This window comes from Corvus kubaryi, unplaced genomic scaffold, assembly GCF_017639235.1.
Source record: "Corvus kubaryi isolate FWS band 111438036 unplaced genomic scaffold, C.kubaryi_AGA036_p1.0 37398, whole genome shotgun sequence".
Classification (NCBI taxonomy): domain Eukaryota; kingdom Metazoa; phylum Chordata; class Aves; order Passeriformes; family Corvidae; genus Corvus; species Corvus kubaryi.
The window spans coordinates 23301953-23446131 of NW_024581137.1; the positions used below are offsets into that span (position 1 = coordinate 23301953).

A 144179-nucleotide genomic window follows, 5' to 3' on the forward strand; every position below is an offset into this window, starting at 1 on the left:
GGGGCTGACTACAATGGATGCTCGCCTAAGCCTGTAAGGACTTGTTGTTCTCTTGTATACAAAGTCCTATTTCTAATCTTTCTGCTGTGCTCCTTTTTGCTACCCTGTGTTTCTACAGCCACCCACAGAACAGAGGTGATGAGTCAGAAAGGGAAGTTTAATAGTGTCCAGAAACAGAAATAACTAGAAAACCTCAGGAGTTTTACTTAGGCAGTTTACTGCCTTTTTCTTACTGAGAACAAACAAGTTGTAATGACTAAGGAACATCACACAGGTTACTTTTGAAAATTATCAGACTGATCTGTCCCACAGCTGCTTTCATAATACTGAGAGCAACAGGAATCAGGGAGTGTTGAGAATGGTGGAGGGTTTGATTGAAGTGTTTACAGGAGATCAAAAGACTGAAGGTCTTTACAGGATACATGCAGATTTATTAATCTTTAAACCAAGTTGTTAAATACTCCATTTAGAAAGCTTAATTGGTCAGAGTGAGTAGGTGTGACCAGAAAAAAAAAAAGTGGTAAAGTCCTACACCCATTATAGTCGAAAGAAGCTAGCTGATGATATCACCAGTTTCAGAATTCTGCTCATGGTATCAAAACCCCATGGGCTCACCACTGTTCAGCAGCAGCACTCCAACTCTTAGCTATATAGGGATAAAACAATTTCACAGTGAGGAACGTGCCTTTGCAAGGGCACACTGTGCCATGATTATGGCTGTATGATTACCTTTCTTGCAAATATCATGCTTTGTATTAATTTTTAACCTTCAATTAACACAAGTGCAAACCCAGGTAGGATAAAGCTCATTGGAACATTATTACACCATGCACAGGACACTCAGGAGCTTCCTTGATCTGTGCAGCAAATTAATATGACAAGAAGAAATCAGCATTACTTAAACCATCCATGCCAGAGGAAACTATATCAGGAATTCATATAAATGGAAAGGATACTCAAGCACTGCAAGAGTGAAGGATTGGGTCCTTTGAGATTAGTTTATTTCATTAGTAGACCAGTGTTAAAATTTTTGGAACTCGCTTCCAGTTTTCACGCTGGCAATTCTGAATCATCTCTCTCCGCTGCTTCAAATTCAAAACAGGAAAAAGTGAGTACAGTAACCAGCCATGGAGTCTTACAAAATTATTCTTGTGCTGTACAAAGTAGCTGAAAAAATGGCTGACTCACCATGTCTGCATGGGCCAGTTTGTGAAACTGTGCAGGGCACCATTCTAGCATTTTTTGCTGCAGTGACAGAACAACATGAGGGTATAAAAAGAAAAAAGCACCTGAGAAAAAGGGGAAATTTTGCATCACTGCACTTAAATCCCAGTCCTACTGACTTGAGTAGAAGACTACCGCTGACATCAGAAGGGCCACAGCTTCACCAGTAGAGCCTGGGCCCCAGCTCTGCTTTGAAGGCTTTTGCTGTTTTGGTGGCATCACAAGGCTCAGGAGTGCCCCTTGGTAACTGCTGCTGGGGGAATTCCTGGAGAACAGAGTTGGCTCCTACAGCTGCCTGGTGTGTTCAGAGGATGGAAGGCAGGATCCTGGCTCTGTGATTAAATACCCAATGGCTGCTAGGTACCACACCAAGAAAAGCCAATGAGGAAGGTGATGTCTTGAAGTGGCTACCTGAAAACAGAGGCTAGACAAGAATAAGAGAATAAAAGTAGGTATTTATTTGAAGGGCCTTCAACAGTGTGGGAGTGTAAAGCCTACAAGGAGCTCCACCCAAGATGGACGCTGGGTTCTTCACACTTTTATAAGTTTGGTCCATTCGCAAATCAGGGTTAATTCTCCAATTATAATTTCAGTTAATGATGCAATGACCCCAAGTTTGCCCCTCCTCTTCAAAGGCTTTTAGTTTACACATTTTGGGGCCTGGGACAATCAAGGTGTCCTTGAAGAGCAAACCTAGAGAGGGTTTGTTATGTCTAACCAGCATGAGAGAACAGTGGTTAACAGGCCAACAAAACTTCAGAGTTACAAACTAGGCAGTATAGGATTTGAAAAATACCGAAGTTAAAATCTAAGGCATCAAAGGGAAGAAGAATGCAGATGAGGTTTAGAGAGGTGCTCCTTTTTCAAACAGGCACTGTTTATCCTTTTTCTTGTGTTCAAAAAAAGAACTGTTAGTGTCTATATGGTTAACCTGGATGTGAACTTTTCCTTTTACAATAAACTAGCCTTTTATTTTAAATTGAGCAATATATTGACATATACCCATACTCACTCAATGATTATTGGAGCCAAACAAAAGCAACAAAGGGAGTCAGACAAATAGTCACTCATATTTTGGCTCCATCTTGCACAGTTAAAAACTACATAAACAGTTCAACTGCATTACAGCACATTTAAGAAAATAAAGGCCCCAAAAAGTGCAAAGTCAACCTATGATTAATTTTATTCAAGTACTTTGCTGGGTCTTGGTTGCATCTTTCTATATAACCTAAAATAAACATTGTAAAAAAATGGACTAATAATATGGATTCAAAGAATGCTTTAAGAAAATGCAACTGAAAAAAATATACTCATACATTTGGTTTTGAAATTATCATTACTGGGCTAACAATAGAGCCAGATACTTTGCTTGCAAGTGTTTATCCTGAACTCTTTTAACATGCAATATATAAACTCCCTAAAGCATTTTTAGCTACACATCATCTTTCAGAGTATCTGCTTGACTCAGCTCATTTTAAGAATTTATGGTACATACAGATTTGGACCGAGCATGAATAATGCACAAAAGTGACCTCCATTTTAAGGAATCAGCACTAAAATCAGATCCTAACAAATTTAAAGGGTCAGTTAACTAAATACATGTATATTAACTTTTTAAAAAGGTATATTACCTATCTATATTACTCAAAAAAATATTATCTTCCTTTTTAACAAGGTAGAACAGGATCAGCTATTACATATATTGTAAGAATTGAACATGCAAAATCTCTCAGCCCTTGTCTATGTGATAACCATTTTTCACTTACTATTTTTTGCCTTAAACAAAGGAAAAACCATCAAACTGTGTCAAACCCTTTCAACGTTCCCTCACCTCTGTTCAGGTTGCAATGTGCTAAACAGAAATACATAAATGCTAAGAATACCCAAGACATCAGTTCTGATTACCTAGTTGGAGGAAGAGACTCTACAGAAATGCTTCATTTGTGATATAAATTATGTCACTCTGTAAATGCCATGCAAACAGTGGTGGGGCAGGACTGCAAAAGGAGCCTCACTGGTTTTTAGGCCTCTCTGAAGCATAATGCGAATGGTGATGACATTTTTCCACAGCCTACATCTTTCAATTAGGACTAAAGTCAGAAACAAAATTCCAACAGCCTAGGTTTTGGGATTTCTGATAAACTGACCTTGCATATTTATGGTGCAGATGGATCTTGATCTAATGCAGTTATTTTGCAGTAGATAAATCCAAATCTAAATCACATTTACATGTGATAGATTTGGCCCTGGAAGACTAATTTCACAGTGGCTCAGAATACAGTTAGCAATGTGAATTTCAAGTTGCTTCCCATCAGCTTCAGGTTCCATCAGAAGACTTTCAGCTGCCAACACAGAAAAGGGCTCCCTAAAAAGCAACATTTGCAGGTGTGTACCACAGGTCAAATGCTTCATTTTGTACTACACTGAATAGAACTCACTCCTGGGAAGATCATAACATTAAGGCATAGGCAGTCTGTAACTAGACATTGAAAGGGCTTAGCATCTTCTAAAACTGCTCCTAACCCATACAGTTTGACATTTAAAAGTGCAGGCTCAAGATGTGACATTTTCTATGCAAACAAACTGTTTTCACCCCACCCCATCCCCCTTTTAATTTTACAATGACTAGAAAATAAATGAAGCCCCTAATAATTCAATGAAGTGCAAGTGTAACAATGTTCTTGTTCAGAGCTCTATAGACTATTACAGGATGTTATACATATGTAGATATTCATTACACTATCAGTGCAGAAAGAGCATCTTGAACTGGTTAAAAAAAAAATCCATGTAGAATATATGTCTTGAAGACCTCTAATTAAAACAATGCTTTTTAACAACCATCACCATCTTCCCCTTTTCCCCCACAACTGAAGAAAAAGTGCATTTTGATCTCTGTAGGATTTCACTTGTTTTTCTTCAAATTTATTAGCTTCTGTAATTATATAGTTCATTTTATTGTTAAATCAGAAACAGGAAGAGAACACTCTAGGTTGGTATAGTCATTTTACAATGAGCATATCAGCTACAATACCTTTACCTAACGTAGTCAGAAAACCAAAACAGAATCAGAACAGCAATTGATTTATTTTTTGACAAACTTGCTTATTGAGATATCACCTATTCTGTAAGGAATAAAATATTGAAAAAATAAAAAAGTTAAAATTTAGTTAAAAGATTTACTTGTTTGGGAGCAATTTCATAAAATTCTTTTTAATATGAGCACTTCACTTCACAAAATGAAAAACTATTTACATCATTTTGCTTGCGGTTTGGTCACATTATCTATACACATTTGCACAAGATCTTAGGCAAAATAGGTATGTATCTTCTTCTGACATAGGCTATCAGATTGATTGCACATTTTCCTTTTACATAATGGCTCTCCTATAGTGCACTGAAGTCAGTGATCACTGTCTAATTACATTCTCATTTTAATTTATGGCTCAACAATAAAATCAATACCACTTCAAACCCAAATATCCGAGCGGCTGAATTACATATAGTGTGAAACATGTGGATTCCACTTTTTTAGACCTGATTTTTAAAAGAATAATATGTCTCACTAGCACAATTAACAAACTGTGCAAAGAAAGAAACAACTTTTGCATCAAACTGGTTTGAAAATCAAGGCATCTTGCCAAATTCTGTCAACTGATTTCCTGCTAGTTACATCTCATTTAAAAAATGTTCATTTCCTGATGGCACTACAATGAACTTTTCAGCACGCGATTACTGAATTACAGTATCCTTTACATATATATGCTATGTTTAGGCCAATAATGTAATTTCCATGTTACACAATATCATTGCCTTCACAAGCAGAGTTGCTACATACATTCACAGTTTCAATAGATTGTAATTAGCTTCTCCAGTTGTGCTTTAAAAGTTCCAAATATTTTCCAACAGTAAGTGCAAAGCAAATGTCCTATGCAGCTACAATTGGTCACAGAGTTATAAACTCCAAAATTAGGAGAGGAGCCTTCTCTCATTCTCCGTTTTCATCACCTGCTTTTTCAGGTATGACCTCCAGACTTCGACGAGGCTTTGAGATTTCTGCATTTTCAGTGCCTGGCTTATTAAGTCCACATGAAAGAGTGGCATAATGGATTTGCTTCAGATTCTCCAGTGCTTCATTTTTAGCATATTTGAGAAGATCAGCTTGTCCCTGTAGGGAAAAAAACGCAGTTAGAATACATATTTGATAACAGCATTCTCCTTTTCTTTTACCCTTCTGCTTATTTCAGATTAAAAGTATAGTTGTCCTGCTCAAAAAAACCCCATCTAAAAAAACAAAAGAAAGACAAAAGCCAAAACCAAACCAACCAATCAAACAAACAAACAAAATCCCCCCAAAAACCAAAACAAAACTCAAATATGGATTTTTCTGATATTAGAAAGAATCAAGCTCTTTGCTGTCTCTGAAGCCGATTGGCAGCATCAGCAATGGGGTATGGGTAATTTCTGCCTAACAGTTTTCAAGAAAGTAATGTGTGCTGTATTTTTAATCCATGGGGACTATAAATGTTTCTGCATAATGAAAATTGTAACAATTGATTTTAATACTTCAGGGAACTATTTAAAGCTTTCCTGGTTTTTTGGTTCTTAGGGATATTTTTTTTCTTAGCAATGTGATTCATTCAATAGTAGGATGGTAAAGGATCAGTGCTTGTCAATGCATGGAATATGAAAATACAGGCTGACGAGCAACATATAAAAAGGACAGTGATGACAAAGACTTCACAGGGCTGTCTGCAGTTCAGCACTATTGCTATCCCTCTTTAGAATTATAGAATAATTTAGGTTGAAAAAGCCCTTTAAGATCAAGTCCAGCCATTAACCTAACAGTGCCAAGTCCACCACTAAACCACGTCCTTAAGAGCCACATCACTCTTCCTCTTCATAGCAATTAAGTTATAAGCAAAGCTGTAAGAGAAATTGTCCCAGGCTTAGGTGATTTGGCTCTTGTTCTACAGTCCTCCATCTCTTTGTATTGATTAAAGCCTTCTAACAGCATCAGCTCTCACTGGCAGACTGTGGACAGCCTTCCCTGCAGCTGGTATCTGCCTACCCTGCCCACTTGCAGGGAATGAGCAAAGCCATAGCACATGGGGAACATGTCTGTCTTACTGGTGGGCACAGAAAAGTTCAAAAACAAGAGGAGAAAGTGTGCAAGGGCCAAAGTGATTGTGCTGTGCCCACACTCCTGAGGGAGAGCTGCTCCACAGCTCACAGGAAAATACCCCTGAAGGGGAGAAATACACACACACAAAAAGTCCAGGTACTGTAGCTCCTTGAGACAGCCAGTAGCAGTGTCCAATAAGGTATGAACACTGACTGCACCTTCTCCTGTCATGTCTATCCATCCCGGGTACATTCTTTCTCCTAACAGACACATCTCTTGAAGACATGCTAGTGTATCTTTCAAAGATATGCTGCTTCTCCTCTGACAAATAAGGTTCAAGTGCATCTTTATGTCTTGATTTTTAAAATACAGGAGGAGAGATAGAATAGCAGTCAGACAGAAACGTGTGCACTTCATGGTGTGATACTTCTGATGCTTCTTTAGCAACTCAAAACATAAATACTATCCAATGAAGTAAGCACACTTATGTATTTGAGACACACAGATTGAAAACAAATATTACTTTCTTCAAAGAAATAATGTCCCCCCTCTGCTTACCCAAGACCATAATAGCCAAAGTCTTTTTTTCTGATAACTAGAGAGGAAAAAAATCTAGAATGCCATCAATCACAGCACAAGCTTCAGTAATATTTTCTTCTAAAGAAAACCAAAGAAAAAAAGATTTTTTTTTTAAATTGCATACTTCTTTCCAAACTAACAAACAACTAAAAGCTAATTTAAAACACTCCAGCACACTAAATGAGTCATATCTGGAGTGCATCTGTTTCAAGCCCAAGTTCTATTTTACATGGATTAGTAGAATATAGTTCTGGAATTTTAATCAAGTTGTTTATTATAGGCAGAGCTGCTAGCAAACAGTCTATTAATAAGGTTGCCCAAAACCTCTCAGTTAAAAAAACACCCCTGCTCTCAGTTACTTATATGCTTGCCAAACTTTAACTACTTAAGCTGATACTTTCTATGCAGGATTCTTGCCACTGGCAGGTTTGGCAGACTTCATTATTATTTCTGTTTAATATTATTCTTTAACCTTATCCATATGGTTCATTCAGTTCTGAGAACAAAGATGGGGAAATGCCATCCGAAGTTCGTTAACAATCTTCTATAGTTCCTTCCCTACTCTCACTTGGGGTAGGGACTTGTAATTCAAATGACTACAGGGTAGTAAATCCAAGTTATGAGCTTTTAATAAACAAAAATCAGATTTTGAATGTGGTTACTACAACCACTCAGGATTCCACTCCTGATCATCCTTCATCTCTTGACAGCTCCAGCAATGTGGCAAGACAATGTGTATTTCATTCCCACAGAATAATGAATGTGTGTTAGGAAAAAAGTTGTTTTTTTCCTGGATGGCTTCTCCAAGCCACCAACATTGGGTTGCCAATGCAGGCAGACAAAAAGCCAGACTAGAGGAGAGGAAGGAAGAGCCTGAGACAGAGACTCTGGAGAAGAGTTGGATGGGGAAAAGGAGGGTGCAAGAGTGATCTCTGGGACTGACCTGGCAAGAAGCGTAGGACTGCAGAAAGGGAAGCTGGACTGCACTATACAAAGCAGATACTAGATCTTACTGCACGAGGAGATTGTGAAACACAAACACAGTGCAACAACACTGAATTTGGATCTGACAGGTGAGCAGAGAAAGGGGAAGATTAAGGCAACATTTGGGGTTGGAATACAGAAAGAAAAGAGATTGATAAAATTCACCATATTGAAAGAAGCCTGAAAATTACAGACAAGTAGAAGGACTAACAACTAAAAAACACAGTGAATTGATTGGTAATGAGAATAAAAGCTGGTGAGAGAAAAACAAACAAAAACACTGAGCAGGGAGAAGCCTGCTGAATGCAATGAATTGGGTAAGGTAATGAGAAAATGAAAATTAACACTCATTGGGAAGGATCTCTAGAGGTGGCAAGGAGGAAGAAGAGACTATTAGGCACCAAGTGGGAACAGAACAGTGGATGTAGGAAAGTGGAGAACAAGGAATCAGGGGTTAGCAGGAATGGCTGGTTTTCAGCAGGGAACTGTGAGTGCCTGGACAATTCCGATCAGGGAAGATGAACTTCGAAGACAAAAGAGGATCAGGGCTGGATTATTGCAGACAAGGTGTTCAGACCAGGGTGAAATAGAAAAATGTATCAGTGCATGTTACTCTCTTCTCCAATGCTCAGAATTTATTTCTGAATGCCATTGAACTCAGAAAAATGTTTGTGAAACCTTGTTGTCATTAGCTGCTGGTACGTCCTGATCTCAAGATAAAACAAGAGCCAACCACTGCTACCAAATATGTCATGAGCTCAAGTGAGAGAGCTCTGCACAATTGATATGAAGTGCTTAGTTCTGTTGATATACCACCATGAACACATATGCTGGGGAAATAAAACAGCATGCACCTCAAAAATTCAAGTTGAAGTCACAATGAACACTGTTGAAAAGTAATAAAATGGATCTGAAAGGCAGAAAATTTAAAAAGTCATCCAGATCTGGAAAAAGACTGCCATCACACACACTCAATTAAACAAAGTCTTTCCTTCTAGTTAGGTATCAAATTTCTCTTCTCCAAGGGCTCTCAAGATTCAGTTTCAATTCTTTATATTTTATGCCTCCTGATTCTCACAGTAGGTGTCATTGACTTAAAAGGTAAGTTAATAGCAAAGTCAGTTGACTGCAAGCTGGAACATGGGAATCTCTCGGATCTATGGACTACTCAGGAGTGTTTCACCTTCTCAGCAGACCCAAATGACTGTAGCAATTTGCTCTGATAAAATGCACATTGTAAAGTCAATACAAGAAACTTACAAAGAGCTCAAACTTTAGGGCAAGCAGATTTATCTTAAGGGAGTGCCAAAAAACCCATGTTCCAAGAAACAAAGCAGAGAGCTCAATGCTGGGATCTGAAGCAGTTGCAGAAGCAAACCAGTGTGTTTCTTTCTGTGTGGAAGGGCTGTCTTCACCAGGCTCTCATCTCAGATTAAGTTGAAACGTAAATTAATTTAGTCCTTAGTGTTGTCTGGCAAGCACACCAAAAACTTGAATTTACTTCCAGCGCTACAGTTAACAGGCAGCTTGTGGTAATTCCCAACTCGGAGCAGGATGGATCTAGGCCTTGCAGAGTATTGGGAGAGTGCTCTCCTCACAGCAGCACACAGCAACTGCTGCTCCCTTTCCTTCACCATGGTTAAAATTCACTTACAGAACTGAGCCCTACGTAACTTGAATATTTCATATTTACAGGCTTCAGAAAAAGTTGTTTTCTAGGCAGGCATGAAAAAAGACCTTAAAGAAGATCAAAGAACAAAACTGATATTCATTCAGAAGCTTTTAGTAAACAGCAACAATAAAGAATACGGATTAATTTGAAAGCCCAATTCAGTACCCTTTATATCTCTCTGGCCCAATACGCCCATGTCATCTAGTCTGATTTATTTTTTCTTAAATCATTCTTCAAAACATTCTGTTTGTTCTGAAACTTTTGGCTAAGAGGTAGTGTTTTTATATCATAGCTTCTTAACAGTAACTAAAACCAAACCCAAAATGGTTCCTATCAGTTCTTGTACATGCAAAATGAGTTACCATTTCAGAGTCAGTTGGATATAGGATCAACTAGAATGTCTCAGCACAGCTACCTTCATGAGCTGTTACGTATTCACTCATGATTTTTCATTAACTGGTTCTTCACTAGGTGTGTTAACCTGAAAGTAAAACTGTACAGATGACATTTGAAATAACAGCATGAGCACCCTTCCCCCCAAAAAAATCCCAAGAAACTCTATCATTAATGACTGATCTTTAGCTCAGGATCTGGAACCCAAAGCTCCTATCAGGAAATATAAGAAGCCAGTATCCCTTTCTCAAAGTGCTCCTCAGAGTACAATAGAACATTGCTTCGAGCAACTTGGTCGAGTGGGAGGTGTCCCTGCCAATGGCAGAAGGGTTGAAACTGAATGATCTTTAAGGTTCTTTCCAACCTCAGCCATTCTATTATTCCATGACACACTACAATGTTCTGTGCCAGCTGACGTGTTCTGAGTGCAGTTTTGGAATCGGGACATAAAGGCCTTAACTTCCTAACTTCTAAATAAGGGTTTAATTAGGAGCCAGAATCCCATCAGTCCAGCAACATCAAGAGAGTAGTAGCTTCAGATATTTAAATTGAACTACAGGACTAGGCAGCAACTATCAGAGGCTTTATGAATGTTCCATGGCTGCTAGAATTCACTTGGAGATTTGGTTGGAAAAGTTCAGATTGTATTTTAAAAAGTAAGAAGCTGCAGTCCTGTAAGTGCTTTGAATGTTCCATTTATAAATACATTTTTGAAAATACTGTAGGTGCAGAACCAATGCTATTACAGAGATAACAGATGCCTTGCATGGACTGCGTGCCTTGCAAGAGAAAGTAATTTACATCGTCTAAAGTGACGTCTAAAAGTACATAGCCAACAAGGAACATATAACAAACGCTGAAGTAAGGAGTCCCATCTTCATTCCAAGTACTTCCATTGAAGTCTCCCTTTGTGTTTAGAACAGCTCTTCATTGCCAAGACTAATTTACAGATGCTGTTATGTTCCTCCTACGGGCATCTCAAATTCTGAGCCTTATAGATGGCTTTTCTCAAAGTTTTTCTATGCCAGACAAGTCCATAAATTTTTACAATAGGTTGTAGGAGTCTGCAACAGCAGTGAGTGATTTTCTTTCTTCAGCAGCGTACTTTTGGCAGAAAATGTGATTATTTATGTTTAGAGAATATGAATTCTATCAGCCCGAGTAGTAACAATAAATAAATTACTAGCAAATAACTGTCTATTTGAAGGAGATGAATATTCAATCTCTAAATCAGGCAACAGACCAAATTTACTTTAAGTGATGTTCTGAAGTTAAATATCTCTGTGTATATATATGGGGTGAGTAAGAATGGGCATTTGTGCACATACACATACACAAATTGGATGGAAGTATTTCAGCTGAATTCAAACATACTGTACTGATAATAAATTTGGCCACATGGCTTCAAATTAAGAAAAATTAAATCCTTTAAAACAGTAACTGTAATGCATGTGCATGCAAAACACATATAGATATTTAATAACTACGTCAGATGTTCTAAAAAAGTTTCCCTAGAATTAAGTTGTCAATTTTGTTATTTTATCAAACTTTCCATTGCATCAACTGTAGTGAAAATGTCCCAATTGAAAGAGAACTATCAATATGTATCTCGAGGGTAAAATGCAGCTTAATTGGTTTGGAAAATACATTAGCCACACCATGTGAGCATTGCATGAGTCCTCTGGGTGGGAGCTGAGGGTGGCACTCATGCAGGATTATTTAGTAATGCTGTTCAGAGCCACACAATAATTCCTATATCATAGCCAAGAGTCCACATATTTACTGTGTATTTCCACGTGGATTTTTGTACTATTTCAGAAGGAAGTTAATTTGAAGAAGGCAGCGAATTCATCAGATAAAAGAAATTCACAAGGTTGTTCAGATTGTTGCTCTTGTGCTCAACTTCTACTCAAAAAAATGTGGACGTTCACTTTTCATCCCTGTTCTCTCCTAGTTTTTTGAGAACTGGAAACATGGAAATGGAAAAACAGATTGAAATTATGATTGTAGATCTTTTTCTCCAGACAGGAAGAGTAGTGTCTTAGAAATTGTTTAACTTCTGCTTAATTATATGACACAAGAGTATGGTTGCAGCCCACAGTTAAAGAGTGAAAAACCTCAGTGTGTCAGTTCAAACAAATCTCAGCCTTTAACTTGCTGTACCTCTAAACATGAGCAACAGCACTTAGCAGATGCCTATCTGAATTGCAGTACCTGTAAACAACTATTAAGATGTAACAACATACCAGAACTTTCTGTAACACTCCTGTTAAGGTTTCAACACCAGGCTGATTAAAATCTCACCAATTTTTTTAACTGAAGTATTAATTATGGGACAAATTCTATCTTCCTAAAGAAAGAATCTTAATCTCTGAGTAGAAGAAAACCACCAAGTCAATGTTGAAGAGATTTTCTCAATCATTTCTTCAAAAGGAAGGCCTTTAACTTCATAATTATGTTAATCCTAAGGACATGCACACAAGCCCTTCAGTGCTTCTTGGAGCCAGACCTACCATGTGGCTTCTCCGATTCCTGGCTAACGCAGAAATCACGACTTCACATTTCAGTCACTCACCAACTGCAAACCTCCCCCCCACCAACCCTTATGTTCAGAATGTAAAGCAGAGATGAAGCAAAGGTACTGCTGTTTCAGGCAGCATTAAAATAGATTTGCCTATTCAAGCCGGTATCTGACACCTTTGACAGAAAAGAAGGAATAAGAATTTGTTTCTTTGACATTTGCCCAAACCCACTGAACTGACTCTTCTCTATCCCCTCAGAAGCACAGGACTGATACATGACACATCCCATACACTGTGTTCAGGAAACTCTGTTCTGATACAGGAAATGTGATATTCTGGTCCTTTACCTATAAACAGAACCTGCATGCATATTTTTAGAATGCATTAACTGTACATGCTGTAGCAAATTTCACCACTTTTTGATTCTCCTCGGCATTGGATTTGTGCAGTATAACACAAGAGGGATTGGTGCACCAAGTGACACCATGAAAAGCTTAACAGTTCAAGCCAACAGGGAAAGCTGGAGAAATACATATGCATTACTGCTTTTCCACCATAGTTCTGTGTAAGAAGAGGCAGTACGGAATGGTATTTTCAAGAAGAACTAAAAATAAAAACCACAAGGAAGAAAATAATTTTCTTTATAATTAAATCAGACTTTATAGTTTAATGTAGTGAAGAAGTATTTGATTGAATGGGAGAGAAGAACTCATTAGTGGATGTAAACACAAAATTTGAATAATTTGGGCTAGAAGTATAGTGTCAAGAGAATAAATTAAGGGAAGCAGTTTTGCTGTCTCTATAAATTTTGATATACTCTGCTGAGATAAAAGACCACCAATAGGAAACCTGAACTGTTCTAGTTTCCTGAGGGTCTCTGGCTGAAAGCTTTTCTTATACTTCACCATTTACTCTTTTGTCAAAATGTAAGCAAACGTGCTCAACAAAATGTAAAGAGTCTCCAGCTCATACATTCAATTTATTCCAGCTTGGATTATGAACATAATTGCTTCCACCATTAATCACCATTCATCACTGACTGCAGTAGTAACAGCTTCGCTTTTGTTTTTCAGTAACTGCATTAACCTTAACACTTACTCCCTTTCAAATCACAAAAGAGGGTTTAAACAACATCATAGCTTCCTTCCAGCCCGACCCACTTGCAGAAGTCAAGACTCATTGTTTCAGTCAGGTATTAAAGATTACCAAGGATCCCTAATGTTAGAAGATTACAAGAAGAAAATGTTAGACAAACTAAATGAAGTAAGCTTCCATAACACCACAAGAGAATAACAAGTCACGTTGAGAGTCTGCTGTGTTTCAGGTTATATAAGCTAAAATGACTATGATTATAGAAGTGAATAAATCCAGTTGAACTGTGACACAGAGTAATGACCAGTAACAATATTAGAATGACCGTTTTGAACAGAAATATACAGTAACCAAAGGAAGACACATTACCTTTAAAATTGTAATGTTCCACGTAAAACTTTCTACTGATTTTTGCAGTTTTCTTTCTTTTAGGCCTTCTCTTGCTCCTATATTGTGCAGGTTTTCATGAAACTCCATTGCTGTGGAGAATAAAAGAGGGAGGAATATAGTATCTATTTTAGTGCATTTTTGTGATCACAGAGATAGCAACTTGAAACTAACATGGCAAAAAGACAATGAAAAAGCTTCAAAAATTTTATTCTTCAAGCACAAATCCATCTGATGTAGTAAGATGGAATGTTATACAACATGCCAATATATACAAATCTCTCTAAGCCAAAATCCACTGAAGCACTTGTTAGGTCATTGCTATACAAAGATGGAGCCCAGCAAGTATTTCCTACAGAAATATAATCTGTAAGCACAACTGAATTTGTTGTACCACACGTAAAAACCTCTTTGTAATTGCTATAGGATGGAAGCAGTAATTTCATTAACTACTCTAGCCAAATAAATTTACTTTGTGCCTTGCTCTTTTATGCATTTACATCACAGTTGTCCAGCTTACAGCTTATATGGTGGCATCTGCCCAGAAAATAAACACTTTACCTTATCCCTGAGAAGTAAAGGAACACCTGTGAAGGAGGAATGCCAAGTGAACTTGCCAAGGACATTTTACCACACCATGTAAACTACTGTGTCCACAAAACCCATATCCAACAAACTCCAAATCAAAACATTTTGGTAGAATTCAGATTACCTTAATCTAAGCACTGAGCAGACCAACCAAAGTTTTGGTTTTTACCCAGCACATTGCACGGATAGCAGAACCATAATTTGCTTTCTATGCTGCTGTTACAAGCCATATAAAAATAAACTTTAAACAGTTTCCTTCACACAGGAGAAGTAAAATGTCCTTCTATGGGTACACACAATAACCTAGCATGGATTACAGCTACTCTCCTATGAAAGTCATACTTCAGTTGTGCTCTCAGGATCTCCATCTCTAATAACATACAGGGTATTTTGAAGTCAAAAGTTGGCAAGTGGTTGTGACTTACACCTATGAACATAAAACCAAGTTATAGTTAAAGTACAAATTATAATTTTAACTATGTTGGTTGAGGTCTTCTATTTGCCCAGTGAGTGTGCATGCTTCAAAATTTACATGTACTTAATTACCATGAATAAGCATACAAACCTGGGTTGGCTGTCAATCTGAGACAAGACTGACTTTTAAGGACATTATAAGTATCTCTTCTTCATAATCTCTCTATCCCACACTCATGTCTCATTAAAAGAAAGAGAGATGACTGAATGTTTTCATTGTACATTCCCTTAGCTTACTCCCACATATGCACACACACATTTTTAAAAGTATTCACAGATTCATTTGAAAGGCAAAATTGTTCTTTCTACCTTTTCTTACTATTTTAAATTTTGCTACAAGAAAAATAAATTGCAAATATTTTCCCTGAATTAACATACTGTATCATTTTTATTTCAATCACTTCTCTATAGCTCTGACTGCAGTCTCAAATAAAATGTTCCTACTATATTTCCCCAAAACAGATTTCTAAACAGGTGAGACATTAAAGTCCATTAACCCATCATTGTTTCCAAGTATCCACTTTTTGTTCACATCAACTAAAATAATAAACTCCCAATATGATTATGGAAAGATTATACACAGATCCATACTTAAAATATTACATTTGTGGAGCCATCATGACAGTACAGATTTTCTGATCTGTACAATGAATTCTGAGACATACTGGTAAACTTTTGGAGTTCTGTACCTCATTTCCATCTTTACAATTACTGCTTTTTAAGTCAGTGGACACCAGCAATCAATCATAACTTGAACTAAAGCCACTCAGAGAGATATAATAATCATGCTGAGGGTCTGCATATTAAACGTGAAATCAGTACTTTGTAGATTTCAGATTATTCTGATGTACATGAAGTCCCTGATATCACAGAGACTATGGTGACCATGTATTTTGCCAGCCAGAAAACCTCCTTTTTTGTTCACTAACAACCTTCGGTGGTGATGCTCTTCCTTGTCTACACTCATGCTACAATACATTTGTGTTCTGCCAAAGCCATTCCACCCCAGCTAAGTACACTTGGCAGTTGGCAGGATCATCTCATCACCCTTCTTCAGAAAATGAAACAGTCAAATCATCCTACCAGGGCACACACCTGTAAACCCTCAGCTAACAGGGGCATCCTGCTTAAACAGCACTAATCACCCCCCTATCCTCAACATCTCTCACACACTGGCCAACTCCTCATCATCATGCTACACTAAATCTATGCTACTGTAAGCCTAAACATACAAGCAGGGACAAGTAGATTTGAATTCTATTTCTGCTTCCATTACTAGCTCTTGCCTGATTAACTGAAATTAATTATTTCATCTCTTTGTCTCAGTGTTTCCTTCTGCTGAAAGGAATTAATTGTATTCACTACACAATATATGGAAAACTAAATTTTAGAGCATGAATGCAGCACAGCATTTAACTGTTGATTATGTCTCTCTTGGTATTCCTCTTATATGTTCCCACTTGGTTTTCTTGCACTTTGCCTTGGAACTATTTAATGCATCAACTATGACAAAGGAATAACACAAGTGTTAAATTCCAAAATTAAAATTCTTCCAAGATAACAGAAAAAAAAAAAAGAGGAAAGACATTCTCATTTACAGCTAAATTAATAAAATAAACTACATGTCCATACAAACTCATGTAAGCGTGCCTTTAGGATATGCTTGCAAAGAAAACTCAATGTTAAATGACTTTTTTATATACACAATTTTCTGTCTCCTTGCAAGTAAAAATTCAGCTCTCACTCTCATTAAGATATAGTAAACAAGTCACTTTTATGAGGCTTAATTACTTCTCGATTTATTAGTCAATTAGTAATTTTGAACAGCCTGAGAGCTCTTGAATGATAACAGGCATACTATTACCCTGACATATCACTCAATATGTTTTTGCATATACCATCTCAATCAAAGAAAGCACAAGTTAGTCATATTTTCCATTTATTGTGGCAGATATTAAGAAAGATATAATTCACAACTTTCTGAGTGACCACAATGAATATATAGGATGTGTGCTCTTCTCTTTGGATGGTATGCCCTGTGTTTTAATTTTTGCCCATTGCACAAATGTATTTATCTACAATGAAATTATTATTGATTCTTGCCTTGAGCCAGAAAGCTCAGATCTAAAAAGGTCTTTTGACTGGAGATGTCAACTTTACTAAAATCCTTATTTGCATAGAATCATTGAGGTTGGAAGGCACCGCTGGACCAATCCCATTGCTCAAAACCAGCATCAGAGAGAACACGTGGCCCTTGACGGTGTTGAGGTGGCTGTTCAATATCACCGAGGGTGGATATCCCACCTCTCCTGAGACTGAAGTGAGGCTGACTGGCTTGGTCCTACTTTCTAGGTTTCTTTAACCTGTTTGACTGTGGTAACTCTACTGCTTATGACAGTCTGATGAGGTTTCAAACATCATTAGCCCTTAGTCCCTTTCTGACTTTCTGCTTGGGGGCACTAAGGGCACTTAGTTTGCATAACCTGCATTAAGAAGTCTGGTCATCACTGCACAAGTAAGGGTGAGCTGACAGAAGCCATACAATTTCCTGAGCACTTGCAAAATAGAAACTGATTCAAGTCTTCCACGTTAGTAAGACCAGCTTTCCAGTGAAACGTTCACCCCAGCTATTGCAAGGCATGTAAATACACTGTAATATATGGAACAAAACAGCAATAGCATGATTCAACAGCAGGTTTTGACACTTAACAAAATTCTGCTGACAAATTTTCCTAATCATAACCAGGTATTTCACAGCATATTCTTCTCCTCTGCAGTACACTTGTTTATTCTAAAGCATTCTCATAAGCAATCCTTCAGTATTTCCAAATAATATTTTCCCCATCAGTGCTGAATCTCTTTCTGGTTCCCCACTGAATGCTGGTTATTTGAATTTCATGACTGTCTCAGGTCTTCCCTCTCTCAGACTCTTTCCCACAGCCCTGCAATGCATGAGATGGCTTTAACACTTCTTCATTTCCCCGGGAACACCTTACCATTCAAGATGCTATTCTGAAATTTTACGTACAATTCTCTCCTCCCATTTTCAATAACTTCAAACAGCATGAGGAAAAGAGAAGTACTATAAGACTACTGAATGCAGTACGAACCATGTATCATTGAGGAGACTAACAAAAATTTGCTTGGTTAGCCTTGCAAAAAGAAAACCAGAAGAGGAGCAATTGCTCTCTTGATACTCTAGACCAGTCAGGTAAGACCTTGGACCTCAAAGGATCACTTTGGCTAAAGGACAATATTAGGATGGATGTCCACCAGCAAAATAAGAATTTATGCAAAATTTATTACCACTGTAGATGTGGTTCTGTAATCAGCCTTGAAAATGAGAAAATTACTCAGATCAAAAACTCATATCCATTCTAAAATACAGCTTGACATGATCAATTTTCAAGAGTTGTACTGGGAAGCAGACTTAAGGACCTTACAGTCCCGTGTTTCCTCAACCAGCTGCAGGCTGACCTACAGTGTTACATGCATAGGATCTCAAACCTGTATTAATTTATGCTTAACATACTCTGATGGAACAATTATGTCAATAAACTCAACAAGGACTAAACGACAGTATAGAAAGCAAGGTGTCTCATATTGAAGTATGACATATTTCAATAACAAAAATTTTTCCTAAATAAAACATACAAGGCAATATAATTGTCTTGGCAGGATGATAACTTTGAGCCATCACTTGTCAGAAACGCTTCCAGAGTGGAACTTCAGCTTTGTTTTATGTCCTGGATTCTCAGTATTTAATTTTTCACCAAGGTGTTCAGTAGATAAAAAACCTTTCAGAACTTACAACGTTCATATGAGCTTAAAATGAGTGTTATGGTTCTGCTGATGCTTGAAATGCTGGAACAAAGATGCCCTGCATATTGATGTAGTGCCAACACTGTATCTTCACCAAAAAAATATTACTTGGTGATATATCTCAAAAGCAACATTTTTTATACTATTAAAAGACACTCATCTTCAACTGTGTTTAGCTTGAAAAAATAGTTTATTCCTTTCTTTAAAATGAAGCTGCTTCATATGCAATTCATTATCCTCAATTACTAACTAGAAATTACACCTGTTGGAAGTTGGTTAGCAATTCCTCCCATTAGTGGGCTTTCACTATAGTTCCAAAGTACCATACTTAAGATATTTATTAAAATGTGACATATAAAGCAGCATAAGTGACACTTCTATTTTTAACCTAGTTTTGAAGCATATATTGAGAAGGAAAGTGTCCTTAGGTCACTGAGGTGCATGCAATTATAATTTTATATAAAATATATGTATCTTTGTTTGAACACCCTGATGATAATTACATGTTTATTAAAATCAAGATCTGAAAAGAAACTAACACAGAAAACTGGAGTACGTGCCTGTACAATATGAGTTCAGGAACTGTTGGGAGCTCTGAGGTTTGTTTGCTTTTGTAACAGTTCCTATCACAAAGCCCTGGCATACAACCTCAGTTTATAGCAAAAACATTCACACCTTTTCTTTAACTGAGAACCAAGAAACTAATTTTTCAAGGAATCCTTAGCAAAACACCAAGCACAACACTTGCTTTACTGTATTTCTAAAGCCAAATCTCTCCTTGACATGCTCATTTGTTTTCTTTGATGAAAGCTTTCTTGCCAAGAGATGATTTACAACCTAGCTGAGACATGACTACACAGCAGGTGGGCTCCTCCTGGTATAGGTTTTCTCTCTTAAAAAAGAGCTTTATCAGTGAAATAGCACAGTGATGAAACTCTGGCAATAAATGCATATACTGAGTAGGCCTAATGTGAAATGAGTAGCAAACAAAATTTGACTGTGTCTATATTAAATACACACTGGTAATACTCCAGGTATGAAGCACTTAAATTCAAGTCAAGTCAAATACAGTTTATTTCATTTCTGGTAGAGCGCTTTGATTTAAAAGCAAACAAAATACTTTTCAAATGAGTTATAAATACAAAATAAAACTAAATAAACATCAAATATTTTTAAATGGAAGGAAAATACCTCACAGCTTTTGATTAGATTACCAGACCTTGCCGGTCTACTACTATGTAGACTCATCTCAAACACTTTTAAAGATTCTGTGAATAATTTGCATACACAGATTTGTTCTTTACAAGAAAAAAAAATGCAAGAAATCAGTTTATATATTCAAATATTTCTTCCTACACTGTGTAGGTTAAATGGCAATAAAGGAAACGGAAGAATCCTAGGAAAGGATTTAAGCCGTAAGTATTTATTTCCACATATAAATATTTAATTTGCTTTACATTACTCTTGGCCACATCTTTGAAAGCTACAGCTCTAAGTTTTCACAGCATTAAATAGGTTTCTTAATATTCTTATTTTAGATTATATTCCTTAAACAGTCAGCTATTTCAGCCTCACAAAAATTTCCTCTTAAAATTAATTTTATCAGAAAAAGCAATTAGGAAAAGAGTCTGGCTATCAAATCATATCAACAATAAATCAAATCCATCACATTAGAGAAGCAACAGAAGTCACTATACTTGTAAATTCTCATATATTTTCCTTACAGTACACTCTTCACACAAAGATTTAAAATGAACCTTAATAAACTAATGCTTAAAGTACCTCTGTATTTTCTAAAAATCACTAATAACTGCAAAAATGGATTCTTAGCAGGAACAAAGATTGGATGCTGAAGTAGTTCCAAACACTTAGTTTCCACTGAAGACACTGAAAAAATTTGACTCCATAACTAGAGAATCAGAACTTCTTGCCAGATTCAGAGAGTATTTTGCTGCAGATTCAAGATGCTCAACGTACGAATTATTTGCATTCAATATATTTAGATTATTATTATTTGACAAAAGAATATATTACCTTAATTGGTTGCTCAGTATTTTTGAATTACTTCAACCTCTTTGACACTGTGCAGTAAGTGGAAATGTTCCTCAGGCACAGACAGACATGGATGTACTGCCTCTACTTAGGTGGCTGAAAACTATTTTGGTGCCTGCTGCCCTATTATTCTTGAAAAGTCGTAAAGACAAATTCCATGCTTCAGAGAACCTTCTTATTCCAACATTCCAAACAAGAATGGCATCACAGCATGCTGAGCACCATCCTTTTTGCATCCTTCCTTTTAAATTAGTGTTTAGTCTTCCAATCCAGACTCGCACAGTGCCATATGCAATCACAGTAATTCAGTTTTCAATATAAAAAACTTTCTTTAATGCTAGGGAGCCACTTAGGACTTAAGATGGTCACTAAATTCTTTAAGAAACACCATGAGAAGAGATTCAAAGTAGTTGTAGTACCAAGCTTACACTGCTATGAAGCTAAAAAGAGGACATGTGTAACATCTATGCTACAACTTGGTTACTTCCAAAGGTTAAGTAACCAGCTGCAGCCTTCCAAACACTTTCCAGAACAATCCTATGTAACCTTAACCTTCTAGATACCAAAGTGAACAAAAAGAATAACAACTGACAGAACTCAAAAAACCCACACCAACACTTTTTCTGTTCCTCCAAAATAACGCTCCTACAGAATTCACAGAGAACCAGACCTTCACATATTAAAACAGTTGTTCTGGAAAACTGACTCACGGTATTCCACCCTCACTGTACAGAAAACTACTCCACAAAGACATTCCTCTGTGAAGACAGACTATATTTCTGAATGGGGGTGAAGTTCAGCCAGACACTTCATGTATGAGAATGAATTAAGATTGTCAATAAAGGGCATAAACACAAAGGTACAAAGCAGAGGATTTCTTTCCACAGACTGCTGTTTCCATCTTTTATTTATTAGTCCTGATACTCAAGAGAGACCAACGAGATTTTATTGAAAAGTTTCTGATTTTATTGAATGTTAGAATGCAGACTTAATAAAGATATTGATTTATGGCACACTGTAATTTCTCCCAGTGTTCAGATCTGGCTGAGCCCACATTGTTTCACTGGCAATAGTAATGAATCTCTTACAACTCCACAGGAATCTAACTTCTTTCTTTTCTAGCATTACAATAACAGGAGGGGAAAAAAAAGACTTCATGTGAAGGGGGAAACTCAAGAGAGTAATGCAAAAGCCTGTGCTGGTCAAGTATTCGCCCCAGTACTAGTGAGTGAGATCATTAAGAAGTATGTGAGATGTCTCCTAGGAATCATCTACCCATTTGCAAAATATATCAGATCCACAAAAAAACCAATACCATCCAAGATATTACAGGGGGCTATGTATGAGAAGCAATACAGGAAAAATGTGATGTATGACTGGTGTGAAGAACCACGGTGAAAAAGATTTGAGCATAAAGAAAAATGACTCATTGCCTATTCACTACTACCTAAATTGATCTAAGTGCAATTCTTCACTTCTCCTCCTCCCCAGTAGAATGTGGTTTCAAGAATATTCAAGGCACAGGAGAGGAACAGGTTTACAGAGCCAGGGAGTACATGCCATGACAGTATCATCTGAGCTGCTGTGGAGCTATACCTGGAGGAAGGACAAATAGGAAGAAAAAATACCGAAAAAAAGGAGTAGACAGGACAAAGAGCAAACAAGAAATAACAGGTAAAAATGATGAACCAAATACAGAAAGCTTAGAAACATAAATAAAGGGATTAACTTGAATACACCCTTTATTTCCTTAACTATCAGTGAAAGCCTATTGTGCTAATAAACATTGAAAATGATGTTGTGAAAAGTGTGGAGAAATGAGTTAAAACAATTTGATAGCTGACTTATTAAGAAATGGGAACATGGAGAAAACAAGGAAAACAAGGTATTTCAGAAGCATGCAGACTGGCTGAGAGGGGTCTCCAAGTGCTGTTTTAGTCATAGCAGGTGATGTTGGAATTTAGTGAAGGTGATAAATATTATAGATTGCTTTCTTTTGACTTTGCTTTCTGTTGCGAATCTCATGAAAAATATAGTAATGAATCCAATTCTAGGATGTAACTTTAGGATCAGCATGTCCTACTGATGGGAGTCAAAAAAATTAAATATTCTCAGGTACAAAGTCCAACGAGAACAGATAAAGCAACATTCCTTCACTCCCTATTTACCAAACAATAGTTTAAATGCAATGGCTTCTAATCAAAAGTCAAGACTTGCTAATGAGAGGCAGTATTTCAGAAGACATGGATTAACAAGTTCTGCTGAACTCCACAGTACCCAAACCATAAAAACCATAAATTCTCTTTCAAGTCAGGGAAAACTGCAGAAATATTGGGAACCTAGTCATTGCCTTTCACAGTTTAAATAAAAACTCAATTGCCTGCCTATATACCAAGTCAAAAGTGCTCCTCAATAGTTGAGTATATAAATTTCTTTTGCTCTGTTAGTGGATTATCTAGTCTGTCAGAATATAACTTTTTCTTACATGCTTTATTTTGGTGAACCTGAGTCAAAAACCAACTTAGAATCCAAATAACCTGAACAAATTAAAAAAAAAAAACCACACAAAAAAACAAAAACAAAAACAAAAAAACCAAAAACCAAAACCAATAAAACCCCACCTCCAAACAGCTCAGTAGACATCATTTTGCTGGAAAGCTTAAATAGTAACAGTGGGGAAGCAAGTAAGAGCTACAACTATTTGAACAAAATTGATTTTATTCCTTTAATTTTCAACTACCAGAAGTATTTGAAGGGTTTGTATGGCCACCATCCTAGTATTTTTCTGCATGCAACTCAGATTAACTTTTTTCCAATACATATGGTGTACTGTGTTTAATGGCAACCAGAATGGCTGGATATTTCCTTTCTTGAAACTGTATCCTGTTTCTGATGCTGCTGAAGGGCTGCTTTGAAGTACATGTTAGAAAATATACTCATTTTATGTCATTCATTACTTGCATTATTAAATAAAGTCAGCCACTGTACAGATGGGATAAACAAGACAGACTCTGCTCCAACAACTCCGAATCAAAGCATGAGGAAGAGAACAGATGGATAAAGGAAGAGTGAGGCGTACAAGGAAGCAATGAAAAGCTATTTTGGTTAAGGTGGTAGGAGGACGTGTCAATCTAGCTATATTTGTGGGATACTTTTAAAAACAAACTCAAAGGAAGTAGCCTGGTGGATGTTTACAGAGAGCCTGTGGGACAACATGATAGAAAGCATGACGAGGGCTAGCAATCCATTAGGCACTGGAAACTCTTGCTACCAAATGAGCAAACACAAGAAAAGTGAAAGCAGCTCGGTCCTGACGCACAGTGAGGAAAAAAGTATAAAAATCCATCCAGGGACCGACATCATCAAAATGACAGCCAGGAAAATGACGTGTGTAAGGCAAAACTATGATGGCCAAATGCAAAGAAAGGATAGCGTAGCTGAGATTCCAGAAAATAAGAATCTGAACAAGAATTCTAGCTGCACAGATAACTAGGGAAGGTTATGCCTATAAAACCATATGGAAAGCAATATGTATGTTTTTTATGAATCTGAACTCTCTTGGTTTGAGCAAACAGTGCTGAAATACACATTTATGCATCGTATTACCAGGAAATTGACACTGCCAGAACTCTTTAAGATAACTTCATTTTCTGGATTAAAACAGAAACCTCAGAGATCATTCCTTGCATGTATTACCAAGGCTACCTTTTCCCTACACTCATTAATTAACCCTTACTGAAGTTATATTTCACAAGATTATCAAATCATAGAATGGTTTGGGGTTCCAAGCAACCTTAAAGATCATCTAGATCCAAGCCCTCTGCCACGGGCAGGAATACCTTCCACTAGACCAAGTTGCCCAAAAACCCTCCAGTCATACCTACATTTGATTAAGTTCAGTAATTCTTTGTCACCAGCAAGCTGTGTTTGGTAGTTTTTGCTCCCCATAATTTAATGAATATTTGGAACATTCTTCTGAGTTTCCACTGCTGAATGCCAAAATGAATTCCTAAGTTATGATTCTCCCTTCTAACCAGGGATGAGCTCAAGCAGTATTTGAATTATAAAGCAAAAAATGTAATGGAAGATTCAAAAGAGGAGTACAGGAATGACGTGATTTGGGTACAAAGGAGGCTATAAGTGGGGTAAGGTGATCTGGACATTCAAATTCTTTTCTCTAGCGAAGATAACGGAACATTTGAGGTCTCTAAGAGATTAAGGGAATTGACCAGATTATCTTCAAATTCCCTTTAGCACCTAGATTCTATTTTCTTGCAGCATCTGTAACTGGCTTAATAGCAATAAAATAAATGGCACTGCAGTCATCTTGAAGTTATATGGATTTTTTTCTTAATTCTGAAAAGAAGAAAAGTACAGTGGGAAGCAAAGCAATATCACGTTCCCATATCTTTTCAATATTCAAGTATCTAAAATGCTTTCAGTAACTACTTAGCTAAGAACTGAATGTGTTGAGCTGAATTAATATGCTGATATGAAGAAAACAGAGAGGTTTTTAATACGGTTTAATTCTAAAGAAGCAAAATGAGGAGAGATGTTCACAGTTAAATGCTCTCAGAGCATATTAATAGCAAAGAACCTGAATTCTGAAAATAGCCATCTCAGTAATTGTATCTTTGCTTACCCAATAGGCCATCAACCTAAGAAATATTACCGCATTTATTTTCAAATTAGGTCTGAATTTTATAGGAGGCCAAAAGTCTTATTATTAAACTTAAGAGAGAAAACAGTTTAACAGAGTGAATCCACTTTGTCTATTTAAAAAAATTCTCTTATAAGCCTGGTTATGAGAACAAAAATTTACTGCTTATTGGCAGCTTGTGTACTTGTTATTTTAGCAGCTTTTTCACTCTTTGAGCCACAGAACAAAAAAGCTCAGACAAAGGCACGCTTTTGCTTTCTCCTTATCAAGAAACTGCATAGGACAACGTATAATCTTTTACTCGTAATTAAAGAAAGTAGCATCTACTGAGATCATGAGATCAATCAGTCCTCAGATAATCTTCAAACTCCATTGATATTAAAAGGTAATTCAGTTCAGCTCATTCATCTTAAAAAATGCCTTGACCCTGCAGGGCTACAGCTGCCCTAAATAGCAGGATCTATTACATAATCCATACTTAGGCTTATGTCACCACGCTGGAGGGTTCTCATTTGAAGGAGACCAAAATCTCCACTCTTTAGCATGGGCTTTAAGTCTTCAGCATTCTTAAACAAAGGATTCCTGGACCCAACTGTTCCCCACATAAAATAAGGTGGTGAGACTCAAGAAAGTCAGACATATGGAAGCTTACAGGAATCCATATAAGCTAGTACAAAGCAATTTTTTCTGAAGAGCAACTATTCTAAAAAATACAAGAATTTGGGCAACTAGCTTTTGCCTTACCTCTAACCAAGGATCTAAGCTGCTTAAGACACTGGTGATACTAAAAAAAAAAAAAATGGCACACTATCACCACATAAATGGGAAATTATTTAAGAAACAAGAACACACATCTACCAGATAACATCCTTACAACAGCACAATATATTTTGTGTTTGCTCTTGTTGTGGTTTAACCCCAGCCAGCAACTAAGTACTGCACATTTGCTTACTCCTCCTGGGTGGGATGGGGGAGAGAACCGGAAGAACAAAAGTGAGAAAACTCGTGGGTTGAGAAAAAGACAGCTTAATGGGTAAAGCAAAAGCCGTGCCCACAAGCACAGCAAAACAAGGACTTCATTCTGTGTGAGAACTGCTCAGCAGTAACAAAAACATCTCTGCATTATCAGCCCTGTTTTTAAGCACAACTCTATAACACAGTCCCATACCAGCTACTAGGAAGAAAAATAACTATCCCAGCCAAAACCATCACAGTATTTTGGATAAATCTCTACATCTATCAATAAGATATGTGAAATAATATTCTGTCACTCATGGTATTTACGATTATTTATGTTTGACAGCTTGAAGTAAATAGGACAACTTAAAATTTTCAGGCATTTTGACAGTTCTGCGGCTTAACTAAAGTTCACAGAATCTGAAGTGTGTGCTGTAAATCAAGGGGAGATCTAGAAATTCAGAGTGGGTAAGCTTTCCCTGCTGCTGATCTGAGCTGGAAGCTACTGTTAATAGGGGAGAATTTGTAAATGAAGGCTGAGGGTGTAAGAGCTTTTTTTTGGGGGGGTGGGGGAGAATGGTGGGAGGGAGAGAACAAAACTAAGACACTGGAATTTGAAGGAGAGCAGAGAAGTGAATCAAAGAATGGAAGAAAATCATGGAAGATGACAGGAGCTGCAGGATGCTGAATATCAGGTAGATAAAAATTTATTTGTATATAAAAAGCTTTTATCCCAATTGAGTCATGCAAAACATGGTTGTAAATGCTTTGGCTGACTCTTTGGCAGCATTCCTGTTTCTGATGCAAAATGCGATGCACCACTTTGAGCAAATTTGTAACATTATTTATAAAACAGTTAAAAGATCAAAAGAAAACAAGCATGATTAAACATCAAGGTCAGACATGCTATCAAAACATGAAGGAAACCTTCAAAACTCAGTTGCGTCCAAATGAGAAAACTGTTACAAAATAACACATAAAAAAGGGTCAGTTTGTGAAGAGATTAAGAAGTAGTTTTACCATCTATTTAAAATGTGTATCAGACCCAGGAAAACTTTCAGAGAACCTGTGGGACCAACACAGAACCACCCAACAGGTCTAGAGAAACATGGGAATGAAATATCTGAACTACTGTCACGTAATTATCAGAAGGCAATGTTCTTCTGACAATTCAAGCTTCACCAAGGCTCTTGAAGACATTGGGCTACCACAACAAAAGAAAAAAAGTTCTCTCATAGAGAAAGAGGAGCTACGAGTAAATGGTTAAAACATTTCAGCATGAAGGAGGATCATTCTCTTTGCCTCCTGTAATCTTATGTTTTCATTTGTGACTATACTGACAAGCTACTCTCCATAAATAAAATACTTGCAATTTCCAAATTCAAGATGTAATTCTATGAATCTTTGATTTCTATGATTTGAAATGTCTTTCCACTCTTACTGGATGTGCCTAAATTAGTCATCTCTTTTTTTTGTATGAGGTTTTTTGTTGTTGTTTGGGTTTTGGGTTATTTTTTGCTACAGTTGAATATTGATTAAAAGTTTTGGAAAATAAAAAAAAATGCAATAAGTTCTGTATAATATTTTTCAAAAGCAACTTACACTTACCTGCTTTCTGACACTGTACTATCTTCTCATATAAGCTATCTGTATTTTCAACTAGAGTCTTGATGGTGTGAATCATCTGTAGAGAAAATAAATTAAAATATACAGAAATATCAGTAGAATTAAATTTTTACTTAAAATTTTTAATCTGTAAAAGATGCTTAAAATTGAACCTAAATCAATAAACTAATATTTATTATTAACATAATGAATACACTCATTTTCCTGGTCATAACAAGGCAGAGAAGTGCCCTAATGTAGCATAAAGACATAAAAAATACAATGATTTTGGGCTGGGATCTGTGAATACTGAAGCAAAATGTCTACTCCATAGTTCACTGCCTAGCAAAGCAACTGGAAGTGATACAACCAGGTAATTCACTTTTGGTGGCTTGGGTGAGATAACACGGATGCAATTTTTCCTCTTCCTCATTCATTCCAACATTCAGGATGACGACCACTCATTACCCAGTGCTTCCTTTTTCCTAGGCATCATTCCATTGCTTTTCCAGATCTTTTCCTCTACATCTTCCCTTTTATGGCTTGACCTGCACATACATATGAGACAATGCTCTATGGAGGAAAGCAATAGGCTGGTAGTGGAGGATAAGAAAAATAAATTATTCCTTTAGCTGATCTTTCTAAACAAAAAGCCTTTCAGGGAATCCCAGCTGAATGCAGTTAGTAAGATGGAACCGTGCAGGTTTTTCAGCCTAGGGTATGTTTTAAGAAGTAACAACTTTGTTTCACACTTTACCCACTGATGTCTCTGGTATCCACTCAAGCAGACAATTTTCTCTCCACTAAAACAATGACTAGATTTTGACATGTTACTTATGTGGGTGTTCATGTGGAGCTTGCTTTTTATTAGGAGACCACAATTTTCTTTTATGAGGAAGAACATTCCATGTTACAGGGAAAAAAACCCAAACCCCTCTAACACTCTTCCTCAAAGAAAAATTACCCTAAGAGGCATGGCTTCCTCACATGTATTAGAAAGAACCTTCTCCAGCTGAATGACATTGAGGCTGTTTTTCTGAACATTGCTCTAAGGAAGGCATAAATCAATTTTAAGAAGCAGGCAAGCAAGTCTCAGATTTTTGATTGTGACAAGTGTGCAAGCAAGTGAGGAGGAAAAATACCTGCATAGACAAACTACTCTACAGGCTTCTGTAACTGCCAGCTGCACAAAAATCTGGTTTAAACAAATGACAAAGCATTTAAAAAATTCTAGTTCTATTTTTATTATTTCGATTTGAACCAATAAAGACAATGATGCAAACCCTGAAATTTTTAGTTCATGCTACACATAAACAGCATGTGAATAAGCAACTTTAGAGTATGTGGAGGTCATCATACCAGATAATTTAATTTAATCCTCACATCCTGATTAATCTCTGTTTAAAGTATCTACTTAGCCTGATTTATATTATGTCAGTTGTTGGGGTTGTTTCAAATAAAAGTAAATTATAATATATGAAGTAAAAATAACTTGATCAGGTTGCTAAGCTGCAACTTTAGCTTACCCATTTTTAACTGGATTGTTCTTTGAACATAAATATCAATGTTCACTCAAGCAAAAACTACCTATAAATAGAACTATGCTGATTACTATTTAAGTGTAACAAATTGAAGACAATTTAAGTAAGAGAATACTTTATTTCACCCACAAAGGGAGCACTGCAAACTGACTATTCCTAGTCAATCAAGAAGAAAGCCCCATTTCACAGTGTTTCATTACTATTCAGTCTCTAAAACAGAATTCAGAAATTGAAATAAGATCACTGTAAATTTGCTTGACAGGCAAGGATTTACCTGTTTCAGTATGTATGTCATGTAACACATTTGTTTCTGCAATGACCTTAAATGGAGAGAACCAAAACACAGCTGATGTCTCTCACAAGTATATTTCCAATAGCTGATGCTCTTTTGCTAACTAGCTGAAAGGAAATGGTAAAGCAGGTTTTTCTACGTTGAAAATCACCTTGAAAAATGAAATGCTGAGCACATACAACTCTTGAGCTTTTTTGGAATGCTAATACACAATAATAAGGACTAGAGAGGGATTCTCTATCAATATGAGTCCTTACACCTGAGCACCCTTTTGACTGGAGCTCATAAAAAAAAGAGAACAGCTGTGCTGCCTGTTCAAGGTATTTGTTTTGAAGGAATTTTAAGAAATATTATAACTGCCCTACTCTGTTTTCCTGACCCCATGTGTATAATAATTTCTAAATCATCTCAGTTAGGTCCTATTATAGACACAGAACTTATCTATCTGTTCTGCTTCCTTCATATGCCCTGCATGAACATCAAATAATTTAGAAGCAGTGGAGAACAAGTCTCAGCTGATTAGAAAACTCACTCTGAGACACTGCACTGATTTTCAGAAACAAGAGAATTCTGAGATGAATAAAAATGCTTACATTACTGCTTTTTTGTTTACTTTCTGTATTGACAAAGCAAGAAAGTTTTACTAGATCTGCAGATGAAAGGAAAAGAAACTAATCACTGTATTAGTGTTCTTTCATCATGGCCAGGCTAACACTGAAGAATTTATAATAACATGCCAATTTCATATTTCACAGTTCCAGTATGGAAAGCTGCTAAATACCCCCAGATCAAAAGGAATGCCCTCTTTGCGACTTCTGAAGAAAAATGGCAATGCATTTCATGTGGCAGAATTTATTCTAATATCCAGTTTTATATTATCAAGACCAGTAACAGTTACTTTCATTACCTTTGGTCTCTAAAATACATACAAAGCTGTATTTAAGATTAACAGCATTGCAGAGCAAAACTGGCTGGAGCTAGCAATAATTCAGGGGTTGACTGCCACTACCATTCAATCAGAACTATGGAACACCCCAATTTTCAAATGTCCTTCCCCGAGAAAATAATGGACCAGTATGCTGTGTGCATGAGTAAGTGTCACCTTCTAGCTGTGCTTGATTAATAAAGTAATAGTATTAGTTCATTATAATTTTATTCTTACATTGCTCTTCATCACACAGTCACCTTTTAGTATGTATTCAGCTACTTGTTGAATTACTCTTATGGAGTGTTTGAACATATGAATTCTTTCTAGTGTTCAAGCCAAAATTATAACCTCATGACAACACTCATGCAGACATTCACAGAAACTGAAAGACTTTTGGTAGACGCAGCATATGGAACAACTATGTATAAATGGTTATATTTAAACAGAAAATTAGCCTAATCCAAATGATACTGGTATGTATATATATGATTGATATAAAAGTGAAATAGAAAATGATGAGTAAGCATGAGCTTCAGTGTGAAACACTATGTCTGCAGCAGAATAAGACATGGAAATCTCAAGGCAAATTCGTGGTGGAAATTGAGGAGAAAGACCAGGTAGAATCTGCTTAAACTAGTCTATATTGAACAAGTCAATCAATAAGCAGGTATTTTCTAACCACATCCAACTTCTAGAATATTATCAGTGACAAATCTGGAAAGAGAAATGGAAACAAATGTAATGGGGAACAAAGAACCAGCTACCAGCTGATCATTAAAAATCTATTGCAAATTAGCCATGCATATTCTAAGAAAAGAACACGTTACATGAAGTTTAGTAAGGTATATTTTCTAGCAAGCCTTTTACAATACTGATTCACATTTCTAACCTATGTTGCTTTTTCTCTGGAGGCAAAGACTCAAAATATCCAAAAATGTATTTTAAATACAGAACTTATACAATGCTGGAATTGCTTCAACTCTCCTTCAATTCCCACCCCACCACCAGACCCCAATCTTAGCATGACCAGAGAACTTCTCAGGTACTCATTACATACTGGACTGTCCTACTTTTTTGCTGGTCAGTGGAAAATGGGAAATGCAGAACAGTATGCTCTATGTGCCTTGAAGTCATCACATTTTTGAAGAGGCCATGCTGACATTTTGATCTATTTGTCATAATCTTCAAATTCTGTTGGTTAAATCATGCAAGCATTTTACCTAGTTATTCTAACAAATGGACAAATGTCAAGAAAGATATTTTAAAAATTAAATTATTATTAAGGGGGCTCAGAAATAAACACTAAATGATTAGTCCAGAATTCTCAATGAGGACTGGAGATCTGTATTATTATATATTGTTCCTACCTTAAAAAGCCAATGATGATTGTTAGAAATCCCAATTACTGCTTCAAACTGATGGAACTGCATTGTTAACAGTTCATCACTTACGTGACGCTGTCCTCACAAATCAAATGAAAAACTCATATACTGAAAAAAATAAATATTCTGACTCTCAGCAAAACAGAACTCTATCATTAAGACAGTTATGGAAGATTAAATATATACATCTAGACTACCCTTCAGGATAACTTTCTTATGTTTCAAAGTTTGTTGTCTGATCTGTTGTTTTATTAAACAGTTAAGTGCTATGAACTAACACCATGTAGATCAATGCAAGTGCTCACTTGTATTTACACATGCATGTATTTGAGACCATTAATTTAATTTCAGCTGATTGTGAAGTGAAGATCTATTTCTACTAGGCTCAGACAGGTCTTCTGGCAGAAGACAAAACATTCTGTTTATGCCCCCATGTTGGGGAAAATACGTAACTGAACTCAGCTCTAAGTATTTTAAACATCACATTTAACACAGATCTTGGGAAAGAATTCTTTCCAAAACCCCAGGATTTATTCAATCCTCTGCATGTGGAACTGTTTGGTAGCACACAAGGAGACATCAGCTGCATTTTCAAATGGAAAAACCAGCTTATGATAAACTGTGTCTGGCTGATGAAACTCAGTGAGAGAAAACACCTTCACTGACAGAATTGCAACACCAAGGATGAACATTATTTTTAGCAAGAAAAGCACACCACACATTTAGATTTTGAAATCTGTGAATGTGTTGCCAATACTGTTAGACCTACATTCCAACAGCAAAACTGGAACCATACTTACAGTAGGTATAAATCAAATCTTCATTAAAATGGTGCTCACATTCTACTTTCATCCAAACCTCTGCATATGACATATATTTCTGAAACCAAAAACTACACCATTTCTTATAAATGTTTGTATCTTTAGTATTCAGAAGTCAAACTGAAGCTCTTAACAGCAGTAATAATAATGTAATTTGCATTTTTCCAGACATTTTATTAAGCCCAGGATGGTACAAGCAGCACCAATAGCAAACAGCACTTCACAAAAATAGGAAACCAAACACGTGGCACCCTAAACTGCTAATAGCATCTGCACCACTTCAAAAGATATGTTACACAGCAAGGATCAGAAGTTGCTACCATTGCCCCAAGCAGTAACAGTAAGGAAAGGAACTCTGGCAGGCACACCTTATCCCTTTGCCCTCATGAACCATTAAAGGTACCGGTAACTCAAACAAAACATGGTCAGCGGTAATTGAGTATATGTATAAATTGTATCCAAGCAGTCCAGTATTCAGTATCAATGCACCAGAAGGCATCTTTGTTGTGACACTGGAACAAGCAGAAGAACTGCTCTTAGTCCTTTCAATGATAACTGCCATGGTCAGCTTGCTCTGTAGCTGCATAAGGAGTTGTTTTAAGCTATATGTGCTGCCTTTTATTTTCCACTGGAGAAGAATGGTGTTATAGCAAATAAGAAAGGAAATTACTGTAAAATCAGATTGCAAACTCATATTAAACCTCACAACTCAAATGAATTGTTCTAACAGTATGGACACCACACTGAAAGAATTCTGAAACATCCAGCTTCTAACAGGACCACCATAAACAACAGAAGGTGACTTTTACCAAGAAAAAACCATTCACTGCTTTCCTCTGCTCTGCCAAGACTGTCACCTCATTGTAGAAGGCTACAGGTCAGCTAAGCCTGATTTCCCTTTTGTAAAGCCATGCTGAGTTTTTCCAATCTCCTTCTTGTGAGGCCGCAGCTGAAGCATTCATACCAGTTTGGGGTTTTACAGTACAATATATGGACTACTGTCCAGCAAAAAATCACAGAGATTCAAGGAACTGGAGCATCTTTTACATGAGGAGAGGCTGAGAGGGCTGAGACTGGTCAGCCTGGAGAAGAGAAGGCTCAGGGGGAATCTTGGGTAGTCAAACACTGGAAGAGGTTTCCCAGAGAGATTGTGGAGTCTCCACCCTTGGTGATGTTCAACAGCCAACTGGACACAGTCCTGGGCAATCTGCTCTGTCTGATGCTGCTTTGAGCAGCATAATTTGGGATTAGATGATCTCCAGACGTGCCTTCCAACCTAAATATCTCTACGTAAGAAAAGATTTTAGTAAAGTTGATCTTACCAGTCAAAAGAACTGAGTTTTCTGGCTCAAGACAACAATCAATAATAACTTCATTATAGATAAAAATCAAGTGCAGTTTTGCACAGAAAGTTCAAAGCTCTATAAACAAAAGCTGATCTTCCTCATACCCAAATACAGTCCACAGCACCAAGGTAAGAAAATAAAGCTGCTAATTGCTCCTTCTCTACACACAAAGGACTCTTCACATCAAACCAAATTTCCTTCAAAGCAGTGAGGTTTTTAGCAAATGTATTGTCTAAATTAGAAAATATTTCTTCAACTATACAAGAAGATAAGTTTAGCACAGAGTCACTGAGGTTAGAAGGGACTTCAGGAGGTCATGTGGTCCAAACCCCCTTGCTCATGCAGGGCCCCCTACCACAGCTGGCTGCCCAGGGCCATGTCCAGATGGCTTTTGAGTATCTCCAAGGCTGGAGATTGCACAACCTCTCTGGGCAACCTGTTCCCATGTCCAGTCACCCGCACAGCCAAAAAGTGCCACCTGATGTTCTGACAGAGCCTCCTGTTTTTCATTTCATGCCTTTTCTCCTATCACTGGGCACCCATGAAAATAGCCCATCTCTGGCCTCTCTGCACCCTCTCCTCAGGCATTTGGATACACTGATGAGATCCCCCTCAGCCTTCTTTTCTCCAGACTCAACTGTCCCAGCTCCCTCAGCCTTTCTGTGTAGGAGAGATGCTCCCTCACCTTTGTGGCCCTTTGTCTGACTTTTCAGCATGTCCATGCCTCCCTTGAGCTGGGGAACCCAGGACCAGACACAGCACTGCAGGTGTGGCCTCACCGGAGCTGCATAGAAGGAAAGGATCACCTCCTTCGAGTGTAACATATGTTATGATATAATCAAGTATTATGTTTCTTTTCAGACTTTAAACCACTGTCCTATTCAAAAAAAAATGCAGATGAAATTTCCATTATGTTTACTGAATTCACTGACATATTATGATAAAAATGTAATGCTGTACCTGACACTGGCAGTTTATCCATTTAAATGGAAAAAACATAGGAACAGACTCCTGCTTTAGCTTTTTCAGCCAACCTTTCCTCTCTCATCTCTTTTTGAAATGTTTTATATTCTAGAAAACACATACATGGAAAAGGGTTTTTTGTCTTCAGAAAGAAGAAAGCCAAGATTATGCCATAATACATTGCAGGATCAAAAGATATGAAATCCACTTACCAAAACTAATTCTTGTAGGCCTGAGAAAAAATAGGACATAATCTGTTCTTAATTCTGCAGTGTCCCAAAATGAATTAATTTTCCCCTAGTTTAAGAAAATCTACCAAAGGAACAAATGGTCCACAAGTCCTCCATTAAAAAGTCTTCTATTCGTTCTTAATTCCTCATGAGCCAAGTATATGAGAAAGACTAGGTTGAAGACAGAGCAAATATAATAATCAGCAGCTCTCTTCCAAACTATGCACCCAAAGACAATAAACGTTTTTAAATCCAACAGTCACTTCTCTTCACTTTCCTGATAATCTGGTTGTTGTAGCAAAATTATTTTCATAATTTTAAAACTAAAGCTGATAGAATGAAAAGCTATGTGATAAGTGGACAATAATTAAGGACACATATATCAAATGAAAATATCCTCTACCTGTATAGGAAGCAAAAATCTACCATCTGTGTGAAAAAATTAATAGGTAGCATTATTTCTGAAACAAGAACTGTCAGTAGCAGTTCTAATAATCACAATTTTTTTCACACAGATGGAATCAAAAAGACAAACAGAAAATTTAAAATTTATTGGGAAAGAGAACTACTATTGGAAATATGGAATACATATGAGAATCTGCTATGCATCTAACCTATTTTTATGCTCTTCCATAAACATTTCATTGGACTACATTAAAACAGGACAGAAAGCTACATGAACTCCTTGTCCTAAGTAGCCATATTATTTTATGCTCTTATGAATACTGTGAGTCAGCCATTAGACATAATGGGACAAGTGAGAGGATACAAAAAGCTTCACCGTTCATGATCTCATCAAGAAATGCAGAAATCTTGACTTCACAGAAGCATTAAATTGTCATTATCAGAGCTTTTCAATCAATGCAAAACAGCTCATACTTTACAACATTTGGCATCGGAGTCTTGAGTATCCAAAATTAGACGTTTGCTTTGTGGACTGAAAAAGCCTAGCATAAGCTAAGGTTATCATCTGCAGCTCTGTTTTTGGAAGCATAATTACAACCTTCATGCTGTTATAAAACAGGAAAATAAAAACCAATAATAAGCAGCACAACTCTTTCTGAAGAAAATGTCCAAGCTATTCACTATATTTTCCATGAATGCTTTGTTTTCAGTTTTTGTGACAGACTAACAGCTACACAATCAGTAACTATTTCAATTCATCTCAAAAACCTGGATCTACAATTGTTATAATTTATTAAACATGGCAAAAACCATTACCTGGGCTATTTGCAATATTAACTTGCAATGAATGATAGATGTTTTCCCTTAGATCTCTTCACCACTGAACTATATCCATTTATTACTTAAATAAAACAGTTCTATTCTGCAGAGAGTGACAATGAAACTAAGCAATACTGTAGAAAGCCAGAGGCAATAATGGAAACAGAGAGACACTGTGTGTTATCGCAATTTAAATACTGCATTTGTATTGCCAACTCTGAAATTTACTGTTTTAACACACATTATAACAATCTACCGCTAAGACTGAGAAAGCTGTTGAAAGTCTAAGCAGCTACATACCTCACATCTCAATGATCTTTGCAAATCTGGGGGCAGCATTAATTCACACAGCTTCCAGAGTACTTAGCTACTTTAGCTAGATCAAAGTTGCAGGAGCTATACCTACTATCTCTAATCTGCTTACTGGAAAAACACACCCTTAATGCAAAAATCAACACAAGCAACGGTCTTTAACAGTTCTTTTCCTGCTGGAGTACCAGGTTAAGTTCAACATTCACTTTAGCTACCATAAAAGATCTAAGAATTTTAAAAGTCTAAAAATTTAATGGTAACTTCATTTCAATATGAGCATTTGAAAGGAAACTTTGTCAAATGCTTTGGAAAATCTAACCAGACTGATCTGCTGTGTCTACATGTTTTTTGACATCAAACAACTCCAAGGGATTAATGAGCCCTTCATTTTATAAAAGTTGTATTGACTCTTCCCCAACATGACACATTTCTCGATGTTTCCTTTATTTTCTTCTTCAAAACAGTTTCTACCCATTTTCACAGTACAGATGTCAGCCTGTCTGGTCTGTAATTTCATCATCTTGCATGGAAATCTCTTAAAACACTGGCACCACACTAACAACTTTGATAGTCAGTTTTAAGTGAGAGAATACACACAACAATTAGCAGTTTTGATACATCAACTCTTGAGATCTTTCAGAACTTTTAAATGAGTATCTCCTCTTTCTGGTATATTATTTTCCCAGTCTTTTGCCTTTTCTTTGTAATATCTTCTGTCAGCATTTCAGTTAGAGATTAATTCTCCAATTAGTCTTTCATAAAGAAGCGTTTCATGTGAAACCTTAATCTCTACAGGTATATGGATGCAAGAAACTAATTAAGTTTTGTGGCTTTACCTCTTTAGATGGGGTTTTCTTTTATACATTGATCAACTAGTGATCTTACACAATCTTTGACAGACTTCCTGTTTCTGGTATTTTCAGAGAAGAGGTTACTGGTATTTTTAAGTCTGTGCAGATCATTCTTGAAATTCTTCACTGTCAGTTTTCTTTTATTTCTTATTTAACCATGGCAGGGTTAAATATCGATCCTGTCTTCCCCATTTGCACATGACTTCAGCTTTTTGGACGACGCTTCTTTTCATGAGGATCTCCTCCATTTTGTTCTCCTCAACTGTTTTTTGATAAGTGGTACATATTAACTTCAAATTCCCCAGGTAGTATCTGTAGAGTGTCTGTGATGTCTGTTCTTTTGACTACCTCTTTTATCTTTTTGTTTTGTTTTATACAGTCATGCTCTCAAGTATAAAAGCAAGGAATAATAGCTTTTCAATCTTCTGTGCAAAGTCCTACGTTCTCTTTTTCATAAGCCAGATAACGCTAAGAGCTAAATTGTAACATGGAACACCCAAGGAGCTCGACTTCAAAGTCATGGGCTCAAGAACAACATTCTGAACCAGCTGGGTTCAGAACACCGCTATCATGGTCTATGCCAGTCACATATTCCTTAGGAAAGGGACCATACGGAAAAAATCTGAATTTTCTTCTCTGCACAATGCAAGTGGTGGGCAGATGTTATAATGTGATTTAAAATCATGTGATATCCAAAGATTGAGTTCTACTACAGGAAATTGGTGACATTGAACTCAGCCTCCTCTGACACAATCAGGAACTGAATATTTAGGCCTATGCAAGAACTGAAGCAACATACTCAGTTTTAGGAGAGAATTACCAGCACTGGATCCAGTATTTTTTGGTTGCCCAGAAGTTTGCAACCTCAAAGAGTAATTTCAGCGAACGAAGACTTCTCAGCTGAATAACTCTGACACATTAGTAGGCTGAGTAGAAATAGAAATGTCTTGCTCCACTTGTTCCCTCAAGATACAAATCTATAACCACAGCATGATGACTGTAATCCTTCTTACTGTATTTGCACAGTAACCATAACCAAGGACCTACATGAACAACAGGTAGCTAATACAGATTTTATCAGCTAAGTGTAACTCAAAACAGATCTGCTTTCCAATGGGATAGAGTCTATCCCTAGGGTGTATATACAAAATCTATTCATTTTGTTTGATTTCATTAAATCAAATACAGACCTATACTGCATTCTGTAGACATTCTGAATTACAAAATAAGCTCAAAATTTAAAAAAAATTTAAAACTACCCACCCCCAGAAACTGAAAAGAAAAAAAAAAAAAAAAAGAACTAGCAGCATCACCTAATTAGGATTTAATAACATCTAACTCTAATTACTGTAGCAGACTTACTTCTTTTTCACACAGGTACAGTTATCTGCCTGTTCTGTGTTAGTTTTTCTCTTAGAAGCAAATGCCTGCTTGCATTCATTGCTTGCTTATCTTCAGCAGATGGGACACTTCATCCTCTACTAAGGGCAAACAGAGAGAGTCTCAACAGTGTCTGGCTTTATTTGTATGATCTCTAGCATATCTTTGCAGTGCTACTATACTCATCACTGAATAATGCTGCAGACTTAGGGGGAGATAATTTCTTTTTCTCCTGCCATAGTATAACTTTTTTAGGTTTACTTACTGTTTATCTTAAAGGTTATAAGACATTAAAAAAAACATGCAATGGTGTGGAAGAGGCACTTGCCTTAACTCCAAGCTTCAGTCTGCAGCACTGATCAGTGATGGGTGTGATGACACCAACAGAGTGCATGCTGAAGTATCACATAAAGGAGGCTGAAGTTCATGAACAAGAGGGAAAAATAAAACATTGTTAAACAGTGAAAAGATGGTAGGGTGAAAAATACTCAGGAGCATGGAGAAGCTAAAGAAAAATACACACCTTAAAATTTTGCCTTTCTCAAAAATTCCTAGCTGTATTTGGTTTTCATTGTCCTGTCCAGTTCCTATTACATGGATAGGAGAGTTTTTTAACACAAGAATAGTACTAGCCTTGGTCACCTAACAGCTCCTCCATTAACAGCACTGAATGCAGACAATTTAAGAAAGCATTATGTGCTATTTTTAAAAGGCAAAAATCCCAAGTATCTACTGATATATTTTTTATTATTATTTACCTCACTGTTTCTTTAAAAAATATATGTACCTATGCTACACTGAAGATAGTCTTTTTTTTCCATGTACCCCTGCAGTATTGCACTTATTTGTAATTATTTCAATGTGGACTGACTGCCTTGCTGCTAAGGTCTTGCATCCTTTCTCACTTTACAGAGCAACAATGAGTCCTTCAAGCATTCCCAATGTAAACAAAATCGGAATAATTAAAATCTTGAATACTACTTTCTATGTTTATTATAATTTTATAGAAAAGAGAGTATTTCTGACAAATAAGAATCCCTTCATTAGATAAAAATATCATGAACCTGAAACAATCACACTTTGAGAATGCCATTACATATGCCACATTGAGAGGACACACAAGGTAACAACAGCCTACCTGTGCGTTTATGATACCAACCAAAGTTTGTTTCATAAACATTTAACTCTATCTTTGTTATCCACACGATTTCATACAGTACTTGACACACTGGAAGTACACAGTTACATAATTCTGACCTATATGGAGGCCTAAACCAGCAGAAAGTAAGACAAGTAGGTAATCATTACTTTGACAGTGCATCTACCCTTTCTCAATTCACAATAAAGAGCTCTCATTATTAAGCAGAATTTTACACCCATGTATTAATTAATCATGACAAAAATATCCCCAAGTCAAAACTAACAAGGTAAGATTTGTGCTTTTGAGGGCTCATTATATTAATATACACCAAAATCATACAACCCCTCCCACCATCTATAAAACTGTCAGACTCCAAACATCGGCCACTATAGCAAATACCAAGATAGGAACTAAACACTGTCACATCTCTTCTCCTCTCCCTGAGGAAAGGATGACACAGATGTCTCCCACATTGTTTCACAATGTGCTTTCAGAAATAAGAGTATGGGAATATGTCTCCCATGGCTGACTTCATTTTCCAGCACACCCTACAGATTTTAATTGTCTAAAATCTTTTGTGAAACTGAACAGAGTATTGACAAAACCCAAATGTCATAAATTGAAATGCATCTCATTATTCTAACTTATAACTTTTATTTGATTAAAATAACCTTAAATTTACTTATCTTCAATATCATTTGGAGCTAGAAGCACTATCATACTCTTTGTTTGAAATTCAGTAGTTGTATTTTAGGGATGAGAAGATGGAAAAATGCTTTTTGCCACTAAAAAAAAGTTGTATTACTTTTACACGTGAAAGTAAAGTACAGATTTCTCAAGTACAGAAATATTCAAATCATGTAAAGAGTATAAGATGTGTGTGGGGAAAAAAACATATGTGAGAGACAAAGAGCAAACCAAATTTAGATTGTAAAGATTTCTGGAGTCATGAGTCACCTTTGTCTAAGTGATATTCAAACAAAACATTTATTCCAGACTTAAAACTAAGATTTTAAGTACCTAGAATAGCTTAATAACTAATAAGCAGCATCACCACATCAGAACAAACTGCAGGTAGAGGCATTTTCATCAAGGAAACAAAACTTCTTTATGAATTACAGCTGTAACCCCAACAATCAAGCTTGTTTGCATCCAAATTATAGTGATATCCTATAAGCCACCACTAAAAGGATACACACTATCTTCTTGTAGCTGTGCTATCATTCCAACCAGATTCTGTCGTATTTACGGCACCACTGAACTACACACACTCTGCCTAAACTGCCAATTATCAATGAGTGCTTTTTTCACTTTGGTATAGCATAATTCCAAAGCTACTTTTTCTTTAGAAAGCAGTTTACAAGATGCATATGAAACTGGGCTACTGGTTTATTTTTCTCCATTTTTTTTCTTTAAATGGCAAGTGACTTGATGCTGCCATGCAAGGTTTCTCATTTTAGCACACAAAATTAATGCAAAATTATCATCACATGAAAGAAAACACCAAATAAATGAATAAATAATCAATTACACTCTGACATTACTTCAGTGGAAGTAAGGAAGACATTTCAAATCACACTTATCTGGATCTTTTTTCCACATTTCAAATTAATGCAAAGCGGATGTAAATCAGTTTTATTGGTGTATTAGTTCTTCCTTCCTTCTTCCTTGCAACGTTTTATTTCCAGTCTCTAAAGACACAATTTATGTATTTACTGAAACATAATGTCTGAAGTTAACATTGCAGTTGCTTACATGTGTAAAAATGCCTAATCAAATGACATCTGTAAGAAAGATAGAAAAAAGGAAAATAAAAGAGCTCGTGTAGAATTTTACACGCCAAGGTGCTTATAAAACTATAATACCTAAAAGCAGTGCCTGGCATTTTTGTATTCTGAGTCAAAGCCTAAATAAACTAAGGTCCACAAAATGTAAAGTAGCAAGAGGTTTATAGATATACAGTAAGTTTCAAACTACTGAAAAACAAGTAAATTAATACATCCTCTTCTTCCTGTTAAATCCTCTTGATTATAACCACTTTACCTTCTGAAGTGTACAAACACCCGTTTGCATGCAGTATATTAATAACCTCTACATTTTACTCTGTATGAAAACACTACTAATTGCTGTACATTCATGGGAATAACTTTCAAGCACAAGTAATGAAACACGAACCAGGAAGTCACAGGTTAAAATGACTTTCAAAACAGGCATGGTATTGTATATTACATATATATTTTTAAAGTGTTTAAATAGACAATACAAGACAACTACAAAGAACTACTCACCATTTCATATGCTGTTACAATCTTTTTCAAGACCTCTGGAACAATCCCTTGGAGCTCCATAGATGGATACTGATCACTGAGATTCATTACTACCAAGGGTGTATTATCAGGTCCAACCAAGTGCATAGACACTGCCAAAATGCACTGCATAAGATTCGCTACAGGGGAGAGGCCACATAATTCTTTGAATGAAACTACTGCATTCTGCAAAAAGGAAAGAAAGAGTTTCCTTTACAGTTAAATATGAAATTTAAAGTCTTCTTCTTTCCGGATAAAAGACTTTACTGTTATACTTGAGCTACAATGCTGAGCTACAATGCTGAGCTACAATTACCACAGCTTTTCCCTGAAGAACTGGCAGTTTTCAAAAGCAACCAGTATTACACATACTTTTACAAAAATCTTGAAAATTCAAGTAATTCAGTATATGCCACAGAAAAAAACATCTATGTAGAACAAGTACATCTCTCTATCATGGCTAAAACTAACTATGGAAATAAACAGGTTCTAAAACATGCTGGTTAAATATTTTTATATATTTTGAAAAATTTTAAGACACTTTTTAAATGCCACCAAGAGAAACAAAATATTAGATGCTGAATGTCCCAATTAAGCAAAGTGAAGTCGAAGGAGGAATTCAGCACATTTGTAACTTTAAACATACCTGAACTACAGTCCAGATGTACTGTGGATTTGCTGGCTCCCATTTGGTGTGATTCACAAACCCAGCACTCCACTATTGATGTGTTCCTATCATAGAGTCACTTCAGTAAATTTTTTAAGGTACTTTAACTTAAATACTGATTCTGTACCTTTCCCTAAGATTTCTTACGGTTTTATTTTATATCCAGTATGGTAGAACAGAAAGCCACATAGCCAAGCTTAAACTTGAAGAAAATTTACAGCATTGGAACTACGTGACTCCAAGTAGCCACTGACATTCCATGATGGGAGTATTGTCAGCACTGTACTGAATTTAGGATTTTGGTACCGATTGGGAACTGGTGATCTATGGCAGTCTGGAGTTTGTGTTCCTGCAGGAAATAAAAACAAAAATATGGTATATTTAAGTTACAAATGTGCTCAGTGCTCCTTTCTCTCATGTCGCACCCATGCAGGGCATCTGGTACAGATTTTCATTTTACTCCAAACCACTTTCCATCTTGCTGGCACGGTGAGACTCATTTGTGAACATGTCTCCTAGAAAGGCATAAAGCCAACCTTAACACAAACAGGAATCAAATGTGAAATATTTTGCTGTCCCTTTATGAGACAAATACCAAAGCAGAGCATATTCATGCAAAATTATGTGAACACTAAATTGCACCTACCCAGTCACTTAAGAGTGTACTTTAAGTAAAAGTCCAGGAAACAGAAACTTCTTGTATCAGCTGATGTACAATGACACAATAATTACACAGCTCAAGAGACAGACATTGGGAAGTCCATTCAAACAGACTTTGCTTGAGATAAGTACCATGGTTAAGCCATTATGAACAACCATTTTACAGAGAGGTTAACGAGGACCCAGGGATTGTATATATTCATTAATGACAGGCAGGACAGGACTAATATGCGCTACTACTATAACTCTTGCATTTGGACTTCCAACTCTACATCCAGAGACTATTCCTCATACTGTTAAGTAACTTAGACATGCAACATCACATCCAGTTCAATCACCCATATTATACTTTTATCAGTGATTAATATGCAACAAGTAATGAGCTATGACATCAGCTTTTGTCATGGTAATATAGGAACAAAAGAAACAAAAAACGCTATTCCTATACAGATTTAGAGAAAATATTAAAATCACTGTTGCACTTTTTCTTTTTTCCTCTTCTTCCATCTTATATTAGAAAAACCAAACTAACCAACTTTGCCCTCTATAATCTGGCTTCTGAGGATATTATGAGGATATAATGGTCATAAAGCCATTACCATTTATAACATAACATTTCAGTAAAATGGAAATTAAACAAATCTCACATTCCCTGACATAAATTGATACTTAGTATAATTGAGTGGTTTATTTGCTTTTATTAGCTGTAAAAACTTAGTTACACAGAGTTTAAATGGTGCACATGATATAATCTGTTAGCAAAGTTAAGAAAAACTAATCTTCCCTCATGTGCCTAAAATATCTTTTCGATAGCATTTTGAGAGATAATGACAAATTTAGTTGATAGCACATCTTTCAAACTGACAGAATTAAACACATAAAATACTTTTTAATATCTCATGTTCAAAGGAACCCCACTGTAGAGCCTGTTTTCAATTATATCGTTATATGTGCATACTGCAGCATGCACATTTAAGAGTTTAATGTAGCTACACAAAATTCTGTTTTCATCACTTCCTCAACTCAGTTCTTCCTTGAAAAGTATCTTAAAATAAGGTATTCTTCATATGACAGAATTCTAGCCTTCAGTAGGTTAACTACAGGTAAAGTTCATTTTACATGCAGCCTGTAATTTGAAACATTTATGAGTCCTTATCATTCCTTTTTTTATTATCTTTTAAAAGAGCAAATTTATGTACCAAGTGGAATAGGAGAGATGCATGATGATTTACTAATTTCTTCTTTCATATAAAGCTAGTTTTAAAATTGTATTACTATTAGAATATCTTTAATATAAGATTATTCACAAAGGAAATTTATATACACTGATGTGCCTTTAAAATCCAGAATCAGGTCTCAGACATTTCCTTTAATCGCTTTTCCCTTAACACTATATAACAGCAAGAGGATTTGATAGATCAATCCACTTGAAATTACAATTCTTAATTTTGTTGATCACTACTAGTATTCCATCAGAAGTTCCTGAATAGTTAAAAGTTTTATTAAATAGAACATAACTTATTCCATTTCTAAAAGGGGTTTACATGGAATCTCCAAATAACACATTTTTTGAAGCGAGATCTCTTGGCTTTCACAAAACCAAGCACCTCAGCCTGCACTTTTTCCCTAAATTCCATGTGTTTACTAACATGATGTTTAAAGTATGACAACTTCTTCTAGAAGACACCTTCTAATACCTTAGTGCTAATGCCATGTATTTCTAACATAACTACGAAGAATCATGGAAAGCAGATCTTTCTGAAAGTACTCCCTTCTATTTGGGAATTAAGAAAAACCATAACTTTGGTGAAACTATGCTAAACATTCTTAGATGTACAAGTAAGGTCTCTGATAAGCATTAAAGTCTCCCTTTTCTATCTGTTGTATATTCCTCCCACATTTCTACTTAATTTTTAAAAACTAAAATACCGCCATACTTTCTTTTAGTGTATTTCTAATATTCCTTCAAAGACATAGGATGAGTCAACAGGGTTGAGTTCCAGCACCGAAGTCCTATTTCCAGTTCACATTCAACAAAATACACATGTGCATTCAAGGTTACATCAACAGACAGTTCACCTAAAAGGCTACTCTGACATGATCCATTCTTAAAGCTGTTCAGCATTAGACTCAAATAATTCAACATACAAGACACTTAAAAAAGCATATATTCCATATGTATCACAATACAAAGGTACACATATGAACCAATAAACTGATTATAAAACTGTACCTGCATATTTTCTCTCAAATCCGTAGCATCCCGAATAGGTTGGAGGGCATTCTTGAACACTTCATCTATTGTTTTAATCCATAATGTTCTCATAGAAGCATATTCCCTTGATTTCTTGCCCTTCCTCACAGAGAGGCCCCGCTTATGAGGTTTCCCACCACCCCTTCGATTAGTAATGGCCACATGCACAAACAAGGAAGCATGAGCTAAACTTTCACCAGTCAATGACTGCAGAGGAACGTGCCGATAACCAGTCTGGAGACACTCAAAGGGAATAGTGTACTGCCCAATAAACTCGTCCCCAATGTAATCATCATCCAGCACTACAAAACGCACCATAGCTAGCTCTGGTAAATTTATTTGAAATTCAAAGCTTTCATCAAAAATTGGATTATCCCCATTCTGATGCATAGTTTTCGTCCTTTGCTCAGCACAGTCAGCAGGGATTCCATGTATTTCAACATAGACGTAAGGATCCACAACATCACCTTTGGCACCTGATCCTTTCGGTTTAGGGAAGTTTTGCCCACTAATGATCTTAATATGAAGCAGCTGAGGTGAAACTCCAGGCACGGTGTCTTTTGTATTTGCGCTAAAGAAGGAAACTTCTTCTCTCATGATAGCAGGACGAAGGACGTAGCCACAGTTTCCGTTTTGTCGAAACCAACCAATGTTAAGGTCCATCATTAAGCCAGGCGTTTGGAAGTTCATTGCTACTATCTGACAACCACATTTCCAGAAGTCCTGAGGATTCATATTACTAGAGTCAATCCTCATAGGACTGGGGAAAACCCTTGCGAGAAAACGTTTGTTATAATTTACAAAGTCTCCTGGGTTTTCGTTGGCATATTTGCTAGCAAGCACTTCGTTAAAGGAGCACACTTCCCAGTACTTCTGGAGCTGAAATGAAACTTGAAACTCTTTGAACTGAACTGATTTACATATGCTTACCAACTCAGAGAGATCTCTGCAGAGCTGGAATCGTTTCCCTGTCATTGAGTTTTGCTGTTCTACCCCCTCTTTCGCCACTCTCTGTGACATTTCTGCTCCTTCATCTTCATCTGTAACATCTCCCTCTACTCCAGAACAATTAGCAGAAAGCTTCTTTGCTTTAATTAGTATTTTCCCTTTAAGTGATTCCGGTGATGGAAGATAAGACTCTTCAATGTTTGGAGACTGCGTATGTAATTTGTCCCCCAAAATTTTCTTCATGTGTTGTACCATTACTTTCTGCTGCTTAATAGAACAATGATTTTCTAAACACAAAATAAGAGGGTATTCTGAAGCAAAAAAGGCATACTTGTTAATAATGTCAATCACACTACGGAAGACAATTTGTGATGTCATTGTATGCCCTGTGTAAATCACGGGCTCATTATCCGGACCATCCCAGACATCCAGTTCAACACTTCGACAACCCATTTTTAGAGCACGAATGTAACCTGTGATGTCAGAAGGCCCTCGAAACTGATCCTCTATCAAGTATGTATTATGAGATGAATTTATAAAATAATGAGATAAAGGTTGTTTCATATCTTGACAAACTTTTTTATGTTCTGGATCAAATATGTGGCAGTCGGGTGAAGTAAGGTAATTTGTAAACCCATCTATAGAAAGACAACCCTTTTCCTGGCCCTCTTTGGCTGGCTCATATTTCTGAATAATTTCAAGGCTTATTTCTTCTGTGACCTGTGCCATACCCTGCTCTGCTTCCAAAAACATCATGAGGTCCTTGGTATCTAGAAATTCTTTATTGCTTGAAAACTGAACTAACAGGAAATAGATTTCAGGTCTGGTACAAAGTTCATGAAAAACTTCAATAAATTCTTCTTTTGTTACTTCAGTACCAGTTTTTTCCCTGGATCTATGTAACTCCTTGAATTTCAATTCAATTTTATTAGTTTTTAAACCAGGGTTTAAGTCTTTTATAAATTGTACAGCATCACATAGGGGTATATGTCCCAAATTATCTACATCTGATTCACTGAACATTTGTGAAAGCCACGAAGTCCGCATATTATCTTGAGTAGTTCCTAGCATATCTAGAGTATGTTTTCCATAAGAAATCAGGTATCTTAAGCCAGTAACCCAAATATTTGCAACATCTGCTGAGTTAGCAACCAGATCTAGTGACTCATAATTTTCTCCATATATAATTGAAAATGCACAATCTTCTGATATCTGGTCATATATTCCATTGCTGCGAAAAATATCTGTATTTTTTCCTGTTCTTACTTCTTTGATTGACTTGATATCAATCTTTGCTTTTTCAGAATCCTTTTTCGAAGGTTCCCAGCGTAGAGACTGCATATCAGCATCCAAAAGAAAGTATCGGTGATACACCCTGGAGTTGGATCGGACTTTTTTGAGTTCAGAGCCTTCCACCATGGCGTTGATACAGTCGCTTGCACTGCTGATCTTCTTCTCTGTGGGCATGCTGCTGAATGACACAGTCTTCTTCCTTTCTCGTTTCTGTTTCGTACCATCCTAGTAAACAAAGAGGGGGGGGGAGAAAAAAAATAGTGTATCAGTATGATTTTGCTCAACATTGAAACAGGTTTCAATTTAAAGCTGAAAGTTCATCAAGTAGTTCAATAATGTCTATGTGATGACCAGTAAGATGGAAATTCTTACTGGAATCATCACAGTGAAAATACTAATAATAGTTTTCTATTTACTCTTGCTTTTATAACTAATCTTGCAGATTTTTTTTTTAAGTATTTTTGATGAACACAAAATTAAAAAAACAAGTTTTCGATGCTAACAAAACAATAATGCTGTATTATTGCATATATGTATATACATTTTATTTTATGAGTTGTATCTTAGAGAGAGAACAGGTTCTGAAGTCAAGGCAGTAGGAAGCAAGCTTTTCTCTGAGTCCTTATACAGTCCTACAGATACTTGCCAAAGTTGTCAGTACAGAATATAATGCTTTAATACCGTGCTGACAGGGTCCTTGTGAACACCAGAGAAACATTAATACACAATTAACTACATAAAATCCATGGGACATGGTCCTAACCACATAAAATCCATAGGACATGGCCCTAATCTAAGCATACAAGACATTAACAGCACTTCTTTATGCATAGCTCCCTTCACCAGAGCACCCATCCATGTTCTTCCCACAGACTGCCCACAGCACTCACACATCCCTCCCCTACAGCAGGAAAATACCCATGACAGTCTAAAGAAGCTGGACAGAAACACAAGGAACTGGACTGGAGCAGATGTAATTCCCTGCAAGTTCTGAGTTTCAGAAAATACAGCAGTGACTCAGAAAGAAACTTCTGAGAGAGTTTAACTGTTTCCAAAGAACCTTCATGTCTTTAGAAAGGACTGGAATGGAAAACGTGGTCATGAAGGGAAGCAAAAGTGATTCACCATTGCTCTTAAAGCAATGAGATAACCCAGAGGTCTTACTTTACTAGAGAAAGCTTGGGTATATCAGGATATATAAGCATTAAAAAAAGGAAAAAAATTCATTTAGCTACCTCTATTGTACCTGTTTGTGGTAATTAAAACAAGTGCAAGTAAATCAGCAACACAGGTCTTAAGTACAATCAATTTCATAAGAACTGAATTTAAGAAACTTGTGTGCTTTCATTATCTGCATTTTCTGAGACTGAAAAACGCTGGGGTTTTTTTCTGAAAGCAACGTGTCTTGATGACCTAACTTTTAGTCTGAAATAACACTTGCATTAAAAAATATTTTTATATTAGATATTCTAATTAGAAGTGTTCTCCTTATAAACCAGCCCAGCTCAAAAAATTACTTTTCCAGCTTTGTAAAAAAAAAAAAAAAAAAGAATGTTGATATTCCCTCTGCTCCAGTGCAAATCAGCATTGCTTAAATGGCAGAAAGGAAAGTGAAAGAAAACTTCTAATGATTGCTGCGCTGAACAGATGTTCAGAGAAAAACCATCCATTACAAAATGCATTTCCAGTTCAGGGCACATGTGCTGTATGTTTAATTTCATTAAATTAAAAATGCAGAGTCCTTGTTTTGTAATTTAATTTATAAGCACCTGAAAAGTCTTTCATTGAAAACAATGATTAGTAAAGTGAGCAGACTTAATATTAGCTGTTCTGTGTTTGAGAAAATTAATCAACCATACTATTCTTGCACCTTTAATGACAGCAGAATTTGCTTTATTCAAGTTCTCAAGAGACCAGTAAAAGCGAATAACCCTGCAGAGGACTGTTTTATTTCTAACTGCAGATCAAACACCTGCAATGGATACTGCACATGGTTGACTCTCGGAATCTCACTACATGTAGTTTAGGCATAAGGATTGTTTTCAAACAACAGCAAATTTCCTTAACTTAAAAAAAAAAAAAAAATCAAATGTGATTTTTGTTTACAGAGGTTTTTGTTCTATTTTAAGCCTAGCTTGTTTGTCTACCTGTTTATATCTCCTAACATGAAAAAGTGGTGAAGGACAGTTCCACGTAAATGAGCAATGACATTCCTGCCTGGTACTTCAGGGCTTGGAATTAAGCATTTTGAAACTCCTTAATGCTCTAGATTTCTCAGTCACAGACCTGAGAGAGGAATACACTTCTCAAACTGTTGAGTGACAGACAACTGACAGATAACCTCCTGACACCAGAACCATCAATGCCTGGCAAGTATTACCTTGCCTGACCATGACCAGAAGAAAGGTCTCTATGATCAGGACTGTATCTGATCCAAGACACTGAACAGCAAAAGAAAAGAAATATCTTCCATTTCTTGATACCATCTGATGTAAACAAGCCCATCTCAAGGCAGCCCCATTGCCAGCTCTAGTTACTGAAAGCTTAAACTGGAGTTCATGCATGTGGATCAGAGGAGTAATTCAATGTATCACCTGCAAGATAATTTTGCTTGCCTGCCAGATGAATTCGCAGCCAGTTCACCAGTACCCTTCATTTTTGCAGGGTAAAGCAGTCTAGCCACTCCGATTATTTATATAAAGCCAGCACCACAGTGTGAATGACTGTGAAAACATTCTGAGCTCCAGAACACCCTTCATAAGTTTTTGCTTCTCGAGAAATCAATAATCCTGAGCTACCAGACGGCCTGTGCAAGTCCCCATCCCAGCAGAGACACGGCAGTCATGATCAATGTGCATGAACAGAGTAACTTCAAGGATATTTTACCAAAGACACTGGCGAGAAGTATTCACCTGTCTGAAAAACCTGCTTTTCTGAAAAGACACAGAAAAAAACTCTCACTCCACAAGCTGAGAATGCAATTGCATAGACCATGCACAAACTGTGTGAAATTCATTTGTGAGTCTTGGCAATATTGTCTGGCATGGAGGAGACAAATTTATTCTAAGATGTGGAGGATTTTACCCTGAAAGTGAGGTGGCATTCATGAACTGGGTTAAGTCTCTCTTGGCCTTAGGTCTGCCTTGAATCAAAAAGAATGGCATATCAGAAAACTATATCTGAACAAACACAGGAGTGACTTCTTGGCATTCATGAGACTTAACAGGGTTCTTGCTGTTCAACATGCTCAAAGTGACACTGACTCTACAGTGCAGATGCATAATTCAGTCCAGAGCAGCAGCTACAATTTTCGTGCTGAAACAACTTTCAATCATTCTAGGATCTCTTGCACAATGAAGACCGTGCCAATCCTCAGTTTATAATGTCCTACCATCAATTACAGGATTTCCCCTAAAGACTGCCTGGGCTTCATCAGGCTTAAACACTGAAACCAGAACAACCACCTCATCAATACATTTCTTAATACTATTTATGCCCTAGCCAAGGTCACCTGCAAGATGTTTTGAGGAACAGACAAGACCACAGATAAAACTGTTTTGAAACATTGCTCATAACCACTACAAGCGACTACACGGAGTTTAGTTTATCCAGGAGTTCCTAACAAGCATCTAGCAGTTTAAAAAACAGAAATAATCCCAGCTGTCACCTGTGGCACTTAAGAGACAGACACAGCTGGAGAAAATGGATTAAAAGCACAAGGAGGGAAGAGTATATCCATGATAACTTTTTTAATGCCTCTCAAGGTACCAACAAAGAAACAGCTATGTGACAAGACAGCACTATCTACAAAATAGAATCCTGGAGACAACAGAGAATCTTGAATCAGACACTGAGAGAGGTACACATAATCCCTGAAAGCCAACGCTTTTAATTTATGCAACTTTATGATAAAATTACTTAAAAGGCAGTTCAAATAACCACTGGTACTGATAGGGACAGCAGTAGAGTTCAAACAGAGATTTATTTGATAATGTAATAGATCAGGATGTCAGAGGAAATGATGAATAGTGTAAGGTTTGTAAACATCTCCTAAAGAAAAGGAAGCAGAGAGTGAACTTTATGACCTGTAAATGCCCAAATGAATCATGCCCCAGAAGCAGTACTTAAAAAATATTTAAACACCAAGTTGCCAAGATGTTTAGGTACCATTTGGTCCAGTGGAATTAAGAACACTTACAGCCCAAAGCAGGGGCTTGCCAACCCCGTCAAAGTGGTACATGTGGGGCTTCAGCAAGAGTACAGTGCAGAACACGCTATCCACCTGCCAATACAGAATGGTCCTCACACTGGCCCATGCAAACTCTGGAGATGGGTGCATGACATCCTGCCTCCCTCTCCATGACTAAAGCCGCCTGCAGATTTGAGGTGGTAGTTTCTAGACTGGAAAATCCAGGCCTCTATCTGCATTTAGCCCACTAAGGTACTCTTTTTAGAACAGAGGACTTCAAAAAGAAAAGACAATGGTAACAAGAGGAAGTGGCACAATGGCAGATTTCTAGAGCACTCGTCTGGGAAGTGAAAGTCCCTGATGTCATAAAACATAAACATTTCACTTGGTGACCCTGAATGCAAAATGTAGTCCACATAGCAAGGACCTGAACACTGAATTTTGTCCTCTCAATACACACCTCCCCAGGTGGACAGGTCTCCTGCTGCTACTTGTTTATGCTCTAACCATACAGAATTTCCATTCATTTTTATATGCCAGAGGTTCACCAAAGTGTGGAAGTCAGCTCCATGCTAGTGTTGAGAGCATGAGCACTCCAAGATGCCCAGGCAGAGGGATCAGAGCCCAACCACTCCATGAGTAGGCAAGTGCTCTGCCGGCCAAGTGATTACATAAGAAACAAGAACACAAAAGACCCCCTGAAGTGCAGCACCTCACTGCAGGCTTTTTGATTGCCAAGGGCTGAGCTTCGACAACCTCTGAGAAAACTCACACACCTTGAGGCAACGATGGTACACAGTCTGTAGAAGCTACAATCCCAAGAATGCCTACTTAGTTCATTCCAAACAGAAACAAGACAAATGTCAGCCATTCAGCCTAGCAAGGTCTGTACATAGGCATAGTAATAAGACTGCAATCAGGTACAGTGTCTCAAGAGCTTTCAATTTTTTCTTTATTTTTTTTTTGCAAATAAGTTCTGAATTAAGTGGCATGCTTGTGAACCTGAAAGATAGTGGTGTGCCAATACTCTGAGCAATTACAGGTGAGTAGGTGAGAAGAAAGGCCCGACTTAGTGTGGTAATTTAAATTTTTATCCAATTACACCATTATTTCATGTCATAAGGTGTGAAAGCTGTTTTAGATATAATTTAGTGTACATCTGTAGCCAACAGTGTCAGTAAAATTCATTACTTTTTGATGAGAATAGGCAGACTGATGATCTTCATAATGAACACACAGTGAACTACTCTTCTGACACTATACAGCTCATTGATGACTTGTTTTTTACAGTAGATGTGATACGTACGTAGCCAATTTGAGTACAAGACCTGCCTGTTTTTACCAAATGCAATTCAGCAGTAATTGCAAAATCGCCTAGCTTGAAGACATGATGTATAACAAGCCTATTTCAGGAAGTAGTAAGTTAAACAAAAATTGATGCTCTGTTTATTTAATTAAAATTCTTAAGCATTTTTCTTCAAGACAAAAAACTTGAATTTCATAGATTTTCTTCATACTTAAGAAAGCATGTCTATATATAGTTAAGTCTAGTCAAAGGAAAAAAACCACATTTATTTAAGTCAGCACTTTAAAATATTCATTTTCTAAATGCATTTTGTTAAAAACATTATAGTATCAGTAATTTGTTCTTTTCCAAGGTTCCACCTGTGGTTTTAGAGATATAAATGCTAGTGTGGATGAGCAAATGTGCTACAAGTGCAACGTCAATCATATTATCTTTATCTCTGCAAATATTTTTAGCACAAAAATATTTAGGGTTTTCTTTGAAAAAACACCTGTAACTGAAACAGCAATAATGAACAGGACCACTTGTTTTTGCAAGCACATATGAAAAAATAAATTATATTATGTATAGTTTTCCTGTGCATAGCTGCCAACTCATTCTACAACATAGAATGCAGTATTATAAAAGAGGCTAAGCAAGTTTTTGTGTGAAAGAGGCAGTAGAAAAAAAGGAAGGAAAATAAAAGGTAACTCAAATCAGCAACGGTTTCTGTATCTTTGATACACAAAATTAAGCATTGATTTCAAGAGTTTTATGCAGTTAAAGGCAGAGTGAGAGTCTTCTTTGGAAGAAGGTGAGGGAAAAGGGAGAAAAGAACTGTGCAGGAGAAAGGAGAGAGGTGGTGGTGCAGAAAAGGCACTTCACCATCAGGAGCCATGTCCCTGAAGGCAGGAGCTCGGAGCTCTACATCCTTGCCTTCGATGCACCCTCTCTCCGCCTTATTCTCCTGGAATCAACAACTCAGCAGAAGAATCTGCTGACAACCACCACTCAGCCCCTCTCTTCCAGCCAAGCATCTTCTTTTCCTAGTCAGCACCTTTTAATTTGCCATTACCAGGAGATCCTTACTAACACAGTGACCCGGATTCACTAAAAGGCACGTACTTTTTAATGCTGTAACACAGCTGTCCAAAGCTTCCAGAGCATGTGGAAACCAAAACAAGAAAAAACTCTTCAAGTAATCAGCAGTTCAGCTGACAGGATCCCAGATGCTTCAGAAATGGCACGTGTTAAATCAGACTGTGTCCAGCAGTTTCTGTAGCCACTGTTTAACTGCACACAGCTCCAAGCAGTAAAACAAAAGTAGAGTCCTCAACTGAAATAACAATCATTTGAGGAGAGACAAAACATCAGCTATTTGGAAAACACAAGTCCTCCCACTTGTTGTGAATCACTGTATTTGTGCCCAGCATTTAAATATTTCCCCAAACTGGTACTCATGACATATCTGTTGTTTGTAGAAATCTTTTAAGAAAAACATATTTTTCTAATGTGCGGAGGGTTGACCCCAGCCAGATCCAGTTAAACAATGTCATAAATAACAACGAGGAGGAAAGAAAATACGATTAGTTGAACAAGTAACAACTCTTTTTTTTTTTTTTAACCTCTTTTTTTTACTAAAGGAATTCTGTACTTAAAGGATTATGGACACAGGTGCAAGTCTTAGCTCAATATTCAAACAAAAATTACCTATATTATTTCACATGAGCAAACTGCATGTTTCATGATACAGGTAAACCAATTCCCTCTTCAAACCCTCTTCAAAACACTCATTTTCTGTCCTGTGTCTTCCTCCTCCTGCCCCAGTTGTGCCTCTGTTCTCTCCAGTTCAGCTTCTCAGGCCCTCATTAGCACCTGTCTGACACACAGTAAGTTAACTTACCTCACTACCTCAGGAAACAAAAAAATCTATTTTCTTCCAAATTAGTTTTCTGCAATTTTAGTGAGCTGAAACAATTTTCCATGTGACCAGCTAAGTATCAGAGCTGGTTCAAAATAACCACCAGAAACAAAGAACCAATTAAAAATGGGAGGAAAGAACAGTCACTCACTTTTATCAAGAAATTAATTCTATTAAAATCAATGTAGGTGAAACGCTTCTGTTGAAATCCAATCTTGCATGAACTGACAGTAGAGTTTTATGTCATTAGGTGTTGTTGTGGACTTGGTCATCTTAAAGGACTTTTCCAACACAAACAATTCTATTAGGGAAAACAAAATCCCTCATCTTGGTCTACCTGACAGAGTACAGCAACAATTTCGTAAACATATAAAACATAAAGGCAAGCTATAAGAACTGCCAACACCACAATAACAGAATAACAAATATAACAAATAACAGAATTGAGGTTCTCAGGCTCTTGGGCTCATTTTGTTCTGCCTCATTTCAAGAAAACAGGACACCAGAAAATTTATGAATCTATGATATGAGAAAGATCACTTTCACACCACCTATTAGACAGAGCAGAGAAAAACGGTAGCCTGTGCTGGCCTTGTTGCTGTTATAGCAGGCAATTTAACTGGAAAGACTGTGACTGCAATGAGCCAGGAAATAACAGGATATGGTTTTGCAAATAAAGTCTAGACTAAAGGGTTTCTTTACAAAACTTCCTACAGAAGAGCTTATTTAGTCATTTGATCAGTTTAGCAAGAGTAAAGAAACCATCTTTTAATACGTCTTTGATGATGCTGTCTTACGTATCCTTCGGTATTTCATTATTCAAGTTGTCTCACAGGATGTCACAAGGGAGCTGTCCCTGACTCTCTGCCATGTGGTGTAGGTACAGATTCACAGAATATTCTGAGTTGGAAGGGACCCACAAGGGATCATCAAGTCCAAGGCAGATGCTTCTTCCACGAAGATGCCGAAGACATCCATGGGCATGATGCTGCTTGCTGCCTTCTCACTCAGCTCTTACTTAAACCCACTCCATATTCTTTTGAAGAGAAAGTAAACAATCTGAAATTGCTTATTCTGCTGAAAATAAAGGAGTTGATGCTACTTTTACTATGTTTGAGTTTGACCTAAATCTGTGGCAACTAAGACTTCCCCATTCTGCAGTTGCATGCTGCCATGTATGTTTGCCTTCTACCAGGAATTACTATAATACACCATTCTAGGATTCTGTCATTTTATAACATAATTTTATAATTTAATTATATTATACTATGTATGACATTATAATTCTATAATACATTGTTATATATATAATATAATATTATATCTGAACATTAAAACATGCCAGCAAAGCCAAAATTCAAACACCATTGAAGCATTCTGTCATGTATGAGTTCATCTGCACATTTACAAAATTAAAATAAAGGGGCATTTGGTTTCAGGGGTTAATTTACAATACAGATGAGCAGGGGAAAGGGGAAAAACAGTCTGGTCTCAAAAGAAAATAAATAAGAAGCATTTAAGGAAACTACGCAGACTCCTGTGAGCACAGAGAGAGCCAAAGCCTGAGTTATGCTTGGCATGAACATCTCAGTTCTTAGTGTTACTGAGTCAGTTACAGTTCAGGTTTCTTGGAAGCATTTCCAACTGAGCAAAAGAGGTATCCCATTTTCACAAACTTGATAAAAGCAAAACATGCATATTTCAGACCCAAACAACCAACATTTTAACCAAATTCATATAAACTGCAATAATTATTTATGTAATACAGCAGTTACTATGTACTGAGTCTTAAACTGAGGAAACTGCACTGACAGAAAGCTGTTAAAAATTGCTTGATGGCATGAAGAGTTTTAACCCTAGATAAGCAAGCTGAGAGTTTTTTAGACTCCTAATTTCTCATGTATTAAGAAATTATATCTAAACTATGACAAACAGATCATTTTAATTACCACAGAGAAACTTATGTTTATTATAACCATTTTATTTTTTCTGTCATCAACAATCAGAAAAAGTAATAGTAGCTACAGATGCTTTTAGCTTGAATAATGACTGAAGATGACAAAGCAGATGCTGCATACAAAAGTACTAAAGGATTTGAAATTGGCTCAACAAAATGGCTCAACAGGTTTCAGCATGGCTCAGGAGAGAAGTCTCTGAGTCTTCACTGTTATCCGCAAAAACAGCAAGATGCTCTTTCTGCATACACACGCACGCCTATTTATACTCTGAGCATTTTCATTTTCAGGTCTTCCATAACGTTTTAAATACCCAAACATTACAGCTAAGATACACTTTGAGGAGCATTCTAATCAAGACTTATCGACAAGATTTAATACGCAGCAGTCTGGGGTAGAATATCAGATTTTTTTCTAGTATTCATAGCTGCATGTTAGTTCCACTGGTAGAAGGCATGGCATTTTTCCATTTCTTGTTTCAGTCATAAACAGCAATTTGACCGAATTGGCAAAATAAGTAACACAGCTGTCGGCCTTTAAAGCAAAAGTACAGCACGTGGGTGACTTTGAAATATAACAGAGTAATGTATGTTTAAGATTTCTGTAATTTCAGATGCAGGCTCTGCAGAAAGCTGCTTCACCTCTCCTTTTGCTGCTCCCCTTCAGCATCATAGAGGAAGAGAAGCCAACAGCATCACCAGCAAGACGTGAGATGGAGCACTGGCTCAAGCCTCTCAACCATTTTGCACTCTTGGGAAAGCCTTCCCAGCAGCTTTTCCAGATTTTCCCACACATGAGTGTTTGTTTTGATTTATTTGCTTGGTTTTTTACCAACTTTCCTACCTAGCAGGCCCAGACACCATCCCATCTGATTCAAAAACAAAAGTATGTGGAGTACAAAAACAAGTATGTAGAGTATGCATTTTAGGATGCCATTACAGGTACATACTCCACAAAATAACATATATTTAAATACTAAAAAAATAATATGGAAAAAGACACCTTACTCCATGCAGACAAGATTCTTATTTTCAATGCTGCATATGCAGCCAGCAAAAGAAAATAACTCTGTTTGTTATGATGGACTAATTTAGTCAGAAAGCAGAAAAGTACCTTGTCTCTCTCCTCTACTGTAAGAGGAAGTCTACATGATATTCCCTTAACTGTCAACATCTCTTGCTCACAAAAAATAAACAGCAGATTGACCACAAATGTGTTCTATGATTTATAGGAAAAGCTTTTTCACGCATCCTTACAGGTCATCCCACCCAACCTCTCAGCACAATGTTATGACTAAGTCATGCATTTTTACTTTCCCTGATGTGGCAAAATGTTCACTTCCACCTGTGCTGTCAATTTGTGTATTTTGTCCAAATTACAATCCAAATGTCATCTGCTCTCTCGGAAAGTTTCTGGTGTTTCTGTGTCTTTTCCTGTCACTGAGTGTTTTCCAGGGAACAACACAGAAGTAAAACTATCACCCATAGGTTATTTTTTCCAAGTCAGGCATGCAGGCTTCAGAGTAATAAAATGTAAAAACTTTTTTTCATTCTAAAAACTATCATTACCACTGTCCTGCAGCTTTCAATTCATCAACTGATTTTCTTCACTCTAGTGATTGATGAATGGTGTCTTCAGATTTGCTTCTGGACTAATTGTAATTGGACTAGCAAATTTTGCAAGATAACTTTAAAGAAAGAAATGGAACTTCACAGACTGATTTGTTCTCCTTGTGTGGTTTGAGATGAGTTCCTTTTTGTCAATTAGGAGAATGACTAATACCGATATTTACTCTTCAATGCCACAAAGAGTTCACGCACATAATTCAGTATTAAATTAAATACAAAAGTTGAAATTTTTAAAAATTTACGACTTGCTAAACAAATATTATCTTGCAAATTCTTGAGTTGCTACTTCAGCCTTACTGGTAAGATGGTAATGATAATTAAACAGTGATAACTAGCTGTTGATTTTTAAGGACAATTCTTATGAATTAGATAAAAAATACTTACTAGGTTAACACACAGGCAGACAAGACATGAGTACCCAAGTACCTTTGCTAACCACATAAGGCTGTTTCTGGCTTGTTTTCCATGTTGATTTTCAGGTGTACGTAATTCACAGTTGTCAAAAAATTACAGGAAATTCTCATGCTGAATGCTACATCAATGCCCTTCTCCCCCCCTTAACTCAGTTCTTTAATTATTCATAACAGTTACAGGCACTTAGGAAAGAACAGTGAACTATGAATATTTAATACAAGATGCCTGTAACAGAAAGACATGAGAAAGACTACAAAAATCAAACAGTATAAAGTATTTGTTTATCCTAAGCAAAATAAAAAGCAAAGCAAGGCAGGCGATCTTTATATAAATGTTCATAGCTTTGACAAATCAAACCTAATAAGTTATCTGTATGCTTTCCCAAATAATTACAACTAAACAAATAAAAATTGGCAGGTATACCAGTTTTCTTCAGACTTTTAGTATTTTAAGGGGATCTATTTTGATCGCTTGCTACAAGCTTGCCTTGTGAGGAATGCTGAATAAGTATCACTACAGGACATTACAGTTTCCGTATGTTAAAGGATACAAGAGTCAAGAGCAAATACACTGAAGACAATTTTTAGATTCTCATCTACAACAGCAGCATCTTGGCAAGTAGTTGCTAAGAAATTCTCAATATAGATTAGAATTGGGGCAGTAAGAAAGTACGCAAGAACTTAAAAATATTGTAAAATATGGTTCATAACACTTCTAGTTGTGGACGAAGGCTACGGATATAGTGTGCACTCGAACTTCAGTATAATATGGCAGGCAAAAATAATCCTACTTTTAATTTTCAGAACTCAGTGTATTTAATACTTGGTGCAGGCAATAATGAAAATATGGTAATACCATAATTGTGTTCTGTGGAGGAAAAAAATAATTACTAGGACAAAAGACTCCTTTTTTAAACCACTAAGTCATACAAGGGAAATATCATTAATCTTTCATCAGTATATTCATGTACCATCTCTCAATACCCTGTATGCAGCTTTCTAAATTTCTTACACATCACAAATACTCCAAAATTCACAGTGTAAAGCACAAAAAATTAACTCACGTGATATCCAAAACTAAAACCAATCACAGAAGCAAAACAATTTTCTCATCCCTTTTCTTCAAATTGAATTACTTTCTGCTCACTCTGACACCAAAGGCCTCCACTGATTCTGCTCACAGCACAGAGTGCTATCCCTGTCCTTAGAAATCACCTTCCCACCATGAAAGCCCACCTGCCTAAACCAAAAGGAAAAAAGGTGCATGCCTGGGGTGGGCAAGAAAAGGCTGAAGAAGGGAAGTTCAGGTAATACTTAGAAACTACATTAATTTTCCTTATCTCAACCTTATAGCCACCCACCTTGAAAACTCAGTGATTTAATGATTTCATGGGGAGAAGTTCTATTCTTGTTCAATGTAACAGAGAGACTGAAACTAGAACTGTTCCCTCACAGTCAACGCCCCCACTCTCCCAGCTTCCTACTTCCAACTTTCTCTTTAATAATAATTACTGGTTTAACAAAACTATCCAAACATATTATTTTAATAGCTCATATTTTATTGTTTTAAAATGATTCAAGCATTCACCTTCAACATGGAAACCTTTGTGAAAAGAATGTTTTCTTTTCCTAATACTGTTAGTCAGAACTGAAAATGTATCACAGGAGCCACTTTCGTACCTAAAGCATTCAGATAGTTTAATCAAGATGTGGTGGAGAGTATATTTAGATTCTACTTGAAAGTTTGCCTGTACAGTGGACAGTAATGTAAAGAAAATCCCTGCTCTAAATGACACCAGTGTACCAGGAAAAGTACTAGAATGGGCAGAGTTATATTTGGAAAATGTGTCTTTTGGTTACCCAGCTTACTCCTCCCAGTAGTTGAATTACGCCAGGAAAAAAAGCCTGCTGTTAGAATTTGTGTGGTCCCTAAAAATAGAGCTGGCCCTCGGATCACCTATACCAATAAATCTGGTCAAAAGCAGACTAGCCTTCAGTATTAATACTTACACTTGAACCCTGAAAATAAAGGCAAGTATTCAAATGCCATAATGAAATTTGAAGGAACAACATTTTATATATTTAAAAACTTAGAATAGTTTAACTGCTACAAAGACTAAAATAGTAAATCTTTAACTTCTTACAAAACCAAAGAGATTATTAGATTTTTTAAAAAGCCATAAAAAGCACTGTCATTAAAATTCAAGACTTTTGGGGTTTAATTTTTTCTTTAGAAATAGATTGTATGTAAAACATTTTAAAAGCACATCTTTAACCAGCTTTACCCATATTTCCACACATTTCTGTAAACTCATACTGCAACATGACTGGCCCAGTTGGACTCAATAGACCTTAAGTTCGAAGTGACAGAGGGGCCAAAGGGAAGCATAAGAACTGAGACGAAGCAGATGTGCCATTAAAGGAATGCTGCTTTAGAAGATTTTGATTTCTTTACTAAGACAGAACAGAAAGAATACAGCTAAAGGAAAATAATTTGCTGAACTAACTTGATGCAATAACTAACTGAAAAGTTAACAAAAATATTAAATTATTTGGATACTGCATTTTGTATATATATATATACATGTGAATATAGAATTCAGTATTTGTTACCCACTTTGAATCCTGAACTAAAAATAGTCACATTATAATTGAAAATTGCTATAAATCAACCAATTCTCTGAGACATTAAGTTAACAGAACACAGCGAAAGCATTCTGGTGATATTAATAGAACAGTCTATTCATATCTGCAGCAACTTGTTGCTGGCCAATTTTTCCCTATCACTGGATTTTTAACTGTCAGTATAGTTCAGTAGAAAAGAACAAACAAGTGGTATAACTATTTCACTGACATTCAGTAACTTCTTATTTGATATATGTTGAATCCCTATTTCAGCAACTTGCTTTATGCTGCAACTCTATTTCAATCCTTCAATCAAGTGTAAATTAGCTATTTAAACTGGTAGAAATAGATCACAAACTTTACAAATTTGGAAAATCAACAACAATTTGGTCCCAGCCTGTTGCACTGGATTATTTACTTTTTTTAAGAACAGTTCTAGTTGCACACATTACATAAAAAAGAATACATTTTGGCCTTAGTAATGTATTATAAATACCCTTCACTTAAACACCCATCATCTTCTGCCAATCCAATCCAGCACAATATTATTCCCAGAACGTTAAGGAACTGAACCTTCAGATATCTCTGTTAAATGATCTGCTCTCAAATACAGCAGAAATGTCCCAGTTTAAATAAAATCTTTTCCCTACCACGGTATTTGTACACTTCTCACAATGGCATTTAGTTAAAATAAAAACTATTTCTTAAAAGATTTATGAGAAGGAAGGAAATCATGGCAGAGTAAGCTTCGTGATGATAAAAGTGATTGAGGTAGACGCAGGCTGTTTCCAGGGCTACCAATGAACCATATATTATGTTTTAGATGGTTTCCTAGGAAAATAATCCAAGGGATCACATCATCTTAGAATGCATAAGAGACACACATTCTCCTAACTTTAAAACTTACTTCCTGATTTCAAATAAATCTGAAAAGAGATCTAAAGATGACAAGGTTCCACAGGCTTTCCAAAAACGGGCAGTTGGGAAGAAAAAACGAATCAATAAAATTCAGATTACAAAAAAAGCATAGATCAAGAGCTCACACCTCTTTCAATCCCCAAGTCAACCAACAAGACACAGTCCCACCGGAGCTGACATGTCATTAAACTTGTGGCAGACACAGCTGCATCCAAAGCAAATGAAAGATCCTGATACTTCCAGCAATGTCAAATCTTAGCCCAAAGAACAATTTTTTCCCTTCACTTTTTTAATTCTGGCTTCACCTAAATGAAATGGATATACAATGGTGAGATCTAAACATCTGAACTCTTTACTGCCTCTCACTGAGATTTCCTCTGCAGACATTACAGCACTGCCGAGAACTCCCGAGGGCTCGATAAGGAAAACAAAAGCTTGTTGTTTAACATTATCAATTAAACCCCACTCCAAGAAGGGCAGGTGTAGAGCACCTGCCTCTTCAAAGATTCTCTGCAACTACACAGACTAAGATTCCTTATTTCTTCTAGGCAAGACACCAGAGAGGCTTATCTCTTCAGAGCATGACCTGCTGTCTTTCCATAGAAGTTCCCAGCAATTTTGAAAAAGAACAGGAAAGGTTTCAGAACAGATCTTAACCTGTGTCAAAATCCCTACTGTGGTAAACAGTATTATTTTCAAGGTAGGAAATTCATGTACTGCCTGAAGTGCTTAAAGCCAGCACTATACTATTCACCTTCTTTTTCTACCAAGATAGCTGCAAACTGCATCTGAACAAAACCAGTCATCCCACTGCCCTTAGCAGATACTGACAGGTGGCAGATACACACAAGAAAATCACAGAACCTCCTTGTATGAACACGCTTTAGTCTGTGTTGAAACACCTGAATTAAACCGTAAGATTTCAGAAATGACTTCTCCTCAGATCACCCTAATCTCAAATGATTTATTTTCTTCAAGGAGATCAGAGCTTCATATGAGGGTAATTGGAGCAGTCTTCTGCAGACATTGCTACTGAGGGGCAATGGGCTTTGAGCTTCCCACACGCAGGTCAGTAACCTCAGGATACTTAGAATCACATTTACTGATAACTGATCGTTAGGACAATTTAATCTGTTAAAAAGATAACAGTAACTGGAGAACTCTTCACATATTAATAGATAATCCTTCATCATTTTTGCCTCAAATATACCAAGAACACTTAGTAATCAATAAATTAAGCTGATGCCTCCCTTGACCTGCTGACAATACAATACCCAACACATACCAGGATACTGTTGGCCCTCTTTGCTGCAAGGATGAATTGCTGACCACGTGCCAGATTCTCATTCATCAGGACCCTAAGGTCCTCCTCAGCAAAGTATGAACAATTTTCATTAATAGGTCTCACAGGACAAAAACAGCTAAAGGACTGTCAATAGGAAAAAGAAAAGTTAACAGATTAGTGATACATGCACTATTGATAATTTTTATCACAACTTAGAACCATTTCTGTGTAATTTGGTTGTTTTAAACACAGTCCATTTTAGGAGGTTTACTCCTAAAGATAATGTGCTTAGTGAAATAAACTGAATGAAAATTCACTATGCAGAGGGTTTATATTGGCTGCAACTTATTATAATTTCAGTATAATTTAGCAGTTGCTTGTGCCAGTGCTGGCCATGGTTTCTTTATCCACTGTTAGGAACTCCTTTGCTTATTATTTAATACCTTGTTCCACTAATCATTATCAGCCTCACCAGTGCCCAGCACAAGGGGACAATCACTGCCCTCATCCTGCTGGCCACACTACTCCTGATACAGGCCAGGATGCCAATGGCCTTTTTGGCCACCTGGGCTCACTCCTGGCTCATGTTCAGCTGCTGTCAACCAGCATCCCCAGGTCCTTTTCTGCTGGGGAGCTTTCCAGGCACTCTGCCCCAGCCTGTAGCACTGCCTGGGGTTGATGTGATCTCAGTGCAGGACCCAACACTTTGCCTTGTTGAACCTCTCATAATTGGCCTCAGCCCATTGATCCAGCCTGTCCAGGTCCCTCTGCAGAGCCTTCCTACCTCCCAGAAGATCAACACTCCTGCCCAACTTGGTGTGACCTGCAAACTTACTGAGGGTGCACTCCATCCCCTCATCCAGATCATGGATAAAGATATTAAACAGGGCTGGCCCAATACTCAGCCCTGGGCAACATCACTTGAGACCGGCCGCCAGACAGATATAATTCCATTCATCACCACCCTTCAGACCTGTCCAATGATCAGGTAACTCACACACTCATCTATATTCTCTAAATTAGAGAGAAAAGATACCATTTGAATACACAGCCTACCCGCTGGTTAATGAGGAAACACCAACAGATAAATGGCTGAAAAATCCTTAAAAGCAGTATTACACATACCACAGTTTACTGATTAGCTTGTTAATGCTGATTATAAACATTCTGAAAGCCTCAAGAGAATATCTGCTACACTCTTCAAGATTATGACTTACATTCTATGCTTTTCCCGGAGTTTCTGGCTAATTTCTAAGCAATACAGGAAACACAACTCAAAGCAAGTGTGATGGTAGACACTTTCACTAGTATAACACTACTAGGTAACTCTGGATGTCTGTAAACTAGACAAGACTAAAATAAACTAAAAAAACATGCAAAAGTTCCAAGATGTTATTAAGTGTTATTATATAGACCCAAACTTTCTGGAACAGCTATTGATATTTGGAGTTCAACTTTCAGCTCTTCCAGCAAACCTTTTTAAGTGATCCATTTTCCTGACTCCTAACAGTGATCAGTCACTCTTTTAAGGAGGTGCTGGAAGCCAGGAACCCCAAAGCAGACAGTCCAGACAGTCCAATGCCATCATCACTTCCGAGTTAATGCATGTTCAACTTCAAGCAAATCTTACAGGGCTGTAATCCTTTTTTAGTTCCTAACTTAGTAATAGTTGGTGAAGTAACATCATACCAACCATCTTATATTTCAAGATGCATGAAAACATATCCAAAAATTTTCTCCTCCATTTAGCTGTTCACTGCACTTTGTGTGAATGTATCACAGCTACAGAATTATAATTCTAGTTTTGTTCCCATATGCCAGATTGACCAAAGTTATGCAAAGAAAATAGATACATTTTATGGATGTATTCAAGTATATTATTCACTGATTTATAAGACACTGGGGGCTAAAAAGAAATGTTTACACAGGCAACCTTCCCAAAATTCTATGTTGTATGGTAATAGAACTGCAATTCTGCCTGAGATTAGAAGTAAATTACTGTATCCAAAACCACACTCCAGGTATAAACATAACTTTATGAATAGCAAGTCTGCCATACATATCATTTTGTCATGGACATAACTGAGCAACATACACATTAGCAATGCAAGAATCCTCAAGAAAAACTGGCAGACTTGTCACAGCTCTGGATACGGCAGTGTGTGGAAAACTCACAAAAATGTGTGACTGGAAGGCAACGAGTGCTGATGGTGAGACTGCACACACATCCGTTGGCTGGTTCCAGAAACAAACTGCACAGCTGAACCCAAAGGCTAAACAACAGCAAATCTTTTGGATGCTTCTCATCCTAAGACTTTAACCAATTTCAGGAAAACATTCCAAATTCAACTGCAACTCTGCCTCAGTGTGTAAGATTCACTTGTTTTAACTAACTTTAAATGTTACAAATGTAGTCTTACAAATGAGGAAAATGGACAGGCTCACTTGTTGTCATCAGATGAGGAATGACAAAGAATATGAAAAATATAGAGATAAGACTAAGATTCAGGAACATGAAAGACAAGGGGTTTGATCACATATTCTTTACCTCACAGTCATTTCCCTAATATATAGCACTAGAGATGAATAGTACTTTTGTATATGTTTTTTTTTGGTTTATTTCCATGTTGCCCCAGCAGGTCAATATTTACAGAATCAGTGACATTCTGAAGCTTGTTTGATATAGTCATAACATTCACCTAGTAATCTTTTTTATTTATTTAAAGACACTACATAGACAAATTACTTCTGCAACCACAAACTAGTGTAAAGAATATCGCTTTGATTCCTTTGAAAAATAGATCAGCGTTTCCTTCAGGAACGGACCACTCTCACTTTACTACAAAATGCAAAAGCATATCTGTTGCATACACTGCTACACCTTTTGATATTTCAACAGATTGTTGTTCAATTCTTTTATTCACCATCCAATAATTGTCAGTGGTGTATACATTTCTCATTTTCTTATTTTATTGAGATTACAGTAGAACTAGTCTAAATCCTTGTTTTACTAAGGAAATTCCATTGAGGTATGTTTTGAAACCAAGCTGTGCAGCAGCTATTCACCACATGTCAAGATTTAAGTAAGGATTCATAAGTTCCACTTTTTCTTACATGGAATAAACTAGACTTCTTTCTGCAGTTTTTATTTAAAGCTGGTCATGAAAATCCACAAAAAAAAGAAAAAGCATTTCAGAATCCAAGGTAACTATGAGAGAACAGGCATTCTATGACTTAGGCAATACTGTGGACATTCCAACTAAAAGCTGGTACTAATGCAGCTCACTCTTCCTTTGAACTGCATAAAGAAATGCAAGGTGCCAACACTGCAAAGTCATTTTATGCTCTGGGTCCACTGATGCCTTTTCCTGGTCTTAAAATCAAGAGTCATACATGGCTAGAAGGGGAAAAGGGATTTTACCTTGGTATTTATTTTAAGGATCCTTAGGTGCACTACGTCCAGGTCAAATGCACCCAAAAGCATCCCACAAAAAAATGCACACACCCCCAAAAGATCAGGTATAGCATTATAGGTTTTACTAATTAGCATATCTATCAAAGATTCCCCAATGAGAGGCTCAAGTGAGCCCCCCTCCCCAAGGAACCTTCCCCTGGATGGTTCTATCTTGGTTTACAGAATGTGTTCTGGAGAGGACCTTGGGGTCTGGGGCACAGTGATCCCTAGCTACGAAGCTTCTAAAATGTTTAGTCTCTTAGTTTGACAAACAAGTCCAAGAATGTAGGGAAAAAGCACTAGGAATACAGAAGTTGTAAAAAAGGTATAACAGGGGTATAAAAGAAAAGGCAAAAAAATCTTCATGGCATCACCACAACTAAGAGAGTGGGAGTAAAGAAAGGGAACAAATGCTTAAAATTATGAGAATTATTCCTTAAAATGAAGAGAGGTTGAACATTCCACCATTGCATAACTGTTTTCTATGGAAGCTTTATAAAAGAAGCACTTAATGCAGCATTATTTTTGTCTCCTAGTTAAAATACTGTATCCTCTTGGCTTCCTTCTTTTAGAGACCAACAGTATTAAAGTACCTTAATCCACACCTCTCCCTTTTGTGTCATATGAAGGCAGAAGTCATTCTTCTAATGACTTAAAATACTACTAATTTAATTTGTTAGTTATGTTATTAAAGTAAAAGTAAAATCATCAAATATTGGCTCATAATTTGGGAGAGTGCTCATGATGCCTTTTCAGGAAGTTTTAAACCACATAATTTCAAAGTGCATGCAATCTTTCTTATTTTGTATTTGGGGAAGTCTGCTACCAAAGACACCTTGATAACCAGTTTTAAATATAAACATAATTACTCAATATTTTTAGACATTATACTGGCATGTAGACTTTGAGACACTTTTCAAGTGTATTTACAGAGGCTCCTGGGGCACCAATTACCAGGGCAACCTCTGAGGTCACATGAACTACTGTAAATTACAGAAATTTCTAGAGACTCCAATTTATGTTCAAATTGCATGTACCCTGCATGACTGCAACCTGCTGCACCGCATCGAACCCATGCAGCTGCTACAGTCCTACAAGACAGCCCAAGTCTAAAAGGGTGCTTCAGGGAGAATTCCTGTCAACAAAAGTGACAGAGGGGAACATGGAGAGGAAAACAGTAGTTCTCAGCCTCAACACACCTGAACACTGAAGCCATGTCTTCTCACATTGCCAGATTCCACAAATGTCTCATGTCACAGTAAGCCTCATGTTTGATCACATTCCTGATTTTCCCAATTATGCTCACTCTTCTCCACTACCTCTTGCCATCATTTACGGTCCCCTCCCCATCCCAGCAATGCTTCTAACCTAGCTCATGCAAATCCTGATCCTTTCCTTTGCTTGCATGCCTTGCAGGACAGCCAAGAGACAGCGTGTGCTGCAGCTCGTTTGGAACGACACCTGTGCTGGAAGGCCCGGCAGTGCAGACCTGGCACCTGCTCAGTAAGTCACTGCTAAAAGAACCGACAGAGACTGCACTTTTCCCAAGTTATTGCCATGAAAAATAAACACTGCCTCTTTTGGCTTTTCTTTTGCCCCAGCTAAGTAAGGAGATCTGTCTAGATCTCTGGATCATTAAAGGGAAAACACATTATACAGCAAACATATTGTCTGAGCACTTCAGACAGGAAGCACATACAAAAGATCTGTCTCCTGCTGGCTTTATAAAAACCAGACAGCTTTTACAGAAAAGACTACAAACTTGGAGAAAACACACTAAAACCTGGGGTGTTTTCTCATTTATCAAAAATGTCTCCATTCACATACAGTAAGTCATGCTGCCACACAGAACTTTCTAACTTGTTTCCTTTACTACAGCCATTTTACATTTGAAACTAATTTGCACTATTCTTTGAAAGAATCACAGCTTTATATTCAGTTTAGTTTATAAACATTTTGCTACCATTTTTTAACAGCAATATACAATCTGTTGTATCTGCTCTTTATTATGACCCACTTTTGGAAGGAAACTAGACAAGCCAGCCTGTAGTACAAAAAAAAAGTTCATTTGTAGAAGATACCATCAGCCAGTAAAAAAGCCAGTGGACTTTTATTATCTATAGATTCTTTCAACAAAACACACTCAGATGATCAATAAGAGTTTTGGCATCATCCTCCAAGCTCAGGACTCAAGACAGAATAAAGAACAGCTGTGAAACCACTTTCAAAATAGCTGACCCTATTCCACTTCAGCACAGTGGTAACAGAGGAAAAACTGATCATCACACTCTCCAAACCTGATATTAAAAAAAAAAAAAAGAAAAGAAAAAACCAACAACCAAACTCCACAGCATATTAAGAATTTAAAACTGATATAAAAATTTTGAAGATTCACAGAATTTTTTCATTCATTCAAAAAAAAAAACCAGTAATACACTTTTTAAAAGTCAGAAAAAAGAGGACTAACTATTTTCTTAAACATTTGGCTTTCTTATACATGTTCAATATTAAAATAATGTCTTACATACATCTTATTTACCAGAGTCAAAAACACTTCACAGTACAGGTTCAAATTTCTGAAAGAGAAAAGGACCTGTTTTTACAGTGCAACCAAGCCATGACTCCCAAGTATTGCATATCATGCTCTCTAAAAAAATGAATGTACAAGTGTAATGAAACAGCAATGATTCTGCTTGGGAGGGGACAAACATTTTGGGGATACTGGGTGTGTACATAAAAATACATGTAAACACAAAAAGGAAGAGGATGGGGAAACAGCCATCTTCCAGTCTCATATAGTTACTACTTTGAAAAGAAGCACAAGGCCCTGTATTCCACCAAATTTTGCTACCTGTGTTACACATCCTATGTACTTTGATTGAATCAGAATGTTTCTATACCATTTGTCATATGTAGAACTGCCCCAATTTCCAAGCAACAGGCTTTCAAAACAATTTGAAATTGTTAATCAAAGAGCACACTTCAACCTGATTTTTCAGTTACAATTTACAGTTAGCAATAATTACCCAGATCCATAAATTATGGGGGAGCGCATTCAATAAATTATATGCACAAGTACTGGAAAAAACAGTCTACTAGAGTTTCTAGAAACAATGTGTTTTCCTTCCAATGAAAAATGTTATTTTGAATTACAAGGGTTCACCCACAACACCTGAGGCCCAAATGATGCATAAAATATTGCATGCACTATATAACTGGGAAAGAGAAAACAATAGCTGGTATTAATTCTAAAAGCTCAGTGAAATACAACAAAAAGGAATAAAAATGAAAACAGAATTAAAAATGTTTATTTACATTGGTCTCCAACTATTACCCAAACATATTCTCTACATTTTCCACATTTTATAACAATGAAAATATGTTATATTGTTCTCAGGAATAAGAGAAAACTTTTCCAGGCATTTACTCACTTCTAAATACACAGTCAAGTGATCATACCTACAGATTGGAAGAAGCAGCTCCTTTGTTGTTGCATAAAGTGACATTCTCAACATTCTCTAAGTCTTGAAATTCTCCCCCCAAGAGTGCTAGCCCTTCACATTTCAATGTCAATATTTGTAGATATATTCAATTACTACCATGTGAGTAGCAAATTACTCCCAAAGGAATGTCCTGTACTTTTGGAACAAATGCTTTGAAGGGTATTAGCTACATATTCTGACAGGAAAGAGGGAAGAATATTTTGATCCATGTATTTATGAACCACAGTTGTTTTCTAATCTCCTCCAGAAACATCCAGATTTAGAAAGCCATAGCATATACACAAACACATACATAGGGACTGATCTGGAACTTCTGTGATACAGGAATTTTTAAACTATGTCTGCTCAGGTAACACATGACTCTGCAGGTTTAACCTGAAAAAATTTTGTGTGTAAAAATAGGCAAAACTGAAAAATTAGGGATGATTAAAAATAAGTTTATCCAGTTCACACAAAGCAGACAATGCCAGTGAACGAAGATCATGTCTGCTCTGCAACCCATCCTTGCAACTGATTCTAAACCTGTAAAGTCAACATCCACAAATAAGCAGAAACTACAGTGGAGTAAGAAAAAGTTCCTTGTACAAGAACGACTATATGTGAAAAAAATTACTTCTTAAAAGGCAAAAAATAAAGGTCGCACTTCTAATCAAATAGACTACCACATAGTTTATATGAATCAAACAATGGTCTATTCCCTTCTTCCTGTTACATGTATTATCTGCCTTCAACTAAATTTCTTAACTAAGCGCTAGCAATTTGCAAAACGAAACCCTGCCTGAGGTCTCCTAGAAGTTCCTGAAAAGCACAGGAAACAATGTTATTAAAAAATTCCAGCCAAAAACTGAAAAAAAAATTAAATAGAAATTAGAAAATAAGCAAAAAAAACTGTAATGATATTATAATAAGAATTTTCTGTTCCAAAATTGATGACATTTATACTCAACCCTGTCTCTAATTTCCCCAACAGAAACTTTCTCAGTTGAAGCACTCTCTACTACTGGCAGAATAGCAGCCAGATCTCCCTTTATTGACCTGCTTTTAAACCAAATGTTAAAATCAAGTATTCTGGATTTGCAGTGCAGTGCAACTAAGCAGAATTTGACTCAACAGCCTTAAAATTACACTAGAACTACCTTGTTCTGGACATTTTCAGAATTTAACTGGTGATCCTATTGTTCAGTCTCCATGGATGTTCTTACGTAACTTTGTAGGAAATTTGTTCTAGTACATACGAGTTTTAGTTCATGTGTGGGGCTTTTTCCCTTGCAGACACTACAAAAATCTTCACAGCATGCATCCCAACAACAATAATCATGATGGAGAAAGTAAAAATTACTCATTATTTCCTGAACATAGTACTGTGTGTTTTGTGAAATTCTACAATTCTGTACTTTCCAGTATTGTAAACCAATTGCTCCTAGGCAACTAAAAAGACAAGAAAGGGTGAAACCAATTTTGTATTAATCCAGTGATGAAGTTAGAAAGCAAATTCTTTACCTAACAGCACAAGTGTGTTTCTTCATCTGATAATGCTACTTTAGATTGCCAGAAAGATTACCACCCATTTTGCAAAAACTAGCAAGTGTTTTTCATTTAGAAGTATTTGCCAAGTCCTCAACCACAAGATGGTCTAACTACCACTCGTAAGGCCACTGACTGTACCACAAACATTAATTAATCAACCACTGCAATAAAAAAATAAAATAAAAAAATCAACCCACACACGCACACACACACACAAAAAAAAATTGGAACTCTTGGAACATGTATTTTCATTTTACAGGCTTTACAAAACATGTTTACTAAAATTACCCTAGTAAAGCACTGGCCAAAAAGAGTTTAAGTACAGTTTATTCTCTTTCCTGTTGGAGCTGTTTTAAGAATAATTTAAAAGCTTCCCTGTCCCTCTTTCAGGCTGTGGGGTTGAAATGACAGAGTAATCTGGCATCAGGAGTTAAGAGAGGATGCAGCAGATTTAAGGAATGCAGAATATATTCAACTAGGAAGCTTCTTCAGTCAGGCTACAGTTACAAACTACAGTACCTGAAAAAATTATACAGCATGAGTAGTACCAGAGTTATATTACGATCACATATCAGTAGCAAAAAGCTCCCCTAAAAAGAAAGCAAATTCCTACAGAAGAATGTCAGGCAGGAAATTTATGACAGACTGACAACAGAAGCTACATAAGGTCTTGGCATTCTTCCAAAGAAACAGGTTTAATCCTTATTGATGCAATTAAGTTTCTTCCTTCAGACACAGGTAAGTCTGTATTTTAACCTAACTTTCCCTAAGAACACATAGATCACATAAATACTTTAAATGTTCACCTAGCTCTCTGTCTTCTCTTGGTAGTGCCCTACTTAGAGCTTTTAAATGTATTAGCCTATCTTAAAGAAATCTGAAAAAGGAAACAGATATCTTGACATTATTTTATTGCAGTGGTTTTCCTAAAAGTTGGTGTGAGAAAGAGGGAGACACCAATTAGTATTTCTCCCTAGAAAAAGTGGGCAAAATTAAGACACTCATGAAAAGCCATCACCCAAAAGGCCAATCTATAGCTACCTATAGAACTGCCTCTTCAAGAATGAGGCTTACCATGAGAACTTTGCCATCGTTTTCATAAAGGTCTTCGTTTCCTGAAGATATCTATCAAACTTTATAATTATTTTTGTAAAGCCTCATTTCTTCAACTAACCATAAAATACCTTGTGTTCCTAAACAGAAAGACACGCAGAAGTAAAGTGGTCAAGAATCTCAAGATCTGCACTAAATCAGATGTCTTAGAATTTCAAACAGAAGTATATCCTGCACTCTTCTTCAGCTTCGTTAGACAGCAAAACTGTAGCTGCTGATTTGGCAAACTCTTACAAAGTAATTTTGGCCAGTGTCTCACCTTTAGACCCAAGTGATTACATTTCCAGGTTCATCTTCTCCAAAATGGAAGAGGGGCATTTAAGAAAAAAAAGATAATCTGGTTTTTGACTGAAAAATTGTTTCATTAACTCTGTGATTTCTGAGTGCCAGGCTTCTTTTGCTGTAGACAAGGGCTCAGACACTCTACTCAAGGAGATTTTACATTGTCTACCACTACTGATAAACAGCCTACAGCTGGATTTAAGATCTTAAGGTCTTGGTATACACAGTTAATCCACTCTGAAACTTGAGTAGTTGCAGCAGATGGTAATCAGAAATCTCTCATCAGTCCCAGAATACCCTCATGGTATATCGTGCTATAAATAAAGCATATCCCTTTCCCCCCAGGCTGTAGAACTGGTTATGGAACATCAGAAGTTTCTCTGTATTATAGAACGCTCAGAAAGATAGTATGATGCAAGGGCTTACATCTCATATTTTTGGAGTGAAGTATTTTTATGACAAAGTTAATGCAGTTTGGAAAAATGTCTGATTCATTTATAGCTGAGGCAGTTGCAATTTTACACTAGAATTTCTCAATTTACAAATGCAGTTTTAAAGCATCTTTTGTCTTACTCCTGCTATTATGGACATATTGTGAGTTTTACAAAATTGCAGTCAGCTAAGAATAAAAATAATGAAAACTGATGACCTGATTTGGTCTGCAGACTAAATTAGCTCTATGCTTTTTAGAGCTAGTGCTACTTATTCAAGGAAGAAAATGGTACATCTGAGGTTTGATCACTGTTGATAGGTAATAAGATACTTTAAAACCAAGGCATCTTCAAGAACAATTCAGCATGAGTCTCTTAAAGGATCCTGACTTTAATCTCAGTCAGGGGACTAGGGAGTAGGGGGTGGGTATAAGATGACTCCAAACATAACAACAGTCATTACACTGACTACAGCTTTTACATATTTTCTATCAATTTCTATCTCTTCCCATGCACATATAAATGTATAGAAATCTTATACATGTCCAGTGCTTCGAAAAAATTGAACCTGAACTAAAACTTACATCACACCACTTTGAAATGCTCTTTCAACTTTACTTTCCAAAAATCAAAAAATAATATTTATTTCTTCCCTTTAAAAATTATTTTCCAATGAGAACATCATGTTCTGAAAATGTAGCAAAAACATTATTTTCACTTAATTCCTGAACGTGGCAAAGTCAACCATTTTTGTTACCTCTTCTGGCAACAAGATGCAAGTTCTGGGATTTCCTTGGCTTGTATGGTCAAAAATAAACTTTATTTTCATCTACTCTTATATGAGGTTATAAAAGTTTACCAATTAAGAACCACAGCAACATCAAGATTTCTTGTTGGCCGGGAACCTTACCACTTGAAATGTAAAGAAATGCAGACTCATCTTCTGGTATATGTTTATATTTGCAAAAAAGTTTCCCCAGACAACCTATTCCAACAGGATTTGTATGTTACAGCAGAATGCATTCCCCACCAGTTCTTTACAATCACGTGAAATACTTCAGAATATGTCTGAAAGACTTCAGAACCAAGTGAACCCTAATGTGACACCTTTAACTTCCACACATTTTTATAGCAATTTTTATAACATCTGCATTAGCAATTAATTTATATCATGTTTCGCAGAGATCTCTTCTCCCAACACGTATTTGTCTACACAGAATGTCAACAGGTTTAGCTATTCTGACTGCATCAGCAGCACAGTCAAGTACCCAGATAAATGTAAGTAATTGAAGTAATAATGTTTATTAAGCAATCAGTACTTCACACACTTCACATTCTCCTATTTATACTGACACAAGGGTAGCAGACACAATCAATGAGTGAAAAGAATTACATTGGTTTTTTTAATGATAGAGATCATAATGATCTGATAAAAAATTATTCTATATCAAAGGTTATACAAGTCTTTCAGATATTGGGGTTAATTCAGACAACTTTCAGTACCAAATGTGGAATTGCTTTGGCTAGGAGGGGGAAAAAGTTATTGCCTATGACCACTGACAACCAAACACACCCCAAAAAAATCCTCCTGCTTCTTAGTAAAGCAGTGAGGAATGTGCCCAAACTCCACATTTATTAAAAATATGTCACAACATGGTATAAATGGTTAGATGTATCCCAGTATATCTTAAAATGTCAATACCAGTAACAAAATAATTTTCAAGTTCTGATTTCTAATGAAGCTATTTAAATATCTGCATTGATTTGAAAGTTTAATATCACGGGCCTTAATAACAATGGGCAACATTGATTTACATTTGTTCATTATACCGGGGAACTCAAAAGTCAATATCTTACCCATTTTTCTGTCATCACAGTGTATACAACCTTGCCAAATTCACACCCTTCTTACTATTACCTTGTGGTCTGTAACACTAGAATTCTCTACCTACAGACCTCAGCAAAGGAGGACATTCTATATGAATAGCAGGAGTAGATTTCAAAACATTGCCTTATCCATTATCTCACTTGAACTTCTGTTTTGAACCACATATAGACTGAAACAAATACCAGGAAACTGCGATGTCAGTAGGGCCAATATAAATATTTTCAAGCTTTACTAAATTATAAAATCTAGATAGCATACTTATGTGAACATGTCACAAAAACAGGGTGCTAATGTCAGTGCTGCACTCTACGCCTATCATTATTTACCACTGGCAGAAGCTGCTGCTTTGTAATCAATTTCTGTTAGTTACATACTCACATTTCTAGCTGCCATGCCATAAAATCTAAGCAAATACTAGCAGCTACTGCAAGCATACCAACTACAGAATTATCCCAGGAAATTTACTCTGCTCTTGGGTGAGAGATTACAAATGTTTGCACACGTTTGGCTAATTCCTGAAGGCCAGTGGTAGGAAGAGACATAACCTCTACACTGACCTCCAAAGTTTGAACAGAAGTGGATGCAAAACTGTGTCAGTTAAACAATTACTACAGTATGTTGTGATAGTGCCTAGAGGCACAGTTAGGAAAGGCACCTGAATATAGTTATTAGACGCGGCCAGAGTTCACAGAAATAAAACAAGAGTCCACAGGTTTTGCTCTGCACTCTATAAACTGCTAAACAACAAGGCTGAATGTGTCATTAAAAGATCAGGATTTTTTTCATACACTGAGCTACCAGATCCTTCAGTATTAAATCATGTACAGGTATACTGCCTTTCACTGCTGACAGGGCACACAGAATGAACAGCACAGAGAGAATAAGACAGCATTTGCAATTAGCAAGATAAGAGTTCTTGAGGGTATCCCACTGGGATAAAACCTTGGAAACTAGGATAAAACAGGGTGGAGCCTAGGGAAGGCACAAATAAAAGGAAAATGATGCATTGAGAAGCGAGGGAAGCAACAAAGTATTGTATCACTATGTAGTACAATGAGGGCAATCAGCACTGGTGAAGAAGGCAAAAGCCACATTACTTTTGTATGGGTTTTGTTTGTTTGATTTTAAGAAATTAAGACTGAATTTTGTGCCAGTTAATGAAGATTGGGAAGTTCTGCTTGACCCGCAGGATCATGGAACTCAAGGAAAAGGCAAAGGCAGCCTGAAGAAGCCTCACAAGGAAAAGAAGGTAAGGAAGAATGGAAGTGGTGACTTGTGAGCAATGTTTCACATGGTAACTAACCTATCACCTTTGGGCCGCTTTTCACTGAAAAACATTGCAGCAGTGGAATGAAACTCAATCCCAAGAAACTACGTTCGCAGGACAGAGAACATACTCCTTCCCGAGCACATAAGTCCCTTGCAAGGTAAATGCACCAGCCTTAGAATGGTGTTGTGCAGGCACATTTAGAAATGGTTATACAGAACTATTTTCATTCTTACTCCTTGGAATAAGGATATTCATTATCATTAATAGCATTAAAAAACATTACCCTTAATAATCAGTAGTTTTAAACATCTGCATCTTAACTGAATAAGTCTGCAACTAAAGAAGATCAAAATTTCTTTTTTACTCCTTTCAAAGGGTATATTTATACTGTGACCAAGAACAGAGACAGACAAAATTACGCTGCCATGGTCTGCTACTGTCTCTACAGGAGTACAAATCTCTATACAAAATGATTCTGAAAGTGGTCATTCCACTTGTGTATTTCTGGAATCTTGTTTTTACGAATTATATCCAAGCAACCTAAGAATCACCTATTTATTTTCAAGCTTGCATGATTTTTCTATTATTTTATTGTGTTTTAACATACTGCACCTTGTCTAAATACTACAAGCAGTCCAATAAAAGTTGAAAAGAAATGGAAAAGTTATATTTTTAATTTCAGGTATCTTCAAACAATATACTCCTGCAGTTTAGTGAAATGGTTTTGCTCATGCCATTTTATTTTAAAACAAAGTACTGAAACTCTTCTGAAATTTTCGTATTGTTCCTGACTACAAGTCACAAAAGCAGCGCTGTTCAGCTCACCTCAGAACCTAGAGAAAAGTTTCCTTCCACAGGTAAGCTTAATGAAGTGGGGGGGAGCCAGCTACTCACAGTCACACCTTTGGAGGCAATGCAGAAAAGTGTGATGGTTATCTCATCGTCCACAATTAGCAAACACTACCTTTCAGGTCAGATCTTGAGAACAGCACGTGCAAAAATTCTCGTACACAACACCGGAAGTTAACTTTTTGCTTTTACTGGTATGACCCTTGTACTAATATGTTTAGCATTGAGCCATATAACAGCTGCTTACTTTTGCTTTAGTGAGTGCAAAGTGCAATATAAGTAAGGTTTGGCTTCATTTCAGCACTCCACCAAAAAAAACATCTAGTTGGCTGTTTCACATGTGACAACATCTCACATATCCCTTTCTACCTTCATCTATTAAATGTTATCGTTTTATATCTTTAAGCTTCAAAACATTTAAAAAAACAATACTATTTTATATTTCAAAGACTAAGAACTTTGTAAAGAAGAAATATCAGATTCTGCAAAGTGAATTTTTTCCCCCACCACTGTTCCCTAACTTCTAAATAGATGCTTTAAGAAGCATGATCTTCTCACATTCTCTTTAGCTTTGGCAAGTTTTGTATGTTAAATTACAACAACTAAGGAGTGCAAAAATGCCAAGGAAATAAATGATAAAAACACCAATTTCAAACTGTTGTTTTTAACAGTATAACGTCCTTGGTTCCAGCATTAACAATACTGTTCTGTTCCCAAATCTCAAAGCAAGAACAGTTTCTCACTCCAGTTTGAAGATATCAAGTCCAATAGAACCAATGTGTCTTAGTAGGACTAATGAACTTTTCCTAACAATGCACAAACAAAAACCCCAACAATTTGGCATTTTAGCAACAGTTGATCAAAATTTGTTTGATAGCACAGCACTCCTCTCTCTGCAGCTTCTGTATGGTGTGAATGAAACACAGTCTGCATCTCACACTGTCCTTCTACCACCACAGCAGCAAGAAAGAAAACTGGCCAGGGGATAAATCCGACACTGTCTTGGCACTGCTTCTCCTGCTTGTAGTATTAATACTGTGCTTCTTTTTAACTTTTTCTCCCTAATGTTTCAGACAGACCATTCACAGATATTTTTGGTTGTGACAGTCTCAGACGCCAAGCTTGGGAATGTACTTTTCCATCGGTAACAGTTCAGTCTAGGGCTGCCTTCCCAGCCGGCTGTTTCTCAAGCCTCCTGATGACCTTTTTGCTTGCCCATTCAGCAAAGATAGAGCACTGCACAGCAAACCAAAGTGCAAGTTCAGGCAAAAGGGCTTTCCCATTCCTCCATTTGTGTTGCATAAAACCACAAGAAGAGGCTGAGATGCTAAGGGCACTCACATACTGAGCTCTGTAACAATACAGAGGTAAAACTAGCACTGCCTTGTTTTGTAAAATATTCAAAGAAACATTAGTCAGAGAGTGTACAATCTGCATTCACATGTCAACCAAAGAGCACTTTAGCTGGAAATATTCTGATGGCTACAGAAAGTAGTAATAGATGTATGCCAATTCAATTAATGCTAATTTAGCACTTGGTGTATCTCTCATTTAATTCAAAACCATTCATGTATAAAATTACGCCTATTTGTGCCAATGTAGTTAAGTTACAGGAAAACACTTCAAGTCAAGCTTTGCATTTTCTGTAAGCATATAATACTTTTATAAAAACCCATATATGCTGAAGAATAACTAAGAGAATCAGAAATCATTAGTTTTGTTTACACAAAGACAATAACTTTCAGTTTTACCTATACTTTTACTTTTTACTTTTATGCAAACTAAAATACATAAAGGCATTCAGTAGCAGCCAGCTTAAGGTTCTGTTGTAAATATTTGCACACAGAAAAAGAGGAATAGGAGAATATAAAATCCAGGACCTATTTCTCTAACTCCTGCTAAGCTGTATAATAATAATAGAGGATATAAATCAGCCTGAACAACGGAACAGTAACTATGATCATTTCTCTACAGTTTCTGTGTAACAGTTTTTATGTAAAAGATAAGCTTACTTTTCCCAAATATAAGTACTTTAGATTACAAGCCATAGCACTTCCTTTTTGAATTCAAGACAGGTTTTTATAGTTCAGAAGCAATAATTGTTTTACAATGCTATTAAAATATTATATTATCAGACTTTTTGACCTACATTCCTAAAAACTGACATATGATTTCTGAAGTTATAAGGAAGTTTGATGGACTGGACAGACTACGCAATGAAAAGTAGAATTGATCAAAGTCTTCCCTTGATACTATTATTAAAATTAGTACTTTGAAAATCTATGAAGATTTTAGCTCTCTGGCACTGAATGGAGTGAAATTGCACCCCTTTCCAAATGACCAACATCTGTCTTTTTTTCCTTGTTAAGTCTGAAAACACACGATAGCCTCAAGATTTTTTTAGGAGCGCCTCTCCTCAACTGGCAAAATGACAGGAAGATGCATCTATGACTGCAGAAGAGACAGAAAATGGTATTAGCAGCAGCCAGGGAAGTTTGAAGACAGAGCAGCTATAAAGGCAGGCTTGATGGCCTGCACACGGTGCCAGCTTTGCAGTGATTCAATCTCTATGACAGATTGAGTCAAAAACTTTAATTAATGTATGTAATACTTAAAAGATTAAGTACTCTGAGGAGCTGTTGAGCATTTAACTGCAATCACTTTTCAAAGCTATAGTAGCTGCACAAAGGTTTCTGATCACAAATCTATCATACTCCTTACATTCACCAACATCAAAACATCAGAAGAGGTTTATTTAAAAAACATCAATGTACCAAATCGAAATACACAGAGAAACTCCAGACCACACAATCATGTATTTATTTGGGAGACTTGTTTTACTCTGATGATTCCACCCTGGCACATGGGAAACCCATGGTCTGGCTGACAGAGTTAATTTTCTTCATAGCAGCCTGTATGGAGCTGTGTTTTGAACTTACGTTTAAAAGGGAGTGGATAAGACCAATGTTTTGGCTGCTGATGGATAATGCTTACACAGTGTTAGGGCTCCTTTTTCACCCCCTCACTCTGGCCCCATTCCAGCAAGTAGGCTAGGGGTGGACAAGGAGTTGGGAGGGAAAAGAGCCAGAACAAATGGGCTGAGCTGGTCAAAGGGATATTACATAGTGTATTAACCTCATGCCCAGCCATAAAACTCAGGTAGCAGAAAGGAAGGGGCTGACTGTTGAGAGCCACCAAAATGCTTGTGGTGGGAGGTAGAAAGTAATTTCCTTTGCAGCAATTGTTTTTCTTCACTTATTACACTGTCTTGATCTTCAACCAGCAGGTTTTTTTGCTTTTGTTGCTCCTACTCTCTCCTGTGGCTGTGGGATGGGCAGGCAAGTGAGCAACTGTGTGTGTGCTTGGCTGCCCTCCAAGGTCAACCAACCCACTACACATGGTAAGTTTAAGATCCTTTCCAACCCTGTTTCCTGCTAAAAGGATCATCACTAGCATCTTATTGGGATTAATAACACTGTCCTCTTGTATTTAAAATACCAATATATAGAGAAAAACAACATGGAGAAAAAACAGCCAAGAAAAATGCTGCAGAGAAATAATAAAATGGGTAAGTATCTGATGAAGAAAACTTACCAGCTCAATTTCTTCAATTTCTTCTCATTACTTTGATACTAAACCTTTATACATTTCCATAAGTCAGGGAAATCATTTTAGGTTCTTAAGTTAGAAAAAGTAATTTTACCATGTCGTTCAACAGCTGTGTTGCCAAAGCATTTCCATTTTTTTTCTCAGTACCCCAGAAACTACCATTTGTTTAGCCTAACCAGTCACAGTCCAGATTGTTTTTTCTAGATCTTACTTCCAAATTATCTCTGGTTTCTAGTACTCTAGGCAGAAATGTGTCCAACAATCTTCTGAGGAACTATCCATTCTCCGTACTTCCCTTGGGAGAAAAGGAGCGTTCTCCCAAAGTTCTTGACAGACTGGAGTTCAAAGCATCCAAAGTAATAAAAGCATCAAAAGTAATAAAAAAATTCTCACTTGAAGACAAAACTGTATCTCCTAGGAATTCTCCAGGCAGAAACTGTCATTATAAGCAACCAGATTTACAAGGTCATCTTCCTTAAAATTCTGGGGTTTGTGTTTAATTCTATTGATGCCATGAAGGTTTTTTGCCTTTTCTTTTATACCCCTGTTATACCTTTTTACAACTTCTGTATTCTTAGTGCTTTTTCCCTACATTCTTGGACTTGTTTGTTCAGCTAGGAGACTAAACATTTTAGAAGCTTTGTAGGTAGGGGTTAGTGAGCCCCAGACCCCAAGGCCCTCTCCAGAACACATTCTGTAAACCAAGATAGAACCATCCAGGGGAAGGTTCCTTGGGGAGGGGGGCTCACTCGAGCCTCTCATTGGGGAATCTTTGATAGATATGCTAATTAGTAACACCTATAATGTTATACCCGACTGTTGTGGGTGTGCATTGTGGTGTGCATTGGGGTGCATTCCACCTGGACATGGTGCACCTAAGGATCCTTAAAATAAATACCAAGGTAAAATCCCTTTTTCCCTTCTAACCGTGTTTGACTCTTGATTTTAAGACCAGGAAAAGGCGTCACTATGTTTTAACTTGGATTTACAATTAAAAATAAAAAATACTGATTTGAAAAAGCATGAAAATACTACAAAATAGTTTTTCTCTCTTCTTTTGTTCTATCAATAAGAAATACATGGCAGAAATAAAGCTTGAATCCTTATCAGGAGCTGTGGAAGAACACTTCTCTTGCAGCCTCAGTTTTTACGGATGAACACTGAGAACTGTCATTTTCACCTCTGCAGAATATTCTTCAGTTCCAAATAATTCAGACGGACCTGCTAAGGACCCTTCAGATCAACTGGATTTTATCAATTCCCATCAGTATATTACTAAACACTATGGACAACAACTAAAGAATTTTCTGTTTATTTTCCTCTCTTGTACACACCACATTTCCTGCTTCTGCTGAGCATGAAGGAATAATTTCAGTACCCACCATGAGATTGCCACAGGTATCTTAAGTTCAGTACAAGAACTTTGTTAATGGATTCAAGCAGCAAGCAATTTCTGTTAACAAAAGGCCAGCTTGAGCTCCTCAAAAAGAGAAAAAGACATCAAGAATGAAGAAAATAACTTTCCTCTCTCCTACAAGCAGAAGTCATCAAATCATTCCAATCCTTTTCAGAACTAAGAAGGGCTTTTTTCTTACATGGGTGAAAGAGGTGAATGGAAGGGGATGAGAATAAGTAATATACTATCTCCCAAGAGAGACTAATTCTGGGAAGAATAATTCCAAGTAGATTTACCAAAACTGGAAAAAACAGAGTGAGCACATGCTAGAAGAAGGCTTCCTCTAAACCAAAAAAGAACAGTGTCAGTGATTTAATTCAATACTTTCCTGTGACCTTTTAAATTTTAATACCTGAGAAAAGCTGTGAAGAATTCAATAGTTCACAGTTTATTAATCCTTTGTGGAATAATCACAGTAACACTGTCTAGTCAAGAGAGAGGATAGAAAGTGACTTCAATAGAGACAGAGGATAAAACAGAACAGAGACATTTAAATAATGCAGACAAACAGGGTGGGGAAACAGGAATGCCAAACCTTGAATGAGGATGTTGATGTAACAGATGTTTCAGAAACTCCGGGTAATGAAGACTATCACTGGGAAATTATTGCCAGCACAAAAGTACATTGAGTCAAAATAAGTTGTTAGTGTGGAAGGATTCTGCTATCCATGAAAGTTACATAAGTTATCCTTACAGTTAAATCAGATAAACTAACTGTCAAAACATAACACAAGATCCCTATGCATTGAGATTTCAAGTGTGACCTATCTACTTTCACATATCGAGGAAAAAGAGACTGAGAGACACTGCACATTATTAATAAAAGACTTTGATTCTTTCCAAGTAGACAGGACAGCTGTTATGTTTAATAAGATGCCAAGGTCTTAAGAAATCTTTTAATCTATACATCATACCTGACTACTTTATAGGAGAGCAAACATGACATCAGAATACAAAGTAAAACAAAGAACAATAAGGAATGATTTTGCACCATCTCATCCTGTAGAGAGAATTAAGAGACATCACATGACATTAGCAGGTGGAAGATTCAATATAAAGAAGAGTAGGTACCTTTTCCTCACCAGCACATTCAAGATACAGAACTCTGAGCCACCAGTTGTGCTACAGATGCCAAAGTATACAGGGCTCAAAAGAAACTGGGAAAAAATAATGGAAGCAAAACTCATCCTTTAAATGTAGATACTGAATATGAGAATACCACCACTGACTCCAAGAACCCTTGAGCAATAGGTCACTGAAAACTACCAGGTCAATATTGAGGGATAATGATACAGGTTAGTTCATCATTGCACTTCTCCCTGTGAAAAGCAGGGCAGGGGGAAGCAGTGAACTTTAGTAATGAAAAGTCAAAGCACTTCACTGCCTGTCTCCTCCTTTTTGCACACTGAGGCTTCTGAGACAACAGGGGTTGCTGTCCTTGCTTCCATGCACGGCGGAGCTTGACAGGCTGTTACAACACCTGGGCACCTCCCTGAGGCCTCTCAGCCTCCGAGGAGGTGATGAGGCTGCACAGCTGGATGCTTGGCTTCACAAAGCTGCTTGGGCAGCTCTCACCCAGCCTCCCTATGCTGGCAGCCTTGGCTGCAGTCAACAGCTCCAGGACAAAGCAGCCCAGGAGGCAAAGGCAGCAGTGATGGCTGCACCAGCCCCAGCATGACCATATCCCCCAGGTGACCCCAGTGGGAAGCACCTGGGTTGTCAGAGGGGCTCCAATGTGGTATTTTGTTACCTTGTCCTTCGCTGTGCTAGAATCCAGCCAGTGTTTGTGGATCAGGGACAGTGAAGCCTGGACATTCAGCACTGAGTTATCTTTTTCAGTTATTAAGTGTTCGGCCTTTACCAAACCATGCAACTGCATTCCCTGTATTCCTCTGAGCAGAGTTTCCCCATCTTGTATCTATTTAGTGGGCACACACATCAGTTTATTCTGTCTTCTTGCTTATCGTTTGCCTAGACAACCTTCAGCCTGCATTCAAGCACTCTTCTGCAGGCCCACTGGAGATAGGATGATGGGTTAGATGTAAAAAGGCCTTTTTTTAACAGAAAACTTCACAAAAATTATGAAGATGTGTATTTAAGAATTTGTATTTAAGAATTTTCCAACTGGAACACAAGCCAGAAAGCCTTTTAGTGAGGAACTTGCACAGAGAGCCTTTGCAGGAACTCATGGACACAATCCTACTACCACCTTTGTAGATGGCCCCAAGAGGAATATGTAATCACAGAATGACTTATGATGGAAGGGACCTTAAAGATCATCTAGTTCCAACCCTCCCTTCCCCTTTTATGGGCAGGGATGCCACCCACTAGACCAGATTGCTCAAAGACCCAACCGGACTGGCCTTGAACACTTCTGGGGATGGGGCATCCACAACGTCTCTGGGCAACCTGTTCCAGTGCTTCACCACCCACAGAATAAAGAATTTCTTCCCAGCATCTAATCTACATCTCTTCTCTTTTAGTTTAAAACCATTCCCCCTTGTAGCTCGAGGGTAGTTTTGAGATATTTTCCATTTCCTTTATCTTTGGCTGCTTGAAAGTGTAAAGGAAAATGAAATGTTAAAGAACCTGAGCACAAAAGATGTGAAATCCCAGTACTCTGTAACTTTCCCCTCTTTCCTTCAAATAAGCACTCTCCCTTAAGGCTGTGACCTGCTTTGTTGCATGGTTATTTAACAACACAAACTTACTGGAACAGCAAACTGGTATCACTATGGACCGGATGCCGCCTGGTCCATTAGGAACACCACAGCAACACAATATTCTCTTCCCATGTACTTAATAACCTCCAAGCCACGAAATAAACACCAAAAGTAACTATTTTTAATTAGTCTCAAATGAAATAAGGAATAGTTTAAATATCTCTGCTTTTAAGCTTATCTTGACTATTTTAAATGCAAGTGGAATTTTGTTTTATTCCCACATCTGTCCCTTCCAATGAATCCTATGAATCTGGAACATTCCTATGAATCAGGAACAAATATAATGAAAACTACAATTCTGATTCACTGATTCCCATATTAAATTGAGTATTTTGTCTTCCTGGTAAACTCATCTTCCCCTTAATACACACACACACACACACACATATACATATGTATGTATATATATATATCTCCACCAAACTAAAAGCAGTCTATTCAATTAATCCTGCACATCGAACCAAATAGAATAAGCTTACAAGTTTGACCCAAGAAAATACCACCACGTTATGCTACTACCTTTAAAGAAAAAAGAAAATGTTTCAAAAACATGGAGTGATACACCGTGAATATACACAGTGTTACAGAGTGAATACATACCACAAAATCAAGAACATATAACAAAATAATGCCATAGTAGAGAAAAATAAAATTTCTCTGTTCTTTTTGTTGTTCTTAGCTACCAACACAGGTCAACTACCAGAACTCATGTAACACTCAGGCCAGACAGGAGACCTCCCAGTCTCACACACACACGAAAAAAAACCTGAAAAACATAAAACCCCAAAATCCCAAACAAACAAAAGGGCAACATGGACAGAATTAAAAGTGAAGGACTTACATTATGCTACCTTAAAAGTCAGCTTTCTGCATCATTTGCTTATTTCCTCTATTTGGAAAACTGCCACATTTCTTTCCGAAGCATTTGTTAGGAAAGATTTTCTTAATGACACTTCTGTCCCTTACATTGTTTTCTGAGACCTTGTTTGTCTACAATATAGAAGTGAAAAACAAATGTCTCAGACCTGATAAGCTTTGCAATAACTGAAGGAAAACAGGTTATGACAGCTAAGTGTAACAAGTATCTTCAGTGAAGAATCCCAAAATAACTTGGGCAAGGAACTTAAGAAAAGGTGCCCATAAACTCTGAAATTTTTCAAGTTACAGCCTAAAATATGGGGTTTGGTTTTTTGTGGGGGGAGGGAGGGGATGGTTCTAAAGTTTTACATGTAGGCAAAACAGGGCTACAAAATTCTAACAGGTGTCACCTTCTCCCACTCATTTATTATGAATACTGAAAGAAAACGTATAATGTGAAATAAGTATATTTTTCAGTAACAGTCTGGTTCAAAGTCTCCTAGAGTTTTAGTACATTTCTTACTGTGCTTTATAGTAACAAATTACATTAAAACAAAGATTTCCTGAAGGCAAGAAGAAATGGCTTTTCATTGCTTATTTACAACAAGTAATGAGTTTGACAAGCTACAAAAACAAGAGAGATGGAAATGAAGTTTCAAGCAGCGCAATTTCTGCCTCACAGAACTGCAGCTAATGTAAGACACAGAAAGACCACAGACATAGTGAAGAGAGTTCTCCTGTATCATCTAAACACAGCTGGATAAGAGTGTTTCTTAGCAGTAGTATAATGCAAGACAGAAGTTCAATTTTTTATTCTCTCTAAAGTGTTGCCTCTCTCCCTTTCCTCAACATGGCAGGTACAAGAATGTTTTGTTTTCCCACTGGAAGAAGCCTACTCCCTGACACAACCATGAGTTGTATTTAAAACAGGGTAGTAACAATACAAAAATATTAGGCACAAATTTTATTCTGTCTATATTTAAAAAGAAATCTTATAAACTAAGAACCATCATTAAAAGAACCATATTTCCAGAAAGAGGGTTAAGAAATGTCACATTCATTTCATACACTGTAGGATTGCGAGATGATTTGACAAGTCACAGAGGGATTTTGCTGCTGCTCAACAACTATCTTTCATAATAAGATCTCCCAAGACACTTTCCAGCAAGAAATTAACTGGTACTCCACAAAGGAAAAAAAAATAAAAACCCAAACCAAACCAACAAAAAAACCCACTGCAAAATACTAGTAAATGTAGCTTTCCACAATGCTGTATGGTGCTGAAATCTGTGAAAACTATGAGATACCAAAGTTGTAGGAAAAGGACTGCAAAATACTTTCCCTCATTCAATCACATTATTCTTTGCATAAAGCTCATCCTATGACCAAAAATCCTTTTTTTTTCACCAGTTTTCAAAAACTGCGCTACTACTTAGCAACAAGGAATATATTCCACACCTAACATACCTCTTTCTGTTTTTTATCAAATGGAATACTACATTTTCCAAGTAACTCCTTTAAACATTGTGACTGTGATTTATATCTCAGCTGTCTGTGAAATCATTGTATTTCCCTTCATTACCAGCACTGCAACCTGCTTGCGTTCTCAAGCCTCTGGTTTCAGGAGCCTTGGACTCAGATTTAAATTTCTGCCAAGTTGTTGGCCTGAAATAATACAGAACATTTTGTCATCCTTTCTAGTATAACAAATTGAGAGCTTTGAATTGAGGCCTTACTCTTTTTTCTGAAGTTTTGTCTGTCAACAACAGCATTTTAAGAATCTTTAACTGCATAATCCCCTGATCAGTGCAAGACCGATACAGTTCACATTGTCCAGCAAGGATTCCCAGGAGTTTGTTACCAAAGCCTCCTAAGCAAGTAAAAAGAGGAAGGTTCACACAACTACATTGTTAACAATTACATAAGATTTTTAAATCAATGGACCAAGAGCTCAGTCTGTATTATATTTTTGAAAAATCCTGGAAAAAAGAAGTAAAGACAAAAAACCACCTGGCTTACGCTCAAAGCAGCCAACAGAAGTTTGCAGCAGAAGCCCATGACTTATTCCCATCAACCATTGTAAGCAGTGCAGATGAGACATTTAAAATAAGAAAAGGTTACAAGGTGTGCATTTCTAGACTACAGAAGTGTCTTGTAAATATTTTAAATAGTAAGGAAAAAAAAGTAGGGAGTAGCTTTCACCACAATGCCTTTTGACTCTTGCAAAATTCAGTGACATGGCAGCTAGGAGTAAGGTTCTGAACCAAACAGAAAAAAACATAATACTGCTCTGCATTTGCCTTATATACTAAAAATTCTTATTTATATTTATTTTATACCAAAAAAATTTTACACATTTAACAGCTATGCTGTATTTTAACAGAACGCATCAGAAAAATCTTATTTCTCCATCACTTCAGCCAAAGATATCATTTGATAAAGCACACTGAGCAGATTTACATAAAGTCTATGTGATGGTGGATAATCAAGCAGTAGGTTAGAGCTCCAGGTGACAGGTTTTTCTCAGCAAAAGATGCATTTAGTTGCATGATGGTATCCCATCATGTAATTTTACTAAATTCACCAGAAAAAGTGAAAAAGACCTGAAATGAATTCAGTAATTCAATAAATTCACTTCATAATACTTCCAATACACGAAGAAATGGTTTGCCAACTGTATTGTAAATCTAAACATTAGAATCTCATTTTTTTCAAATAAGATTAGTTTAAGATTCTTAGATATTTGGCAAGTGGTTAATCTTGTAAATCATTATTAGTGGCCAAAACTTTAATCGCAAGGCACTCAAATTATTATAGTAAATTTTATATATCCACTAAGGACTGAGTTGAATTTGGGATTAGATGTAGAAGAAAGAAAAATATTTTCTGCAGCTGACCCCACTGAAAGTATACATTTGACCTGTTATTTCCAACTAATATAAAACATCATCTGCAATTATCAGGACAAAGAAATAGTGAATTTTCTCCCAGCATAGCAAGAACTCCTAAACTCCTATTTTTGGAGGTCAAGTTCAATACTTATGGACAAAAATATTAATTTCTACATGTAAAACAATTAAAATCCATGCCATGTTCTATTCTTGCTACTCCAACTGAGTGTATGCCACTTACACAAGAAAAATAACACATAATCAGACATTTTAGAACAAGCAGTAGAATTACCTGAAGCTTTGAGACTTAAGTGCATAAAGATAATTTTGCTGACAGTGATGCTCAGAAATTATGAGTCAGACACTGGATTCTTGCCACAAAATGGGCTCACAAAAGTATGAGGATTCAAAAATCCTCAGGAATTCAGGAGTAACCAAGGTATGTCTCAACACAGCAGTCCAACTGAGCAGGAATAGGCTAATAGGGATGACTTTTCTTCTCAGAAGTGAGAAAGAACTGAAGAAGGGAAAGAAAACAAACCAGTTTCCCTCCTCAAAGGAGAAAAGACAGACAAGCAATAAAGTGTTGGGATTTCCTTCCAAGATAATGCTGTTGTATCAATCTCGTGGGACACAGAAACTTCTGGTTATGTTTGTCCTTCATTACTTACTGTATTTAATAATCATTTTAATCCTCAGTTGAATAATTCTCTGCAGTGAAACTTCAGATGTTCTATTTTCAGGAAGCTATCTGATCTCATTGTTATACTTTGTGTGAGTTTTCTGAAGAATAAAAATGCCTTCTTGACTCTTCTGGACTCTGACACAGGCATTCTGAAGAGCCTCAAACATTATAAAAGCAAAAGAAATAAAAGATTGAATAAAATAATCCATTAACACAAGTGTTGGACAAGAACCTTAAAAGTCAACCACAGCTAGAAGCTCGATGTGCTAATCAGCAATGCTTTGTGTCACCAGCACCACGAAAACACTTCCTAAAAGACTTCTAACAGAACAATTGTCTCCTGCAAAGATGTTAATGGCAGCCACTTCCAACACAACTATCACCACTAGAATAAACATTCTTACATAGTCCTTTAAAAAGGTTTTAAATATTTAGCAAAAGGTTTTAACAGCACTCTCCCACTGCCAATTAGCAGCAGTGATACCATTTAAATATTTGATGATGACAACACTAAAAATAAATAAATTACAGTCCAATTTAGTATCACAATATTGCTAAACCTTCATTACGTTATAGTAGATTTACACATTTGACTGGCACACATTTGGAATACCATTTTAGTCCTGCACTGCAAAAAATTAATAAAATGGTAGGAAAAAAACATATTAAAGGGTGCCAGGATAAAAAAAAGAATGCACAGAAAAGCTTCAATAGGCGGAATGACAACAAATTGAGATGCTTTAGCCCAGGAAAAAAAATTACATAAAGCAAACGTGAGGAACACAGCTCATTTGTGGAAAAGAGAAAGTGTTCTAACATAAGAACCAGGGGACACCAGGTAAACAAGTAAATAGCTGCCTGGTAAAACCATGCAAAGAAACAAAAAAAAAAAGAGAAAAAACCTGACTTCTTCACACAACACATAGTTAAGAAACTGCCATAGGATGTTACAGTGGTGAAAAGCTTCCAAAAGTCAAACTGGCCTTTGACAATTAATGGGGAGGAAAAACCACCCATAAGGCTTAAATGCATCTTAGTTCCAGATCACTTAAGGCTGGAAGCAGATGTCAGGGAAGGAGGCTTCTTCTATTCTTCCTGTTGGAGGCAACATCATGAGCCAAATGGACTTTCAGCCACCCTTAAAATTCACAAGGGCTGGGAACTTTTGAAGGCTGGGGGAAACAGATGCATCTACCCCAAGCTGTGCAGTCAGCCTTCATCACAGACAGGTTCAAGCCCCAAAGCCTGTAGGACTTAAACCCCCTGGGAAGGCTGAGAGCCTTGCACTGGAATGTGCACTCCCTTTTCATCACTCCTTTTCTGGGGATTCACAAGCAGACACAAAGAACTGCACAGAGCACACAGAGTTCTGCTCTGCTCCAACACTTTGCTGGGAATAGAAGGTTCCCCACCAGCTGTTCCAGACAAAAAGCAGAGTGTGGCCAGTCTGTTACTGCTGAAGCAGGAAGGCCAAGCTGTATGAGGGATGCGGAGAGACCCAAGAAAGGGAGGGATGAGCAGGCTGGGTGACACAGCGGGTGAGGTGACAGACACAAACCGGATCCAGGCCAAGCAGGCTAGTGAAAGACCAATACTATCCATTCTTCCAAAGCATCCTTCTAAATCTACAAAACACCACAAGGTGATTCTCACAACTGGAGGCATTCAGTGGCTCCACACTACACCACCACTCTCAGAGCAGATTCCAGACCAGGCTGGCTGCTCACTGAAGAAGGACCATGAGGCAACATGGAACGCATTATCTAGGCTGAAAAGTGTTAACCTCAAATAACGTTTGTGAAACACATCACTGCAACTACTACAACCAGGAAGAACGAGAAATTAGAGGACATTTGGGTTTAACAAATGAAGTACATCCAATAGGCCATATAAAGTTCTTGGAAGGTTCTTCAAAAGCAAGAAAAACCTAATACTACACAGACTCAAACGACTTACGTCTGATCTAGCTTTTTCCACTATGTGGTAGTAATGTGCCATGATGAAATACATTCTCATTTAACATAAATATTAGTCTTGAACTCTAGAATTTACATTGGCTTTTTGTAACAAACTGCTATCAACAGATCTCAAAAAAAAAAATTATTTAGGGAGCATTCTCTGTAATCAACAAAATACATTTCAGTTGATTCAAGACTGATTTCCTGAAGTGATTTATTTCCAACTGCTACTGAGTTTTTCCTGCCTTACGTAGCAAAAGTGGATGTATTTACATTGTAAACATGTCAATATTGCAACTGAATGTAAGTATTATTTCTGCAACTCAGAAACTAACATTTCCTACAGTACGTACATGAAAGAGATTCATTCTGCTTTAAATTTACTAAACAAAAAAGCATGGTAGAGTATACAAAGTCACTGTCTTGCCTTTTTTTGTGTTCCTGTGCTGTTCACAGGAGTTACTTAAAATCAATAAATAACTGCCTATCCTAAAACCCCCAACAACAGGAAGAAAATATTCTTAACAAAAGCTTCAACACAAGCTGAATTCCTGTCCTTTTAGTCCAAACTACACCTTGGTAATACAAAGCAATGAAATTATATCTTTTTAAATAAGCAGTCATTTACACTTTATTTTAAGGAATGCAGCTAGAACAAACAGTTGACAATGTCAAACACTTTCATCACAGGGAACTAGGTAATGAAATATATAAAGCATCCTGGATTTTCCATCATAAGAGGTACTTCACAAAACAAAACCCGTGCAGACCATTCTGCTGCTGCAGAATTTCACCATTCTTCCTCTCCTATCCTACACTAAAAAGGACAGTAAAGGATGGGGATATGTTCACAGATGCTAAAACATCAAAGCACACACAGAAATGTATAATGCTCTGCCTTTTTTTAGTGTAAGAAAAATAATAATGCTGGTAAGAAGAAAGGAAAAAAATATAAGGGGGGGCGGGAAGTTATAATCACAGAAACTCAACCATTAAAAAATCTTGAAAATTCTGTGGAAGTGCTTTTTATGAAAAAAGCTGCAGGTCTTTTTCTTCTGAAGTATGGATTATCTCATAATTTAAAGGCAATACCAAATCATTTTAATCAATTTCAGCAAAGGCATTAGGACAGTCATTACACTAATATGCATAATATCAATTATCTGCTATATACTTGTATGGTACCCATTTCTTATACCAAAATAAAACGTCTGAATAAGTTTCTTTTGTTAAAGACTTTTATAGTTAACTTTGAAATCCAGCTTAATATTTTGCTATTTTTTATTGTTCATTTTATAAAACTGTCAGCTGCTATTCTGAAAAGGAGTTGGTTTGTTTGTTTAAAGATACTTCCTGTCCACCTGCACTTATTTCCAGAATGTGAAAATTTGGTATCTGAAAAGATTCCTGAGCATGGTATACAATCTGAAGTACTCAGGGATATTTTATTACTTACTCCAAAAGGCCAAATGACATTAAAAGGAATCCCAAGAGAGGCAGAAACGAATCACTGCTATTTTACTCTCCCAAGGCTGTACCAGTTAACACTGTGAGCCTCAGTACTGCTGAATTCCAGTCTCTCCCTACAGTGCGCTCTTCACTGCTTTGAATATTCATGTTTTGTGAGGTCAAGGTGTAGGAGGGAACAGGCGAGTGAACTCAGGGATGTTCCTCTTCAGGAACAATGGACAGATGAGTCTATACAGACAGCTCTGGAAAATAAGCGAGTTAAGTAGATTATTAAGAGATGTATTGCAGTCAAGAGGATGGGCAACAATCCTTTCAAAGGACTGCTTCATGCACAGCCTTCTACAACAGGGAGAAGTACAGTGATGGCACTGCCACATGTTTGAAAGGCATGCCAGATGTGAAGATCCACTGTAAACCAGTAACAATAGTCTTCATAAACACAGCTGCAAAACAGGGAAAGAGGCCACTTGCTACTTACTCTCCATAAAGACAAACAAACCAGCCCCCTCCAAAGGGCCCATTTTATGCCAATGCTACAATCCAGTTATAATAATAATATCAATTTGTACTTACCAACTATTATTTTAACATATTTAGAAGGAACAACATTTTCTCAAAAATTGTATTTTTGAGCTAGATTCTGCAACATCGTATCACTCAATTTACAGGTGGTGAAGAATACAAATAACCAATTTCTATTTTAACCATGGAATATATAATTTGATCTTGTACCAAAATCTATAACAATCTACTTAACAATCCCCCCCCCCAAAAAAAATCATGTACCATGTATGATAAAATGAGAGCATAGTTAAAACAGGATGTTTACCTGAAGGTGGAAGAGCTGCATGTATGTTAGAAGGTACGTTAAAATCAGAAAGAACCTGACAAACCGAAGATATAATCTGAAATAATTAGAATGCAGTTAGTAGGACAAGTACAAGCTCTTTGCAGATGATTGCTTTTGCCCATTACAAAGAGGAACAATCAGGCAGCAGCTTGCATAGAAGGATCACAAACAAAAGGTCATTAAAAGACAAAAAGCATCATACTGAAATTTATTAACAGTCGATCCTGTAGCAGAGCAGTGGAGCAGAGTAGACTGACCTCTTGAGGTCTCTTCCAGCCCTATTTTTAAACATTCTTATATATATATACACATTGCTGATTTTTATCACGATTTCATGATTTCCTCTTCTCCATGTATATTACACATAAATTACTATACACCTTTCCTCCCCCAAAATCGACCTGCTAGTCTGTTTCTCTTTAGACTTCTAAATTTTGAACACAATCCCACATTTGTGTGAAAAGATAAATAATTTAGAATCCATGCACTAATATCATAATATGTGCTCTAACTTAATTTGCCCTTAGAGATTGACAATTGGCAAATTTTATATAAGGGTCTTTCCCTAATAGAGTCAGTGCAAATAATACAAGGATGGATGGCAATATCATCCATGGACCAGCAAAGGCTGGGAAACTACACAATTAACTTGTCCTGTCAGTCTCTGTTTAAATTCTTTTAATCTTCCACAAATGCAATCAAATCATGGAAGTAGTGTACTATTTGTGAGCCATGGGCAGGACACCACTGCTCTAATTCCTAGTTTAAAAATAGGCTAAACTAGTCATGTCACTGATCAAGCCTGATAGTAGGCATAAGTAAAAATCTCATCAGGTATTCATAATGATTTTTAATTCCATTAATTAATTTTTCACCACTGAACAGACTGAACGTGTTTTGTGGATAGTCTAAGGTTTTGTGGGCACAGGCGGTGAAGGAGTTCCTATTATTCACACTAGCCAAGCTCTTTACTCAGTCAAGAGAAATAGACAGATAAGCTCTTCCAGAAGAGAAGTCAGAGAAGCTAAATTCATCCAAATTAAGCTTCCACTCCAAGTCAGCTTTTGAAAAAAATGCTTCTCTTTGTACATAAGCTAACTAAACCATGTAAAGGCAGAATCCTCATGTATACATTTCTACAAACAACTTTTTTTTTGTGTGTTACATATCTTCAAATAAAATTTCGATTACTGCAGTCTACAGAAACTACTAATGCAAATAAAAACACAGACCAAATGCAATGTACAACCTACCCATTCAGTGGCTGTGACATACAGTGTCACTGTTAACAAGTAGTAAACTGCCTGATACATAGGTCTAGCGTATATATATGATACTCTATGCAAATACCTAAAGTATACAGCTTTTGTATCACAGAAGATAGGATTTTTATGGTGCTAAGGTATTCTTTTCAAAATATTGTATTTTTTAAAAATTAGGAAGCCAGTACACAATCAGTAGTAGAGGATGGAGAAGGAATACAAATATGGATGGGTCCTGGTAACCTTCTATAATCTAGCTGAGAGTCCAAAAAATCACAGAGACAGCATCCTCTAAAAGAAAGCTCCAGGATTCATGGAGCTGCAGTTAGCTGTTCAGGTCTCTCATAATGACAAACCAAAGAGGTAAGACAGATCTGCATTAAAACAACAAGAGAAAACTAAGAAATAAACAAAAACAAATCCAGAAACAGCCTCTCAGAAAAACTTACACTTTGGCTGTCTAGTTGAATGGCTATCCAAGGTTAGACGGGGAGCTCAACTATCACTGCCTTCTTCCCTAAATATATGCCTTTTTGTGCTGCCAGTTTTGGTGTCAATTAGGACATGGGCTCTGGGCAAAATATCTTTTACTGCTGGGACATCCACATCCTTCCTCCACAGATCTTCTGTATCCAGGAGAAATTCAGCTGATACTGTAGCATTTTGTTTCCAAGGGGAAGGGCATGAGTAAACCAAACATGTTAGTTTTCTCCTTCTTTCCTCTCCATGGCTGTTTTCTTTGAACTTAAAGAACCTTAGCATCTTCGAGCCAAAGACTGCTTAATCAAGTTTACTTGCACCATTACACAGGTTTCTTTGTAATATGAAAAATGACTGAAAATCAGGTAATTTCATATACTTTAAACTGAGTCCAGGAACCTAATTCCTTGATATTCTTTCAAATGGAAGCCAAATATGTATGACCTGTTCCTAGGCCTCCATGAAGACTTGCAAATATTGTGGCTAAGATAATTTAGAACTGCAGAGAACCTAAGTCCACTGAAAATGCTACTTTAGAGTTTACCATGAAAGCAAAAGAGTTTATATTAAAGCATTTAAAACAGAGCCGTAGAAAACACTGTTCAACATTCTCCATATTTCATATTTTGTACACCTGATACAAATGGGTATTACAGTATGAACTAGAGATCACAAAAGGTTGAACAAGATAGCAACATATACTGGCATTCCAACAAGAAAAAATAAGATCTTGATGCATATGCTGTCTAAATCCCCCATCATAGAAAGACACAGATATGTTTAGTTTCAAAAGCAAAGCTCTGCTGAAAATTATACCCTAGAGGATCTACCTGCTAAATTTGGTCCCTCTCTTCTCACAGACTTTGAAACTTAGGAGTTGACAATGCTCAGCAAGTGCATGACTTTACAGAGCTTCTGTTTAGACCAGAAGAAAAAAGGAAGATACAAATTTGTTTAAGTTGTCAGCCAAGAAATTTATTGACACTGAGATTAGTATTGGTATATGCCAAAAAAACACCCTGGACTTTGCTTCCACACACATCTTGATAAAAAACACTCCTGCTCACAGAATGCTAAAGCCACCGTTCTCCATGTGTTTCTCACTGCTGCCTTCCTAAATAACTGCAGTTTCTCCTAAGTGTATCTCGTCTCATTTTATTACCATAACCTGTCTCCTAATAGAGACATATTTGTCCCCCTGGACCTCTTTCTGTCTAGGTCTATAGCTTTGGGAAACCATGAGGTTCTGTAACCATTTATTGGACGTCCCTGGAAGCAAGCAGCTCTGAGGAAACATACCCATACACCACAAGTCACTTGCTGCCTTAAAGATTCTCAAACGCCTACCCACCTCAAAGTCTCTTTCAGAAAGGCGTGGAGGAACCTCACACAAAAATAAAGTAAGCTCACTGCCAACTGTCAGAGCAGCTAAGAAAAGTTCACAGGATGCTTAAATCCACTTTGAACTGCAAGATATAAATTCATTTCACAGAATATTATAGGAAATGTTGTAGGAAATTACATAATAGGAAACCACAGCTAGCTGCACCAAGGAAAATATTATGGAAAAACAAAACAATCACCCCAAAACCCACTACGTACAAACAAGTGGCACATAAATTAGTTCACAAATCAGGTATCCAAGAGCCTAAATCTCATGGATGCACAATGCATCATCACTATTACCTCTTGAAAAATCAGAAACTCATAAATACAGAGAATAAAAAATAGAAACTGAAAAAGTCTCTATAAACACATGTACGTAGTCTTTAGTCCTCAAATTTGGTACAACAAAGGCAAGCAATAAAAAAGGCTATTCCATAAAAATTGCTACAAATGAAGAGTACAATCTTTAATCCTTTCAGTCTAAACACAGCTGACATATGAGAGTGAAAGGCCAAGTAAACTACTATGTATAAAGCCTGTGTTACTTTTTCCAGTAATAGCAGCTGTACCACCTGCCATCATCCTAGGTGACACTTCAGACTCAAAGAGTACATCATGTTATACCAAACAAGAAAGAAAAAGTCAAAATTAGCAGGTGCACTAAGTAAATAAGACAGAAAAAAAAATATGGAGCTACTGGAAAAAGGGAACAGAGACTGCAAGTAAGAAAGGAAAGGGAAAAAAGGCAGCAACTGCTCTTCTCAGAGTTATGAAAATAGACAGCCAATGGAAGCACAGACTGAAACCAAAATAAAATACAGATCTGTGCTCCTGATTCTCATGCACAAACCCGTGGTTCTAAAGGATTTCGTCTGAGCTAGAACTATTAACTCAAATGTCAATTTTCTGTTTGTGACCCAAACACCTACACGGTAATTGGCAGGCACAACGTTTAAGTATTAGATATTCCATAAAGGTGCATTTTACAGATCAACTAACAATGTCATGTTTTGCACAAACGTATGAAATCTACATCTGCATGGAACAGACCTGTTCCTTGAGGTTACTTTGTATCCTCTTTAAGAGTAGCTTTACCTACATAAGCTATTGAAACTCCAGGAACACTTTCCAAAAACATATTACATCTTACTTTTTCCACTCTTTACAGACATTTGCTCTGCAAGAGCAGGCAAGAAGCATCTTAAGGTTTACTACCCCTGCCAGATGTTCCAAAAGGTTTTATAGTGAAAACCAGGCACCAACACACCCGGATTCAAACCACCTGAACTGCTGAACTAAGCAGGCAGAATAATATTCAGAATATATTTAGACAGGTGATTTTTCCCAAAAGTATTAAAACAGTCATATCTAAAATAAATATGGACCACATAACCTTAAATGCAGTGTTGTCACATTTTTCCACTCAAGATAATTATTCATAGGATAACACAAAGTTTTTGTAATCAGTTCTTGGCTGCTGCACAGATTACTGTTCACATCTGCAAAACAGTATTCAGCAGCAATAATAGCAGAAAGTTGAATAATTTTGTATTCCAAAGTGCTAACATTTCTGTAGAAACTAAGAACCTTGACTCGGCTATCCATGAAATGTAATTCAAAACCTATTTCCTTATCTCATGCTTCTTGATCTTAATATATCACAAATCCCTAGGTACTGTGACCTTGTCTGGTCCCCAGAGAGGCAGAAGGTTGCTGTATAATTAAATCATACACTACAAAGTAGTGGAACAGCATGGTACACACTGCAAACAACACTACTGTCTTTCCTGGGCTACCACAGAAGAAACAAAAAAGCTTTAAGAAATATCAGACCTGTAAAAAAAAAACCACTGGCAAATCCAGCAAATATGAAGTTATTCCAATACCAAGCTCAGCTGCCCCTTGTCCATTGTTATAATTTCTTTAGCACACACACACACACACGTACACGCCCAGCACCACTGCTCAAACAGGAAGGGTGGGTACCGCCTGTCAAATGTGTTCCACTGCTCACTGCCCTTGCTCTCCCCTTGGTTTTTACAGCAAGGTCCAGGAGACAGTAACACAACTTTCAATACACTACTAGTCTTGATATTCTACACATTTTTCCATCATCCAACCAACAGAACAACAGAGATAATGGGCAAATCATGGGCTGATTGTGTGGAATTTATGTTCTAACTGTGGTGAATTGTGTGTGTTTTGTTTGGTGTTGTGATGGTGATGTATTTGATTTTGGCGTGGGGAATTCTTTTTCGTTGATGTGACTGAAATTTGTGAAGATTGTATGATGGATGTGGATTTTAATGATAAGGGGTGGAATGTCTCTTGGGTTAGCATGACAAGATTTTGGCAGCAGGAAGGCTACAGGGGTGGCTTCTGTGAGAAGGTGCCAGTAGCTTCACCGATGACCAACACAGCCAATGCCAGCCGGCTCCAACATGGCCAAGCCGACCCCACCAGTGACTGTGGCAGTACTCCTGGGATAACAGACTTAACAGGGTAGGAGAAAAAACTGACAGGAAGCAATTGCAGCCAGAGAGAGGGGAGCACAGTAGACAAGTGAAACAACACTGCAGACACCAAGGTCAGTGAAGGAGGGGAGAAGGTGCTCCAGGTGCCAGAGCTGAGATTTCCCTGCAGCCCACAGAGAAGACCATGGTGAGACAAGCTGTCCCCCAGCAGCCCATGGAGGACTCCACGGCAGAGGAGGTGGATGCCTGAAGAAGGCTGTGACACTGTGGGAAGCCCATGCTGAAGAAGGCTCCTGGCAGGACCCATGGACAAAGGGAAGCCTAGGCTGGAGCAGGTTTACAGGCAGGACTTGTGACCCCCATGTGGGAACCACACTAGAGCAGTTCAGGAAGAACTGCACCCTGTGGATAAGACTCAGGTTGGAGAAGTTCATGGAAGTTCATGGTCCCTCCCATAGGACAGGACCCCATGCTGGAACAGGGTAAAAGCATGAGCAGTCCTACCCGCAAGAGGAGGAAGGAACAGCAGAAACATGTGATGAACTGACCACAACCCCCATTCCACATCCCCCTGCACCACTGGAGGGGGGCGGAATGGAGGGAAGGTGTTTTTAAGATTTGGTTTTATTTCTTATTATCCTATATTTTTGATTCATTTCCACAAGTCAAGTATGTTCTGTCCATGACAGTAATTTCTGAGTGATCTCTCCCTGTCCTTATCTCGACCCATGAGCCTTTCAGCCTTTTGTTCTATCTTCTTTTCCCTGTCCAGCTGAGGAGGGGAGCAACAGAGTGTCTTTGGTTGGTGTCTGACATCCAGCCAAGGTCAGCCCACCACAGCTGATTTTGGAAGCATACAAATATCTAAGAAAACAACACATCCGTTTAATTTAGATCTAGCTAACCTTGATTAAACTCAGATCTTAAGTACTTGAAGTTGTGCTTCATTTCACAGCTAACACAGCTGTTATACCATTGGAATAATTTCTCTATGTTCTCTCAACCTTTTCCGTGGAGTTGGGAAAGCTAACCCAACACATATCTCAGAAACCACGGATTTAATAAGCTGTATTTGTAGAAATAAACAACTGTATTTGTAGAAATAACTGTATTTAAAAAAAAAAAAAAATCCTATTCCTTTTTGCCCAAGCTACATTCTACCACTGATGCTCCCCTTACTTTTCAAGCTGAAATAGAGGCGTTCAGAATATGCAGCACCATGTATAAAGATGTTTCTATAGGTGAAGTACAACTCAGCCTACTGCTAAACAAGCTGTCATTTTTAACAAGAAGAATGTTCCCTATTATGCCTTCTCCCACCCCCAGCCCAATGACATCCCGAATCTCTCATCACCTGCTGTGTGCCTGTCACACACACAAGCCAATGGAGCCACAAAATTGCTCTGCACAGGTGCATCCCAAATAACAAGCATACTGTACAATTCATGTCTTTCCCTGCCAGGCTGGTGCCCATGTTGTCTTGTCACCAGCCAGCTAGTTTCTCTCGCCTTCCCTAACAGGAGTTAGAGCCTTCTGCTTTAATAAACCTCAAAACATGACGCCCAGCTACCCCCAAGTGTGGATGTATACAAAGCCATCCTCTCACTGTTGTCGACTTCTGACAAAGGAAAAATCAAGTCCCCTCACCACAGGGGGGAGGAAAAAAAGAGAAAGAAAAAAGCTGCCTGTCCTTTCATCTAGAGCCAAGGCTCTGTGAGCCCAATGTATCGCCCGCATCTCCCTCCCTCTGTCACAGAGAAAAAGACCCCGATGGGGAGGAGCAAGAGCTCTTACCTTAATTATGCTGCTCCTCCGGGGGATGCCGGGTTTGCCTTCTCGTTGTTGACTGGTGGAAAATCCTTTTTCTTTGCTGCTGCTCTCCGGGCTTGCAGGAGGAGCTGATCCCGGCTCCTCACCAGCTCCCGGCTGGGCACAGTCCCCGTTGGAGACCCGGCTGCCCGCACTGTCAAAGCGGGATCTCCCGCCGCCGCCTCCTCCTCCTCCTTCCCCATCTCCTGCCTTGAAGGCCACCTTCCCTTGGACCGGCCCCGGGGAGGAGGGCAGCCCCCCGCCGCCGGTGCCGCCACCGCTGCCAAACTCCGCCATCAGCCTCCCTGGCTACGGCAGAAGCACCACCGCTGCCCCCCTCCCCTCCTCCCGCGGCCGCTCGGCGGTGGCTCTCCTTCCGCTTTCTCTCTATTTACGATCGGGGGATTTTGAGCCAAAGTCTCTCCCCCCCGCGCATTTGGCAGCCGAGGCCGCGTAGCTCCAAGAGGGGAAGGGGGACGAACGAAACGTGTCGGTGGCGGCTCGGCGAGCACCAGTCCCGCAGCACCTGGAGAGGGAAAAGGAGACGAAACGTAACAACCCGTCCTCACTCGGGGCGGGGGAGCGTCGCACCGCGGCGCGCTGCCCTGCGCGCACACACGGACACGCGTGGGAGGAGAGGGGCTGCCCGGGGTCCCCGCCGGGCACACGCGCGACCCGCCGAGGGCACCGAGCGGGCAGAGCGCAGCCCCGCCGCGGGGACAGGGACCGGCCCGCCCCGGCCGCCAAGGGGCGAGGGAGGCGGCAGGGGACCGGAGGAACTGCGCTTTTGGGGCTGCTCAGCCGGGAAAACGAGAGGCGTTGATGGCGGTATTTTCTCATCCTGACACAGCGACACCCACAATCGCTGAAGCAACGAAGCGGGAGCGAAAAGAGAACTTGCAGAACAACACGCCCCAAAGCCTTCGGCCCCGGCCCGGGGGAAAGCCCGTCCCACGCACGGCGGGGACGATCCGCCGCAGCCCCTCTCCGGCCACGAGCGGCGGCGAGAAGCGGCGGAACACGAGCAGGGTCACCGCCGCCGCCCCGCGGGGCAGCCCCCGGGCACCCTCGGCAACTTTTCTCCCTTCCCGCTGCCTGCTGACATGCAGCCGCCCCAGAGCGGAGACAGCCCGGCCAGGGCAGCGCACCCCCGGCCCCCCGCGGCCCCTCCGCCCGCAGCCGACTCCTCCCGCACGCTGCGGCCCCGCTACCCACCTCGGCGGCGAGGGAAGCCCCCGGCTGCCGCTGCTGCAGTAGCCGCTTTTCCCCCTCTCCCCTCCTCCCCGCTATGGTCGCCGCCTCTGCCCGGAGCCGGATACAGAGAGAAACTGATTCATGTGGCTGCTCCCTCGCTCTCTGCTGCTGCTGCTGCTGCCGCCGCCGCCTTCCCCGGCCCAATGCTCGGCAGCAGCCCCGTGGGGGGAAACGCCGGCAGCGCCGAGGGGAGAGGCAGCCCCGGCCGCCCCCGCGAGGAAACTCTCCGGGGAAGGCTGAGCGAGCGATCCGGGCTCGCCCCCCCTGCCGCCGCCGGCAGTCACAGGGCCGGCCCCGCGCGGATTGGCGGCCCCGCCGCCAGCACCCCCCTCCGGCAGCTCGGGGGCGCTCCGCCGGAGGGCAGGACCCGCGCCCGCCCCTTCCCGCGCCCCGCGCTCACCGGAGGATTCCTCCGCACGCTCCCGCCCCGCGCCTGCCGGCCGGGCTCCGCGCTGACACAAAAGAGCCCGCTCCCCGGCCCCCCGCGCCCGGCCGCATCCTCCGCTCCCCGCTCCCCTCCGCCCCGGACGGCGGCTCCTCCCGCCCCTCCCGTCGGGGACCCGGGCTCTTCACCCGCCCTGCTCACCCGAGGGGCTGCAGCCGCCCCGGCGCGCAGGAAGGGCGGGGGGCGGCGGCGCAGCGACCATTCCTGCGTCCTACCGGGCGCTGACAACCCAGTGAGAGCCCAATTGGTCCAGTTAGAGCCATTAATTAATAAACGAACGAATGTGATGGAGTGCTGGAATATTAAAAGCTTAACGGAAACTGCAACTTGATGAGTACCTGCAGGCGTGTCCACGACACAGCATGCTCGGTCGGAGTGCCCTCACGTACTCCATACACACTCGTTTAGGTTTGCTATGAGACAAACAGGAGGGACTTGGTGTAAGAGCAGTAATTCAGAGAGCCACATATTTATTTTTACCTCTTAACTCGGCCACATATTGAAAGAGCTTGATATTTCACGATTAAGTTGAATAAAGGGAAATGAAATGCCACAGTCGAGACGCTTGGCCCTTTGCTTGAAATTCAGAAATTGAGTCAGTTGGGGAGACAATATATTGAGAGCATGAGCAAAACTGGAAATCGCAGAAATAGGAGTGCAAAGAGTCAGACTGAGCGAAGAGACACCTAACACGGCCCACACCATCTGACCTTCATCATTTGGCTGAAGTGCTTAGTGCAGGAGCTTGGCTCAGATTATAGTTGAATGAAAGCACTACACTTTTAATTTAGGTTCCCCCCAGTTGCCCTCAGGAGATCACTGACTGTGCCTGGAACCTTGGCACAGAGATCAGACACCTATCCTAGCTGGCTTGAATAAGGCAGCATAAATACCCCCTTCAGTGCACTGGTGGTGAAAACACTGGACAGAAGGGTACATTTTCAATCCTGTCCCCCAGCTCCAGGGCTTTACCATGGACTACAGAGCAGTGCAACCATACCTTTGTGGCCCACTGCCCTGAGCTGTCTCCAAAAGGAAGGTACCTCCATCCTGTCCTTCAGAATACCAAGGGACAGCACACTCCTCCAAAACGCAGAGCCTCGGAGATGATGTCTTCTGTCTGTGTTCACTGTTTGGATCACTTGGAGCATGAGAGCCCTTACTTCAATCTCCTCTTCCTGAAAAGATTCACATCCATGAATGGTTCACCTTACAGACTGGAGCTGGTGAGAGTGTTTTCTTCAATATTCAGTCTGCAATCTGGACAGTGGTGCTTGTCACTGCAGCAAAAAAGGAACCATAAAGTGTGATGCAGATTGGAGGAAAGTACAAAGCTCTTTGGAGAATATTACTTATTCAGTATCATTTCTAGTGGGTCAAGGAAGTTCAGAACCTGACATGGCTACATCACTCATATATGGTCCCAATTTAATCAAACTATTAACAAAACTTAAGGTTAAATGAAAACCTGCACATTTGCAGGATTTAAGCTGTAAACATTAGAGACATTAATATTAAACTTAAGATCTGAAATAGCCAAAGTGTGTGTTTTTCATTAGCTGGTAGTACAGCAGTTTTACCATTTGCCCTTATGTGAACATCTCTTGCCTGAACACCTTGCCTTGCCATTTAACTAGGAAAAGTCAGCCTTGAATATTAAATATTATCCAGTATTGTATCTACAGATGTGTACATCACAAACCATCCCTACAGGAGACACTTTGTCTTTAGGAGTGTCACTGCTTCTTCTGAAGGATGAGATTTATACACAACAGGTACAAAATGTTATTAGAATCATTTGTCACAGAGCGTTGCCAATAAACTGGTGAGGAAGATGTGTGCTCTCTGTCATTTTGCTGCTTAAATTGCACATACTAGAATACCAGTTTTAAGGCCTGTAGCAAAATTTGATCAGTCCTGTCTCAGAGAAAAAAGGTATTAAAACAAACCCTTTTCAACTCTGCTTATCAGTCCAACCTGTATAGAAACAAGATAACAACACTGAAAAAGAAATCATTTAACTTTAGCCCTGGCAGTTCTGTAATGAATGATAGACAGACATTACCAGACTTTTGACTGTAAAGCTGATGATTCAATACAAAGGAAATAGTAAAACTTCTGAATCTAATCTTAAGGATACATGCCCACAACTCAGTGTAATAGTATCTGTATTATGCTTATTCTAAATACTGAAATTTAATTACTGATAAGAGCATTGTATCAGACCCTAAACTAGTAAGGTTGTGCTAGCAAGATGGAGGTAGCAAATAATTAATTCTCCATATCTAAGATTTCTTCTGATGACCATTCTCTGATTTCTCTTATTGTCCCATTCTGTTCTACAGGACTTCTTTAAATTAGCAAGGTGTTTATTTAGATGTATTTTTAAAGTTCCTAAAGTTGAAAAATATTTCCATATACAAAAGGAGGCATTTCTGATAAACCAAATCCCAGAAATGGTCACCAAGACTGAGCTATTCCATAGAGACCTTATTTATCCCAGTAAGCTCAGGGATAATACTGATGTAACTAATGTAATACTAATGTGAACTGTATACTTTCTTTGCCACAACTTCTTGAAGATCAAGGGGTGAAGAAACTTTATCATTATTCAATAGTGGCCTCAGCAGGCTCTATTTGTTTAATTGTTAAATGAAATAAGGATTATAATGGAATCAAAACACCCGTCTGTGACAATATTTAACTGTGAGAACTTGCTGTCATGTGCACATATTGGCTATTTTCATAAAATCCTATTAAATATCAGAGTTCCACAGCTAAGCTAACATTACCCATTGAACTTTTCTAACTCAAATAGTGTGGCAGTAAAAACATGCCAAGAAACAGGATATGCTTAAACCCCTAACCAGTGACTAAATGACCAGTGTTTAAAGAAGCCAAATACCAGATTATTGCTCATACACTAAATACTGTTTATTCCAAACATGAAAAACTTTAATTAGCAATTATCTTGTTTAAATGTTGCTTTTCTGACACCTCTGCTTGAAATATGGTTTTTCATTATTGTAAGTATCTCTACAATTCTGGTAATAATTTAAATTGCTTGACTTGATTGTTCAGGTCGCAGTCTAGCACATACTAGTTTGTTATACTTTTTTATAATTAAGTATACATGTTTAAGCAGCCCTGTTACAGTCAGAATCTGATTCATAATTAATCCAAAGCAAAGTTTATCTGTAAATAATGCATTATTGTATACAACATCTGTAAAGTACAGGTGTTTCATATGCACATAAAATGTGCAGACGGTACAATGTGCACTAAAGATGGCAAAAAAAGGGAGGCAAACATAGACTGTATTGACAGATTTGTCTACTGCAGAGCATTTATTAACATTGTGTACATGAAAATAATTTTTTTGCAGTTTTGGAATGTTCGTTATATTAGCAGTGACTATAGGAGCCAGGAGTTAGACTTTGATGATCCTTGTTGGCCTCTTCCAACTTATGATATGCTATGATTCTATGACTCTAAGTATGAGGTGTTTTGATTTTTTTTTTAATCAAGCAGCTCAACCATTTTCTCCTATTAAATACAGCTTAAGGAATGCTTGCTCTCTATCCTACCTATAAAGCCTTTTAGTTTGGCTACCAGCCTACTCAATGTGATGGTTGAGAATTAACAAGAGCTTAACAGTAAATCTACTCTTCCCCTACATACTCTTGAATCCAGAAGGAGTGTTTTTCTACAAGCTCATTCAACAGTTCTTCTCTAAACTGTCTGTTAATAAGACTATCATGCTGCGGTGGTTAGTTGGTTGCAACATAGCTTTAAATCACATTGCTTTGAAAATGAGACTCCTTGTATATATGTTTTTAAAAAGGTCAAGGTTTTTAAAAACTGAAGGACAGCATTTCCTCCCTGCCCATTAAAAGAGGAGACTTTAGGGAAAGTTAAAGAGGAGACAGGAAGGACTTTCTGGATATCAGAGGCCTCCCTCAAGGCCTTGGTTTGCAAACTAGAAATTAAGACTTTTTAAAAAATCTTGACCTGGGCACTAACTCTGAGTAACTCTTTTGGGGATCCTGGAGTTGTTTTAACAGGAAATTACAACTTATCATATTCTAATAGCATGTTGTTAGTTTGCCATTCTTGAAAAGGCTGAAAATCAAATATTCTTCGTTTGACTTTAATATCACCATTTGGAAAACTTGTTTTGTAGCAATACTACTTGAGATAAACTTTCTGTGGAGCAAAATTTTCATTTTCTTCTACTAGGAAAGGCAGACATCATGAAAAGGACTTGCATCGTGCCCATTTCAGCAGAGGCACATATGTTATCTGAAAGAGACCGGGACAACAAACCTGTTGAAGGGTTTCTGATGCGTCATTAGAAAGAGCATACAATGTTTGCCATCTCCTGGTGCTGTACTCTGCCCTCTAAAGAGAAGTTACAAAAGTTACAAAAACAGGCCGAGAGCCAGGATTCTGCAAAGGATTAGATTTCATTTTGTCCCTCCTTACGTTTGTTAGTAAGTGCTGGGTATATACAGAAGCATTTGACTTGTGGGACATAAGACATTTCATAACCCATCTATTTTTGTCATTTGAAGCATTTGACTCTATTATTACAGGAGCATGCCAATAAAATAGCCCACAATGAGCTTTTATAACTTCTTCAAACCTAAACTTTTTTAAACTAATGAAAGTGTTAATAGTGATCATTTTAAAAGATTTCATTAAATTTCAACAAAGAAAAAAACATAAAGCTTTTAATTTGTAATTTCAGCATTCTGTGCTTTGTGAATTCTCATCATAGCAGAATATTAAACATTTTCACTACTTTGAGGAAAACTGCATCTTTTCCATTTCAGATGAGTAAGTAAATAAAATCAGTTGAATTTTTTTGACAGCCAGAGTTCTTTCTATAATTGTCTTCATTTTATCATGTCCATGAGGGTAAACACTGGGTCTGCATGTGCTTGGTAGGAGTTGCAGTGTGTTATGTCTTCATCTTTGAGGACATAATAGGAGAGATAACACATACACACTTCTGCTGATAAACAATTAACTGTGTGCTGGTGTCAGCTTGTCTTGTTAGAAAGCTTGCGACACAATACCACAGGAAGAGGAATATGTATGTATAAAAGAGGAATGAAGTTCCTATATTGAATGGCAGTCAAAATCCACATAATTTACTTTAGCCTAGCAACTTTTCTGAAATACAAGAAATCACATTTTATTCTTAGTATATGCCCACAACAGGGGTGTAGAGAGGAGTTGATGAAACTTGTTATACTCCAAGACATAAATGTATTTCTTTTCATTCATTTGAGAACAATCACACAGCACAAATTATTTGAAGCAGGTTTTAAAAGGTTTGGTAATACATGGGGAACACTGTTTTTCATGCTGTTTGACATGGATACTGCTAGCCTGCAAGACAACAGCCAGTGAGATTGTATCCTGTCCTAAAGCTTGTAATGAAGTTCCTTAATCCCATTAATTTTTGTATTGCTCACATGAGCAATTAACATCAGCTTCTGTGCCTTAGGGATGGTAGATTTGGGTATATTGCACTAACCAGCACAGTTCTTAACAGAAGTCAATTCCACCATTTAATTTTTTATTCAGTCTTCCAGCTTCTGAAGCATAAGTCAACAGTCATATTTGTTTTCTTTATTTTTAGATCTAAAAATGCTAAAAATTTACTGTATTTACAGAAGATTTCACATGCATATTCAAAATGTCTTTACTAGAAATAGGCTTATGGTTGAAACTTCAGATCAGAAGACCTTAACAAAACATCTGTTGTACAACTATCACAAACTGACAGGAGTCAGTAGACACGTAAGAGTCTTCATAATTTCTCTGATATATTTATATTTTGAATAAACCAGACATGAGACTCAGGGTCCTGACCACTAATGTAACTTTTCCAAATTCTCTGGATTTTCAGAAAAATATATATATGTACAAAATCTCTCTGTTAATATACAGCCAGTTCATTTTCTGAGTAAACAGCAGCTGAAGTAAGGAGAAAGTACCACTTTTCTTCTGCCAAAAACCAGAAGGAAATTCCCAGCTTCTGTTCTGTTCTGTTCTTTGCTATGGCAACCTACTCCTGGAAGAAGAGTCACCAGGAGAGAGAATCTCTGTTGGGATAACAGTAAAACTAAGCAATATTTGAAGATTTTCTAGTTCTCTCACGTTTTTGCCTTCATGTATCAGGAGGCTGTGAAAACAAAGTTGTTGCAGCTGGCACTCCTCTAACTCCTTCTTGTACAGAAAAAGCGCTTCCATCCTTCCTTTTCTCATCTGACTTTCCCTTTCTGTAGGGATCTGTACATTTGAATTCATTGTACAAATTGCTTTTTCCTCCTCCATCTAAGATAAGCAGCTGCAATGAAGTTCAACCCTCTGAGCATTCCTAAGTCACTGCTCAAGGACAGAACAGACTCCAGAAAAGTTAGGAAAACAGTAGGGGAAGAGCATGAATGAAAAAATTAATGAAAAGGCACAGCAGAGAAGGACAATAAAACATAGTGGTAAAAACATTAACATTAACATTTATTTATAATAAGTTTCAGGATTACTGTTATCATATTCCATAGCACTAATACAGAGACAGGAAAAAAGAAAAGAGTGAACACTGAGGGAAAGAGCAAGTCAAAATTAGAGAGGGAGATAAAGCCAAGGAATTGGCAAATGAAAAACCATGGTAGCAGAAAGAGAATAAGAACAGTTAGTCATTAGAATTGAAAAACAAATTTGAACACAGAAGAGGACAGAAGGAAATTAAACAAGATTGGTCAGATGGAAGAAAAATATATTATTGCAAAGAAAGTCTTAAAATGTAATATTAAAATAAAATTCAAATAACTTAACTTAGCTGTCAAGGGTTATGACTGTACAGGGGAAGAAGGAAACGAGACCAATCACATGGAATGAATATGTATGCAAGAGCTTCTCACATTCAGATGCAATGAGGAAGTAACAGACACGAGCCAAAGAAGGGATTTTCTCTTGCAGATTACATTGCCAACACTGATATGTTCCATATGTGTTTTGTCCAGCAGAAGCAGCTGAGGCCTAAATGCATGCTTCTTGACTATTTGACATTGGTCATTTCTGTACTTAATAAAGTCACTTTCTGTGGAAAGAGATGCTGTGGTTTTGCTCCATTTAAAATTCTTTCTTTTTTCCCCTTAAGTTCCTAAGTTCTTCTTAAGCAAGAAACAAGACATGAATTTGCCTATCGGTGAAGACTAAGATCAAATTACTGATTTTAGTCTTTTTAAAATTAATTATATTGGTATCTGTGTTACAGAGAAGTCTAAAAGCCCCAGTCAACATCAAGGCTCACTGGTGTTGACACTGTATAAAGGTATGGATCCATTTCAGAGATGGCACCTAGCCATCCAATTTGGAGCACAAACAGTGTGATCTTGCATCTGCTCCCAAAAGAGCACACAGACATTCTCTGGATAATTTAGAAATCAGGACCTTCAAAATTTCTGATTGTCTTCCTGAGCACTTGGTCATCTTTCTCTAGAAAAATATTTTCTTGGTCATATGTATGTAGCTAGAAGGAATTCAGGATAAAGAGCAGTGAAGAACTGAAGCACTGTGTGTGCCAAAAGGATTCACCACTGTATATCCAATGGGTCCACTGATTTCTACCAGTCTGCATCTTTATTGTTTCATTTGTTTTAATTATTTTAAGGCACCTTGTACACTTAAATCTTATTTGAAGTCTCAAGTAAGAGGCACTATAATAAAACCAACCATTTTGCATAAATGATTCTGTACAGGTGCAAATGGTGATGGTGTCAACGGAAGAAGAATTATCTTGATTAATCTTCATTAAGTACAGCATTTTAACATAAGATAGGCAATGAAATTCAGGGACTGATTTACTTAACTTCCTATCTTTTAAAGCCTCACAAAGGTTCCCTGGGCATTTGGAAGTGCAGGTGTGTTTAACCCAACTCCTCAAACTAAGTTTAGCTCTTTTTCTGACCAGTTATCTCAGAACTCTCAATTCTGCTGACTTCAGTAATTTCTTCTGACTGAAGAGGCACCACTTAAATTGCTTAAATATTGTTCATCTGGGAGAAAAAAACAATTTCTTTGACTTTTTTTCCCACTGCTTAGCTTCTTGAATTATTAATAATGCTTTTTTTTCACATTGTTTATCAGCATGATTTCTGGATTATGACTATGTGCATACAGACACACACAGACATTCACAACTACTTTCTTTGTTTCATTCTGAGTATCCTTGGTTTTCCCAATAAAGTACAAAGCTGTGCTCTGGAAAAAAAAAATGGGTGAAGTTACATGAAGCAGATGAAATAGATGTTTCCAGCAAGACAAACTATGTGAAAGGAGCAAATGAAGCTAAAGAACAATGTACTGCACTGTTCCACAGTACCAAGTATGGAAAACACCTCACAAATACTGGTTGTAAATGTAAAAATGAGTTGTCCGAGGAAAAGAGAAAAATTGGCCAGAAAAACAGTGGGTGCTTTAAATAGGTACTTTATTTGAATTTCTGGGGTTTGGAATCAACTTAAGATTTTGATATGTGAACATATCTTACATTGACTTACAAATCCAGTGGGAATCCAAAATTAATTCAGTGGAAGAAGAATCTTTACCCTAAGGCATTAAAATTGTTTCATTATATGTGAACTAGTTTTCCTGAAATTGTCTAGTATATTTTTTTCAATTTAGATAGGGGTAATGTAAGATATACAGATATCCTCCACAGTAATTCTTCCTTTTCCTTGTAGCTAAAGACTGACCTTTCAGTTCACTAGCACAAATTTCTCTGAAATATCTGGCAGTCAAAGCAAAGCTTCCATCCTGGTTATATACTTCAACACAACAGTTTGACCATAACAAATCCACCAAGTATTAAAACATACCATTCTATATACAGAGCTGCTTTCCTTTCAAATGCAGACTATAATTAGCTAAAGCCTCCTCTCTGCTTTACCCAAGCATAAAGAGTAGTGCTAGCTGTGTGTGGAAGTATGTGTAGTTAGGTATAGCTGATATCCTTGGTTCTCACACTGGCAAAATGCTGGTATAATACAAACAGGACAGTTATGCCCAGAGAGGCAAAAAGTACTGGGCAGCAGCTTGACGTTACATATTTGAAATACCAAGAGTATCTGAATATCTGTATTTTGCTTTGAAACTAAGAAGAATTACATACAGGACATTTTTTTCTTGTACAAAGGCAGCAGTTGAAAATTTGCCACACTATCAATTATTAATGTGAGCATGAAGTTAGGTTGGCCACACCAACTGAGAGTATGACCTGCAAAACCACAGCTACATTAGCTACCCTGAAGGGGATTCTATTTGATTCATAGTCACATGCCTGGGCTCACCTTATATTCACTTTCATCAAGGTAAAGACAATCACTTGTATTTAGGTTTTTTTATTTTTTAATGGGGCTAAGAGCAATCCTCTAAAATGGACCTTTGTGGACAGCAGTTCATGGACCTCAGACTCTCCAGAGAGATAAGGATCCGGAGGGAGTGTACTCCATCCTCAGGCAAGGCAGTTTTGAAGCTCCATTTCTGGGACTCCAGGAACAGAAATGCACAAAATAGTCGCCTACTGCAAAATGATTTCCAAAGAACCCCATAACTCTGAGTCCCTGATAAGATAATTACTATCTCTGTCAAAGTCCCTTTGCGTTTCAGGCCTATTACGTGTTTCAAGTACCTGATCATATTTCCTAATATTACTGCCTTCAAGTAGCAGTAGTCCTGTCTGTAATAATGCCAATCATTAATGATAAACTACATTCCTTAAATAAATGAACAGCTAAGTTATAATGTGATACTGTCCTTTTTTATTTTGCTTCACCTTTCTGGGACTCTGCAGACTATAGCCATTTGCAACAGGTCTTCTTAGGACCTTGTCTTCCAAAAGACAAAACATTCTGGCCCTAATCCAGGAAAGCACTTAGATAGATGTTGACATTTAAGTAGATGAGTGGCCTTAGTGAGGTCAATTGGACTACTTACTTGTGTAAAGCTAAACCTGCCCTGAAATATTGTGTTTGATGGACACAGTCTATTCAACACTTTGAATGAGTGAACCCTTTGTGAGTTGATATGCAATTGCTATTATCACACAAATATTTTATGTAATCATAATTGCCTTCCAGATTATTTGAAATATTCAAGTTTATATTCTGTGAACAATTAATGTACCAAATTTCAATCCAACCCCACGTAAAAGGTACACAATTACTTCCAGTAAATATAAGGTGTTTCTAATTGATGTTATGTTTTTCTGCAGTGTTTTGGTGTGTTAAGATTGCAAGGATAGGACATACTAGGGTCTGAGTGTGACCCCAAGCCTGCCCCACAGAGCACGGCTAAGTCTCTGCCAACCCTCATTTGCTCTCTGGCAAGCACTTGCAGCAAGGGTAGTTCCTGCATCTCTGTGAGGGAGTGGGTTTTGTAAAACAGGGCAAATGTCCAAACCCCAAATTTGCCAGACAGCATTTTTGAAGAAAAAATAACATCAGGATACCTTAACATCATGTTGCCTCTCTAGTCATAAACTAGATTTGCAGCATGGAAGCTGAATGTTGCTTCTTTGCCCTATAATCCAGCAAATCCATTTTTTAATTACATGAGACACAGCTTAGACTTCGTTTTTATTCTTCCTCTACAGAGACTGAATGGCTGTCTGCCCTCATTTCTGATGTATATTTCCTATGTAGCATCATTAACAGAAATTCACAAAGAATGAGATTTTGTGGTCACTTACAGGTTCTTTATTGGAGGTAGCAAGCACAGAAGGGAAAGAGAGTACACCTTTTATGATGTTTCAGAGGAAAGTTCAGCTGTGGCACTTACAGACCTCTCCAAAATAAGGAGGGGTCTGTAAGTGGTTTCTGCTGGGATATATTGAGAGCAAGGCTTTGAGATCTCAGTGAACCACTCTACTAGGAGGAAATAATTTGTTTAAAAGGACAACACGGAGTCAGAACAACAAGGTTTATCTTCCAGCTTCCTCCAGATTTCTCTCAAATAACTTAGATTAAGGATTTTAGCAAAAATTCCAAGGCTTTCTGTTAGAGCTAAATTTCTTCTTGGTCCTGATATGTGTGCATTACCTACATAAGTAAACAGGAAATATTAATCGGTGAGATCCTAATTAAGAATTTTCTAGTGCTTGTCTACTTATATTTTTTATGATCTTCAAGTTGTTCTAGAAGAGGAAATGTGAAAAACTAACACACCAATATGAAGGGTACCATCTCCTTTATGCTTTCCTCCTACTGTCCATGAACTCTCTGCCACCAGCTGAATGCCACAGAAGGTTATTATGGAGGAGATAATCTCTGACCTTAATTTTTCCAGCACCCATAATCAGTGAAGTGATCAACATACAAAGGTGTGCAACTCCTACTTCCTAGAATTCTGAGGTTCACATGGACTAAACCACTACTCCACAGCTAAAGCCAACAAGGTTTGCAAAGCTTCTGAGTTTAACACAACCCTTTTCACTTCTCAAAACTCTGCTGTAACTCTTGCAGCAATAAACGGCCCCGCAGGCGCCCAGCACTTCCTGCTCGCTCAGCGGCGAGGAAGGGCCAAGCAAAGACCGTCTGCCCCTGGCACCGGTGAGACGCGGGAAGCCAGGGAGGCATCAGGGAACAGCACAAAAACCCAGACCCTTGAAACCTCACCAGCACTTTGCCTGAGGTTGGCCAAAGGTTACACTGAATCCTGTGAGCTCATCTCTTCTGCCTTGGTTTTATGCTGGCTTTCTGTTGCTTGTAAAACAGGAAGCGATGGCCAGACTGAAATATTTTCTGGGTTTGTTTCGTGATTGTTTGTTTGACTCAGCAAATCTATTGTTTGTATTACCATACCTAGGACTTCGCTAATTCAGAAACTGTCAGAGCATTTTGGCTTTGAAAATATGTCCATGATCGTTCACAGTTCGTAAGAATATCAGTTCAAAACACTTCTACATATTTGTTTTGTTACAACACTATCCGTGTGCTATTCTAAGGAGAACACACCTTCAAAAAGTATTCAAGAATGCATATTAAGAAAAAAGGAACGTTTCTCTTTCTGAAGCATGCAAACTGTAAACATGGCTTGGAAAAATAAGCCTGGTCATTAAATTCCAACACAAGAAAATATCCTGCTGGGCTTTTTAATGTGAAAAAAACTTACAAAACCCTACGAGAACCTTGACCCAAACTCCTCTTCAAATCTACCTGGAACAAATACCAGTTTTATAAGTCTTCTACTCGAGTGTGTGCAGTTGAGCACACACTCTTTCCCTTTTCCTATCAGTGTTTCCAAAGTGCCTCCCTCTCACTGGTTACCAGGCAACAGAACAATATTGCTCTGCATGCACATCCAGCAATAAATGACATTATACTGTATTTTTGCAGAGTTTCTCAAAGAAAATAAAGATGTCCTGAAACACTGTCTTGTGAGATAAATAGCTACTGCCCAGAAGACATTTAAATGCTTAAAATGCTGGGTTTTTTCTTCATAAAAAGACAGAGATTGAAAAAAAAAAAAAAAACCAAACACTTCTCTAATAGAGGAGCTCCCATCCAAAATGAATTTATAATGCTAAAATAGACCACGCTAGGAAAGAAAGCTGCTTCAGTTAGTATTTCAGACAATTAACAGCCTTTTAGGTTCTACAGCCACTTGCATAAGCCTTTATCTTACAATCAAGGCAAGACTAATGAAGCATCAAGTTAAAGTACTTTCAGTGTCCTGAAGACTAAAACGCTGTCTGTATGAAAAAGCTCTTTTTTCCTGTTTTGTTTGTTGGTTTGATGTCAATAAAACTCAAGAAAGTTTAGCAATTTGCCAAAAAATCTTTGGATTTGATAGCAGTTATTAAAGATGAGCTCAGATCTAATCAAACCACACACCTTCTCTTAACCCAAATCATCACTGGGAGGGAGGGATGGTTTGCAGCCCTTCACCTGGAATCAAAATGCGTTTAAGAAAGGTCTGGCTCTAGATCCTGATCAAAGTAACTCTAGATTATTTTATGTAGCTTTGATTCAGTTTCAGATTTCACATTGTAGGTCAAATTCACCCTTATGTAACACTAAGATAAGAAACTGAAGACTTTTGCAGTTTTTTCACTCCCAAAACAAGGGGGAAATCTTTAACTATAAACAAATATCCCATATAATCCTACCAGAACATGAAATGTACTGAATTTTTAATCCCTAATTCTTAAATACAAAGGTATGCAGTGGTACCCAAGAATAGTCCCCACAGGTGTATTACACAAATTTATTTTAAAACAATGTCAAGGGTGAAATTTCAGAATACTCACCAGCCTATTTTTTGATTCTGCAGTGGTCAAATTACATCATTTTCTAAGACAGTTTTTATTTAAATTTATGCAGAAAACTTTCATTTTTGTTACACTTCTGTTAGACTGGTTTTTGTTTGCTTGGCTTAGATGTGAAATTGTAAGGGATTAATGTTTTCAGACTAGATAAAAATCTGTTCCCAGAATGATTTGACACATAACCTTCAGGACAGACAGTGCATTGGGATATATTTATGACACCTGAAAAAATAGTTCCATTCCCTGCTGTTGTTGATTTAGTAGTGGTATAGAGTTACTTGCTAGATAACAGCAGAAAGATTTGTGGTTTGCTTTCTTGGATCTGGGAAAACGCAGTACAACAAAATGATGCATTCTCATCTTGTCTAGATAACATAAATAACATTGCTCAATGCACACATTTGACTCTTTATTTACTCCAAAAGTCAGCACAGATGAGCACTGAGTCTGTACAATAAACACCTCAGTTCTGTTTCTAGCTTCTGCAGGAGGAACCAAATGCAAACATGGGATTAATTTATTTACAGAATGGCTGGAGCATTAGCTGGTGATTGCCTGTAGTGGGAATATTATGCCTTGGTCAAAAGAAAGAACTCCAGTCTGCACTGAAATATAACTAGCAATCACAAGAACTAACACCTCAAGGCATGATCTGGCTCGTAGTTTACTGACATTTCTTGTATCCCAGTCCTTCCCCATGTATGTAGAGCTTCTTTTAACTGAACAGAAAATACTATCAGCTTGTTTTGCAATTCATAAAATCCAGTACACTCAAGAGTACTTGCTGGGACTTCTACAAAGTCCCCAAGCAGTAGGCAACAGAGTGTTTTCTCTGCAGAAGAAAGCAAACAATTATATCAGTTGGGATGAGAGTGAGTGATAAGATGACGTCTAGAGAAATCAGTTCGATCCTTTATGTGTTCATTCTAACAGTTGACTTTAGTCATAAAATATTTTTGATAAAAATGTTCTAGTCACACAGCAAAGGGGAAACGGTGGCATCTGGACTCTTCTGATGCCAACTTCATTTTTTATCTTATCAAAATTATATTTGAGTAGTCCTACTACATAACAGGGAAGAAAAAACACTTAAAAGTGAGGGGGGTTTTTTATATGTTGTAAATTATGAGAAACAATATTTGCATATTGAGTCCCTTTCCACACATACAGGCACACAACTTGCAATCCAATTATTTTAAGCTTAGCTAAATGAAAAAATAGACTGTGCTATCTCCTAAAAACCAATCAATAGCCACTGTATGGATCAATAATCTAAAAAACTATTGACTGCTCATGTAACAGCCTGCACTTTCCATTACATGCTGAATACTACTGTAGATCAATATTTGCCAGATGTCCATTTGGAAATGAAACATTCTGGCTATGGTCTCTGTCCTTAACCTTGCAAAAAAGTACTGGTCCTTACATTTCGTTTAAACATCCTGTGGTGTGCTGCAGTATTCCACCGACAGCCTCTCCCAGAAGCCTCGTTATTTTCCTTTGCTAAACTTAGTGAGGGAGTTACTTTCCATGGCTTTCATTACTCTGTCCCACATTCTACAAATGAGACTTCATCAGTTTGACAGTAGAGTTGTGTATATTTGGAAAAGGGTGATCTAGTGATCTAGTGAAAAGTGTCTGATCTAGTAATGAGGGGGAATTCCTTATCTTTGAAGATAGCTGACTATCAAGACTAACACTTTGGATGAGCAAGAAAGATTCTCATTTACACTTGTTTTATTGATGAATCACCTAAAAACAATCACCCCTTTTTTTTTTTTTTAATGAAAGGCTGAACAATAGAAAAAAGCAGCTGTTAAAATCCCACTGCTACTCCCCCAAACAGATTTGAGGCACTGAATTTGTTGAGCACAGAAATGTTCCCACCTCTTTGTTGTAGGTGGCATGGGCACGGGGCACTCAGAGCTGCAGCACCTACTAAGGCTCCAGTGGTGGGGCAGAGGGGCAGCGGTGGCACTGCCAACAGGATTTCTCTTCTCTGAGTCCTTCAATGAGAACTCAGAAAGCACTGGGGCACTTTGCATCTGAAGGACGAGCTGGATTTTGTGTTGTCAGAGCGGGAGAGAAGGTTTAAATAGGTAATTTTTAGAGACTGTCAAAACTGAAAAATGTAAACATTGTTAACATCTCTTTAAAATTCTGGCAGGGAATGAAGGCCACCTGGATATGTGCCATCCTCCAGTTGCAAAACCGTTTAGCAAACCATATGCTGCCCTAGAAGACAGGTCCTAGACAGACCTTCCCTGCTCACTTCGGGAGCAGCAGCCAGTAGCCATTGCCCAATCCACGCAGCACCACTGTGTTTCCTCTTTCTGCAACAGCCTTTGCTAGATGGGTCCTGGAGACAGCGGGCACTGCTAGGGAAAGTATGGATGCATCTCTTTTCAGCCTTGTACAGTACCTCTTTCCATTTACATTCATGTAGAAGGGATCCAAACATCCTTCTGATTTACCTGGGGTTATTAAATAGAGCCTAAATCTCCTTTGCATTTGATTTTGCACAATATGGTTCTAGAGAAAATAGTTCCCCTGTATCAATATAATTCTGCAGTAATTTTATGGGCGTCTGTAGTTCTTTGTCAGTGAGAAATGGATGTAAGGGATTTCAGTCAGACATTAGGATTTTTCGCAAGTTTTCTGTAGCTTAGAAAAAACTCTGATTTAATAACTGCAATGTAGATGTTTTTAACATGCTGTCAAGGATTACTATGCAATAAGACTCTGAAAATTAAAAAGTCAATTGCTTACATTTTACTGTCTTGTCTGAGTGAATTTGGTGAATTTGTCAGTACATCAGTGTATCTGAAGCAGAACTTGGCCCAGTGGTGCAAGATGTCATTAGCATTTCAAAATAGACAATGTTTTGCAACATGACAAATATCCTATAACTCACATAAATTACATACACTTGCATAGACCTGTTTGGTCACACAAAAGACTCATTTTTCCCCTCAATTCCAAGTGGCTAAATCTGGATGCCTTATCCTCAATCCTGCATGCCTACCATCTCACCATTAATTAATTGTATGCTTCTCACCCTGTATCTTCTCAGTCTCATAAATTATTCCGGCCCTTTCAGCCTGACATTAATTACAGTGCCTCACAATTCTCACTGACACACTTTATCTTGGACTCAAACTGTCTCTTACGGTGATAGCTCCAACCATACATGCCAGTCCTGCAGCTCATACTAGTCTCTCCCAGCTTTAGTACCTGTAGCCTATAATGTATCTATCAGCTTCATCATCCTATCTTGTCCACTGCCCATCACTGCTCCTTCTGCACTTACTTAGGTTCTCCACTGCTTTTTCAGGCTCCAGGAGAAAACTTCAGATATCATTCACCGCTGTCCACAGCCCTGAACACCAGGCAGAAGGAGAAACAGGGTATTTTAGCAGAGACTCAGGCATAGAGAATGCTTAAAAACATTGGGAGCTCTTATTACAGATTAATGTCTTTTCCTAGTGGATTAATACAGAAGTTGGTTTGAGCACTGTACTCACAGAAAGACTGGTAAATTTTCAGCTGCTGGTTATAATCTAGAAATCTACTATATTGGGGAAAGTGCAAAGTTCCCGAAAGGGACTAATTTAGACATCCTGGGCAGGCTTGCCTAGTTGGGTAAAAGAGCAACAATGTGGTCAACTCCTGTGGGAATTTTCCAGCCCGATGGCTCTGCAGCATCTGTATTTTGGCAGTTTCACCAAACGCTCCCGGGAGCACACAGCTGCCAGCTGGAGGCTGGCAGAGCCTGCGGGGATGATCTCTGCCAGCAAACGCCCTGGAGGCCTCGCTGCCTTCCCCAAAGGCTTTTTCCCAGCTACTGGATGCTGGTGCCGAGCAGGGAAGCCACAGCTCCGGCGGCAAAACAGCAGGGAGACAGAGAGAGGTCTCAGGAAGGCTGCAGCAGCAGGAGGGCTGCCGAGCATTGCACTGCAAGAGAGAAAAAGATGAGGTGAAGGGAAGGAAAAAATCCAACCTCTTTCTAGCTAAGCACAGTGTTCTTCCTCTGTTCCTCCCATCCCTTTTTTAGGATTTTTAGGAAGAAGCAGACCCCTCCCACCCTCTCAAAGCCTCCATCTTCATGGTGAGCACACTCCTAGGAGCCCCCAGCACTCCTGGAGCTCTGGCTGTGCATTTCAGGCATGGCCACGGTAAGGCTGTCCCAGCCACAGCCAGACCATCCCAAGGGTAGCAAAGCTTATCCTGCTATCTCAGGAGATGTTTCTAGTCCCTGCAGCTGCAGCAAGAGGTTCAAGCCGGATGTTTTACATCAGTTAAGGAGCTTGGCACCATGCTGTAGTGAGAAGCAGGATTGGAGGTAGAGAAATGGAGCAATATACTCTATACAAGGGCTGTTTTCCCCTAAATGTCACAACTGCTGGCCTCCTTGTGACAAGAAAAGAAGCAGAGAGTGGAACAGCAGAGCAGACAGAGAAAGAATCCAGGCTTGGGTATAAAAACAACAAGGGAAGGACTATTTCCAGTCAGAGAGCAAAATCACAGCTTAGCAGAAGGCTCTAGCAAGGGACAGTGTCCTTTTGGGAAGGAAACCTGCTCAGAATTTGCATTTTAGTAGGAAAATCTAATATGATTTTTACAAACATATATGCCAAATCTTTCTTTTACACCAGCAGGTTATTATTCTCCCTCTCAGCTTTACAATCAGAAGCCTAAACTCCTGTAGCAAGTCCCAAACCTTTTTTAAAACAGCCTGCTTAAACTCTTCTTTATTTGATTATATGACCATGAAACTTTCCAGGTGCATTTTCTGAAATTATGCTGCCAAGAACCTGAGAATCTTTGCTGTCACAGTCAGCTAGTGCAGTCACTCAGGACATCTGTATTTCAAGGAAAACTACCAGCATCCCAATTCAAACAAAAATGACTTGGAGAAGCCTAAGCAAATAAGCAAGAACAGGATGCAGAATGCTGTAGAAATCATCAACGTGTTTTACTAATTAGATTAGAATTAGCTGGAGCTTTAGTAAAAACACTTGAACATTTACTGTGTTATATACTGTGCTGATGTTAACATGATGTTAAATTACAGCTACATACGAATAAAAGCTTTTTCAATGAGTAATGAAACCAATATTTTCCTAGTGAACTTTTGAACCTCTATTATTTCAAAATGTATTAACATTGCTGGTAAAGGAAGAGAGAGAGATTTATGACTGATGGTTTGGAAATCCTTGCTTTGTGAGGCATTCTGAGGACAAAACAGTCATGAGAAATCTACCCCCTATCTGCCCAAGCAGTTTGCGCTCCAAAGCCAACCAGGAAACCATCCCAGCCAGTATTCAAACAGATGCCAAGAACACATATAATCTATTCAAGAAAGTATATTACTAATTCTTTAATCCTCAATGGATGTATCCATACATAAACAGGCCAACAAACATATGGCTGGGGATGTCACCATTAAAGACCGGAAAGCATTGAGCTATCAAAATCTACCCTGATGGTAACCAAGTGACATCTTGTGCTTCTGCAACTTGCTGAAGAATATCCCTAATATAGTTGGATATGGTATTACCCAGTAATTTATAACACATTGAAGTATTCAGCATAGTTTTCCCATTTGTAAAGGGAATAATGAAAGTTTTCACTAGTTTACTGGAAAAGTTACTTCACATCTCTTAATGAAAATCACTTTTTTAACAGATAAGTACTAAAATCAGTTTTCATCTTTGTTACTCTCTTTCTTGTATCCCTGTTCTCATTGATAACTTATCTTCCATGCTATCTTCTACTGAATATGTTGGTAGAGACTGTCTGGTCTGACCACACACATGACAGGCCAGAGAACACAACACAACCATCTATGCATCAAGCCCAGAGAGTCTGCTTGGGTTATGGCCAACAAAGATGCCTGTTTTCCACTCTTTAGTTTTAGTGCTCTCTCCCTTCCCTTTTCTCCTTCTCCAGCAGGCTGAAATAATTCATACCACTGGAGATATAGGAGCCGTGTGACGCATTTCCTCGCCTGTGGGGTCCATCAGCTGAGAGATTGTGTTTGATTTCTTTTTCTTTATTACATAATTTAAAAATATAGTAATAAATTGTAGCATAACTTTGACATTTACCACAGGCTACAAAGAGATGTAGTTCATTTTATCAGAGTGGAGTCTATCTGCACAGATATTGCAACAAAATACTGTACCTCACAAAATCCATAAACTGGGATTTAATTTAATAGATTGGGAATATTGTTTAAATAGTTAATTTATTGACTGCCTCTCTAAGACAAATTATGCAGAGAATTCAAATCCTTTTTATTCTAGCTTTGCAAAGAGCTTAAGGACTATCCAATAAAAGATGTAATGAACTGTGTATAGTATTGTATATTGATACTGTATTCAATTTCTTTTTTAGAGAAATCACTTTTTTCAGTGGATTCATACTTACAGATTATCATAAAATTTCTCCTTCCTCCTCTTCTTACTGTCCTTATTTGCCTTTCCCACTCCTTCACTTATTTTTAAATACCTCCCACATTTCCTGGCCCTCATTCTCCCCCTCCCTCCCACCTCCATCTTTTCCACCTTTTTGAAGTATTTTTGTTTTCTTCATTCTTGCTTTGGACATCCCACCCAGGATCTAAGAAATAATTCCTTCTGTACAGTTCATTCTTCTCCGCCTCCATACAGTATCCAAAATACCATGAATGTCTGCCTGCATCTCTCACTCCCTTCTCAGAGCCTCTCCTTGTCCCCTGTGCCTCGGAACGCTTTCTGCACATGCTGCATACCCTGCAATCTTCTCCTATTATCCCTCCCGCTATTCATTCAAGCTCTTGAAGCCCATCCAGTTTCTGCTCTGTACTCTGGCTCTTTTTGCTGCCAGAAAATGGTTTAGTTCTCATATTTCTGGCCAAGGAAACAATCTCCATTTCCTATCTCACTTCCTAGACACTGTTTCACCATCAAATGTCTCTGTCCTTTATATTCAATCCCCCTTTTCCCTCAGTCCTCAGTCCTCAGATCTTAAATTTCTGTCTTGCTTTCTGCCATTTAGGAGTTCAAGTACCACAGCATCATTTATCCTCAATGTGTCTCTGCCTTGTTTATTTGTAACTAATCCAATATCAAATATAGATAACCAACCTATCCCAAACTCCTCCAGGAGTACACAGTCATTGAGATACAGTTCTTCTTTCCAGATAAAATATATTCAGGTCCACTTTCTTTGTAAAATAAGGGGCGACATCGCCCCCTGCATAGAAATCACTACCTCTCAAAGGTACACCTGGAAATCCTGTTCAATACTGCTTTATGCTCTGCAGTGCATTGAATTTAAATCACAATAGGGATTTTCATTAGTGTGTTGGCCAGGTTAAAATCCTCAGAGAACTAGTAGTTATTTTCTCTGAATACCTTTGTTTTCCCCCATTTCCTCATTCAGCTGTCAATGCTTGTTTCTTGTAAATATCAAAGATCTTTTAAGTGATAACTGCTCTTTTGGTCAATTCTACTTAAAACTTTGTACATAATTTTGATCATAATTTACTTCCAGTGTCCCAGGTCTCTAAAAGCACGGTCAAGCTTCTCTTTTTTCCTCCTAAAAATGCCCACTTTACAGCTGACATATTTAACCTTTGACTCAGAGACTTAATTCTCTGCTAGATTTCTCTGAGATGACAGAAGTCGTATGTGGCCTAGCTGTCTGCTGCTTCTTTGGAAGAATTAATTACAGCAGTGCTTGCGTCAATTCTCCAATAAAGTAGCAGTATTCCTAGATACAGTATAAAGTTTCATTTTCAAGGGAAAAAAAGTGAGCATTTCACTTGGGCTTACAGTTAACTCCTCTAGTCTAGACTTCAAAGTGAGACTGTATTTATGAGATTCAGTAAGTCCTGAGGGCTCTTAGTCTGAACGTCGCTGAAAAAGTCTCTGAAAAGCAAAAAGTGTGGGATCTTCCCTTCCTCTTAGAATAAAGTTATGATTCATGATGAGCAAGAAGGCTAAAACCAAATTTAAAACAGAAAAATCAAAAAGAAAAACAGTGATTACAGAGTCCAGTCATATCATATTAAGGTTCAAGTTGTTAATTCTCAGTAAAGGTAAATTCTGCATTTTCTCCTAAAAATTGCTGAAGAGATCTTATCCAAACTGCCTTCATTATGGAGAGATAGTAAGCTCAGCTTCTTAGGAATATGTTTGTAAGAGTCACCAGGGATGAACCCTCTGCTATTTTTCAGTGCTGCTAATTCTACTGTTAGGATAGAAACCTGAAGGTGAAACCTGCCCATCACCTGTACTCGTGAATGCCACAGCTGCTGCTTGCCCAGGATTGCCCCCTTTACCTTAGAAGAAGCTTCTTGTAGGTCACAAAAACCGGAAGGATCTTTAAATACACCTGGTCAAAGAATTCCTGTCTTTCAGCCCTTTTCCTTTGCTTTGGTATATCAACCACAAGGAGAGGGAAGTAAGAATGTTGCTAGATGGTCTCTACAGCACACAAAATGAAGCAATCCTCCCCACTTATTCGCCACTTACTCAGTCAGGGGGGCAGCTACTGCCGCTATTTTATACACAAAGTGGCTGTACAGCATTAAAGAGCGTGACCAATTATTTTCAGTACTGCCTATATGGCTCATAGCAGGCCACTGCCAGCTTCTAAATTCTAGATATTAAACAGTAGTTTAGATATTATACTATAATATTATCGTATTATATTTTATTATTGGAAGAACAGTCCAATCTTCTTGGAAACATTTCCTCCTTCCCTCTCCTCCAAGCCACCCATAAATGATTTCAGTTCTTTTCAGCACAGGGATTTCAAAGTGTCCTTTCAATTAAAAACCGTTTTTACTAGCTTGCATGGTTCTCTGGTTACAATTTGGTTTTTATGGTTCTAATTTTAGGAAAATGGTAATCTGAAACTACAAGGGGGGTAATACCACTGGTTCTTCCAGCAGCTGAAGAGGAAGCACAGCCCAGGGTTAAATGGCTCTTGGTTAGTACTTGAACTTTAATCTATAATTGTTCTCAATGCCTGAGAAATGTTGGCATAAGTGGGAAGATTATGGTTTTGTGGTTGTTTGGAGTTTCTGAAATCCCTCTTGTTCTATTGTGTTGCATCTGTGCATCTTCTAAAAAAGATAAAATGTAACTGAAATTTGACATTTCAAAATATATGGCTGGTGCAAACTTTGAGGAGTAAAATTTTCGTGGTGCGATTCAAGAGAAAAAAGGTAGCTGGAATTCTTCCAGACGTGCCATCCTTGAACACATTGCCAAAGATATGCAAGATCAAACACTTCTCAGTTAGCAACAGCTTTAGGGTGGATGTACACATATCCTGCCTCCTCCCACACTGAGCACAGGTATACAGCATTATGCCTGCTACTTACACAACCCCAAGTGATTAAAGAGACCCTGGAAGAGGAAGGAAGGAGACTAAATGAAGAAAGTGCATATGGATGATGTATCTTGAAGGTTGCTGTTTACAGAGCGGATCTATGCACAGGCTGCCATGCTCACTATAAGCCACAGGCGCAGACAAAAGAAGAAAGGTTTAATCCTTTTTTAAATAGAAGGACATGGCTTATTTGATATGCCAGGTGTGACATGACCCTTTGTCCCTACAAATGAAAATACTTTGAAAAAATATAAGTAGGTTAATGTTCTGGTTCTGGTGAAAATCTGATTTAGCATAGGTAGAAACTGTCTGGGAGGGAAAAAATCTACATCAGTTTCACTTATTTTGTGAAAAAGCTTATACCCAGCTTTCTGTTTGCTTTAAAAAAGAAGAACAAAATAACCCAAACAACAGCAACAAAGCTGTAAGGAGGAATAATGCTGCAAAAAAGAATTAAGCTCAACTCAGGCTGAGGAAGACAGAAGAGAATAATAATTTTTGAAAAGTTTTGAAACTACGTGGGATAAATCAGAACCCGAAACACCAAGTAAAACTCTGAGCAGTGTAAGAGAAGTTACACCCCTCCTATCAAATCCCAACTTGATCTACTGCAGAATTTCCTTCAACTCAGTTCAGTCAGTATCAATAGGCAAGAGAACTGAGTCTATGATTTATATTTCTCCACATTCCAACTGTTCGTTTTTTATTAGGTACTTAGGTAATTTGGGCAACCTTTTACATTAAACACTCCAAGAGAAGAGTGGAAACAATAGGTGAGGAATGTTTTCTGGGTGTATATATATATATATATGCTGAGCAGAGATAGAGGGTGGATGACACTGAAACAGTGCCAAAAGGGATGAGATGAGATAGGTGTGACAGGTAAAACTGGAGCCCCCCTGGCTGCCTATGTACAAGGTCTGCTGACCCAGTTTTAAAGATGCATATATATCTTTACCAAGGTCAGGGAGAAGGGAGATCAAAACAAGAGTCCCCAAAACCTTGTTCAGAAATTAAATGAAAATTTTCCCTCTCTAGGGCAGCCAATTATATTCACAATCAGTTGTAATTTTTTTTACTGTATTTTTATTGGTTTTACATCATATTATGTAGTTCTATAGGCATAAACAGAGATCCTAAAACAGCCTAGATTTATGCTAGAGATTATACAAATACATATAAGGGAATGCTTTTTGCTTCAAAGAACTAGAATCAAGTGTTGATTATAGATAATAATTTAAAAAGAAAAAGGTGAGGAAGAGAAAGTCATGAACAGAAGTATAACAGTCACACAGCAAATGAGCAGCGAGCTCTGACTTTGATGTTACTTATACTGGAATAAATCTGGAAAGGGTTGGTTTCAGCCAGAAGTCCTAAACCAGTTTAAAAGCTGCATCAAATCAGGAGAAAAGGAAAGGAAAAGACACAGATGTATTTTTCATCATAAAGAGTGAAAAAGAAGTTAAAAAATAACACAGGGTTGAGAAATCAGATGTTGCCACTTGTTCAGGAAGCATTTGAGAGCATTTATAGCACATGAATGCCCTTTCTCTGAAGTAGACCTGGATGAACCCAGAAGAGACTTCATATAAGCAAAACCATTGGAAAACAATTTATTTGGTGGAAAAGTAGCATGTTGACAGTCCTTCGGGCTAGAAAGAAAAGGGGAAAACAAATATATTAGTACAACAACATACAACAGAAATTATGATGGTGGGCCGCTAAAGACACAGCTCAGCAGGGTTAGAGTCTTCCCATTTTCCTCCCCACACTTCCCACATGGTGTTCCCCAGCAAGCCTCCCCAAAGGTCTGACTGATGCTGGAGAGGCATGAAAGATGCTGGAAGGACACACAGGAAGGTAAGACAAGCAAGGGCCTCACATCCCCTCCTCCCTGGCAACCAGACGGCAGCTCTTGTCCACAAGGACCTTCCCAGGAGAGGACAGGAAAAATGCAATTTCTTGTAGGTGTCCCCTACAGCCAGGAACTGGGATTGTCAGTGTGAGTGACTGACTGCAGGAAAAACCCTTCTCTGGACTAGTTTGCTATTTCTTAGGGTGGTACAAAGAACCACACAAGCCATAAAAATATCTTTCAGCTGCTACAGGAAAAGAAGTTGCTTGGTGGACTAAGTAAATACCTCGAAGAGATGCAAGGCACCTCTTTTTGTCTGAGTTTCACTTTTGGGTTTTGGGTTTTTTCACTTTTAATGTGATGACAATATAAAGGGAGAAACATAGAGAGTCTCTACACAACAACCAAGTCCAGACATGATCAGCAAGATAAAGCTGAATTAATGGGACTGTATGAAAAAAAGTTTTTAAGTGGATTGGTTTTTTTCCCCCCCATATTGCCCAGAGATAAAATGAATACACAGCTAAATGAAAGTGAAAGGCTTCAGGACAGGTAAAAGGGGTAATTCTAAAATTTAAACATTCTTCTTGAACCAGAGGAAAAATTAATTTCTGGTTTTGTATGCTGCTTAAGTGAGAATCACCAAATTAGGCATATTGTTTCTGTCATTTTATTTTATTGTGCTGTAGCTAGAAGAAGAAATCAATAGACACTAGAAAGGTACATCTCCCAGAGAAAGCTAATCAACCTATTATTGACTTACCTACAGTTATTTTTTTGAATAGAAAATATCAAGACAATTTTCAAGACTCAGATGTCTTGATTGAACTCAAAGTCTTGGCAGCACGTAGAAGAGCCATCACAGTGGCAGAAAGATAACAGGAAACAGATTTCACTGGGCAGAGGTCACTGCTAGAATACAATACTTCACTGCTAAGGACTCACTAGGCATTTGAAAGGAATATAGAATTTGCATTATATTTGCATTATATTTCCCCTTTAAATATAACCAAAACAGTATGCAAATGTATTTTGGAATACATATGTACATATTTACATATTTGATTTCAGTAATATAAATGCTTGTACAAAGTTAGATGCTCAATCACCTCAATTTTTTTGCACGTAAGTCTTTCTGGCAGGAAACTATTCATCAATAGCCACATCCAGAGTGGAGAAACCCCGAGAAGTTATGAGTAATGCAAGAGCCCCCTCACACTGTACGAGTCCCAAGACAATGTGTTGTGTATCACATAACAGTCCTTAGTTTTTCTGCAGGGCAGTGATTTCATCTGTAGTGCATCTGCTCTCTGTCTGCTGAAATAACTCACCTCATTCATTCAGAGGATATTTTCTAACAATAGAGCTGCTCTCACGTCTCAGTTTAAGGATATATAGCCCTTTTAAAAACAAACATCTGGCCAAATTCTTATAATAATTGCAAATGTCATCCCATCATTTAAAGGAGAAATCTTTACTGAAAAAGGTTGTTCCTATTCTTATGCCAGGAAGACTTTTGGTTAATTTTCCTGCTACTCAAATAAATTCACATTTTGTACTCACTTATATTTCAATTAAAGAGTTATTGAAACATGTAGAATTTGCTTCCTAAATTAAATAGGGGTTTTTTGCCATCAGTATAACCTAACAGATCAAAGGCTTTAAAAACCTCAGGTCAAACTTGATTTTCTGAGGCACTCAAGTTTATTGCTCAGAGGGGAACATATCTTACTGTAGCATTTGAGTTTCCTTTTTGTCTACAGATCAGAACAGTAAGATGGCTTATAGAATTAATCCTCAGAATCAGATTAATCAAGCCACTGCTTATTGATTTAATAGATGAGGGTTTTATTTTATTTTGAAAATGTTATTTGTAATTGCTAATCATGTTTTTATCTGCACCCATTAGTAGTTTTATAGTGTAAAATACCTGATGTGGAAGTCACCTTTAATACACATAAAGAACTGCATCATCTACCACCTATACCTCTAGTTTCTCATCATGCACAGCACTGAAATTCCAAGTAATCCACTATTTCCAGCTGCATTCACAACCTGTACTGGTGAAAATGTGTTCATGGCACAGTAAGTGTAGTAGCCTACTTATCTGGAGGAAAGCCTGTTTTAAAAACTAATGAAAGAAGTTGGAAATAGGTACCTATTCTCAGCCTGTGGACAGATGACAATCTTCTACAAAGATTCATGTATATCCACAGTGGAAGAGAGCGGACACAAGAATGTGACCTTGGACTGCTCGGAGGCTGTCACCTCAGCAATGTTGTTCTCTGACTCAACAGACACCTCCTACTCTGCAAAACAGAAGTTACTGAGATATTCCCCAAAGCTGTTATTTTAAGGTCTGTACATTTTATCAAGCTTTCTGATACCCATTAACAAATAAATTTTAAAATAAGCAGGATTTTCAAAAGCATTTAAATTACACAGGGAGTAACAGACTCCAAGTCGCATTTTGCTTAGACTTTCCTTTGTACGGGATCTGCTATGATGCTTTAAAGAAAGAGCAAATGAAAGAGATCTGTTCTTTCATAGTTTACATTCTAGTTCTCCATGTGAAATTCAGAATAAAATGTGCTCTCAAGGGGTTTACAGCAAAGGGGTTTATAGCAAACCCCAGGGGTTTATAGGAAAACCCCTTTGGGAGGCAATTACTTATAACTTCCTTTCCCAAACACAGCCATGCTAGCCGACAACATTAACATAATTCAGAATTTCACATACTGGTGGATGCATTAGCTGATGGTATTTGAGTTGCTTTGAAATGCTGCCTGAGCCTATAGATGCTGCCTTGAAGCATCAACAACAGCTTTGTCAGGTGGCAATAATTCCATGCTGCTGCATTCAAGAATAGTTCTCTCTTGCTGTTAAGGCTTCTTCATTCTGTGCTCGCTGCCTGAGACTTTCTCATACAAAATACTTGAATCAAAGCCCTTATATCCCTCCTTCCTGGTATTTAAATAAGGCACTATTCCTCCACAATCTTCATCCTTCTGATGCAAAAAAGAAAAAATAATCATGGCTAATTGACTAATTCTTGTGGTAGTACAGCTTTTTCAAACATAATTTTCTACGGTAGTTATGAACAGTATCATTTTCACAAGGAAATGGGATACTGCAAGAGCCAAATCACACTGGTGGTTTGCTCCCTCTACCTGTCTCTTCATCTTTCTGTGATTCACCTGCATTTCTGATACCAGTTTCAAATTGTATGATAGTATTTGGCTTATGAACCCAGAGGCTGAATGAATTTTAATTATGGAAAATCCTGGTTTCACTTGTTCTTTTCTCTAACTTGGCAACCCTATATATGATTCAGAGTTTAAGTTTACAGATCTTTAATTGTTTGTTTCTTATTTTGACAATCCCAGCAATCTGTAAGATTGACAGTCAGGGTAACCAGTATTTGTACAGCTCAGCTGTACTCCTCTGCAACTACTTAAATTCATGGCCAGTAAAGTGTAGCCTGTGGCAAACCAGAATGTGCTTAATTTGTAGCCAGAATTTCCTCAAAGAGTTATCAGCAATCTAAGCTGTAAATACACATTATAATTTCAGCAGAAAGCACTGTTATTTATGTTGTGTTGGAAACTCAAAGGACCACCTGCCTACATAAGTTGGCAAGCAGAGGGCTAGGGAAAAGCTGACCTTATAGCCAAAAAAGTGTTTATTGCCATGATCTGTGCCTGGCCATGGACCAATTATCTGGGTCCTGATCCTGTGAATTGGTTGTCCCTGTGTCCCAGCAAAGATATGCCTGGTGATGGGGACTCCAGGCTGACTGTAGCTGCCCCCTGCCTGTACTGCTGGCTCCACCAGGAGACCAGGGCCCCACTCCTGGAGCCTCAATCCCCAAGGAACAGCCTTCCCTGACAGGTGTGAAGAGTGACTGACGGGTGTGAAATGGAGACGAGAAAATGGAAAAGAAAGTCCTGGCCCTAATATAATCCGGATGGTGCCCCAGGATGCAAAGAACAGAAGAATCCAGATACATAAAAAGAATAGGGTCTGATCAAATCTCACCCACAGTTTTTCTAATCTGGAGTAGGCAGAGGTTAATTTGATGTAGCCTTGAGCTGCTGACAATCAGTTGGCAACTCAGGTGACGCAGTAGGTCACTCCATCCCTGTTTTTGCTTTGAAGTGGTGCAGCAAGATGGAACTGCTATTCATCCTTACAGAGGAGTATCTGTATCAAGCTTCATAAGATATTCCCTTGCCCTCGTCCTTTTAAAAACCAGCTGGTGAGTGGACTGAAAGTCTTCCTTTAATTGTCTGGACATAGTGCTGAACAGCAGCAGTCTATGACTGGTATGCAACAAATGGAATTGGATTATTTTTGCAGCCTGTCTCAACAAATCCATATCTGTTTTGCTTTAGGAGTCCAGTAATTTCCCTGCTAGCAGCTTGGACTCATTTGTTTGTCTCTGCCTTATGTACTTACTTTCCTGTATTTTAGTGTACCACCTTATGAATCTCTGTCCTTTTTCTTTCAAAATGCAGATAAAATTGCAACTGGACTGTTTAATTGTCAAGTTGGAGCTGGCTAACAGTCTTCTGGTCATTCTATGATAATATCTTTAGGACTTCACAAATAATCTAATCAAACTCCACATTTCATCTATATCCAGCCAGGTTTACTTGGTTTTTCTTTGTAGGTCAATACATCTATAAAGCAGCTTATTACACTGATCTGTTATCCAATGCTGAAGATAGCATGTTTGCCACTGCTGGGAAAGTTCATTCTGGAGGTGCAGTCTGCTTGTAAATGTTTACTTGTGGATGAAAATGTCCTCTGCATCCTTAGGGAGGTTTTTGGCAATACCTTTTTGACAGAAGCAGCTTATGACCAGCTCTGCCTAATGCTAATGTCTCATACAGAAAAAACAAAAGGCTTGTTCTGCCTACAGATGTCTGCCAAAGCCTGCGACCCTGCTGTGCCTACAGGCTTTCACTTTTTAGTAACAAGTACAACTCGCAAGTGCTGCACTCCAAATTTCACACTTCTGCAGCAAGACAGCTCCTTCCACGGCAGCTGTGAGATAAGGTAAACACGTTCCCTCTTCACCTTCGCCTAGTCTCACCTTCATGAATCGGACTCAAGTTTCTCCCATTTACCGTTTGCCGATAGTGACTTTTCTTTCCAAGGTAAGGCAGCTGTTGCAGCTGCAGCAGCAACTGGTGCACTCGACTCCTACTTAAAATTAACAAAGCACTTTCTATTTTCTTAGAGAATGACAGTCTGCTTGGGTTATGCTGCCCTGCTCTCCAGGAGCTGTGGGAAGGGTTATTCTCTGCTGTATCATCCAGACTGTGCATAGTTTGGAACTGCCTACAAGATTCATTTCCTTGTCTGATGGAAATGTCTCTCCCTGTGGTGTCCCAGTCACAATCCGGGCTTTTTTAATAGGATCTCTATCCCCTATCCCTAGTTGCAAAGTGGGTCTTCTGCCTTAGATCAGTCACCAGAATGCTCTCACATACTGATTCATATTCATTCATTAGTGTCATTTCTTAATATGTGTTTTTTCTTCTGCCCCAGAGTTCAATTAAAACCATTGAACAAATAGATATATATTTCACTCAGTGTGTGGTTTTTTTCATTGATTTTTGCCTTTTTTTTTTCTGAAACAAATTATGAAAGCAACTCTTTCAAGGAGCATGATCTACAGAAATACCATAGCTTTCAGTAAAAGACAAGCACCAGGATGCAAGGCGTGACAGCCTGATAATTGACTGTGTAACCTAGGCATAGCCAAATACTTTCTTGCTCAGAGCAGAAGATGTTCCATAGAGCAATAAGGGCTGATTTTGGACAGGCAACCTTAGACTGATCTTTTGGGTGTAGCATACTTGACTAAAAACAAGATAACCTCTGTATATATATTGGCTTATATTATTTTGTACAAAAAAAACCTCAACAAACCCCCCAGAAATTCTGTAGTGAAAATCTAGTTAGTCACACATCACATTCAAAATTTTAGTGTGAGAATTACACAAGCATCATGTCTTTACTCTAGGTTACTTATCCTTCTTTTTAAATGCCTTTTCTGCTGTAGTCCCATTTTCCTTTGTCTCTAACCGTATTTTACTGCAGGATCGTGAACATTTAGTCTGTGTAAGTGCATAATAAGGACGCTGAGACTAAGTGTAATTAAAATCCTCAGCAAAATAATTACTTAATTAATAGAAATATACTTGAAATTGTTCCTTGATTCTAATCTAAATTCTTCTTTGATTTTAATCTGTTGACAGTGCACCTGCTGCTTCCAGTGGTCTTTCTCTATCTATTGACTCTTCTAGTCAGCAGTATTACATCAATAAATGCATATGCCTGTCATGCCCTGATTAAATAACAAAAGTAAGCATCTGAATATTTTCCAAAACATTCTATCTCACTTAATTTAGATTTTATTTTTCAATTGTTTGAACTTCAGATAGCTACAGTTAAAGCAAGAGACTTTTGAAATTATAGGAAATATTAAATATTGAATACTTAAGAAAAATAATATATTTTATTTGTATGTTGCAGCAATTCCCCCAAAGTCAAACTACAATTTGTTCAGGAAGTTGTAAATGCTTTTAAAGGGAGCATATGAAAAAGTTAAAAGTAGACAGTACACTGCAAGATACAACCACTTGATTTTACTTTGTCTAATAATTAGCATATCAAAGAGAGAAACTCAGCTGGGATTTCCATTGACTGCCATCAGAGAGATCATCATATAAATAGCTGTAACAATGTTACTTTAAAAAACAAGTACATAAAGCAATACTTGAAAATACTGAAAAATAACTTGCAATATGAAGAAATGCATTGCTATACTATAGTGAAATACACGAAAGGACAGGCATTTTGTTCAATTAAAAGAATGGGAAGTATATAATTTCCAGAATTTATCATGTCAGGTTAATTTGCTTTGTTTCCAGTTAACTCTTCTCACAGAGATTTTCCATTTAAAAAAAAGTCTTCATAAATAGCACAACAAATTGTATATAAAATGAAAAGAGAAACTATATTATATATGTTGGGGAGGGGAAAAAAGCAGTAGTTCACAGAATGCTCTTCAGGACTTCAAACAGCACTGGCATGTGGTCAGTGTGGTGCCTGCTTTTCAGGGTTGATCATTTATTCACTTTGAAAACAAGGATTACTTTTTTCAAACTTTTAAACACATGGAAACACCACCTGGAGTAAAACAGAATTTATGAGCTAACCTTATGAAACCTTTGAAGTCTTTGAGCTCCCTCTTGCATTTGAAAATATTGGTGCTATGCATGTACCACAAGTGTGTCACCAGCTGTCAGCGACACCCGATACGCGGCATGCTGTGATCTACGTACTTTGTACATGTGGCCTGAAAGAGGGGTGAAGGAAAGACATGGACAAACAAAATGACACAGGATCAGGTTTTAAGCCTTTGGCTTAGGAGAACATGTTTACACACCAAAACGACACAATTTTACTCTACAAAAGTCAGGAGAGCATGAGTAGCTTGAGCCATCTCTGGTGCTCACCTTCTAAGAGAAGAACAGAACAGCTCTATTGGTCAGTCTGTCTATAAAGGGTGCATGTGAGGAGCTGCACAATGCAGCTCCACTGGAAAAGAACTTGCAACCCAACTACCTCATGTTCTCTCACCTCATGTTGGTATAACTACATGTTGATCAAGCCTTAACAGGGGCAGCAATTTGCCAGGGCTGAGAGTGTCCCTGTGGATATCAGAGAAAGGCAAAACAGTCATGGGAGAAAAGACTGAAAATATATCAAAAAGCATCAAAACTGACTAAAGTCTCAATAGCTAATGCATGAAATAAGCCAATACTTAATAAGAAGGCAGATAACAGTTGAGAAATGAAAGACGAAGTATTTTTCTAATTCAGGAAGCGCTCAAAACTGATTGGGGAATTGGAGTGTGTATTTTTATGGTTTAGTGACTGAAAATTATGATACAAACAAAACCACTGAGCAAGAAAGTTCATTTCAGGCTAATGCACAGAGCTAGAAAAACTCAGGGCTCTATTATCTTATAACAGTAATAATGGCCTTCATCTCCACCTGATGTAGCATGCTTCTCTGGTTAAACAGCCTTACAGATGATGAGCATAACCATAATTTTTCAATAGTGGAGACATTATTCACAAATTTAAACATAATTGTAAAAAATCAGTTCACTAAAGACTTACTTTTAAAACTTGTAAGAAGAATGTCATTAATTAGAAACAGAAAACTGCCCATCCTGCCTCCAGAGATCAATGTTTGTCACTCAAGGCATGTCCCTGTCACACTTCTGTTCACTCAACAGGGAGAAGGAATGATGGACAGGAAAATGCAATTACCTTTTTTTAAAAAACTCTTTGTTCACTGCTAACCACAACTAAATGAAATATAGAGTGTAAAACTTCAGTTTTGCTGATCCAAACAGCATCATAAAAAGGCAGCCAGAGAGAAGGTAAGGGAAGATCTATCTTCACCTCCACAGCCCTCATTGCCCTCTGCATGTCCCAGCTCACTGTGACAGCATAACTGCAAAAATCCCTTTCCTCCGCTGACTACATTGTGGCCACATCAATCTCCAAATGCATTTAAAGCAGCCCGTTTACATCAGCAGAAATGTTTGGTTGTCACAGGGGGGAATTTGACTCAAAAGCAACATGCACTCCTCTAACCATGTGGTGCCCCGGCAGCCTCCCAGCCTCTCACATACAGGCTCCAAACAGCAGAGGTAGCTGTGCCCATGCACACAGATCCCATTTCAGGCCTCCCCTGTTGTCCTTGCCATCCTAATACATTTTTTTTAACCCCTGTCTTTTTCCATTCCAAGTGCCAAAAAAAAAAAAAAGCGAGGACAGTGTTATTGTAACATGATGCTGAGGGCATGTGCTGCACACCGTGAGGGCATGTAGGGGTTGAGATGGGACAGCAACGGAGGGCGGAGGAGAGAACAAGGAGCCAAATTTAGGGCAGTCTTTACTGCCATCTAGAACAGTAACTGAGGTGGAGCCCGCAGGCACACCCAAGTTTTCTCCTACAGGGAAACAACCGCTTTGATCCAAAAAAGAAGCTGGGTATGAAGCAACGTGTGTGCAGTGTGCATAGCTGGACACAGACGCAGGACTGAAGCAGAAAACGAAGGCAGATGCACCCCACTGTAGCCCCCCACAAGTCCACAGTGCGGGGACAAGCTTGGTATCATCCTATCCTGTCTGTCATCGTGCAGAAGACAGTAAACTAATGGAAAATGTAGCTGGAAAAATCCAAACCAAAGCAAGATAAACATGGTAAAGGCAGAATTAATTACTCATGCAAAATGATATATTCATTGTAACTGTATCTGCTTTGACATTATTGAGCTCCTGCTAAGAGTAATGTGGAGTGATGGGCACAGGATAACAGTTTGTGACAGAACAAAGAGAAACACCTGCCACTGAAGCGGTCCTGAAAACCAATTACTTAACTATGTAGGTTTGCATCTGTCTTCTATAAAATATTATTAGCTATGTATGACACTAAATAAGCTAAGAATGCCTATACAGTCTGAGGAAACATCTCATCTATCACTATTCAAAAAAAGGACATGCCTGAAAATTCCATCTGTCAATATGCTAATCATATTATTGCTGATACACCAGAGGTGAGAGGGTGGAGTAACCTAATACAGTGAGAGAAACACGAACCAGGGAGTACAACACAACGCCCAGACACACATTCTCATAAACCTCACTTCACATTCAATATAACTGCTCCATTTTACTGACAGTTTAAATCATGACAATGAAACTGAAGATTCCTATTGACTTTAATGTAACTATCCAGCACTTTCTTAATTTCTTCCAGCAGCTTGAATACTATTCAGAGTAATAAATAAAAATGTGTTACAGTTTATGCTTGCTGAGCTGATGTAAAGTTGCAGATGAGGGTTTTTTTGTAAAAATAACGGGTTTTTCCAACCTTCAAACAAGTTTTCAATTAGATTGGGTTAGTAGAGGTCAGAAAAGACAAAAATTTTGTAATATCTTTCAAATATCAAATCCTTTTCCAGAACAATTCAAATAGTGTGTCACCTCCTTGGGTGTCTTCTAATCCTCACTTGAGCAGTAATAGACTCTTATCAAGGATGGAATGCAACAAGCTGTCCCCTATTGCCAAGATATTCCTTCCCTACAGCACTGCAGGATCAAAGCATAAAGCTCAGGGAAAAAATATTTAGGTAGCAAACTAGTTCTCTTCCTAATTAAAATGCTTGAAGCCTTCATGTGTTAAAACCCAATTTTCTGCATAATGACCTTTCTCTCCAGGAACATTCAACGATGAACGCTTCTATGAATATATAACTCGCAGCTTGTCTGCACAAGGGCACTCATACACCCCTGCTTCTGTCCAAGCCTGTGCACCAAGTACCACATTTGCTTCAAAAGGCTCCTTCAGGGTGCTCCACAATAGCTTGCTTTTGATGAACAAGGCAACCCATTCTGTTTTTTCTGGTGTGGCTTCAGCTAGATTGTCTGATAACCAGATGGTCTTTGTCTTGCAAGCATCGAGTCAAAAACTGAAAAGCTGCAGACACAAAGCTAGGTATGACGGGTGATTGTTAAACATCCTGAAGAGTCAACTTTATCTGCACGTGAGATCACTCATTGCTTGGATAAGAGAATTCAGCCTTTTGTAAATTTTCCTCCAGAAACATCAGATATAGGAGTGCAAGTCCAATGTTAAAGAAAAAACCAAACCAACAACCCTGTGCCTTTAAAGCTACTCCACTGTGTATTGTCAGGCCCAAGTGCACAAACACGCTACAATCTCTCCCCTTTATCCCCCACCCAGGCGTTTGGCTACCAAGCTTCGATACAGTGGAGTTGTGTAACTTTGAATCAGACTTCTAAAAGTATAGTGAGAGAAAGAGCTGAAAGACCTGTTATCTGGGGCCTCTGCCCTTGGCTCAGGGGCTGCACTGAGCTCAGGCCTCTGCTATCAGTCCTTGCCTGAGTCGCATTATAGATATGGCTGTGCCTGGCTATTCCCTTTGCTGATCCTGTGATTGCTTTCTGAGTTGAATTTGCGGCTTGGCCTCAGACCTGTCTTGCCATTATGACTGCTCCTGCGTAATTTGGTACTTGGTCATTCAACAAGCAGTGGAATCAGTGAATCCTGGTCTATTATGGATTCTCATATGCTACAATTACTCTCCTCCACCCAGTTCATCCTTCACTCAGAAAGCAACAGAGCTGCCCTCACTATGCCTACAAGAGCTCACTTATATTAAAAGCCTGAGTTCCCAACACACATTACCTCCCCATCTCCACCATGCCTCCAAATCTCTGATGGTGTGTAGTTTTCTGAGCTTCTTTCTTTGCTGAAATGAGTAAATGGAAAGTCATGACCAAAGCAGATGGACCTGTGATAGAGGCTACCTCTGGCCATTTACTGAAGAAATCCATTAATAGAACACCATAACTTTTGTCAATGGTAAATGAGCAACAAAGTCTAAAGTGTAGACTGTCAGCTTCTCAAATAAGGATCTAGGCTGGCATCAGCCGGTACCAACTCATGCTTGTTTTGTCAAGCAAGAAAAACTATTGGAGCAGCTTGAGCATCCAGCCCTCACTACTGATGGAGAATCTATAATCAGTGTTGTGATAACTCACTGATGTGCATCATGAACAAAGTGTAATAATTTTGTCTCTAATTCCTCCAGAATGATATGAGTTACTTTCTTGCAGAGAAACTTCAGTCCAGCTCAAAGCATAGCAGAGATAAATTAAATTTGTTATGATTATTAGTCTATTTTGCTGTCAGGATGCCCTGTAATTTCTGCTCAACAACACAGACTAAACAAGCACCTTTATATTACTCTTCTGAAGCAGCAACAAAGACTTACCCAACTTCTTCAAATGCCTCCATAGTAGAAGACAGTATTTCTGAGTGTTCAGAGTATTCAGGGAGGATAAAAGTTACCAAAACAAGCAGTCAAACATCACATTTTTAATCTCCTGATTTGCCTTCTATGGCACATCTAAAGAAAATAATACTACTTCACACTTCCCTGAGTCTTTCCAGTGTTGGCTGTACAATAATGGGCAAAGGAACATAATCCTAAGGGTTAGGGTTAGGATTAGGGTTCGGGCTTAGTGGTGGGGCTTGCATAATTATAGCAGTCTGTGCTGAACCTGGTCCAGTTCTAGTGGAGAAAGTATGTTCCACTGAAAAGACAATTCTATCTAAAGTGGTGTTTGAAAAAGTGAAATTTCCATTCTGCTAAGCTGATATATTGCAATATGTCCTGTAAATGTTATCCTTGTTTCACGACTCATCAGCTAACACTGGATTTCAGGCTGCTTATTAAAAACACTAATCATTACTTCATTTAAAAACATTAGATTCCATTCCAAATATATGGCATATATTTTAGACACCAAAATGATCCAATGAGCATCATTTGAGGGCTGCAAGGCCTCTGTTAATTTGAAAAACATAGTGCAAATCAAGATTTTAAAACATCTTTGCACCCTGAACTCTTGCATTAAGCTGTGTAGACATGGTTGTTTTGCAATCATTACAACTTTATTTAGTCCCTTTAGATCTAACCAAAGACAGTATTTTCTTCATTCCTTGTGAAAAGTTGTGAAAATACCCACTAAGGAGATATGATTTATTTGATAGAAACGTTCAGAGAAGATCTTTAAGCTCTGGCAATGCCTCATTCCTACAGAAACTGACAACTGACTGAGATTTTATTGCCTGGTTATCACATGAAGTCAAATTCTAACTGAATAATGCTTCACACAGCTATAACTTGCTCTCTGAACTACCTCATGTAATTGATTAAACCTGAATCATTGTTGCAGGAGTGTTTTACAATGTGGAAGTGTTTCTGCTTGTTCAATGCAGCCAACAAACTTATCCCCTGTAGGAGTATACATGTCACGGACGCCAGCAGGATGAGTCAAAAATCACATTTGCATACGGGCAGCCGAGCACGGGATTCGTTTCCTCAGGTGGTTTATGGCATTCAGTCTTGAGTAAGTGACAGCCTTCAAAAGCATTGATTTGAACAGAACGGACACTCTGGTGCACATCTCCGACATTAAATCTATAAGCTTGCAGCCACTTTCTGAACACAGCAGAAATAAAACCAGCATCCCTCGCTCACTGCGCACTGTACTCAGTCCAGGGACAAGTACCTTCCCAGTGCTGCTCTTCACGCAGCCTTTATTAAAGTGTGCAGACAGCTCAGAGTGTGCGAGCGAGCGCTGCTCCAGGCCTTACAGTGCAGGCTGCGAGGGCTTCCACAGCCTCTCTGTGCTGGCAAACTTCTCCTCACGCATTGGGAGTTTGCCGTCCTCTGGCTGCTTCCAGTGCCCATAGCAAAGGTCTTTTTTTGTCTCAGGCCATCTGAAGGGCACCATCTTCTGTCCAGCACCCAAACTGCAGCACCGCAGTGATTTCCCCAGATGTTTCTTGATTCTGCAAAGGAAAATTGCAGTGCTGAGGTTTTTCTGTGAGATTAGTAATACCATGACCCAGCCTGCTCCATTATGGATGGAAGACTGTTCTGCATATGTTAATGAAGACAAGAGGTGTGAAGGAAAATGAAAGTATCACAAGAAAAGCAGGAAAATTTACAAGGGTAGGATTGATAGGAAGAACTATTTTCCAGTGGAAATACAGGCAGCTGAATTATAAGGACTACGATGAATGTTATTGACTGCATAATTCTCTGATGAGCTGTCCTTGCCGACTAAATGCAGGAAGTTTACAGGGTTTTGTGGGTGGGTTGTCTCAAACTCCAAGCTTTCATTAGAGAAGTCCAGGACTAGGAATTGCCATGTCTACTTCAAAACCAGGTTATTTTGCTAGGTTTTGTCCAAATTTTAGAGGAAGTGTCTGTCCCAGTTCGCACCCATTCCCACAGGTATGTATTTATTTAATTGAAACAAACAAAATGTTTGATTTAAGTTACTTCATTTTCAGGTGATTTTTAAGTGGCTATTCTAAGGAAACAAGTCTTCTGTGGCTACCCTGTATCTCCACTGACTCCTGATAAGGATGGAAACCACTGGCCCATTTCAGACCAATTTGGCAGATGGAGTGAGATCTCAAACATAGTAAGCTCTGGCAAATTTTCTGATAATCGGCAGCTGGGTAGAAGAGTCTAATAAAAAGGGGCACCTTAATTAGTGCCCGACTCAGCATGAGTCCAGAGTCTGGTTAGATCAGGACCAGTCATGCCATGTGCCCCAGTGACTGCAAAGGAAGAGGAGAGGGAATGAAGGGGAGGTGAGAGGAGATATAGAGGAGGACAAAGTTGCATGACCACACAGATGGGGAATACGAATCACCAGGAAAGGAGATTCCATTAGGTCAACTAACAGATGAACTTATTTTCTCATTCCCTCATCACTCATAGTGGTTTAGAGTAATGTTATTTGGATTGACTTTGGCAGCAGGTAACTAGAAGATCAAAATGCTGTCTGTCCATCTGTTGTGTCAATTACTGTAATTTCTTCCCCTGTGTGTTGTTTATATCATGTTTAGATGTTATTTAGAGATTTTTTTATCAATAAACTTGGCAATAACTACCAGGGCATACAAATCTTTGACACTGTGAAGGGGGGAAATAAAGCTATTAAATGATGTGTTTGGTAATGTTCAGTGAATTAAGAGATGGCTCTTCTAAACATAGGGGTTTTATGAATTGTTCAAGTGCTGTGTAACAGCTGCTAGGAGAAAAAAAATATTTGGCTTTTATCAGCTTTGGTATT

At 38.0% G+C, this 144179-nt stretch overlaps 1 protein-coding gene across 3 annotated transcripts; it reads right to left on the minus strand.

The window, feature by feature from the left end:
• Positions 1-4119: 4119 nt before the first annotated feature.
• Positions 4120-104829, minus strand: PLCL2 (phospholipase C like 2). Of its 3 annotated transcripts, XM_042043431.1 has the most exons (7): positions 104774-104829; positions 103105-103645; positions 46411-48897; positions 42833-43036; positions 28137-28212; positions 13958-14067; positions 4120-5389 (listed from the first exon to the last, which is right to left on the minus strand). In XM_042043431.1, exons 2-7 carry the CDS (start codon positions 103414-103416, stop codon positions 5210-5212), a joined length of 3369 nt encoding a protein of 1122 aa, XP_041899365.1. In that variant the 5' UTR covers positions 103417-103645; positions 104774-104829; the 3' UTR covers positions 4120-5209. The 3 variants fall into 3 exon arrangements, with proteins under 3 accessions (XP_041899365.1, XP_041899366.1, XP_041899367.1); XM_042043432.1 differs by lacking the exons at positions 4120-5389; positions 13958-14067; positions 104774-104829 and adding an exon at positions 39732-39820 and having other exon boundaries at positions 103105-103416; XM_042043433.1 differs by lacking the exons at positions 4120-5389; positions 13958-14067; positions 28137-28212; positions 42833-43036; positions 104774-104829 and adding an exon at positions 43092-43866 and having other exon boundaries at positions 103105-103416.
• Between the last annotated feature and the right edge of the window lie 39350 nt (positions 104830-144179).

Bases quoted from the DNA above. Each gene is read 5' to 3' on its own strand.
- PLCL2 (XM_042043431.1), bottom strand. From the start codon at position 103,416: ATGGCGGAGTTTGGCAGCGGTGGCGGCACCGGCGGCGGGGGGCTGCCC. The intron at 28,213-42,832 runs GTGAGTAGTTCT...TTTTCTCTACAG, and splicing joins TTGTAACAGCATATGAAATG to ATGATTCACACCATCAAGAC. The intron at 5,390-13,957 runs GTAATGTGTCTT...TTTTCCCTACAG, and splicing joins GGAACATTACAATTTTAAAG to GGACAAGCTGATCTTCTCAA.